The following is a 105,971-nucleotide window of genomic DNA, read 5'->3' on the forward strand; positions in this document are numbered from 1 at the left end:
TCTCTTTCGATCGAACTGCATGCGAATGAGTAACAAATCTCAAAGCTTAAAGTTTAGAAATAACTTGATTGGCAGCATCGAGCCTTAGCCCAACCGCTCCTTTAAACCAAAATTACGGATATTGCACGAGTACAGTAATTCATGTTAATAAATAAGAGCAAAAATTGTATACACACATAACCAAGTAGTTGAGACTTTATAGCTTAATACGACACAACTGAAACTTGAGTTGATGTGGTATTGGTGTGTTGGTTGCCGATAGTGAAGGCTTAAATGAGGGATTGATCTTCGAATTCTTGTGTTTGTCTCTGTGGTAGAACAGAGACTGCAATTCGAAGTTGGTAATTTCTTTGCGTGGTCTCAACCAGCAGCAGCAGCAGTAGCAATAGTTGTTGTCTCGAAGACTTGGTTCATTTAGAAGGTTTTAAATAACCGTTCAGAGTTAAGGTTGCCTTCAGTTTGGTGCTTAAACGCGGGTCGCGCATTTCTTATTTCGCGCAAAGTTAGCTTGGATTGGTGTTCTCTTTTTTTATTTGTTTAAATTTCTTTTATAAATCTATTTCATCACGATTGTAGTTCCGCAAATCCTTCATTAGACCAATTCACATGAATGGATAAATCATAAATGGGATACTTCTTCATCGAATAAGCTGTGATTTTTTGGTTCGCGGAGTTTAATTTTATTTAACAACTGGATGCTTTGAAAAATAAATTTATAAAACCGAAATCAATAAATATATCAACCTCAAATAAATAATTCTTTTATTATGTGGTTATTGTGACATATTTTTTATTTTTTTTAATCAGTTATGCATTTTATATAAGGTGCAATTTTTAAAGTGCTAAACAAATATTATATTTTATATCGAAAATAACTTGGATATTTTTATTAAAAAAAAATTAAAACAAAAAATAAAATTATAAGGAACATCAACGGTCACATAATGTTTGTGAAGTGGATTTTTAATTTTGGATTGAACAGTTTCCCTGTTGTCCTGACAATATTTGTTATACTTTTGGATACTAAACGCCTTGCAAGTGCCGTACGTGTTGGATCACAGTCAAGAGTTAAAGGTAAAAATTTAAAATAATTGAAATTGGTGTTATATTAGGATGGCTCGTAATTTCTTAATTGTTTCAAAATTTATAGAAAAATAGATACATTTGGAATACGTATGATTTTTTTGTTTTAATTTATAATTAAAAAAATATCAATTACGAAAAATTGGTATTTCACCATTTTGTTTAAATTTGTTCAATAACTAGTTGTAAAGTAAAAAGTTTAAAGATAAATTTAAAAAAAATAATTAAGTGTTTCCTTCTTTTGCTGTTCTAAGTAATACAACCTCATTTTTAAAAATATTAGTCCTGTATTTTTAATTATTTTTTCCCGGGGAATAACTTGAAAATACTTAATAGATCCTGATTTCACGACATGATAACCACATAGAAAAGAGAAACGTTTTGTCTGTCATTACAAGCCTTTTCATTGAGGTTCATGAGTTGTGAAATTATTATAAAGAAAAATATTAATCTCCTACAGACGATATAAACATCCTTCTCGATGAGGAAAAAACTATTACCCTCTTGAAAAATGAAATCTGTTTGAAAAAAAAAAATTCATTTATTGCTTGTTCACATCTAGATTAGCTCTTTACTAAAAAAATAATTATTGATTCAAGTCTAGTTAGTGAATAGAATAAACCAAAAATTAGGGGTATAAGAATTAGAATTTGTCCACTATGTATTTTTTTTTTTTTTTAAAGATCCTCTCAACTTAAACATTTTTGTAAGTTGTTCTGGCTAAAAAAAATTCAAAAGTAAAACACCTCACATTTTCATATTTTTAACAAAAATCAGTGTAAATGTTTAAAATTTGGATAGATGATTTGGATTGACCTCGAAATATATCGATTAGTAATTAAGATATAAATGATATTTCCTCTAAACTGAAATTTTTAGTTTGGCAAGTAATTAAAGTAATTAAAAAGTATAAATTTCTCCAACGAGTTATTTTCTGATCAAATCAAAAAAGCTAGATAAACTTTAAAAAATTAGATAATTAAAAATTAATAATTAAAAAATATTAAATAATTTAACATGCACGATCCACTTAGAAGTTTAACCTTCGTATACCTTTCTATCTGGTCACTTATTTATTTTTTACTTCAGTTCTTAAAAGAGAAAATATTCGCATTTAGTTTTATTTAGGTACAATACCAAAAAAATATATTTTGCATTTTTGGTTTGCATTTCGGAAAAAATTCCAAAAAAGCCAAATCAGTTTAATGAGGAGAGGTTTTTCAGATGCGCTTAAAAAAAAGGATGCATTTTCTGTCCATAGTCTTTTGTCCTTTGAGACCTTCAAGTAGTAAGACCTGAACTTAATTCAAAATGTTTTCAAATAACTGATAAAAAAGTGTGAATATTTTGACCTTTTTACATGACTGCGTACAGAGATTATGAAAAAATTTTCTTATTTTTTTGACGTTTCTCTGGCAAGACAAATTTGGTAGTGTGCAAAAATAAAATTATAAATAATTTAATGAAAATTTGAAGAGGATTTTTTTATTTTGAGCTTGTTTCATTAAATAATTATTTTGAAAACATTTTTTTTTTTACAATTATGAGTACTAGAAAGTGCTACTTGCTAATTCATTTAACATTTCTTTTTAAAAAGTAAGTTTTTAAACCCCAACGCCGCATTAGATATATAACTTCAAAAATAAACCCCAACGCCGCACTAGATATATAACTTCAAAAATAAGCATCATTGCTGAATTTTCAGTTAGAATAACGAATTCAATGCTAGTTCATTTGAGGAAATGAGGAAACGAAAATGTCGTTTCAAACTACATTTTAGGGTTAAGAAGTTTGAGTAAAAATCTATCTTAAGAAAATTGACCAGGCCTGAGCTGTTCAATAGAAAAATAAATATTTTCAACACCACTCTCTGGAATGGATGCAATGTTTTCTTCTTACAGTTTCAAATGACACAAGACCTTGCAATAATACGACGAAAATTATATATACCTAAGTTCCTAAGTGCTCGGTTGCCTACTCGTATATTACCTTGTGAAGTTGTAGATCAAGGGGCCAGTAGTGCTCAGCCAACTTCTCTAGCAACTTTGGCACTACACCCTTATTTACAGGAAACAACTCAGGCCATTTTCGGACCCCCTCTAACTTCCACACCAAAGATGCTATAAATTTTAAACTCGCTACATTTGTTGAGGTGGTCAAAACCAAACTCCTCACAAAATTTCTTGCTTCTTACTACGAGTAGTTTCTGAGATATTGGGCTTCAAAAATCGAAAAAAAAACCGTAACTGACTCACTGACAGATCATCAAAATAATGGAGAACTTCCCGCAATTGTAGAAACTTGAAATCTTACACGGTGATAGGACTGGTGGTGTATACAAAGGGAAAAATCGAAAATTTCAGATTTTCAATTCAGGAAGCGCGCCCAGGCGTGGCATCCGCCCATTTCCGCTGAATTTTCATCAAATATTATAGAGCACTTCTGACTGTCGTAGAATCTTGAAATTTGGTAAAATGCTAGAGCTGGTAGTTTATACAAGGAAAAAATTTAAAATTTGAAAATTGTAGCCATGGGGCGCAACAACCGCCCATTTCCGCTGAATTTTCATCAAATATTAAAGAGCACTTCTGATTGTTGTAGAATCTTGAAATTTGGTAGAATGGTAGATATGGTAGTTTATACAAAGGAAAGCATTTAAAATTTGAGAATTTTAGCCAGTGATCGTGGCAACCGCCCATTTTCACTGCATTTTCATCAAATATAGAGATTTTCAATTCTACAGCCATATGTACCTTACAAAAAGTAGTGAAATCACAACAAAAACATTACTGTTAAAAAAAGAGCCAAGTTCTCCTATGTTGAAATTATGTTGGCACAAAAAGTACTGAGATGTAAAAGTGTACCAAGTTCCAAAGTTTGGGTTCAAATTCGTATCAATAAAATTTTGATTGTTTACTTTGCAATTTTTGAAATAACTAAGAGAACAATCAAAATTTTATTGATACGAATTTGAACCCAAACTTTAGAACTTGGTACACTTTTACATCTCAGTACTTTTTTTGCCAGAATAATTTCAACATAGGAGAACTTGGCTCTTTTTTTAACAGTAATGTTTTTGTTGTGATTCAATTTAATTGAAATACCTGATACGTTCGGTTTTTATAGTATTTTCAAATTTCGTCCATCGAAATTACATATTATTTAGGTGTAGGGTATTTTTTCTGTTGTTTAGTTTTTTAGAGGCAAAATGTTATAAAAATGACAAATTAAAATCTTAAAATGTCTTTTAAGCGACCCGAAAGGAGTTTATTTCATTTAAACATACAATTTGTCCTAATAACAAGTGAAGTCCCTTGACAATACTTAACAAAAAAAAAGAACTTTTACCTTTAAATAAATTCTACTTGTAACACCTTTGATTTTAATCTATATAAATGGTTAAAATTATTGTCTTTAAATCAATTTATCCGTTCTCTTCTCAATTCACAAATTCTCAATGTCCCTCAAGTACAATTTTAACTCCACTCAATGTTCGTCTAACAAAACCCAATCTCTCATGAATGGCAAAATATTTTTAATATCAAGTGTCGTATACTCGAACATTGTATTTAGACAACATAAAAAAATTAAAACCAGTTGAAAAATTGTTTTTACCTCGATTAAATGTGTGTTGTAAAAAAAAGTTGTCAGTGTATAATACATCAACGAGAGGTCCACAGAGATTTCTTAATTCTTTAATGAACATGTTTCTTATCACTTATGTGGGTTTTCTAAATCATTAGTCATGTATTTCAGCATTTGTATATAATTAATTAGACAGTGCAACTGACTTTGTTAATACACATATGAATTGATTGAATATAATTATGAGCAAAAAAAAAAAAAACGTTGGAATTTGAAATCGACACTATACATTAATTGGCATGATATAATAATTATTTTGCAAAACCAGATTTTGGAAACAAGAAAAATTCCTACGCTTTTATATATTTTTTCTACATTACAAACTTTTTTATCTAGATTTTTTTATTATATAAAAATGTATGTTAAATTCGTATGTGTTGGAAAAAAGCACACATAAAATAGTTTGAAAACCTACACTATCTTACTTATATTGGAATTTATTTTAACTTATTTATTTAACTTATTATGTATTTATTTATTTATCTAATATATTAATTATACATAACCTCTGCAACTTTTACTCAAAAGTCACTTTTTTATCCAAATATTACTTAAACAGCAAGAGTTCGTACATTGTATATACTCCTTTAATAAAGTACCATTTCCAATACTCAACTAAAAATTTATAGCCTTGAAATATAAACCAACTAAGTGCGTCAGAGTCGTGCATTTTTTATTATTACTATTTTTTGAACTCGAATTATATCAACTCACTCCAAAATAATAAATTCAATAAATAAGATTTATTTTTATCTGCATTCAAATTTATGTAGAAACAAATGAAATAACTTCTTTATGCTAATTTCAACAACTCACTACTGGGCAATAAAAAACCGATTAAAAAAATATAAATTTTTATAATTTTTTTTATTTTTAATTAAAGTTCGATAAAATAAATTTTAAATGTTATAAGCCATAATTCAATCAGAAAAGTTCATAAATATAAACAAATTACTTTGATTTGGTTTGGTGAATTTATACTGAAAAATAACATGAATATTGTAACAAATTTTTTAACTCAAATGTAGTTGATTGCAGTTTGAATGATGCATTACTTTTGAAAATCAAAGATAAAAAAAGTAATATTTCAAAAATTAATCAATATTCATTTCAAAATAGAAGCCTTATGCTTTTTTTATTATAGCAGGAGTGCAGTATTTTGTTTAATAAGTAGTAAATGGTTTAAAACCATGGATTTTAAAAATTTGAGTTTTAGGCTTTTTTTTTAATAAAAATAATATTAAATTTAAGTTTTTTTCATCAATTGCCAATTTAAATTTTAGGCTGGCGTATAGAAACATATTTTTTTTTTTTTGTGAGAAAAGTTATTCCTATTTAATTTTCAGTTGATTTTTAATTGTTTGTTTCTTATCATTCAGTCAATTAAAAAAACCCTTTTGCCTTAAAGGGGGAGGGAGAGGAAATAGACTACATTTCATACATTTTTTCTTACCTAACTTACACGCTTTAAATTTTCGTCGCATCTCATGAAAATCAACTTGTTTAAAACATTATCGAAGTGGGTCACTATGGTGTATGCGTACTTTTTTTTTTACAAAAACCGACTTTACTGGATTATTTTCTGACAAATCTTTATAACTTTATTGGACATCAAAAATTCCGTCTTCCATGATTTTGACCCACACAAAACCTTGTGCTTTTCATTTTACTGCGATCAACCACTGAATAATTTACCCCAAAAATAACAAAATAAAATAATTTTTTAAAAAAAGTTTGTTCAACAACAAAAACTTTAAGCCCTACAATCATTTAAAAAATTTAACCAAAGTAAAACACACGTGTTTCCTCACTCAACATGAATTAAATTTAAGTTACGCAGGCATATTATGAATCAATCAAAACTGTCATAATACCACACCTTCCATCTCATCAAAAGATAATTTACAATAATTTCTTATTAATTGTTGCTAATTTGAATAATTTTTCATCAGTTCTTGATTAAATCTGAATGAATTGTTGTAAACGTATTTACGGCAAAGTTATTATACATTTAAAATTAATTTCTATCGACACTTTAAACTGGTTTTTAATTGCAAACTTTTATAAAAGCTTGCAGCTATAATCATATATCGTTATGAGTTACGCATTTTTTTTTTAAATATTAATAAAGCTTAAAATACCAATCTTAAAGTGGCAGTTTATACTTAAGAAACTTGTGTTAATTTTAGCAACTAATCCAATCCATGTAGAATTTAACGAACAAATATTTTCTGATTGAATTTAATTCTCAACGCAGTTTTCCATGTTGTTTTTCTTTTTTTTTTTTATATCCACACAATTCTTGTGCGTATCTCGCATTCCAGTAACCCACTTTTAAACAGCCTCCTTTAACTTCATATATCATATCGTTTAAATAATTTAAATGAAAACAAAATCGTTAGAGCGACCAATATTACGTGCACGTACGTTGTCGATCGTCGGTCGTATTTACACACTTGCGTACCTGAAACTAGTTATAAAATTATTTATCGAAAGATTTACCAGTGATCCAGTTTAAAATGAGAACATAGAACAATCTTCAATATAAAGTTGTATAGAGACACACATGACATCTAAAAGATACATTCAATTAAAAAAATATATAAATATATTTAATTCTAACGACTGGTTCTGGCAGATCAAGTTGAAGTATAGGCATCAGTTTGAACAACACAAGAAAACTCTTTACTGGCTTAGTAATTGGCAAACAATCTCTAAGATCTCATCACTTATGTCATGCGATTTAAAGCAGCTTTCAGAAAAATTCGTCTTTTAGAAATAAGGCGGAGAAATTTATCTAGACTTGTTGACGGATTTATCTATACTTTTTCAATGTTCAGTTAGAAGATTGATAATTAATTTAATACCACTCGAGGTCAAATTAATGAGGAATTAAACTTTTACAATTTCTCGTTGAATACAAATAAATTAAATATTCCTGTATCACGTAAAAATTAAATAAAGAACACTAGGTCGCACGTTTTTGCCATTAAAACTTAAAAGAGTTTTAAAAAAAAACAAGAATTTGTGCAAAAGTTACAGTAATTCGGATAGTTCACAGTCTGAATCAGTTAACTGAATTCACAATTACATTCTACGCACTTTATTCAAGTTAACCTTTTTATTATTTAAAAAAAAAAACAGTGCTGCATTGACGAGTCAATATTTGAATTTTTTGACATATTTTAGAGAAAACTACTATACTTTGAATGTTTTCCTTGGAAGATAAACATTAAAATGCATGAAACTATGGATCTGATGCATAATTTTAAAGTTAATGTCGGCTATTAAACTGAAGAATTTTTTGTTACAATTTTTGTTTTACATTGTTAGGCAAATAAAATAAAAAAAAAAAAAAACACGTTTGGATGTCAGCTCTTTTGTTTTAATTCTCACACTTTTCATACAGACGTCAAAAGTGAAGCACATAATTTAAATTTACAATTTTTTTTATAATTCTTTGAAATTAACAAAATAAATATTAAATAATATAAAAATGATATTAGATATCTTTTATTCGAGCTATGACATGACAGAATTCTTCGTTCAATTCAAAATAAAAGCAAAATCGATTGACATTGTTGTATTTCTCTCCATCGCATCGAATGGTAAAAAATATTTTACCAATTATTTTCTTCTAAAACTATTTGAAAAATACATAAAATGTCTTCGATTCATTTTTTCTTTACCAGTATTTGCTTTTTTTATTCGCTAAAATACTTAATCTTATCAAATAAAAAGTTGCTATCAAAGCGATTGAAAACACATAATTTTCTTAAATAGCTATGTAATAAAACATTTTTCGAAAACCTGCAATCAACTAGTCTTATTGTATTGATATGCTTTCAACTTTCTATAAATCGGCAAAAAGTTCAATTACATCGATCGTTAAGAGGAGCAACAACTTTTAAATTAAATAATCAAGATGTTGACTTGAAATACATCTCACACAAAACTCGTTCAATTAACTTGTTATAGTTGTATTAGCAGAGGGATGACTAACCTGGAACTCAAACTCTCTAAGCTATATGAGACCTGGAAACTACCCAGCCTCATTGATATGATGCATTTGTGCTAATGTGGAACACCTTGTGTGGTTTTGCACTTGAAGGTCTGTGACACTATTTATACCTATATGTGTATTTCTAATACAAATTAATTCACTGAAGAAAAGAAAAAAAAAACGTTCTAGCGTGGGAAAGCAAAAAATAACAAGTGCTTATACCGCATATCACATTACAACGTCACTATAATAATAATAATAATAATATCAACAACTCTATACCATAACCTCTTTTCCCACGAGCCCTACATTTCAAATTCATGATTGATTGGTGTGTAAGTAGAAAAATATTGAGATTATGATCATGATTCAAGGAAAACTTACGAAAGCCCTTTTGAATTGAATGTGACTCAAAAGCGACTCCACTCATGACAAATTACTGGTTTCCTGAAACCTGTGTGAATAGAGGCTCATATTTCTTTATACCTACCTATCCATGAAGACAAATGCCCATACCAATATTATAAGACGTTTGCACGCTTGTGCCAGCTAAATAGGAAACCATTAACTTTTTTTTTCCAGTCAATTGATTGATTTTAATGCGAGAATACAGCCTGAAGCGTGAAGGGAATAGAAAACAAAGGTGTGAAGTCAACCGCAGGCTCCTCCTGAATTATAGTGGTAAGACAGTAAAAGGTGTTTGTTTTTTTTTTTATTTTTTTCGTTTCTTTTCTTCTTCTTTTTTTGTTTTGTGTCTTAGTAAGTATTTCCTTTTCCTTTCAATGGTGGTGTTTTCCCGTTTATAGTGAAAAAAACCAGACATCTTGTGTCACCAATACTATCTTTCAATTTATGGAAAATTATCTTTCAATTAAAAGCTGCACAGTAGGCGACTTAACATTAAATCAAAGTTTTTATTGCAGACTTTAACTTTTACTAAGCAAACAACTTAAATTTGATTAAAAAGTCATGTTATCGTACAGTCGTGTCTTTTTTTGTTCAAAAAATATATTTTTTTAATAAATTACAAATGTATACAACGTAAATTTGAACTGCATAAATCTTCCATTTCAAATTTTTGTTTCATTTAATCCTTCGGTACGAAACAATTTTTTCCAAAATTCTGTTAAACTGAATTTTAACATCAATTCTTTCCGAAAAAATGTAGGAATTCTTTTAAAAATGTTTGCTTATTTCAATTCTTTCTAACATATGAAACGTATACAGTGTATATACTATACACGGTTAAAAATTTTGGTGTAGATTCTACGAAAATTTGGGTTACATTTGAGGCAACACCAAAATTTTATTTAAATTTCTAGTACAAAATTTATTCAAATTTAATTTTTTTGTATTAAAAATCAAGGACGTTTTCCTGAATTTACACAAAGCGCCTTAAAAATAGTGCAAATTTGGATTTTTATTTTTTACTTTTTATCAGAAAAAAGGTGACCAAATGCATTTTTCTGAATCAAAACAGTTTTATATAAGTACTTATTCAGGTAGCGATGACCCTAAAATTGCTTCCAATTTCGTTAACGTTCTTAATACAGTTTGATCAAAATTTTATTTCTTGTCTTAAAAAAAGAAAACGAGTATTTATTTTTATTCTTAACCAGATAAAGTTATAATTTAGGTGCAAAGGAAATAGTTTTTAAATATTTAATCCTATGTGGGCTTGAGGTCACATAGGATTAAATATTTAATTAAACAAAGGTCACGAAGTAAGGAATAATTTAAATAGTTTTTAATTCAAATTTTCTTATATTTCAATACTTTTGAATACATTTTAATTTTTTTGTATTTGAAACCATAACATTTTATTTTTTTTTGTATTTGAAATTAATAAAAAAAATTATTAAAAAACTGTGTAATAAATTTTTTTGTTTCCGTATCTAATAGCTTAATATTTACGATTCTTTTTCATATTTTTGAATCACAAGATGGCTTAAATTACTCTTTTTCTAATTTACAAAAAAAGTTTGGGTTCAAAAAACCAAAGCGGTTTTAGACAAAACAATTCGAAAAATATTCTTAAAAATTAATACAATATTTGAAAAAAAAAAATAATAAATGTTTTTTATTAACAATATATAGGTACCCCAAACAATTAATTCATTCACAAAACAATGCTATATTTAATCAATTTCATTTTAAATTACATAAAATTATGTGCGTATCAAAAATGATACAATATGGGTTTTAACTACGACACAGTTTTGAACCGTGTAAACAGTCGGTTTCCTTAATTTCGTCAAGAACTTAATACATACTTTAAAGTAAAAAAAAGGTTACAATAATTTCTAGATGGAATCCTTACTTTAACTAGTAATAGTTGAGTTGGGACTTATCGTAAATCAGTAAAAGGACTGTTGTGAAGTTTTTCGACTTGCTAACATTTGAATTTTACTTTATTTGCAAACTATATTAAATATTATTATGACTATATTTTAAGAGGAAGAAATAATTTAATATGATTAGAACTTTCGATCTGAAAAATTAGTTCAAAAAAGTTCAAAAAGTTTAAGTTTTTCCTTTTAAACGATAGATGAACTCAAAAACTCATAAGTTTAAGTGTATCTTTTTGACATATTATTATTAATCCGTATAAGCATTTATAAACTATATATTTTGGTCTTATTCAAGAAAAAGAAAAAAGTCTAAGTCAAGCATGGCTTCGTCAATAGGAGGTCTACTACTACTAAACTTGTAGTCTTTAACAACACCCTTGAACGTGGCTTTCAATAAAATCTAGTGTATCATTCAAAATTTAAATTTTTAAAATGGTTTTAATCCTACCTTACCTGTAACGTGTTCAAATCAAAAATATTCATTTAGATTATGTGAATGTATGTAACTTCTGGCATTCCGCAAGGCAGCTATTTAGGACCCCCTTTTGTTTTTTATTTTTACTTGTAAAATTCATGGTAGGCACGCTGCGCTGGTGACATTAAAGTTTATATCAGTATTAAGTCAACTCTCGATTGCTTTAATTTAAAAAGACTCTTGAATAGGATTTTTGATTGGTGTGAAATTAATAACGTTCATCTTAGTGTTTCAAAATATCAGTGTATGTCTTTGTAGTAAAGTAAATTTTCAATAAAATTTTCATATATTCTGGGGGAAACAAAGAGTTATGGAAAAAAAGATCTCAGAATTATATTTCGCCTTCTATGTCAGGTTTTTCAATTCAAAACCCCACTGTGATTTCCTGAGCTTATTATTTTTTTTTTGTACGTCTACATGCATATTTGGAACTTGTCCAATTCTTCAAATGTTATTACCCTTTCGGTCAAGACCATAACAATTATTTCCTCGACATGAAAAACTTGTATACCTAACGTTTGAATGTTAAAAAGCTAATGCCTGTTCCGTCACGCCATTGCCATCTCCTAAAATTGATCATCAATTGTAAATCTAGGAAAACCTGAAAACTCAAGGAGGGGTTTTTAATGGTTCATCTCTGTATTTGTTAAACACTACGGCACGAGCATAAAGTATTAAAAATACACAAAAATAAAAAAACAAAAACTTGTGGAAATTCAGCTTGACGCATCTAGACAGGATATACTACGACTTGCACTCTGTCAAGACTTCAAGACTTTGTTTTATTTCTTTCCGGTTAGCGGTTAACAGCAAAAAAAAAATTATCTCCATCAACAAAAACAACAACAAAAAAGACAACTGTATCTTCTTCAGGCGATGGCTGGCTGGCTGGTTTGTTACTGGTAGTGGTAGATGCATTCATGTTTGTCTAACTTTTTTTCATGTACCATAAAGTTGTTGTTGTGTCTTTTTTTTATTTTTTATTTTTGAAATGTCAGAGAAGAAAATTGCATGGAAAAGTTGTTCGTTTACTTTAAGAAGTTCATTGCGATCACGATTTTTTTTTTTTATTCATTTTACTATTATATTTTGTTTAACAAATATCATTTGTTGGATTGAAGGACACTAACTCGTTTTTGAGTTAGGTTGACTTTTACTTGCATGAATGTTTTTGTCTTTGAATTTTAAGTGATTTTGCGTTTGGAATTTGAGTGAATTCTTGATACTTTCTGTCTGAAATGCAAATGTTAACTGAAAAATAAAAAAAAAAAATATGTTCTGTTTGCCCCACCTACATAATTTTGAATTAATTAAGACTTTTGAAAGCAGATTAAGTTTTAGAAATATTTGTGAACTATTTGATTTTTTTAATAAGAAACGACTAACAGTTTAAAATTTAAATTATTATTATTTGAAAAAATACATAAAAATAATAATAAATTGAATACAAATCCAGACAACAAAAGAAGCGCTAATTGGCGATTTAAACTAATAACAGCTCATTTTTTCCACTTACATTAATTAATTATACTCTTTATTTGTTGCTACTTTTATACTCATCAATAGAAATCTAATACCTAACTCTTTTTTGTTTTTTTTCTCTTCTAGGTAAGTTTTTTGGCCTTTTGTTTTGCGTGCTGAAATTGTAAAATCTGAAAAAAATGGGAACATGTGGTGTATAAATATGTGTGTAAATTGAAAGTAAGTATGTAACTGCTATATAGAAAAGATTTTATAAATTTAACTTTAGTTAATAAAGTAAATTAATTTCGTTTGTCTTGTCAGAAAACTTTTGGAGTTTTTTTAAAGTGAACAATTCTTTAGTATCGTAGTGATTTGAAACACGATGAAACGTGTTTCAAATGAATATGAAATTAATTTCATATTCATAAACCTGAGATAACGGTGAAAAGATGTTCTTTTTCAAAACATGTTATATCTTTTGATCTAGAGCACATAAAAATTGTATTTAACTTCAAAAATTCTAGCTCTTTTTGTGAATGTCGAACAAAGACAGACATGATTTAAGAAAATATTTAAAGCTTAAATAATAACCTTTCATATGATATAAAATTTACTATAGGTTGTCATATAAAAAAATGGATTTAAAGGTGATGGAATAAAAAAAAGTTAGATTTTTTCGATTTTTTTTTTTTTTTTTTTTCTTTTCAAGAAAGATGATTTTTTAAGGTTTCACTTCTACTTAGTGTGAATTGCAAACATGATTTTTTTTAAACTTTCTTAAGAGCTTTCTTAACGAATTTTCATTTTTCTATTTTAAAAATTTTCTACCCAGGTCAACAGTTATAGAAATTGATAATATTATTTTGACCACATTCTTAATTAGACAATTTTAACGTATAGATAAGACTTAAATCTTACTTTCATTAGATTTCCATGAAATACCTTCTTCTTGAAATTTTTGTAACGGATTGAAATAATTTAGTGCGTAGAAAATCTTTTTACAGAATACAGAAAATATTCTCCTTTTTTATTTTTTATTAATTAATTTCACGATAGCAAAACCAACAAAATATATAGCTTCGAGGTTTTGTTTCCTTCTTTTACAAGAAATGCTTCGAAACATTATTAGTAATCCAGTTAGAAATTGTTCTGTATTATTATTAAAATGGTATAAAAAAGAGTACAATGTATAAGTAATGAATAGCAAATACTCTATAATTTCTTAAGTACTCAGATCAGAAAGCAAATAAATCAAATTAAGTGTAACAATTTATTTAACCTGTTTACCTATTTGATCTAAATACGAGGACGTATATCTACTTATTAACAATTAATCAAATTCACTTTCAGGGATATATATAATATAATAATAAAAACACTTAAACCTTTGACCGTCTTGAAAGAAAAAAAAACAGCATTTTATGTTTGAAGCTCAACATAATCTTTTTTAATAGTTCTTGTTTTTTTTCTGCTGTTTGTTATCATAATAATAATTGATTGTTTAGCTATTAAATAAAGTGAAACTTTTTTTAATTCAGGAAATACTTATTTACAGAAAAACAAACACTTTAGGTGTGGTTGAATTTATGTTTGAAAACCGTTCACGAGATGGAAATATCTCGTAAGCGACCTTAAAGTAATATTTTCTAATATTTTCTAGACAAAAAAATTCTTCCGTATTATTTATGAAAATGAGAAAAAACCCTTGTACCTCAACAATATGTAAAAGAGAGTGAAAATAAAAAGTTTTCACAGAATTTCCAAATTCCTTAAATTCATTCATTTCTTTGACATAACTTCGTCATAATTTATATTATAACTCATCTTTTCACTGAACACTCTCATTTGAACAATATGGTATTTACTTTCGCTATCGAATATTGTCGCTATAAAAAATCCATTCATGTACAGGAACATAAAGTATTTTCTTCAAAAGTATTTTATAAACGAAACATCACCAGAAAAAAAAAAACAACACGCGATATATAATCAATTTGAAATACAAATACAGACAGAAATATATGTTATGTTAGAAAGTGCAATCATGAGACCATTGGTTTATGTGAGAATTTCTTTTGTTTTAAATGAATAAAACGTGATGCGATTATTTCTTACTGATACATACTTTATACTATAGCTGCTTTTTGTTGACATACTTAAAATTATAAGAAAAAAAAAATAAAATCTGATCTGCTTATTAAAGAAAAAGTTTCAATTTCTTTCAAACAAGATAAAAGATCGTATTGTTGTTGATTTAAAAGTGAAAATATTCCTCATCTGTTATTTTGTTTTTTCTGTGTTTTTTTGCATAACATTCACTCATGGAAATCTTATTTTGATTTAAATAACAAATAAAAAAAGATACACATCTCATCTTCCATCTTTTTTTGTTTTTTGGGAAATCGGAGCTTAAAGCCCATTGTAAAAGGTTTTATTAGTCAAGTAAATTTTCTTGTTTTTTGACAATAAAAAAAATAATTTGCTAATTCAGAACTTATTGATGTCATTAAAAAGATCTTGTTTTATATAAATTTAAACTTAATTGCTAGACTTGATATTTATCTATCTAATGTCACTTTTAGAGGCAACAAATTTAAGGACTAAGTAGATAATACCAACTTTTTGAATTAACATTTAAAAATGTAGTTAATTTAACTATCCGGTCTTGCAACAATATGACTCCACTTGGAACTCACACTTAACAATCCTGATAGAAAAAGTAACGAATTCCAGGTTTAACTAAGTTAGGTATGACTTTCTGTGAAGTCAAGTAAAATGATAAAAGTTATATCAAAAAGCTATTTAAAGTAACATCTTTTTTCTTACCAATTTCAACATAAAGAACTTTTTTAAGGCAGTGAAAAGTACATTCGAAAGTTATTTTACAATGAATTCAAAATCTAAAAAATCATTTCCTCATTTTTATGATTATGGACATGCCATGGTAACATACCAAAACGTCACATTATTTTACAAAATTTATTATGAATGCAGACATAAAACCCTCGGGATAATATTTATTACTTCAACAAGAAAGTATTATTCTTCCTCCATTATGCACTTTGTGAATTGAGTTGACATATGATTGACAAATTGCTAGGAAAACTTTGATTTCGTGCTTTCGTGGAAATGAACAAAATTTCCTCGAGATAATTTAAGCAATATACAATGTATAACTTGAAAGATTTAAAATGTGAAATAAAAATGTGAGAAAAACAAAACGTGTGACATTTTAAGACGCTACTGTATTTGTTTCAAATGGTCCTTCTCTCAACAAGAGTTTATTTAATTTTTGCTAACAACAATTCATTAAAAAAAATAACCTACGAACCTAATATACTTCCCACTCATTAAAAATGCGCTACAAAGTTTGGATTTGGATCATAAAAAATGCAATAAATTTTGAATTTTATTTAAAGTCATTGTTTTTGTTTATTTACAAAGAAAACCACAATAAAACAATTTATCAACAATTCAAAAACCGAAATTATTGTAAAATTTAAAATAAATTAAAGAATTTTATTTATATAATTCAAATACTTTTACATATGCATACAAAATTCTTATTTAACTTTTCCTATGGCACAATTACTTTGATTGCCAAATATTTACCACGAGGCATTTAATTTATTGTTTTGTTGCAAATGCACAAACCGCATTTGTTTTAGGTGGGAACATCACCCATCTGGTGGTGAAAGACAATAGAATTTAAATCATATTTCATGAGAAACATTGTGTACAATGAACTGCTGCGATGCGAGGCTTTTTGAGATGTAAGAAATGCAGGGAAATTATTGTGCAACAAATGGCTCTGTCATCGCAGATAGTATAGGTATAAAGGTGAAAAACATAGACAAGGAGACGAGAAGTTGCACGGCTACTTTGCTTGGACTTATGGCATACGTTTTTATTTTTTGACGCCAACATAAGATTTAAAAATTCAAAGAATAAATTTGCTAATTGAGTTTGACATTTGGCCCCGACTAACTTTGACATAATTATTTGATTTCGTTATGGTTGTCGTTTTTCAAATTGTATGTTTTATATCTTGCCATTGCGTTTCAATTGTATTCAATTTTCTGTTGTTACTTGCTCAATAGGGCAAGTATTGGTTTCGTGTAAAAAAAAAAATTCGAGGTTTTAATCAAAACTAACATTACGATGATGGAGAAGTCCGAAAAAGTGGTTTTCGTCATGACGTCCGTCGGTCTGTGCGTCGGTGCGTCGGTGCGTCGGTGCGTCGTCACAAAAAGCTGTACATGAAGCTGCAGCCTAAACGGGTTGAGGGATTTTCTTGAAATTTGGTACAGATGATTTTTTTGTAATTTCCAAGATTGGTTTTTTTTTGTTTTTTAATATCTCGCTTTAAACGTATACCTCCCATACAAAGTTTTGGAGTTATTGCAACTTTCTCGAAAATGGCTCTAACGATTTTGATTAAATTTAACATACGTAATGCTGTTTGCAGTTCTAACATAACTGCGTTTTTAGTTTTTCTCAAAAAATGCGGATAGTGAAAATATGACATTAACTCTTTTTTAAATCGCGGATGTCGGCTCTTCCCGTACATCTTAATGGAGTTATTGCAATTTTCTCGTAAATGACTTTAACGATTTCGATTAAATTTTACACAAGTAATGTTATACGTAAATCTAACGTAACTGCATTTTTAGTTTTTCTCAAAAAATACGGATAATGGAAATATGACTTTACATTTTTTTTAATCTTTGATGTCGGCTCTTCCCGTACACCGTTAATGAGTTATTACAATTTTCTAGACTAAATTTGATATACATAATGCTTTAAGTGATTTTAATATATGTAGCTAATTGCGTTTTTTGTTTTTGTCAAAAAAAACACGAGTAACAAAAATATGGCGTAAGAAAAACTAAAAAAAAATAATTTCGTATTTTTTCATTTCTTATGAAATTCCTTAAAAAAATCAAATTTTAACTAATTCAATATATTTTTTTTTTTTAATCTTTGACATAAAAGCTACTTTTATCATAAGAGCAAGTACGTGCGGCCCCAGTCGTGCATTTTATTTTTTTATTGCATGTAGATTGCAACTTCATTCTATCTTATTTTAATCAAATTGAAACTATTTCGAAATTTAACTTTTTGTGGGAATTTGAGATTGGATATTTCTATTGTGTACAAATTAACGCAATATATTGTTTAAACCGCTTTCCGTAAAAATTTTGTAACCAAGATAAAATTAATTTTTTTCTGAAATAGCTAGCTGGATAAAATATTTATTAACACTTTAGAAATCAAGTCATTCATATTTAAACACTATTCTCAGAATGTTGATGAAATATTTGTGAAGTGTCGTTATAATCATTTTTGTAAAATGTTAATGAAACACCAGGAGACTTGGCAAGGATCAAATTGAAACTCACTGAAAAATTTACGAGAAAATCCAATAAATTAAAAATATCGAAAGATTAAATAGCATCGATTTTTTTAGATCATGTTTTACAGAATCTAACTCCACACTTTTTGAAACAATCTTGCAACTAACTTTGAAGGTTATGAAGAAAAAATGTGGTCATTTCAAAAGAAAAGTAATCATACATTTGTTTTTCAAAAACCAAGGAAAATGAATACTTTAAATAAAATTGGAACGAATTTTTCGTTCCATGAAAATAAATCGTTTCAACAAAGAGCTTGCTCTACAAAACGGCAATAAACAGGACAGTTTTATATGAGGAGAACTTTGACGGAGGAGACGATACCAAATACATAGTTCTACCAAAGTGCTAAATTACATATTCTTAATCCATCTTAGCACATCAAGCAAATGAATGAAAACGGTCTAGCTAGGGTCTTTGAATCAAAATCCCTATATTTGATTAGTGTGGTATTTGTGTTTGAAACAGCATGAATTATAGCTTAAAAGAGGTTGTCTGTAAAGCCGGTTTATGGACGATGATTTTACGTGATAACGTCGTCAGAAAACAGGTTGTGTGCTTTTGTTTAAAATGAGTCATTTAAAGCGTTTACTTATTTCCAACAATCATAATTTACAAGAAAAAGCTAAAAAAAATACCTTTTTTTTTTTTTTTTAAATTTAAAAAATTAAAAAATTATGCAATTTAAAAGCCAAGTATTTCTTCTTAAGAATTAAACCATTTTTTTATTTTTACAATGCTCAAAAAGTATACAAATAATTTATTGAAAACAATCATTTTCATCAAAAAAAAAGCAAAAAAAAACATGAATTTTTATCTTCTCACGTCATTAATTCCATTTTTCCCTAACAACCATCTGAAAGCTTATTGTCTTAGCTCAAAATATATATATCAATCAGGTCTATGAGACATCTACAAAAAGAGCTACAATTTTTTTAATTCGATCAAATTTCATTAAAAAAAGTAGAAAAAAACATTTATTTTTATGTTCTCACGCTATAGGATCAATTTTTTTGTTTGACAACCTATAAAAAATTTTATACCATGTGAAAGTTTATTATTTCACCTTTATATGACGTATCAATCTCATTTCAAAGATGCCTACAAGAGAAGTTAGAATTTTTTTAAGTCAACCATGTCGAATTTCCAGACTGAGATTACGGTACTTCCCACACAGGTATCTGTTCAGGGGGCAACAGATCTGCACTGGTGTTTTGAGGGTTTTCGCAAGTTTCTTGATTTAACATTGAGTAGCTTGTAGTTAGTCTACCGTTATGTGTGATATACCAAATGAAAGGTAATTGTATCAGGATGCTCATAAAAGTTTAATAAAATTTCTATCTGCTCTTGGTCAAAAGTTACAACCTGTTGAATTCTAAAATTTTATTTTACCGGTATCTCAAAATTCCTGTATCTATTACAGAAAAAAAGATAAAAATAAAAAACGATGAAAATCGGTTAAAAACGGTCAAAAAACGTGTTTTTTAAAAACTTGTTTCTTCCGTTATTCAGTCAAAACACACTAAGCGATTCCACATGTATGCATAAGGCCAAAACCTACATGCCCTAAAAGCTAAAAATCAAAAGCTACCCAAAATTACCCCTAAAAAACAAGGTGTTTTTAAAAAATTCATATTTCGAAACGCAGAGTGTTGGCAAAAAAATCCGTACTAGACACCTAATTTTTTTTTTTTTCATCTTTCACCTGGCACCTTTAGAATTGTCAAAAAAATCATCATTTTGTCATAGCCCCAACACGTGTACAACGTTCAAACAAAACGTTATAGCTAGTTTCAAAATTTTTTAGAATTTTTTCTTAAATGCAGTTATTCTTAAATTAGTCTCATCTATCTATAGCAAAAAAAAAATCATTTCTCTATAACTTCGCGTTTAGATTTTAGTTCAAATTTCATCTTTCCGTTTTACCGCTGTTTAACCTATTAAATGACGGAATTTTTAAAAATCCTTCATTTAGGTAAAGCTTTAGGTTATTATCTTTCAAATAAGCTATAGAAGATAGCACGCACGTTCAAACTATTTCTAAAAACGAAAGATATTCTTGTCATATAGTTTATTTATTTATAACTTTTTTCAAGTATATTTTTATAAATACAAATTCATATAATACGGTAGGTACTACCTAAATGAAATATTCCGTTTCAAGAGATCTTGTCGGGGAGTTTTCTAAAAAAAATTAAACTACCACCCATTAATTAAAGTAGTATTTATTTTTCTAAAAAAAAAATTATTCCAAGAAAGTACTCACTTTCAAAGAAGAAAACTGGACTCACCTAAACACAGCAAACCTTTACATCTATACCAAACCCATTTTAACTGTTAAAAACTAAAATTGATATAACTGTAATTCGCCTCCAAATACCAAAAAAACTTGAATATTTCCGTATTCTCCAAATTCCACAAATAACTTTAATAAGCTCACCTGTCACAATGACATTCGTCATTACCAACTGACAGATCCAATTAAGCATCACCTAACAAAAAGAATTTCAATAAAACCAGATTTTTGTTTATTATACAAAATAAAAAGAAAAAATACTAACATTCCATATAAAATAGGATAATTTGGTATTCGATTTATCCACTAACTTGATTTGAAGATATAAACTTTCCGACAAAACCAAAACACAATCTGACATCAACATTCCAAAAAAAAAAAATGCCCATTGTATTATACAGATTTGCAGGACCTACATAGATATAGTGTGACAAAAGTCTAAACATTTAAAATCAATCAAGCCGCACTAAACCATGGCACAGATGATGCTGGTTCACATCAGACAAAATAAGAGTCAATATTCTGGTATAAATGTAGATAGATACTTTCTTGTTGCATGTCCAGGTTTAAAGTTGCAGGTGATTTGAACACGAACGCGCGTTCTACGATCACGATTTTGTATGTACTAGCTTGCTGATGGTTGTCAAAAAGTTTTTCGTTTTTTTTGTTTCTTTTTTAAAAAAAAGTCAACTCGAATTGGAGCAGCCGGCTTCTCTCTTGGCCACAAAATTGATTACTATCTTAACTTGGTAATTGTTTTAGTTCAAGTATTTGTATTTCTTTTTTTTTTATTTTGTTTGTTTGTTTTTGATGGCTAAAAAGGCTTACATAATATTCGCCAACGCTGGCGCTGCTGCGCTGCTGTTGTCGCGAGTAAGTACAACAATTTTTTGTGTGTCATTTTGTTTTGTGCCATTGTACTCGATATTCAATTGTAATCGTTATTTGAGTCAGATTCGGTCAACCATTGACAGATTATCGAGTTCTTTTTCTAAAGATTTACCTTGTTTATGCCAATAAGAGTTAGTATAAAGTTGTGTTGTGGATATTTCTATGTTGGATGGTATTGTGAAGGTAAAAGAAAGTGTGTGTTTTGCTTGAATGAATTTTGTGACTCAGATATTTTGACAAATCTCCAATTAGCTAGTTTTGTGCGGGATCTACGATTGCTTTGGAGGATTATAATAATTTTACTTGATCTATACTAATGTATCCAATGGATATATTTACTTAATTGACCGCAATTAGATAACGAAGTATTTTGATGAGGATTATTTATTTGGGTTGCAAATATGTAGGTAATATGTCGACATGAAATTGTATAAATGTAACTGACATAATACAAAATTTGAGAGTTTGTTACCATTTTAATGAGAACGGATTTATAAAATTAATTGTTTATGTAGGCATATATTTTTATCAATTAAAACTTATTACTTTTTAAATATAAATTATAAATGAAAAATTGAACTTAAGAGCATCTATCTTGTTTTTGTTTTGACAGACATAAAAAAGAATGTAGAGAACTTATTTCCACAAGTAAGAAATCAGTCTATAAAAAAAGGTTACTGATTTCTCAGATTAGGTTTTTATTTTGGCATTGATTCTCATAATCCGCTAACATTTTACCCTTTTAAAAAAATAATGACTAAACCCTTCGTATCTCAGCTCCAATGAATTTCTATTGCTGATTCAATCCAAAGAACTTGTCTCATCGGTTACTTTTGCCTAATTAGATATCAATACTGGGTGGGTCCCAAGAAAAAGATATATCTTATCAATAATATAAATTAGTTTTACATTCATAAAAATATTTCTGTAAAGGTTCAACCCAGTCAACAAAACGACTACAAAAATCCTAAAGGTTCACTACTCTAAGAGCCTTTTCATAGTTTCTGCTTTAAAATAAATAAAAAAAATATGAAGTAACAAGTGAAAGCAACTGCGGTCAGTTGCAAATTTTATAATTCCTTTTATCCTTCTATAAAAACTGGATTCACTCAAACCAAATCAATAAATTTTTTATTTTGCTTTAACTAAGATAGTGAGTGGTATTTATAAGTGAAAATGGGTGTTCCCCAGAGGAAAAAATAAATCTCGTATTGAATTCATAATTATGTACTTATTTATAAGACTTTTATGTGCACCAGTTAGTGATATTAATTAATAGTCTTATTTAATCAGAAGAATTACTCGTTAAAGGAAGTATTTCATGTTTATTTATATTTTATCCAAAAATGTTAAACTATTAGAGCAAATATTTATTTTGAACGGTTATGTCTGGTTTGATTTGCCATTATTACCACCTCTTTTTTTTCAGTAGCAAAAAATATCAATCAATTTCATATTTTTTAAAGATTGAGTATAATGAGGTTGAGGTCAGTCATTAAGACAAACCATTCATCAAAGCTAATTAAAAAAATATAGTATACATTAGGTATTCAAATTAAATTAAGTAATTTATTAACACAACAACAAAAGCTCATAATCGAACTTATGTAAGAATTGGTTAAAAATGCTAAACTGATTTTGAGCAAAATATATTTTTAAGAAATGGAAAATAATATTATTAAAAAAAATGAAAACTGAAAAAAACTTCAACACATATTGTTTAAAAAAGTGTTTTTAAAAAATACACTTCTGAATTTGTTTGTTAATACTTATTATGTACCCCATCAATTAATTATAGCTTTAAAGCAAACATTTAAACATTCCTTCATATAGAAAGGGCGTTTTTATTTAGCAGCTAATTGCACATTCGTTAATCATCAAGATTGATTAATTGCTTGTTTTATTATTTCAATTAACTTTTTTGGCGATTTTATTTAAGATTAATTTTGTTCAAAAGTAACTTCATACAATTTAATTATCTTGATTAATTTAAAGGTTATCAAGACTCCAAAAAAAACTATTTAATTAAGATCGGCATTAAAAAGAAAACTAATTAAAATAAGTTAGTGAACTCAAATTAATTGTGAAATATTTATTTCAATACCATTTTTATTATATACTTGAAATTGAAACTATGAAGCTCTCTATATCTAGTAATTCAAAGCAAATATATCCTTGCAAAATAATGCAATACATATGCATAACCATTTACCTACTAGTTTCATGCAATATGAACTGAATAAGTTTTGACCTCAGCTCTTTTGTTTTGTAGTTCAAGTTTAAATACACCTCATTTAAATCGATTCTTGCTTTGATATTTGCGGTTAAAAATTTAAATATGGTTAAAATTAAATATTTTTTCAAAAAATGTAAACCAGGTGCATCTTAGATTCGCGGTAAAATTTGTATTCACAAGGAAGAAATGGTGGGTAAATTATAAAAATGGTGGTAAATTATAAAAATTAATACGTAGTTAACCTTTATTTATTATAATTTTAATACATTCCAATAAATAGAAATTTGTATTCCAAAAAATATTTTTAAACATAGAATACTTCACAACAAAAAATATGCATCTAAAGATATGTATCAAAAAATGCTTTGTTCTAGAGAAAATGTCAAAATTTAAATAAACTTATTCTTTAGATTTCGTGTGAAAACAAAAATCCAATAACTAAAAAAATAATACATTCGAAAACAAATCACCAGATAAATCCCACCACTTTATAGCTATGTTTCTATAATGTCGCGTAAACCATAATTCACGAGTGTAAAAGAATCGATATCTCAAACAAAAATAAACAAAAACCCAGACAAGTCACGAGTTCAGCTCCTAATTTAAATTTATTGCCAGTTCGAAAAAGAGTCCATGGCTGATGCGGACTTAATATACACATACAACAATCTCCCTTAACTGTAACTGTGTAATGGGAAAGAAATAAGACAGAACAACCAAAATTGAAATGACTTCGATGAATGTTAAAATATTTCTTTGTGTTCTCCTATATAGAGTGTTAAGATAGATAAGCTATGAGATACCTATTTCTTGCACTGCCAAAATTGAAAAAAAAACGCTAGAAGCGCCATATTGCTGGTTTATTGCTAACGGTGGTCATGTGTTGCATAATATCACAAACAGCGGAATCACCGTTATTGGGTTGTCGACGTTGTAAAAGTTAGTTTTTTTTTTTAATTTTATTTTGGGTGTCAAATTTTGAATAAACTCACACAGTCTTGTGTATGTTATCTAAACTTTGTGTTATAAATAAAACAAAAAAAGACATGCAAAGTTTGCTGTACCTATATGGATGAAAGGCATTTAAAATTTTAGTTAATTTAATTTCCCTTTCATTTTGGTGTCTGCAAGTTCGTTCTTTTTTTCTTAAATTTGAATTTTTATTATATAACTTATGGTCGTGTTCTTTTAGTTTAATCTTTTTCTGGTTCAGTATTTTAAGAGGTGATTGGGGTATTGGGTAAAAGGAAGTTTAAACCTGAGACAGATTCAGGTTGTTCAGATTTATTTTTATCTCTGGTTTTTGTTTTCGTGTTTTTTTTTAACAAATAAACACAAAATAAAAAAAAACATTTTTTGATATGTGAATGAGAGACTGGTGGGTGTGTTTAATTTATTGCCATTAACGTGTTTTTTATTATTTTTATTTTTGTTTTTTAGTAGGTACCTACAGATTTTTTCTCAATGGTGGTTAGTAAGATATATATAGAAAAATAAAAAGTTCTAAAATAAGGTTGTTGAAAATCTTAAACTCGTTTAAAAGCATTGACTTTAACTTACTTATATTTGTTCAAATGGTCTCAATTAAATTTAAAAAAAAACTGGTTCTAATAATTTTAACACGTGAATGTTAGCAAGTAAGAAAAAGCTAATAAAATAAAGCAATACATTTAATATTTCTATTAAGGCAGATTTTTCTATTTATTTATCCCAAAATTATTTCTCTAAATTATTTAAAAAATTTTATTTAAGTTGTAGTCTATTTAATAGACCCGAGCTCCAGAGCAAAAATAGAACAAATTCGTTCAAGACTTTTTATTGGCGATTATGATTCCTTGGCATACAAGAATACTCCAGCCAAAAGTGCTACTAAATCCGTTGGTGCATTTCTGAGAAAACGGCAACACTGGTCGGTTTTCAGTTTTTTTGATTTAACTCGAAAACCAAGCCTGACTTTGAAATGGTTCAAAGACACTTTTCATAGCAAATTAAATTTTCTGTCAAGTTAAGATGGTTAATAAATTTTAAAAATTATTTTTGACTAAAATTCTAACCTAAAATCAAAGAAAAAAAAGTTAAAAAATTGACAATTTTATTTTTTCTTACTAAATCAAGGGGCATTTTGTGTATGTAGCCGGGACGTCCAAACTTTGTACTAATGAAATAAAGTAGAGGTAAAATCCTTTGATAATATGCAATTTTAATTTTTTTTTGTCAAGAAACAACTTAAATGTACCTATTCAAAAATTAGCACTTTTTCTAAATTTCTGACTTTTTTAGTTAAAAGCAAGTTTTTAAAACTCGATAAAATCGTATTAATTGGTAACTTTTTGACTTTTAAAGTAAACATACTTCGAAGGATTGATTCAATATAAACTAAATATGGCAAACAAAAAAATTTATTTGCATCCTTATGGCCTTTTGTGCAATTTTGTGTATGTGCATTTTTATAAATACGGGTTAAATGGATGGACGGAGAGCCATTAGCTTTGGTCTATTGCATAGAAGAACATTTAATACCAACTCTTTTACTGTTTTCAATGGCCTGAAAAACAATTCTTGAAAAATCTGCGACCAACGAAAAGTTTCTCTTGAAAAACGAAAACAATACTCTAATGAGTTTGAAACAAAATAGCTCAGGCAAATTAGTAAACCCAATTGCACTTTTCGCGGGATAAATTTTTTTCATGGAACGTGTTTAGGTGAATGTCCTAATAGTAAAAGTGAATTTTTTGGTATGATAAGATTTCGGAAACAGCCGCCATCTTGGAAAAGAGGTCGGTGCCGTTTTTATTTTATAACTCCATTTTTACTCATTTAAACCAAAAATGTCCAAGGATAGACTTATTATAAATTAAATTATCTAAAAAATGATATACAAATGAATTCCGTGAACTAGTTAAATTCAATTTTATAGTCGGTCAAAGTCCAGGTTCTTCTCGCAAGGTTAAGACAATATGACATTTTTTCAAATATCCGAAGAACTTTTTATTTGTTTGGGATTTTCTTAAAGAATGAATTATAGCACTTTTAAATATCTATAAAATGAGCCCTTTCTCGTAACTGTAACCAACATAATGTATGAGCCACCTAACGTCGAAGCTCACATTCTACTAGTCAAAAGTGAGAAAATAACAAGTTTTCTTCTATTAGATCGAGCAAATTTTTGAAATGGAGGCATAACCAAAATATAAGTAAACAGTTTGTTAACTATATTCGTCTAAATATTGAAACCTTTATATGGTTTTCGAGGTTTTAAATGAAGTGAATTTTCCAATTAATGTGAATAAGCTAAAGTGACATTATTTATAATTCTAAATATAAGAACTGATGCCCTGTCATTTTTCCTAAACATGAACACCTCAATCTCAGCATTACGATAAGTATAACTCAAGATATGAGGCGTGTAAGCCGTTATGTTTTCGAGACTATTGTGTTTAATTTTTGATTGTTTATTTGAACTATTGAAATGTTCAGTTAAAAAATCGTATATCATGACTTCGACGTTTGGTTGCTTCTGCAATGTGATGGTTACAAAAACAATAAAGGGTTCATTTCATCGATACTTAAAAGTGCTATAATTCATTCTTTAAGAAAATCCCAAACAAATAAAAAGTTCTTCAGATATTTGGAAAAATGTCATATTGTCTTAACCTTGCGAGAAGAACCTGGACTTTGACCGACTATAAAATTGAATTTAACCAGTTCACGGAATTCATTTGTATATCATTTTTTAGATAATTTAATTTATAATAAGTCTATCCTTGGACATTTTTGGTTTAAATGAGTAAAAATGGAGTTATAAAATAAAAACGACACCGACCTCTTTTCCAAGATGGCGGCTGTTCCCGATATCTTATCATCCCAAAAAATTCACTTTTACTATAAGGACATTCACCTAAACACGTTCCATGAAAAAAATTTATCCCGCGAAAAGTGCAATTGGATTTACTAATTTGCCTGAGCTATTTTGTTTCAAACTCATTAGAGTATTGTTTTCGTTTTTCAAGAGAAACTTTTCGTTGGTCGCAGATTTTTCAAGAATTGTTTTTCAGGCCATTGAAAACAGTAAAAGAGTTGGTATTAAATGTTCTTCTATGCAATAGACCAAAGCTAATGGCTCTCCGTCCATCCATTCAACCCGTATTTATAAAAATGCACATACACAAAATTGCACAAAAGGCCATAAGGATGCAATTAAATTTTTTTGTTTGCCATATTTAGTTTATATTAAATCAATCCTTCGAAGTATGTTTACTTTAAAAGTCAAAAAGTTACCAATTAATACGATTTTATCGAGTTTTAAAAACTTGCTTTTAACTAAAAAAGTCAGAAATTTAGAAAAAGTGCTAATTTTTGAATAGGTACATTTACGTTGTTTCTTGACAAAAAAAAATTAAAATTGCATATTATCAAAGGATTTTCCCTCTACTTTATTTCATTAGTACAAAGTTTGGACGTCCCGGCTACATACACAAAATGCCCCTTGATTTAGTAAGAAAAAATAAAATTGTCAATTTTTTAACTTTTTTTTCTTTGATTTTAGGTTAGAATTTTAGTCAAAAATAATTTTTAAAATTTATTAACCATCTTTACTTGACAGAAAATTTAATTTGCTATGAAAAGTGTCTTTGAACCATTTCAAAGTCAGGCTTGGTTTTCGAGTTAAATCAAAAAAACTGAAAACCGACCAGTGTTGCCGTTTTCTCAGAAATGCACCAACGGATTTAGTAGCACTTTTGGCTGGAGTATTCTTGTATGGCAAGGAATCATAATCAGCAATAAAAACTCTTGAACGAATTTGTTCCATCCAAAAGGGTCTATTCAATAGACTATTGTTTCATTTTTAATTTAAAGTACTTTTAATTTAATCAAGTTTATAATGTATTACATTTTACGTTGCCTTATTTTCTTTTAGTGACTTGACTTTTCCCCATCATCTTTTCAAGCTTCAGCATTTTTTGACGATAGCGCAGTTGAACCATAAAACAAAGTGGTTTTTCACGAAAGTTATAGAATAAGTTTATTTAAATTTTGACTTTTCTTTAGAATATAGCATTTTTTGATACAAATTTTTGATGTATCTTTTCTTGTTGTGAAAATTTTGAAAATATTTTTTGCAATACAAATTTAATCTTTTTGATTAACATTATCTCAAGCACACTGGTGTATAAATTGGTGTAAATTCATTAATTTTGGGGTAAAATTGAGGAAAAAAAAATATGGTGTATTTCTCAAAATTAGTGGTATAAAAATTATACCACTGTCTTTTCTGTAAAAAATTTCAACATTTTTTTAAGATTCTGTGCAAAAAATACACCGATATTCAGTTGTTTTTATAATATACCATTTGTGGTGCATAAAATTTTTCGATTCAGAAATCAACCAAAACGGTATATTTTGTACACTCTCATTGGTGTAGGAAGTACACCCTGTGTACAAAAAATTCACCAGAATGCATAAGTGGGAGATGCCATATTTTTCAATGGCCGCCATTTAAAAAAAGAAGACAGCGATTAATTATTTTACTCTAATAGTATATTTATCGACCTAATTATCCCGCATTCTTGGTTTTTTCAATTCGGTATATTAAATTATAAAAGAACTCTTCTAAAAAAATGTAAAAACAACAAAAAAAATTATAATTTTTGAAAAACTGATTTTTAAAATCGAAAAAAAAAATCAATAATTCACTGACATTTTTGAGGCGCTCGATTTTTAGAGGGGGTAGTATCTTAAATTAGTAGACAGAATGTGTTTCGTTTTTAAATTAGGCAAACAAATTCATATTTAACCATTAGTTTCTTATGGCAATGTTATGAAAGTGAATAAAAATTCATTTTCATTTATTTCATAAGAAATGGTGTGAATTAGAATTTATCAAACTGTTTGAGGTAAAAAATAAACTTTGGTTCAAATTTTAAATCGATTAATTTAAATTGTGTATTTTATCCATAGATTTATTGTGTATTTTTCAATTTCACCAAAAACCAGATCATTTAATAAACCACTAGTGCCATTTATACACCAAAAATCAGTTAATTTTTTTAACCACCGGAGTTTATTATATACGAGAAAATGGTGTATTTTTTATATTCAAAATGTGTATCACGAAAGTGCAAAAAATACACCAAATATTTTGGTGTATTTTAGACTTTTGTGCTACTTGAGATAATAATTTATAATAAATAAAGCCTTACTATTTATTTTTAAAATTTTTAAAGGTTGTTAGATTCTTGTTAATGCATTTCTTTAACCCACCAATTGTTCATTGTGAATACAAATTTTACCGCAACTAATTTTCATTTTTTTAAAAAACATATTTATTTCAACTTAGTTTAAATTTTTAAGGACAAATATCAAAACAAACATCGATTTAAATGACATGTATTTAAACTTGAACTACAAAACAAAAGAGCTGAGGTCAAAACTTTATTCAGTTCATATGGCATTGATCGTGATTCGAAATACTTTTATGGAATCATTTGATTGATTTATCACCTTACAGGAATAAGATTTTAAGGATGACAGTTTTTTTTTGCGTGATCTTAGGAATGTATTAATCTTTAGAAACTGTCCTTTCTCTTAAAAAAAAACTTGAATGAGCTCGTCTAATTGTAAGGTCAAGCTAGGGTTGCGGATAAACTACTCAATGATCTTTAAAGATAGTGACCTCTTAAGAAATAAACTAATTTAATTTTACATGGGTACGTACAGAGTTTTGGGTTTAAACAATTAAAAGACAAAAGATCTTGTCTAAACTGGATCCAAATCATCCTAAATATTAAAACAACTTAATTTTTTGTAACGTTTATTCAAATACTACTTGCTCTTCCATTTATGCAATGTAGAGCACCTTTTAATGCAATTAATTGTCGTATACTTATCAAATCTCTTACTTAATTGTCACATATAGCTAAATAAGTTTAAGTTGTCATAACATTAAAATACCATGACATGACGAAATGACACATGAAAAATATACTTCTATTAAAAAATGAAAAAAAAAAAGAAACAACTCTTCATGCTAATGCGCAACATGAAGTTTGCAATATAAATGCACGCAGACGTCTCCAACTCAATTATGTGACAAAATAAAAAAAAGATACAAAAACGACAAAAAAAAAACAAACTAAAAGCAAAAAATATGCGTATGTAACTTTCATGAACATAAAATGGAAATCATTTTCATGTCGTACTTGTTTTCTGTATAATTATTCCAGTTTAGTAATTTCACATTTTTATTTTTTTGCCTCCTATCGTCTTTCACTTGCCTCTTATATCTCACCCATGAACGCTTGGATCAAATAGTGATCTTTTGGAAATAGTGCAGAAATAAAAATTAAAAATGTTGAAATCCAATAATTGCAGATATGAATGATATTTTTTTCGTTTTTGTTGATACTAAAAAATATCATTCGTATGAGATGCTTTAATTATATAGAGGTTTTGGAATATTTTCAGGACTTTATTTGAACTGGTTTGATTTTTTTTTTTTGTTGATTTTTTTATTTATGCGATAGTAGAATTTAGTGTGAATTGATTCTAAAATAGCAATTCTGGTTCTGATGGTGAACTTTTTTGCAAAAAAACGAAACAAATCACACCAAGAGCTGTGAATTTTAGAAAACAGGTTAATAATATCATAAGGGGAATTCATAATATCTCATAAAATCATTTTTATGCAAAATTTTTGCATTTGGATCAGTAGTCCAAATTTGTGTATAATTTTAATAAAATGAGAAATTTACCCTTGAAGAATTATTTCACAAACAGTTGCATGGTACCCGATTGATTCATGAGAAATCAAAATGCACGAAAACCGTATACATTCGCAGCATTCACATGCAACAAATTTATGCAAAACGGAAATTTTTATATATTTTAATTACCTCAGCTTTTTAGTTTTCTTTATTTTTTTTTTTTTTTGTATTTGTTGCAATACCAGTATCTATCTATTTATGTTAGTATGCTCCCATTCCAGTATGCATTTTATTTTATTTTCACATAGACAACCTTCATGTCTTGGAAAAGATAGTTGCGAAATTCTTGCTGAGATGTTGGGTGCCACCTTCCATATGGAAAGGCAAAAAAAAACCTAATATGCATGATTTGTATGTTAGATAGTATAAACTACATAAATTTGCATTTACATACCCTGCTTATCACGGTGGATAAAATTTTATTTATAGTTAAAATAGATTGGTTTGGAGACTGTTTCTACATACACATAAGAGTAAATAATAAATGAATGCTCAATATAACTCGTGTCACATTCACTTAGTCCTTGATTATGCTACAGTTGTCCGGTGATTGAACTGATCGGCCATGAAGATAAAAGCAAATTCTTGGAAGTTTCACAAACAACCAACACAACGTAAACAACTTTTTGAGAGCAAATATTTTTTTTTTATTTGTGTTAATTAATTTGTGGTTAAGTTTTACTTATTCGCAGAATTTTTATGCTACAATTTGTAAACTTTGAAGAAAAAAACATAACCGATTATAAATGGAATTTCCCTTTAGGTTTTTTCAAACAAGGAAACTACTTAACGTTTGAGTCGTCAGAAGAGTTTAATAATTTTTTTAATCAAATTAACTTTAAGTGTATGTTAAATATGAGAAAATATTTTAAAAATGAACTTTCGGTCGGTGGAAATTAACTGCAATTATTTATGCAATCTATTTGCTTGTCTAATTTGATAAGGTCTCAGTGAAACAATAGTGACGGTGAAGTAATGCTTAAACGTAATAAATTCTCAATGAATAATTGAAAAAGCTTGTAGTATTGTTTCTTGTACGTTGCACTCCTTTTTGAGCTTGATGAATTGGTTATTCATGCTACTGAACGTCTGCCAACAAGATTTCTATAAGGAATTCAACGGCTGGAGTTATTAAAAAATAATATTTGAATCTTTAAAGTCTTAAACCAAATCACGAATATTGAATCCTGTCTTTTACAGAGTAAAAATAGTAGGTAATTGAATTTTTAAAGAAAAAAATAAAAAAATCTTTACCGCCACACCACTGCTGCACCACCGTCGTTTGGCGGAAAATTTCGGCGCACCACCGCCGAACCACCATTTAATTTTGAATGAAAAATTCTCTGCACCATGATACATAATTTTGGATTATTGAAAAATAAAAAAAAAATAAAAAAAACCATGAGAAGGAGATTCGAACCCGAGTATCCAGAGTATCAATTAGAAGTCCAACGCCTTAACCACTCGACCACCAAATCATGCTTGTATGAACTGGCAATTTGTTGCTTAAGTCAAAATACCTTTAAAGATTAATTAAACATTTGTATAATATACGAGGATAGAATTTTTGATCATGGTGCAGATGTGGTGCGGCGGTGGTGCACCGAATTTTTCATTCAAAATGAAATGGTGCGGACGTGGTGCAGCGGTGATGCGGCGGAATTCCATTTTTACTCGGGTTCATTTATGACAAGCAAATAATGTGTTATAGTTTACATTGTGTGTTTGGAAATTAAGTTTCTACATTAACATGATACGCTTTTGGTTATTATTTCTTAGAAACATTTTTATTTTGTATATTAATGTATACTTCGATGTAAAGTACAGCCCTGAAAGAAAGCTAGCGATTAACTCAAAAAGAACAGAGAGTTTGGCATAATACCCACTGCTTCATCAGGACCCTCAGCCATCCTCAATACCTACACTATTTTTTAGGGTTTAAGTTTTAGTGATAAGGCCCAGAATTCATTCTCAGAGTGTGGCTGGGGCCCCTAGAAAAAAAAAAACAAAAAAAAAACCTAATTTGTAACATAAAACAAATATGTACCATTTTCACAAATAATATTATCTTCTATGAAAGATTGAACTCTCAATTCTTTATTCTTTTATTCTGCCCACAAAGAATTCGAATTCTATTTCCAAAAGAAAAAATTCTTCATTATGTTTGTAAGTTGAATATGACTTTGTTTTTACTCTTGGTAAAATATAATTATTTTGTATTATGTATTTATTCATACCATTGCTAAACGATAAAAATACAAATTATGTCATGTCCATAAAAACATGCACATTTCATTATAAATTAGTAAATCAATTCCAACACATACTTTGAATCATTAAAATTTGTTTCACTTTATTAACCATATTAGTTACTCTTACATTTATTTCAAAATTACATACAAACACAAAGTATTGTATAGTGATAAAGTGTTGATTGCCAATTTAAAATAACAGGTATTGATTGTTTAAGAACAACAATGCAATAATATTATTATTTATGCTTGTTTACCTATATTCATTGAAGCTCATTAAAAAAAAATGAAATAAAAAGAGTATACTTCTTTTAATATTTCTCAAGTGCTGGTTTAAAAAAAAATTAAAATTTAATATCAAGCACGAGAATCGTCCAAAGGAACCATGAAATAAATGTGTCGGTGTCGATTGTGTATATTATATGGAAAGGTAAAATAATAACAAAAACAAAAAAAAAATTAAACTTGCTTCAAATAAAAATTTAAAAAAAAAAATATGTAACACGAAACCGCAATGAGACCGTAACGAATCACGATATTGTTTTGTTTCGTCTTAAGGTACAAGATTATTAAGCCAAAACCAAAAAAAAAATGTCTTTAATTGTTTACATTATTTTTGTAACCTGTGCCATATATAAATCGTAGGTATATATATGTAGGTAAACTTCAACTTAAACCTTTCAATAATTTTCAACCAGCATAATTTAGAAGTTTATAAAAGGCTATCAAGAATTAAGAATAACTACAATTCAAGCCATATCATTTTCTGCAATCGGCATAAATTTTATTGCATGCTGTGCTTAATTGGATCATTTTCAAATCAATTTTATCATTACTAATTTAATAGCCATTTTCACACATTATTTTGTTCTTGCATATTTAAACTGCCTTTTATGTTGCTTGTAGATAAGTCGTGCAGTTTTATTTAACAATAACTTGCAGAAGGTGAGAATATTTTTAGTGTAGTGCCGAAGAAATATGTCAGGCAAAATCGATCTTACAAAACTTGGGTCACTAAGCGAGTGCCTTACCATCAGTCAACTTCAGTGCTGAAAATTGATCTAATAAACTGCAACTATAAAGCTTAACCTTATAATTTATCGTCAAGCCTACCTACATTCTGTTTCATAAAAAAATAACGTTTATTTAGATCATTGTTTTTATCAGCGTTATAATAACAAATTAAATCTTACTTTTGTTGCAAAGCAAATTAATACAATGATTTTTTCAAAGTAGGTACCTATTAAGTCATGAAATATTGACCCTTAAGACCTTAAACCCTAAATGACTTTAAATTAATCCTAAATTATTTCAAAAGTCTTTGGGTTCTGAATTTTTCCTCGATAAAAATATATTTTTTTTTTTTATATATATATTTTTACATTGTCAGATTTTTCATTGGTTTAAGTATTGAGGGCTAACTATAATAGGCATGATCTTGCATTAGCTTATCTAAAAATCGAACGAACTGCTTCGTCATATTTTTACACGGTGACAAATTCTGCTGTAGTTTTGAATACAACTTTTAGAATTAGGTCTTTTTCAAAACAAAAATTATTAGTTTTTAATGCTACGATTTTATTACACTGTTTTTTTTTTTGTAATTTTTTTATTAATTTCAAATACAAAACATTTAAATGTAATCAAAGTACTGAAATATAAGAAAATTTTAATTGAAAACTAATTCCTTTGCACCTAAATTATAACTTGATCTGGTTAAGAATTGAAATTAAATAAGTGTACGTATACGTGTACGTTACATGTAACTATAATATTTTCTAACGAAAAAGAAAAAAATACAAAAATGTTCATTGAAAAAATTCCCTTTCAATATAAATTCTTTGTAAATAGAATTAAAACGTCATGATAGAACCATGATATACAAAAATAAATTAAGAAATCATACTTTCGAATTCGACCTTGCATATAATTTACTCTAGTATTTCTATTTATTTGGACTAAAATTAAAATTCACTTAAGCAGAACAATAAATTCTCAATAAAAATGATTACCTACATATTCGTGTCATTTAGTAGTTTATTTATAGACCATGAATTCTTGTTCTTTATAAGACATCTAAACTTCAAGACATATAGCTTTAGAACTCACGTCTGGAGCGAATAATAAACATTTTTTAGAGTTAAGGGGTTTTTAAAATTAAGACTTAAACTCTGCCTCATTTATTCTAATTTTAACAAACATTTCATGAATAAATGTTACACATATCGAACCAAATATTATGCTGATTTAAAATGCGGTCACTCAACTTGAATGGGTGTGTCTTTCGAATTTGTGTATCAACAAAATTAATATTCGCACATCGTGCGTGGAGTGTGCTTTTGAATGTTTGGAGAGAAGTCTTTAGGTCAAGTTCAAGTGCGTGCGATGTTTGTTTTGGTTATAAAGTTGTTGATTCATTTGAATTATTGTGGGAGCCATTTTTGTGTAGTTATTTTTGTTATTTTATTTGAAGAAGATATATGCAAGCTTTGAATAATTTCGTGGAACTGAGAAAGTTAATTTAATTTTTCTAATTAAAGTAGAAACGGATTTTTTAACTAATAGAATTTTCGTTGTAAATGGTAAACCATCAAAAGCTATCATGGAGCTCATAATTTCCAAGATATAATACATTGCACATCTCAAAGTATCTATTAAAAAAAAACATACAAAATGATTAATTATCTACCTCTTGTAAATAAAACTTCAGTCCCACAACCATCAAATAATTACCGATTGATTGTTAATTGATGTTTGGTTGTCGTTTTTCCTTAAACAAACGCACAATAAAATCAAACAGATAACACATTTTATTATATTTTTGGCGATTGTAGAACAAACAGGTCTATACGATCAATCATCAATTTGCGCATTTGCTTTAAATTTAAACCAAATAATAATGTTGGACCATTTCAGAGGCGCACAAAATCCAATGAAGTATGTTATAAAGATTCGATTACATAATTTCATGAATTGACTGCTGCAACAAAATCTATGGCTTGTGGAGAGTAAAGTTGCAATGACTTTTATCGTTCGACTAGATTTGATAGGCAGTTTTAGTGTATTGAACATGCACACCGCATGGTCTAGTATATTGCTGACAGCTTAACAAACCTCATAACTCACAAATGGCTTAAACAGATTTTAATGCGGTTAAGCATAATGTTGTAGTTCGGTTTGTTTTCTCAAAACTGATTTGAATGTCTTTTTGGATTTCATAACAAAAGTTGTTTGTTGGTTTAAAAATGTATTTTTTGTGGATCATAGATAACGCACTTTAAATGTATTTACCACCTGATGATTGACTATAGTTGGATTCGAACATAGCTGATAAATGCTATTATGCAATACCAAAATTGGTCTTAGTTAAAGAGATTAAGCTCGAAGAATGCTATAAAACTTTTCTTCTGCCTTGAAAAAAAAAATCACAAAAGAATTTGATTACTGAGCAGATTTACGACCAAAGGCCATTCAAATATCTTTCAAGTCTTATACAAAAGTTTACGTATGAATGTGATCCAAACATACTCGTAAATCTATAAGTTAACGTATAACAACGATAAATTATAATTAAAACATAAACATAAAATCATTGATCCGTGAGAACGTTCCGTTTTATACGTTAAGACGACAGAAATAGATATAAAAACCAAACCCTTGTCGTATAATACAATAATTTATAATTGGTTTCCTAGACACTCGCATTTATTCTATATAAAATGCTAGTTTTTTTCATGATCCAAATTGAGTTTCCGTATATTGACTTCAAGAGATACTTTATATTCCTCGTGGGTAATTACATTTTTACTTACTCACTATAAGATACCGCTCGATGGAATGACTAGACATTGTGCAATCTTATATAGTTGCAGTTAATGCAATAAAAATAAGAATAAAAAAAAAAAACTAACACACGAGGTTATTGAGATTATTCATGAATAACACGCTTTAATTGACATTTGAAATGTATATAAAGTTCTTCTTATTATTCTGTTGCCATGATGCTTATTAAGAGATATCTAAGTATACCAAAATATGTCTAATGCATGCACGACAATTTCAAGACATTGTAACTACCAATAAGAGGGCCAAAAAACTCATTTTATTGGCCGAATTATAAATGTCGTGATATTGCAACTATTATTGCAAGCGTGCTTGCAAGAATTTGCTATATCCAAAAACAGATTGGTAGATTATTTCTTCGATTTGTATTAGACAGGTAACTTGGGCAGCTAAATAATTTTTAAGAGTGACGACGACGACGTTGCTGATGTATATAAAGATTCATTGGCGAATGACAGTTGTAGTTATTTTAACGAATCAATTTGTACAGTTATGGCATAAAATTGCTTTTGATTTATTCAATTAAAATTCTTTCTGACTTATTAAGAAAGATGGTATAGTAAACGTAAACAGAGTCGCTCGTAATTATGACAATCAGAATTAAAAAGTAATTGAAAATTACTGCACATTTATTTCTAATAATGTTTTAAAGTGTTAAATTTACTTTACTTTCTGCATGCGTGTAGGTACAAACAATTTTACAGCAAAGTTTCAAAGATTCAACTCAAACCGTGACACATCGTTTTTCATTCACTTTTACTTTCAAATGATTCAACTTTTCTTACTTCATGAAGGACATGAAACACTGTCAGTTGTCAGATATAATTACTGAGAAAAAAAAAAACTTAAAATCAACAAAAAAAGACTTGATTTAACTATTTTCCCTAAGACAAGAGTATCAAAAATTATTCTGTGGGTTAAAAGTCAACTCACTGCTGAAAATTGCTTACATGAACTGCAACTTAAGCCTAAGGCTGAAGACAATTTAAATATTAAATATTTCTCATATTTCTCAAGCCTTAAATAAGATTTAATTTTAATTAAAAGACGTTTAATGTAAGTTTCTTCTTATCTTCAGTTACTTTCGAGATAATGGAAGCCCTGGGGATCTGAAATTTGTATAACAAATGTTTGCATAGTTTTGGAGAACGTTCTTGCTTTTAGTGCCAGAAATTTCAAGAGCATTAACAGAATCTTTCATCAAAATCTACCACCGAATCTGTATGCATTTATTCGTTACTTATTATATTTATTCGTTACTAAAACATGGGCTAAGCCAAGCCTGAAATTTAACAAATCAACGTGATATGCCCGTTTTATCCCAAAAACTGTTTCTTATATTCATTAATATCTTTTTCATCAATTTTTTAATCAACCTGCTTTTTGGTTTTGGTTTTTGGTTCCCACTTTTGTTCCACGAGACAGCCATTGAAAAGATCATCAAGAAATTATGTCATCGCCCAACTTAAGACAACTACACTGTTAGATTCAGCAGTTCAGGGTGTTGAACTGTTAAACGATTTGTCTTTTGCACCAGAGGCCTAGGGTTCGATCCCAAAGAAATCCATGACCTTTAAAATGTCAACGTTTTAATTCTACCTACTTTGAAATAATTTTGTTTGAGAATCAAACAAGTTTAGTTATTTTATAATTAAGAAAATATTTAAGTTGCACACAATCCAAATTCCACATAATAATTTGTTGTATAATCCATAAACTTCAAGCAAAGATTAAACACATTTAAAAAAAAATTATAACAAGAACTCTCATCATGCACTGAATCGTCAAGTCTCTCAAGACAAATTAAAACGAAAGACAAAACGTATTTGGAGCATGCAGCTCACCTTCGAAAACGTCACTGCCTTTTTTAAAATGTGTGCATGATGGGAATTCCGAGAAAACCATATACCAAACATAATTGGGTGTGAACCAATGCATTTAGTATGGCTTTGAGACTTGATATTGAATTTAATTTTATTTATTTTTTTAAACAAAACTCTGAGGAGATGAACTACTTTAATTGCGGCTCCAACAAATGCATTACAGATAGCTTTGGCGGTAATATTTCGTCACTTTACAAAACAAAATGATTTTCATCTGTTTGTATACTGCCTGTATAAATAAGAAATTAATATAATGGCACTGAAATGTGGTTTGCATTGGTTATAGATCTTTTGCAAAAGGCAATGATTTTGCGCTCACACGTTTATTTGATTTCATTTTGGAAGCTTTGTTTATACCAACTTTGTATTTGAGTGGTGTAAAAAAAAACAACAAAGAAGCAAGTTGATTTCAATCAAGATATGGCTTATACCGCACGTTTAGTTCAATCCATTAATGGACAAACCTTACAACTGGGATGGTAAGGTGCGTGCTATAGTTTTGACTCGAAAGAAACAAAATTATTGGCTAGAGGCATGCAACTTTTTATGTAAATTGGTCACATCCTGTCACGAGTTGAAATACACAATGGAGGAATTAAACATTGATTATGATGCGTTTATTGTGCAATGTAGATCAATGATATTTCTGCTAACTGGCTCTTGTTAGGTGTTGCATTTTTTTTCATTATTTTATTTTCAACATGATTTTTGACGTTATCACTTCTATTAAATCGATGAATCCCGGCTGCATACACGAATAATCATTTTTAGCAAAAAAACAAAACCGACTTCCATGGATCAAAACTGGGTTTTACGGGTTTTAAAATAGTTCCTATGGCTAAAAATAAACGAAATTGAAATGGGACCACACTGCAGCCACCAGCTTTCCAATACAAAAAGAATTATCAAAATTGGTTCACTCAGTCCAAAGTTATGCGGTAACAAACATAAAAAAAAAAAAAAAAAAAAAAATACAGACGAATTGAATACCTCCTCCTTTTTGGAAGTCGGTAAAAAAGCAGGTCTCATCCTAACTATATTGCGCCTGAGCAGTGAGATAAAGAATCCAATTTCATCTTAAAGCCTGAGTCATATGACGCCAAGTCCAACTTAAAGTCTACTATAGCTTATGTGTAAGGTTATACCTATACGGAAAGTGAACATTAAGAAAGAATTTCTTAAAATTCATTATATAGGGTAAATAAGGATAAAATGTCATAGAGTAAATAGTGAATCTTAGAAAGTGAATTTAATGGATAGATAAATTTTAAGAAGAACGCATTAGCTATTGAGCAAATTCTATAAATTCTCAAAACTGAGCTACCAACGGTTGTTTTTTAATATGCAGGGGGTAGAACCTTTAGCAAAGTGGTTAGTAAAGGTAGGGGAAATTTTTTACAGAAATTTGAGTTATACAAGTGAAAGGATAATAAAAAAAATTAAAATTAAAAAATTAAAGATTCTAATGGCGTTTTCGATTGGAAGTCTGGAAGCGTCCGGAATCATTCTGAAAAAGTTTTATTCACACAAAACTATTAGTTTTGTGCGAATAAAACGCTTTCAGAATGATTCCGGACTCTTCCGGACTGCCAATCGAAAACGCCATAATTCGAATTTTTCCAAAGGCCCTGATTTTTGAAATATGAATTTTTGAAAAGCACTTAGGTTTTTTTGTTATTTTTGAGTGTTTTTTTATATATAGAAATTTTTGACAACTTGCGAAAAGTCTCAAATTCACAGAACTTATAGGTGGAATTAGTAGTGTGCAAAAAATTGAATTTCTAAAATGATAATAACTGAATAACGGAAATCACTACTTTTTTAGATCTTAACTTTTAAAACCAACGCGGTCAGTGACAATGACATTCATTTAGTTAAATTTCTAGCTTATGTACTGTTTTGAAAAAGAAAATTTTATTAATTTTAAAAAAATAACAGTTGGAAGATTTTTCTTATTTCACATACTAATATGCTTTAGTGTCCTAAATATCATGATTTTTTGTAATGGCCGTGCAAATGATTTTTGACGCCATAAAGCACCAAATGTACCACTGTGTGGCGAGGACAGTGATAAAAAGTCAAAGTCAGATTTTTAAATCTTAAGTGAGCAAATGACACTGATTGTGTCAATAACATTTTTACTTCTTATTAGGTAAAAATAATAATTTACCAAATGGTATAAAAATGAAAAAAAAATCATAAACACGCCAGAAGTCCTTACCCAATTTGAAAAACAATTTTATTCTGCTTAGTTTTTAGCTTATAAAAAAGTTGTTTAAAGCTATTAGGTATATTAAAAAAAATAGGCGTTTGGTCAATTTTTTTTTCTAAAAATACAATATTTAAATTTTGTTCAACTTTCAAGGCCACTGGAGGCAGAAGATATTAACTGATTTCGATTATTTTTTAAACCCTTCTTAGTCACCATTCTCAAATTTTCCACGCTATTAGGATTTGAAATTCGAAAAAAAAATTGATTCATACATTTTTGACCCAGCCTAATGGTCACCATAAATTTAGGTGCTCCTCGTCCAAAATTGAATTAAATTTTCCGCATTTTTGCTCAAATATCTAATTATAACAAGCCTAAGCAACCATTAAATAAAATATAAGTCAGTGGCTAACGCAGGCTAAATCAAAACTAATATTTAATATTTTGTTTCCAAAAATAGTTGATTTTTACACAATCTGGTAGTTACAAACTTGCATGCCTGGAAGGCTTTAACGCCCATTACTCGAATCCATAGAAAAGCATGCATTTTTAATTGCTAATAACGCATAACTCAAGAAAAGTTTTTTTTAGAGCAAATTGTGTAAAAAATATTACAACATACCACGACTTGAACGACTAAGAAATTCCACTTAAACCACAAATATATTATTAAAAAAAAAATATTTATGGAATCGTTAAGGACCGACCAAAGACAGCTCGTGGTTTTAATTAAATCCAAACTAGATTAGCATGCAAAACAACATAAATGTTACTTACATGTGTCATTACATCATAACTAATTTTATATAGTTTCATTAATATCCTTCCACAATCCCACATTGTAAGAGTACATACAAATATGTATAGGATTTATAAGTCGGCAATCTTTTGTCGGATGAATATGACCGAGTTTCCAAACTCCAACGCTCACCATTAAACTATAAATCATGTCAAACGTCAAAATCAAAAACAAAAACTGATGTTGTTATAACAACTTTTAAAAAATCATATCTTTAATAAAAAACAAAAAAAATTGTCAATGCGCGGCCACTTAAAGTACAGCCATAAGCTTTTTTTTGACCAAAACCAGCTCCATTATAATTGAGCTTAATCCTGCCAAATAAGGAAATTGGCAACACGTCTGCGCTGCACAACAACATCTAATTAACTTGTCCTCTTTTAGAGGAGACTATACCATACACTAGACATCGAATGTACTATTTTTTTGATTTGTTTTTTCTTTCTGCCGCAGCATCATTTGCACCTGTTGTAAATTAGGAAAAACCATATAGCATAAAATGGATGTAACCTCAAAAGGTTGCGTAAGTCTTCAATTTAATCGTTGATTAGAGTCTGGTTAGGGGTCCTCCTTGGATCGTTTTCCTTCGATCTATACTGTGATGGCAAGCATGCGTTGTGGTTAAAAGATATGAGATCTTAAATACTTTCTAGATAAAATATCTTGTATCTGTCGGCAAGAAAACTGTTTTTTTTTTTTTTTTTTTTTTTTTATAAAAAGGCATGATAAATTATAATTGCTTAACGCAACTTAAAACTCGGCCCATTATTGGCAATGTCGCTTCAACAACGAACAGCACAGTTATTTTGAGGTATATATTATTTTTGTTGTTGTTTGTTTCCAGCCTAAAGAACGATTTAATGGGGGAATAAATTAATTTGTTCTGTCACTTTGTAACCGGATCAACACAACTCAATTGATCGTCAGAAAGTGGTCAGAAGCATTTGTGTCAAGAAACAGCAAAAAAAATAAACGTCACGAAAAAGAGGTCACACAACACAAGCAGCTAAGGTATTTCTAGCTTGTTCTTAATCCGAGCTACTGACCCAATAGATAGATACAAGTTAGTCAATAGCATCCCGCAAGCTTTTTGTTTATTTATTTTTATTTTTCCTTAAACTCGTTGAAAAATCTTGAAAGATAATTATAGATAAATAAAATAATAATTATGTTTCTGATCTCCTTATATGAATGGATTAATTTAAAATGACATTAAATTGGTGTAACAGATTTTAATAGGCCTAGATCCATACATTAAAAAATGAAACTAGAAGTAGTTTGAGAAATTTCCTGATTCCTAACTACACTGTGAAAGAGGGTGAGAAGAATTTGCATTCCAATCTAATTTTTTAATTGCTTTTCAGTTTTTTTCAGCTTTATTTGCATAATCATTAATTTTATTTCTCCATATCTAAATCAATAAATAAAAATTTTTATAAATCACAAATTGCTATTGTCGCTTGTTTTTTTTTTAACGAAGTGAAAATTAAGAATAATAAATTCGTATCTTTTATGAACGACAGTAAGCTCTGTTAGATTTTCAGTGCGAAATTAAGGTTAAGTTAAACCCGAGATAAATCACCAATTTTTGGTAAGATCTTTGGGGATACAAATCTCTAGTTTATCTGGCAGCAGCGAACTATACAAAATTATCCATTATTTGAAATTTGATAGGCTATCTAAAAAAGTAGAATCACTAAAATTTTGTGGAATTTGTTTTGACAAAAAACTCTATAGAAACATTGAATTTTAGAGAAAGCAGTTACAGTTTAGTCTACAAAAATTTTTTTTTTCGGTACCAAAACTAATAAACAAAAAACCTTAAACGGCTAAAATGGCCTACTTAGCAATCGGCTAAAATGGCATAGTGTGCCATTTTAGTCTTTCACATTTTCATTTTTTTTAGTTTGAAAATAATTGGTATATATGTATAAACGATCTACAGAAAGTCAATCTACGCATTATCAAAAACCCTTGATGCATTGAACATTCACAGTTTCAAAACCTGAACAAAAGATACGATAAAGATTTTTAACGGCTTTCGAAAAGTTCTAGATTGAGTACCACTTTTTTCAATCAAGTAGAAAATAGGCTCGTTGACTATATATTTTTTTCTTTTAAAGCAACGTATTTTTGGACTCTATGGCATTTTACCGGGAAAATTTGTTCAGTGAAATTTGAAGAGGTTTTAAAAATAAGGTACTTCAAATACTTTTTGGTACTTTTTTTTAACTCGCAAACTCCTGCCTAATACAGGTTTTTTCACATTAGGGTCTCTCTTGTGATCTTATTGATTTTTTTAACATCATGATCTCTTATATGTATACCTATACAAAAAAAAAGAATTTATAAAATAAAACTTCAAAAATGTTTCATGTTTTCGAAATACATGTTTTGTACGAAAAAGGGTAAATTTGATTTGGAAATGAATTCGGCTTGCAAATATGAAATCAATTTTGAAAACGGTGAATTAAATTTGCAAAAGGAATAATTTATAGTTGGTATAGGTAAATCTTATTTGAAAAACATTTAGAATAGAAAAAATATATTTTTTGAGTAATTTTTTTTTTATAAAGCAAGAATCTTGAAAATTAGTGATTCAAAGATTTTTTGTGCAGTTCTACCACTTGTATTTTCAACAGAAGTTATGTTTTCTTAAGTCTAAATTATAAGTAAATACTAAAAACTATATTGCAAAATACTGCCCTATATTCTACAACAAGTCAAATTAAATGGACCATTACAACATTTAGCTAAATTCTCTTTTGTCTTGACTGCATTATAACTCTAATCGTTCTAATTGCAAACACAAATATTTTCGCCGTATTTTCCCACAATCTAACACAAATCTGTCCAGAAGAAGGTCAAAAGTCTTGACTCAGTGCATTTGCATTATTTCACACGAGATACTTTTACAAAATGCAACTTATGGCTAAGAATTACCGTCCTCCCACATATGGCAGCACCTACATTTTTTTTTTACAATACAACCTAAAGAAAAATACTTTTAACTTTAACAATCGTTTTGGCCATTTATATATTGCGCGCAATTCTTATTCTTTTGAATCATTTAAAACGAAATCAGTATTATTTCCATTTGGACTAGGTATAAGCGAATGGCCTTAGTTTGTTAACAACTAGAACTACATTTAGATTAAAGGGTAAGTTAAGTATACATGATGTTCAAATAAGGTATGCATTATTGTAGTTTTACATAAAAGGGCAACAATAATAATAATAAGAACATCCGATATGAAATTCATCTCCATGAGTTGTTAGTCTATATATTTTCTTAAAACTTCATTTAAAAAAATAAGTAATCAAAGTTGCAATCTTATTCCATATTGAATAGCCAATGTTTGCTTACCCTAGAGGCTGCCTTTACCTTACCTATACCATCCAGCATAGTCAGTTAGTCATAGACTGTGAATAGTAAAGTAATGCTTTGGTCTAAGTGCATTAGTTAGTTGTTATACCGATTAAAATCTATGGTGTATTAGCCTGAAGCACTTGACTTTTAGGTATTCATAGTTCCCTATTATGGACCAACTTTTCTACGCTTAAATCAGTGCATTGCCCATTGATCACTTAAAGTGTTCACTTAGCCTCTAGCGCTAAAGATCTGTAGATAATATAGTCCCACATTAGAGGGTGGTACCATAGAGTTGAGTATGAATTCGTTCCAAATTTAAAATATATATACGAGTAGGTAGGTACTAGACTTTTGATCGCACTCAGTGATTTTGGGTCAATGTGAAAATTTATTCAAGAGAATAACAGCTAACCGTATTTGGTTTCGGAATTGGTTTGCTTAGTTGGAATAATAACGGTAATTAGAAAGATTTGTGGTTTAGTTTTTATTTTTTCAATAGGTGGAATTTATGACTCCTTCCATTTAGGTAAGTTTATATTACGAGTATATATTTACTTATTAGCTTTAACGCAGAAAATATTTGAAGTAATTTCCTGGCACATGCATTAAGTGCGTGTAATAGCTCGTGACATTCTTTATGAAGTGCTTTCTTATCTAGTTTAAAAATTTAAATTGCGAGAATTCAATTAAAACAAAAGAGCTGACATCCAAACTTCAAAAAATGTGGAATTTATTTGTGGACATTGCTTATCGGATCTAGTGATTTTTATTAAGTTAAAATAAGTACATTATAAAATATCTCTATTCAACCCCAATAAAGATTTGCCATCATACTTTTGACTTGATTTAATAATCCAGCAAATTTAAAGGTTAATTGTTTTTTAACATGCTTCACTTTTCACTTTGTCATCCTCTAACTATTCTTTAATCATTGAAAAATATGATTTTACGATTAAAATCTTTGTCATTTTTACACGTTATAAAGTCAAATAATAAAAAGTTATTATTAACATCAGAGATATTGGCAGGTGCGTGACCAAAACATTGTGCAAAGTAAAAGTTTTTCTGTATAATTACACACACACATGTGTGTTTTCTGGCAATAAACTTTACAGTCTACTGATTTTTATAAATCTTAAACTAAATGTTTACACGAATAAAATTAGAGATGATATTTATTTATGAGTGGCTTTCCAACACCAAAGTCAAGTTTCAATTTAATCTATACATATCTTTAAATTCCAAAATTGTGCGCTTTTGAACATTATTTTTGTAATTAACTTTTTCAATTCATGTATTTTTCTTGAGTTCTCTTAATGTTATGGTAGATATCATGAAAGATTTCAGTCTTTGAGGTCTCTTCTTGTATATGTATATATAATTTTAAGACATGTACCGATTTTTACAAAATTAACTAAAACAGCTGATATGACCCAATTTTTTTTGGAAAAAGAAATAGTGATGGGAACTATCGAATAAAAAACTATCAAACTATCGATAGTTGTAAAATATTCATTCATTCGATAGTTTGAATCATTCATTCATTTAGTTACTATTTTCATTCGAATAGTTTTTTTCATTTGATAGTTTTTTTTTTGATAGTTTTTTCATGCGAGTAGTTTTTTTATTCGAATAGTTTTTTTTATTCGATAGTTTTTTCATTCAAATTGTTTTTTTTATACGATAGTTTTTTTCATTCGATAATTTTTTAACTCAAATAGTTTTTTTATACGATAGTTTTTTCATTTGATAGTTTTTATTCGAATGAATGAACTATTCAATAGTTCAAATCATTCAGTTACTAACTATCGATAGTTCAAAACATTCGATAGTTCCCATCACTAAGAAACATATTCATATTTACTATAAAAAAATTATGGATATTAAAATTTCTTAAAAAACTATATAATTTAATCTAGACCATTGCTAGATTCTTAATTTTTATTTATCATTTAATAACCCTTTTTTTGTATTATTTTCGACTTCCCTACATTTGTAGGTAATAATCTTTAAACATTAAAATAAATGTTCACTTTCATTTTTAGAGCATTTAAAAAGAACATACACTACCTACAGATTTTATACAGTCTGATGACTTGCTTTCTGCCTCGTACTCCAGCAGTCAGCCAACTTCCAAAGGCAATTTATGTACAATCAACATTTTTCAGAATTAATATCATTTTTATGGACCTACAACAAAACACTATACAACGATGTGGATTGTAAACGGCACAAGTTCATAGTACCATCTCTTCAAAAAGAAAATAGTAGACCACCATTGTATATACGATAGTTACTAATTTTAGTGAAACTGTTCTCCATCTCCATCCATTTTCCTTTGGCTATAAATATAAATAAAAAAAAAAAAAAACGGTTCGTACTCTGTTCAATATAACGAATTACCGGACGGCAGAGTTCCTGAGGCTCAAGATACAGTGTGTATATGTGTGCTTAACTGAACATAAATTATTACACCTTAAATGGGTTATTAGAGTGATTTTATTGCATTTAATTGCATACTGCTTAGATGGTGATTTAATATTTTGTTTTCATAATTTTGTTTTTTATTTTTTCGGTACAACAAAAAAAAAAACGGTTAAGAGCTGATTGATTTCTTTTCGCGTAATAAGGGTGTTGGGTAGGTACTTTTCTTTATTTTTTTGGACTAGTTTAACTATATTGAAAGGCTTTCACTTTCAACCTGACCATTACTACATTTCCGCTCCTATAAAGCTATAAGCCAAGAAATCACTTATTACTCTCTTCGTTGCCACTTAAACTAGTGGATGGCGTAAATGATTGAAATTAGTTTGCTTTATATAAATTTTTTTTCTGTTAATCCTTATATGTACGAGTTAGTGTCTTTGACGAATGACCATAAAATTTTCACGTAACTGACCTCACTTTTCCTGTTGAGATTACTTTTTTTTTTTAAATAAAAAATAAAAATTACTTCATGTAACTAATTTAATATAAATTCCTTTCTGAACCATGGATATTTTGTTTTTATTTATTGTGAATAATTTGAAAATTATATGATCAACTGATGGAATTATAGAAAAAATAAACACAACACTCGACACACCCTAATCACATGGTCAATTTATGTAATTTGCATAAAAGCTAACTACTCTATTGGAATTTGTTAAAAAAAAAATAAAATGTCCTCATATTGAGTTGATTGAAGTTAATTTACAGTAGAGAAAGTATTTTCCTAAAGTCAGCTGAAAAACGTGTGTATGCATTTATGTTCATCTGTTCCATAATAACTTTGGAACTATTTGTCATAGTTTGACAAAAGTGGTATCGTTGAAAGCGTCTTTTCTTACCGCAGATTATAGGATCGCATTTAACTATAGTTTGACGTCATACTGACTTTAGCTTTGCTGCAGGATAGATTTCAGTTAAGGAGAAAGAATGTAGAAGTTTAAAACAAAAATGGACCTGCAGTCTTAAATTCAGTTATTTGGCCAAGAAGTGTGGCTTTTTTGACCCCTTTTAGTAAAAATACAAAACTGGGTGAAACATGCTGAAATTTTGGTAGCCTACCTATGAAACTCACCAACACAACTTTAATCATTTGGTTTTGTTAATACTTACCACTAAACTCATGTTATGATGTAAAAAAATTCACTGAAATTGTTTATTAGACCTACGTGATTCAAAATGCTAATTCTCCCCCCTTATTGATTGGATTGTTCACTGTTCAGCCTAGATTCCAAATATTTATGTACAAAGTATATCCGGAACGATAAATCAATATTACCTTTATTAACAAACAATAGAAGCAAATGGGCGGACATTTTCCATTTAAAACAAAACAAAATAACTAGGTCTGTAGTTGCATTATAAAAAATAATTCTATTTATTATTCACCATAAAATTTGCATATCTCACGACAATGCGTCGTCGCTTGTCCGCAATTCTTGTAATAAATTATAATAATCACTTTACATTTCAGGAACTTTATCGACATTTTATTTATCTAAATGAACATATTTTTTATTTATTAAATAAATAATAATAATAATTTAATTTATGTATGTCTTTTCATTACAGATCAATCATCATCAGGTTCATATTGGCAAACTCACGTTGTAACACCATCATCGTCATCATCATCAGTATTAGATTCGCCATTCTTTTCGGCGACACATGGTCTCGTGCAGACACATCCCTCATTGGGAGGTAGTAGTATACCAAGACCATTAACGAGCAATAGTCTTGGCAGTGGCAGTAAAATTGGCAATACAGCTTATGTGGCACCAAGTGTTGGTGGAGCTTTGAATTCAAGGCAAAGCTTAACTGGTGGTCGATTTGGTTCAACGCCGGCAATAGCTGTCAATCCAAATCCTAAGTCACCATTTAGACATTTAGATTATGCAACAAGTGCAACAGCAGAACTGAGAAGAAATCCATCCCTATCGGCACCAGATGAGTGTGCACGTGCTTGTCGTGAAGGTGAACCCCCGAGAATTTGTTATTATCATTTCACATTGGAATACTATACAGTACTTGGAGCGTAAGTGTATACTCGTATTTATTATTTAATACTTGGACAAAGTTAAAGTTAATAAAAAGTTAATAAGCGGATATATTTTTATTGTCTCTATGTGACCGCTATTAAAAGATATTGATTTATTCCTACAGAGCTCTCGCAAACTACAAACTTTTATCGGACGATAGTTCGGTTAGGCTAGTACTTTGCTAGTCGATTGAATAGTCGGCCTTGTAGTAAATATATCGCTTAGAATCATGACTAACAACCTTTAACAATTCTTGTGTGCCTTTCATTAATTTGGTAGAATGTAAGGGACGTACAATTTACTGCCGAACCCGAACGGCGAGTCAGAGATGAACTTTTCCATACCACTCTTATTTTTAGGTGATGGAGCCTGGGAATCGAACCCAGAACGCTGGCACAATAGTCCATCGCACTAACTATGGCGGTACAATTTACAATGAATTGCTCATTTTATTGAACTTCTGGATTAGGTTATATTAAATAAGAATATAAGAACATTTTTGTAGTTCTTATTCTAAGGCTACGGCCACGTCCTGAGCGGCTGAGCGTCTGAGCGGCTGCGCGGCAATCCTGAGCTACGAAGTGGCCACGTCCTGATCGGCGATCCTGAGCGGCAATTTCAAAACCCTACAAGTGCAAAACTTTCGATTCCTAGAAGTGCCTATTTTTTTTTTTTGTTTTATAATTCAAAATAAAATAAAGTTGGTATGCCATATTGTAGTTAATATAGATCAACGCCTAAAACTTAAATTTCAAAAGAATCTAATGACCTGTTTTGGAAAATTTGATTTTTCAAAAAAAAAAATCAACATTTTTTCGAAAATCAAAAAATGCATTTCTTCAAAATTTTATTTCTGATTTATACTAAGACTAAATAAATGCTTTTGTATAAAAAATTTTAATAAAATTTAATAAGCCGTTTGAGAGAAATTCAGAATTTAAAAAAATGGTTCTATGACAGGTACCGTTAATAATGACTTTCGAAAAAATCTTTTTTTGTTAAAAGGTTAAAAGGCCTTGTCCAAATACCCACACTTAATTTTTTTTATTTTATCGTTTAAAGAGTTTTTGAGAAAATTATACTTTTCTAGGATTGGTGCATCACAGGTATGGCTAGATAAGGTTCTAAAAAAAAATAATTCCATAAAATCATCTGCACAATCTCCAAAAACTGATACATACCAAGTTTGAAGAGAATTGATCCATCCGTTTATAGCTTCTTAAACAGACAAAGATTCGAGTCCCTGGTTCGATCCCTGTAGGGGTCTATTTATATTTTTTTATTTTAACGAACAAAATTAATATTTTTCTTCACAAGAAACCATAATTTTCAACATTTACTAAAATGTTCGTGCTAATTTAGAATATAATGTAGTTCGCCGCTCAGGATTTCAAAACAAAAATAGAACAGCCGCTCAGGATTGCCGCTCAGACGCTCAGCCGCTCAGGAACTGCACGTACCCTAAGTATATTTTCTAATACTCAAAGTATTTGTTGCAACATAGTTAACTTTTGACCATTCGGTAAAAATTCTCGCCTAACGCCATATTAAAATATATTCTATCTCATAATACAAGCAAGAATGTATTTATGTATATTAAATTCAAAGTTTAAAAACATCCGTTTTCAAAGTTAATTCCTCTGTGGTATGGAATTCATATCCCGCTCTTTGAGCTTTCAAATATTGTTTAACTTTCTCTTTTTTTAACACTTGAGCTGCAAGTAGAAATATTTATGAATAAAATGATTCGTGCTAGACAATATCGATATATCAGAAGTCAGAGTTGTTGTCCCTTCGAACGAACCTTTTGTGATCTTATACCCTTTTGTTTTCTTTGCAAAACACACTTCAAAACTGAGCTTAGACCTTTTATACGTTTAAGTATAATATTCCGGAAAAGGTAAAAATGTAAACATTTCATATTTGTATTTTATTTGAAAAAAGTGACTTCAATTGCTTATACAGAACATCTTACACTTACACTGTTTGAGTCCTATCGAAATTCAAAGTTCAAACAACAACAAAGAATTCATGATCACATACAAAAAATGTGCAACAAATAGCTCGTATTTCATTTACAGTCAAACCCCTCATTTCATAAAGTTTTCCAAAGACTTTTGTTAATATTTGCAAGAATTCCAAAAGAACTATAAAGGTTTTTCACACACCTAACCGTGATCAATTCTGCAAAAGAAGACTTGCCAAAGATGTTGTGAGTAGGGGTTTATCTAAAATGTAAGTGAATCTTTAAGATCAAAGTATTTTGACTTGGAAATTATCTAGGCATTAATTACACTGGTCGGCAACGAAAATAGAGCTTGAACCAAACCATACTTTTGATTTTGCTAAAGGATTTTTGTATGCTGATTCCGAATCCGAAATATTTAAATATTAACAGGTCAAAAACGCGTTTTTTTTGTACTTTTGGCGTTGAATTTCATCGCCGTTAAATTTGTTTTAGCTAAACTACTAATGCAATCTCCAAAAGCCATACTTTATAATCTTAAATATGTTTATTTTCTTGTTTTAAAAATATTTTTGATACAGAAAAAAAACAATTTGATACAGAAATGTATAATATCACAAAATCTTAGTGTTAAAGGTAACTTATGGTTTTTTGAAGCAGAATTGAAGTAAATTACAGTTTTCGACTCCTGATTGGCATACAAAAAAGAAAATATTACGGAAAAATATTTATTTTATATCAAACGTCAAAAAACATTTCATTCAAAATTTGTTTTTGGGACTTTATAGCGAAAATAGTGATGAGCAGAGCTCAAAAACTAGACGTGATGGAATAAAACTGTAAACAGTTTTGAATTCAGCACACTCAATTTAATTAAAATCACCTGACAGAGTTCTTGCTCCCGAATTTTTTTTTATTTTTTGCCGATCAGTGTTATTATTAAATAATGAATTGAGCCTTCTTACTCACGTCAATTCAAAAAGTCGAGTTTTCAACTCCTCAAAGTCGCGAATTCAAGGTTTCAAACTGTAAAGCCTATAAAACATTGAAATCTACATTTTAATAAATTCCAATAGTGTCTATTTCGAAATAAACGGACATAACCTATTTGCCATCCCATTGTTCAATTAAAGGAGATTTCACTGTAAATATTTGCCATGTGTTCCTCCTTATAATCGTGCCAAAGTGAAACTACCTTATTCATAAAGATTTAGGACGTTCGACAGTGAGCTTATGCCTCTATATGCTCTCAGTGCGGAAATCAATGGAACGTAAAATTTGTACAATAAAAACGAAATTGATACCCCTTAAGCCCTTAAGTAAATAAACACAACCAACAACGAAACAATAATAATTTCATTCATACTATAGACTACCGCTTCCTTTACATGCTTATTATATTTGCTAAGGCCTATGGCATAGTGTCGGTTGGGGAAAACTTCTGCCTACTCAATGCCTCATATCTCATAACTTAAGCTGCGATTTTATTCTCATTTTCTTCTTCGTGCTCCGTTTGCATAATAACAATAATAATCGTTGGTCGGCGTCATCGTCGTCGTCACGTCAGAGCAGCGCAACAGCTCAATACCTACCCACATTGCGCCTTTTTTATATGCTTTCAATCTTATTTTCTCTAATCCAGCTTTTCTGCTCACTTTCTCACAGTTTTCCATTTCATTGAGAATCAAAGTGAAGACATTGGAGTAACAGCTGGCTGGACATTAGCAATGGCAAAAGAAAAGCGAACAAGCGCAGAAAGCAATCTTAAGCTTGCAAGTAATTTGCCTGTCACTGCACCCGCGCCGCCTGCCGCCGCGCTGCATAACGTCACAGTCGTGCTATTACAACAACAGTAAATAATTCAGGTGTGATGCAGTGTCATTTTCACAGAGATGATTACGATTTTTTACGATTATACACACCTGAAGGTTGTCGAACTTTTGTGGTGGCAATACATTATTTCGTTGTGTCTGGGAATAGGCGACATAAAATCGAGACGAAGTGTAATTTGCGATTTGAATTGATCGTTCGAATTGATCGTTCAATAATAACAAAAAAAAAGAGATTAAACTTGACATGACTTTCACGCACTGTGCCGGCTTTTCATAAAGTATATGATTTTCTTAGTCTAAGTATACCCTTGGGACATGGGCTTTTCCAACTGGTCTCATTTCTCTTTTTTTTCAATATTATATCAAAATTGTTTTGAAGCCGGAGGTATTACAATTCAAAAGTAGTAAAACAATTTGTTTAGCTATTGAAATTCAAACGATTTATCGGACTCAGATTGGTTCGTCACAAAGCTGTATGCGATCATAAGTTAATTGAGCTCTTGACTCTTAGACTTATAAGCCAAGATCATGGAAGTAAAGACGAAGAAAGTTATTGTAACTGACAGTTAACACAGAGGTCTAGTTTCGATTACCTTCTGTACTACGTGTCATATTTTAGGGGTACCTACTGCCCTTTGCAATCAATACTTTCAAATGATAAATGTACATCGAACTTGCTTTGTTGAGCTTTTTCCCGAATCCTTTTCTGCTCAATCACTGTTAGTGTTCAGCTTCAGATATAAATAATATTTTTCTCAAAGATATTGGAAATAGAAATTTTTGATATCTCAAAATATTCGTGGTCAACATAACTAATGGTTTCTTTAAACGAATTCTTGATTGGATTAAAAAAGCAACATAGGTATTACGAAAAAATATATATTTAGCCTAGTACACTTAGCTGAAGCGAAACGAAATTTTCCATACAAAATTTCGCTGACGAAATCTTGAACGAAATTAAATTTGTTTTGTTTTTGCTAGGCTAAACCATCGAAAAGAATTTCATTGAAAATTAGTTTTTGAGACTTTCACGTTCTGCATTTCACTTTTTGCGCATTCACTTGCCGAAAAGAAATTAAGTCTATTCTCGATTTTTTCACTCATTTAGATTTTCTCATCGAATTCAATTCACTTTGTTTCTGTTCGTGAATTTGGTGCCTTTTTCAATGAATCATCAATTTTTGGACAAAAAAATTATTAAAACTTATATTTTAATTTTGTTTGCAATGTAAAATTAGTAAAAAGTCTTAAAAATTTAAGCAACTTTAACTCTAAGAGCAAGTTCGTGCGACCCAGTCGTGCATTTTATTTATTTTAAATTTTGCTTTCTTCCATTAAAACTGCCAATTAAATTGCATCCATGTTCAAAGCAGCAGTAATTTCACTTTAGAAACAAAATAAAAGTGGATGATCCTTCAGTTTTGACAGTACGAAGCAATTTCGAAGTGTTCGAAATCGATCGAAATGAAAAATATGATATTTCATTTCACGTGAAATTGAAAAGTAATTTCAATTCACTTTCGGTCGAATTGCGGAACATGGGAGTTTATATCGAAAATAGTGGTGTGTACAGTTCAAAAACTAGACGTAATAAATAGGAATAAATCTCTAAACAGTGTTTTTAATTCAGGACAAACATGTCAAAGTTCGAAAGAAATAAAGTTTTTTTTTTAAAGGATGACTTAACTCGCTCCTTGTCCTAGCTGTTTGTGTAAAATTTTTGGGACACAAGAACTTTGAAAAAACACTAAGTACTTTGAATGTAAAAGGAGGAGATTTCACTCTCGATCAAAGATGAATAGAAAAGAGAGAAAAATTTTACGTATAGGTACGTTACTTTTTAAAAAATGTTTGAAAAATTTTCCAGCACCCTCCAAATTTGTTTCTGGATACGCCACTGTACAAATCTCGTGTACAAAGTAGAATCCCATATTCTAAGTACTGAGCTATCTCAGACTTTGGTTTATAGTGACGTCTGCGACCTCAGACGTTGTAAAACATTAAAACCGTATTTTTTTTGCTTCTTTAACTAAACCCTGGATACAACGAGTATACCCCAAGCCTATGACAAAAAGCGCAGTAATAAATAATAAAAACTTGACTTTCCAAAGACAGAAGCTTAAATTCTTTAAAAAATCAAAGACCCATCCCTTTTCTTTATAGTAGCTGAAGCCTTTATAATATTTCACACAAAAACCCTTTCAACTTAACTTAAATGTCACATTCGATATATAGCTAAATATTCAATTGTCTATATTTCCACAGAGCTTGCCAATTGTGCACACCAAATGCAACAAACACAGTTTGGAGTCATTGCCAATGTGTGCTTGCCGATGGAGTTGAACGTGGTATTCTCACAGCCAACCGTATGATCCCGGGACCAAGTATTCAAGTTTGTGAAAATGACAAAGTCGTCATCGATGTAGAAAACCATATGGAAGGAATGGAAGTAACACTCCATTGGCATGGTATTTGGCAACGTGGCTCTCAATACTACGATGGAGTACCATTTGTGACACAGTGTCCAATTCAGCAAGGAAATACATTTAGGTAAATCATTTTTGCATAATATTTAAAAAAAAAAATGACATATTCATAAATTACAATTATGCAATCTTATACACAAATAGATACCAATGGACAGGTAATTCGGGAACACATTTCTGGCACGCACATACTGGCCTTCAGAAACTCGATGGTCTTTATGGAAGTATTGTTGTGCGTCAGCCACCATCTCGTGATCCAAATTCACATTTGTATGATTTTGATTTAACTACACATTTGGTGTTAATAAGCGATTGGTTGCACGAAGATGCTGCAGAAAGATATCCAGGTCGTTTGGCAGTCAATACTGGACAAGATCCCGAATCGTTACTCATAAACGGAAAGGGGCAATTCCGTGATCCAAATACCGGATTCATGACTAACACGCCATTGGAAATATTTACAATAACTCCGGGTCGTCGGTATCGTTTCCGTATGATAAATGCATTTGCCTCAGTTTGCCCCGCTCAAGTGACAATTGAAGGACACGGTATGACGGTAATATCTACAGATGGTGAACCAGTGCAGCCAGTTGTGGTTAATACAATTATATCATTTTCTGGTAAGTTGTAAGATTGCTTGTAGAAGTAGTAGTGTTCTTTGAAGAAGAAAAAAGATTAGCAGAAACCAAAAAAAAAAAAAAATCTTAAACTAGGTCTTGGTTTTTTATAATTCAAGGCCAAAAATTGAAGTGATCATTTTTAATGGTCTAATGGAGCTATTATATAGGATTTTGGGTGATTCAGTGTACTAAATGGGCTTTTGTGTTTTGGTAGACTAGTTTTTAATTGGTTCATTTATTAATTTGGATTTCCCTTAAATTGTTATTGTTCTTGTCCGACTTGAAACTAGACAAGAAATGAGTGATTCATTCAGAAAACTTCTAGCTATTATCTCTATTGAATGAATAAATTATAAGTAACTTAAATAGGTTTAATTGGTAGTTGAAAGCTTTATTATTCGATCTTTTAATGGAGCTGACATCATTACCAAGTAGAGAGTTAGCTAAAATTAGTAAATAATACATTTTTTTTAAAACATATTTCACTTATTACATAAAAACTAAAAAGGAAAGGTGACAGGACGCAACCTTGTGGAACCCCACTTTTTTCTATCAAATTTTTAAAACAAAATTCATTATTTGTTATTCGTTTCTCCAAGTGAACCAATCAAATTCAAGACTCGAAGTTTTGAAATAACAATTATGTTTGATACAAATAAAAGTGGTGACATTTTGATTTATTAAAAAAACCAAACATCTTTTCTATCGAGCATAAAAACAATAACAAAGAAACTTTTCTCCCACTGAACGAAATAAAATCGTGATATCATTACATAAATGAGCAAAAAAAAAAATTAGCTATTGCTGCTTACATTATCTAAGCAGTTTTTTTTTTTTTTCTTATAAAAAAGCAGCAAAAAAAATAGAAAATCGGTCTATCGATCTCAATTACGCGATCCAACGTAAAAATCAATTATGCTCGCACAGAGATTTCCGCACCCCCTTCAGCATCTTTTTGCCGGGAACTAGTTTTATGTATAATTCTGCATCTATACAAAAAAGACACTAGTTTCTATTTCTATGACACACATGGGTGAGAACGGAACTTCACCGACTCGAATCTTGGACTTGCTTTGTTTTTAGATGTTTCATGACTATAAGGTTACCATAGTTAGAATCAAAATGGGGGGGGGGGGGGGTCTCTTGCATTTGTTATAGATACTTTAATATTGATCTCATTTAAAATGTATAGTAGAAAACCTATAAGAAAACTTTAATCCCACATTTACACAGGCGAACGTTACGATTTCGTTATCACGGCTGATCAACCCGTCGGAGCTTATTGGATCCAATTGAGAGGCTTAGGCGAGTGCGGTATACGTCGGGTGCAACAATTGGCCATTCTTAGGTATGCCCGAGGTCCATATCAACCTGCGTCAGCGGCACCAACTTATGATGTTGGTATTCCACAGGGTGTGGTGAGTACTATTTGCTGTTTGATATGTTTAGTTTGTTGTTGTTTTTTTTTTTTACTTTCCGTGGGTGAGCTCTCTGCAGGAGCTACATTCATTGGACGAATCAGAGCAAAATTCAAATATTTATACATTTAAAATGTGACTTTGAAATTTTGTCTCTGAAAAAAAAAAATTAATAAAATGTGGTAAGTTACTCTACTTTGTCCACGGACAGACAAATAAACAAAAAAAAGTAAAGCTGTAAATAACGAATTTATGTTGTCGTTGTTGTTCCAAATGGAGTAACCCGGTATAATGATTTTTTTTGCTGTATATACATAGTTATTTTATTATTATTATTTGTAATAATTTTCTATCGCATTTTTATTATTTAATTTATGCAATTGCTATTGCTTTTATTTTTAAGAGTATTGCGACCAGTTCGTGAATCGTGATAGTCTGTAAATATTTTGTATAGATAGCTGATTCATAATTAAATTAGTTGTTGACATAATGTTTTCTTTAAATATACCTATAGGATTATTATTATGAATATTGTACAAATAATGGTATATTATTTTAATTGTTATTATTTCAACTAGGCTTAAGATCTTGGTTGGACCAAATCATGTAAGAGTTTTGAATCGTGATAGTGAATGAAAATAGACATTTGAAAAGTCAGAGTTTAGAATAAGGTTTGAGTCACCTTATTATTGTCGAATAATAGAAAGTACTTACTAGGATTCGAGTCTCGTAATGAAGAAAAAGTTATTGTTTTTTGTGAGTTTTTTTTTTCATAAAAATGTGACGTAAAATAACTGCAAACGAATAAAAGCTTAACTTTCAAAATTTGAACAACTAAGGCATTTAATTGGCTATAAATTATTTGAAATTATTAATTGACAGCGATACTTTATTTTGTTTAGGTTTTTATGATATACTACTTGATTTTTATAGCTATGACTTACACTTTGGTTTTTTTAACTCGAGTCAATTTCTTGCACTACTTTTTTAGTAGAAAATGGTATAAAAGAGACTGACTACTGAATGCTTACCATTCGGAACTAGAGACAAGATGTTTTAAAGTCATACCAAGCTAACGTAATGTGTTTTTACACTTTTTTTCTGTCAATTTACAACAACTTTTCTTCGAAAGTTCTATATTAAGAGACGAAGTAAGTAAAATTGGGTTCTGAATTATAAATGTTCGAATCTAAAAGATGACACACAAACCTTTACCAAGACCAATAACTTTTTACATTAAGGACTAGTACGCAGATCGCTCAAATTTTTACTGACACAAGACAAATGTACAGTCAGAAACGAAAATATAACGTTTTTCGTGTTAGAGGAAATTAAGAACGGGAGTCAAAACCAATGCTGCATTACAATCACTCAGTTTAACAACATCAAGATGAGCTGCCAAGTTTGTGTCAAGTATTTTTTTTGTACGTCCTCCTTTTGAAGGCGGCACTCCACAATTGCACTCGGTGCAGTTTTTTTTTATTTGGAGAGGGAGGAGGTAAGTTAGTACGGATCAAAAAGTTTTTAATGCGAAAGTTCCAGGGCACCAATAAAATCAAAGAGAAATTGATTTTTAAGGAGAAGATTCAAGCTAGTCTAGTTTATGTTATTTGGGATAAGCAGGTTAATTTAATTAAAATATATGGTATTGAGTTATGACTTGTTCAATTTAAATTGCAAAGTCCAAACTACCTTGTCTGTCAAAATGAATAAGAGCCCGACTTAACTATCGGCCGACAGAAAATCTGTACTGTAGTGAAGAACAAGTAAGAGCTTTCAAATTCAACACTCAGAAACTCATATATATAATAATCAAGAGTTTTTAACGTAACTAATAATGTCAAAAAAGTTTTTCAATTCCTTTGATTCTTTAGATAAAAGTAAAAAATTTCGTAAAAATGTTTTTACATATTACCCAGAGCATGAATACAGTTTAGTCATTTTAATATGTAACTTTTGAAATTTACATACATAAATAAATTTATGATAGAAAATAAATTAAATGCATTTATAGTAAAATATTATTTTTTAATATTCATGATGAAATGGAAGATATTTACAGCTGTGTATAATTTTTTTTTTTTAAGTTGTAAAAAAATATTCAAAATTATTTACCTATAGAAAAACCCTTCCATATTCTTATATATTATGTATATTTTTAATAGAATACCCCTTATTTTTATTACAATATTTATGTAAATAATATATTTTTATTTTACACCTCCTCCACTTGTAAATTAATACAAATAATTTTTTTCTCTTTTTTTTTCAAAACAAACAACAATTGTATACAAAAACACAAAATGTAAATTTACACAACACCAAACAAAAAAAATATATTTACTCGAATATATTATATAAAAAAATGTGTATGTGTGTACATAAAATACAATATAAAACCCACCAACCTGGTTAAATGGCCCCCTTAAAAACAAAATCCAACAAATATCCAACACCCCTAAAAAAAAAACTTCCGAACCGAACTAACAACCCGCAAAGGTAATGAATCCATTGGACGCTCAATGTAATCGAGTTCGTGACGATGCTGTTTGTGTAAGTCAACTCAAGAATGCCCAAGAAATTGACCGGGGAATTTTGGACCCAAAACCAGATGTCAAAATCTTCTTACCATTCCGTTTCTATTTGTACACACCCGAGGAATTATTCCAGCCTAACACCTACAACAGGTTCTTGGGTAATTTTTTGACATCTCAAGGTGAATTGATTTTGTTTTTTCTATAAATTGTTTCTATGTTCTTAGTTGCCCCAACTGGAGATCATGTCATCTCGTTGATCGATGAGATTTCATATTTGTCGGCTCCAGCGCCTCTTACATCACAATTTGATGACATTACCCCCGAGCAATTTTGTAACGGAGACAATCGTCCAGCGGACTGTGAAGCAAATTGCATGTGCACCCACAAAATTGATATTCCTCTGAATGCTGTCGTTGAAGTTGTTGTGGTTGATGAAGGTAAGTGGAGCTTTAAATTTTCAGCCAATAAAAATAAATTGCTAAACGATGTGAGGGCGGTCTACTTCGACGGCTATAAAGCATAAATTTATCTATATACGCCGCTCTGGCCGGGCCCACACATATTCATTCGGAATTAATGGTATTTATTGCGCGCATGGAGTTCCTCTTGCTGTGATATTAATAATTAATAGACATTATAGGAAATTATTGTAAATGCAGTTTTGATTAACTTTAAAAATTTTCTTTGGAGGAAGTATTTATATACAGTGGAGGAAGTTTATTATTTGCAGTAGAATTGTGCAAGACAGGAATTGCAATGAAGACACTTTTGTGCACTTGTATATGAATAATGTTTGTTTGATGAATGTCTCTGAATAATTTGTTTTCGTTGATAGCTCATAATTTAGTTTAAAAAGTTTTCCAATAATAGTCGCTTTGCGCAAAGAATAGGAAATTGGGAAATTATTGAGTAATATTGATACTAAAAGGATCACTAGAATGTACGTAAAAGTTCACAGCAGTTAAGTTGAAACAATCTTTAAGTATGAGAACAAATAAAATTACGTGGGTATACATGGTGTATACGTACTTTTTTATTCAAACTAAGTTTGTATTTCTTAATCGTCAATTAAGACTAAATTTTCCTCACGTGACGCAGGTTGAGAAAAGCTTTTAGTAATTCTATGGTTTTTCATAGTCGCGGAGTTCCTTTGGGATCCAGTATCTACTGCAAAGTACTTTAAAGTACTTCTGAATGCATTCAAAGCCAATTAAGACTAAATTTTCCTCACGTGACGTAGGTTGAGAAAAGCTTTTAGTAATTCTATGGTTTTTCATAGTCGCTGAGTTCCTTTGGGATCCAGTATCTACTGCAGTACTTTAAAGTACTTCTGAGTCGCTGCATTCAAAGCCATTTTTTCTATAGAAGAATAGGAGTTGAATGCAATCGCAAATACTTAACAGTCGTTACTGGAGCCCAAAGGAACACAGCTAGTGTAAATTGTGAATTGGAGACTAAACTAGCAGCGCCATAGAGGTCAACAATTAAACTAAGCTGCTAAGGCAGAAGAAAATAGTTTTTTTTTTTACTTTTTGTATTTTTAAAAATGGCATTCGTGGTGAGAACAAAAATGAAGGGTTTTGATTTGACTTAACTGGCAAGAGAAGAGTACCATTTTTTATTATTTCAATGACTTATTGAATCAAAAAAAACAGTATACGAACGTTTCTTGAGAAATTAAATGGGTAAGTATTCAGCTTCGAAATAAGGTGAAATAGAAATTCCAAGTTTTGCAAAAAAAAACTCAAATTTTGGACCTTAACACCTATTTTATACATATTGGTTTATATCAGTTGGTCTTTGAAAAGGCTAATATATAAGTTCCTTACATGTCTTAAGTTATACTCCCGCATTATTATTTCCAGTGCTTTAAAATACTCGAAAATGGTGAAACTGTCAATACTTTCTTCGTGCGTTTTTGGTTCATTCGAGTATTTAATAGGAACGCTTGTAGTTTAAATCGGTTGAAAATTTTTCTTTAAGGCTAGGAACAAACATTTAATCGCAAAAATGGATTGCAAGGATTTCAATGCCTGTGGGGACAGTTTTCAAATTTGTAATCGATGTTATTTTTTTAAGAATGTCTATTCACAGGCGTTGAAATCCTTGTGATCCAATATGACAATGAATAAATAATAGCCCTAAATAAAAATATTAACATCGATCCAAATCTTCTTTTAAAAATCTTAAGATAAAACGATTATACAGGATTCTTATGACAGACTTAAAAAAATGCATTTTTATTTATTTTTCAAACAAAAACTTCTTAATTATTTTTTTTAGTTCAACAACCCAACTTAAGTCATCCCTTCCATTTGCACGGATACGGATTCAATGTAATTGGTATTGGTCGTTCGCCTGATAGCAACGTGAAAAAGATCAATTTGAAACATGCCTTAGATTTGGACAGACGTGGTCTCTTGCATCGACAGTATAATTTACCACCAGTAAAGGATACAATTGCTGTTCCCAACAATGGTTATGTAGTTTTAAGGTTTAGAGCTGATAACCCCGGTAAGTTATTTTATTATTCTTTCTAATCTCTTAACCTTGTATTGGATATCTGTGGAGATGATAACAGGAAATATATTTATGTTATGTTTATTTTTTTCTAGGATTTTGGTTATTCCATTGTCATTTCCTGTTCCACATTGTTATTGGAATGAACCTAATCCTTCAAGTTGGTACAAATGCCGATTTGCCACCAGTTCCTCCAGGTTTTCCGAGATGCGGTGACCATTTGCCGCCAATACCTATTAATTAAATTTTAAATTATATTTGTAAAAATTAAAGAAAACACAGACTACCACCATCTATCACCTCTCTTACCCCAAGATCACACACATACACAACAAAATCGCCTTAGACTGTCATACAAAAAAAAACACCAACACACAAAACGGTGAATTTTTTTAAGTCTAATGACATAGTATAATTTTTGATTTTTTTTTTTTTTGTTTTTGTTCGTAACTTAATTGTTTTACGAAGCCATGCGCAGCAGTCATATGGAGTAGACTTTAAAAAAAAAATTAATATTTTTGATGTGCATTTAAATAGACTAAAAAAAAAAAAAAAAACATTTTAAATTCAAAAAAAAACTTTAAGCTACACTTTCCTGACTATTCACATTATATTTTCACCTCATATAATTTTTATTTTTTATTTTGCTCATGGTTTTTCATTTTAATTCAAACTGATTTATTTTCCTATTCAATTTTTCTTTATTGTAAATTTTGTAAAATTAAAAAAAAAATAGAAAAAAAAACAGAATCTTGCCTTAGACGAATCTTTCGACGTTGGACGTAACTTAATTTTGGTTAAATTTTATTTCTAAATTTAAAAATCTTTATTACATAAATTTAATTATTTTTATACGTTTTTTTTATTTAATTTTAAAATTTTCTTCTAAAAAAAAATCATCTACGTCCAATGTTCAGTAAAATTAAGCTTTTGTACAGAATTTTTTATTTTTACTTTAGCTTTATAAACAGTAAAAAAAAAAAACAAGTAATTATTTTAGTTTTCTACACACACACGTATATAATGGTTCTAAATAAGCACTATATCAATATACCTGCGTATGTATAGTTCTATCTTGAATTTATACATTTTACAAGAACAGAACAAGGATATTACTGAGTTCTAATTATTTTTTAATTGTAATATATATGCCTATATTATTTACAAATACACACATATTTATGTAGAATAATTATTTTGTAAAAAAAAATGTTTCTTTTTTGTTCTTTTATTGTAATTAATTTTGTTTACATTGAAATTTTTTGTAAAAAAAAAATAAACAAGGATGCAACGTAACGAAAACGAACAGACACTCCCAAATGTGCCGAGTGGTAGGTTTAAGTTCAAACGACAAGTAAATAATATTAAAAGAAAAAAAAATCTTTAAGTGTTCAGAGATACATATTTAAAACAAAAAATGCTTTATTTTATTTCTTTATGTTAAATAAAAATATTATATTGTATAAAATATTTCGTCGTTAGCTGGGTTTTGTTCAATTTGTTTTTAATTTATTAACAATTTTTATTCCTAACAATAAATGTTTGCAAAGATTTTTTCCTGTACAGCAAAACACAACCCCTATCCACGAGAAGTGTACATAATTTATGTGAAGCACCCTTGTGATGGTTAAAAAATTGAGTAAGTGTTTATATATTTAATCGACAAACCCAACAAATATTTCAGTTTCTATAAAGCCTTACAGAAGGTTAAAGTTACTTTTGAAAAGCCTTACAGAAGCTACTGTGAGGCTTTATAGGAGCTGAAGTTAAGTTTGGTTAGGTAAGTTTTTTTAATAATTTTACATAGGTTTCTGCAGTGTTTAAGAAAAAAATATCAATGTTCATTGCCTATTTTTAGGATCAAAAATAAAAAAAATTATTTTTAAATCTTAGGTTATGAATCCTTTGGATGCAGTTTGCGATAAGAAGCGTGTTGATGCTGTTTGTGTAACACAATTGGAAAATTCAAATGAAGTTGATAGAGGTGCATTGGTTGATCGACCGGATGTAAAGATCTTTCTTCCTTTTCGATTTTATGAATACACACCTCGTGAACTCTTTGTACCCAATACATACAACAAATACCTTGGTAAAATTAATCATTTAAGACTTTACTTAAAATATTTGATTAACTTTTTTTTTATCGATTTTTTAAGTCGCACCTGGAGCTGATCATCTAATTTCTTTGATCGATGAGATATCTTACATGTCACCGCCATCACCGATGCTTTCACAATTTGAAGATATTCCCCCAGAGTACTTTTGTAATGGAGACAATCGACCTCCGAATTGTGCTCAAAATTGCATGTGTACCCATATGATCGATATTCCATTAGGTGCCATTGTTGAGGTTGTCCTAGTCGATGAAGTTCAGCAAACCAATCTAAGTCATCCCTTCCATCTTCATGGGACATCATACTATGTCGTGGGAATGGGTCGTTCCCCAGATACGAGTGTGAAGAAAATAAATCTGAAGCATGCTCTTGATCTGGATCGACGAGGCATGTTGAAAAGAGATTTTGATAAGCCAGCTCTTAGAGATACAGTAGCTGTTCCAAACAATGGATATGCAGTCCTTCGATTTCGTGCTGATAATCCAGGTTATTGGTTATTCCATTGCCATTTTCAGTTTCATATTTTGATTGGAATGAATCTTGTCATTCACATTGGCACACGCAAAGATCTACCACCTGTGCCACCAAATTTCCCTCGTTGTGGGAATCATTTGCCACCAATAAATGTGTATTAGAATTGTGTAAGAAATTATAATCCTTGTGTAAATTATGCCAAATTGTGTTGTATAACTTGTAAAACTAATATTCTCATTTGCATTTTAATTTTGTATTTCTTTTAATATTATTTTATATTTTTGCATAATTTTTGATGAGATATATTTTTGAAGATTTTATTTTAAATTTCATTACATAAGTAAATTTAAATAAAATTATATTTTCACTTTTTTTTTGTATTATGAAAACAATTTTGTAAAATGCCATTAGATTACTATTTATTAATTTATTAGTTAAGTTCCAAAATAAAATGGCAACAATTATACACCACATCTGTTATAGTGTAAGAAAATTGTATTTAATGTTTAAGTTAAAAAAAAATAATATTTAAAAGAAAATAAATTTTCTTACGATACGATATAATTTATTGTTTCATTTCTAGCACCGGCTGTGTTAAAAAAAATATATTTGAATATATTTATTATAATGTGCACTTTGAAGTCTAATGAAGATATCTGTTTATAAAAGATTTAGAAAAATCTTCTGAAAAAAACTTATGAACAGGAACTTTAAATAACGAATTTCTTACAGTTGTCCTTTTCTATATCGACCCCTTCCCGCAAAATAATCGTATGTGCCAAACAAGATTTTGAATTATGAACAACATTTAACTGTATTTTTACAACACTTAAAGCGAATAAGATATAACTTTTTTTATGTTATGCATTATCAAAATTATCTCCATAAAGTCTAAAAACAAAAAAAATTTAAAGATTTTTCTGTCAACAAAAACATCGTAGGCGCCATGATGCTTACAGCACAAATATGTTAAAATTGTCAGAACAAAAAAGATCAGGAAAGTACAGCCCATATTTATTAAGTTGACTGTTGCGAATCAGTTAATTTGATTGTTATGACTTTGCATTCAAATAAACTATAATTAATTAGCAAATTTATTCACATTTTCAATATTCTTCATATTTATTAGATTCTAAAGAAATCTTTTAAATTAATTTTATCATATTTTTGTCAAAGTAAAACAAATCAGTTTTAGCTTGACACTTTTCACTCATTTGCAACACCTCAAAAGTAGGAGCAGAAAAACTTGACTTGTTTGTAGGACAATTTAGGGCAAGGTTTTCGTTCATGAAACACACAAACTGACAAACCTGTACTTTTTGGATCTTTTCTGTTCTTTTCTGTGAGGAAACAAACCTATCCTTAGCATAAATGATTTTTTTCTCACATTTTTGACATGTTGTGCTTATACTTTGGGACATACTGCCCAACAAACAATTTCGCTACCATAATGATCCAGAGAAAATTCTGGTCGTGATTAATTATAAGTACCTGGGAAATTCCAAAAAATCAAATAGGCGACCTTATATCACTTTTATTGAACCGCAAAGAAGAACAGTCTAATACTTCGTTTTCACCTACCCTAAAGCCTTGTACGCTGCTGAATCGAAAAGAAATTTTCCATACAAAATTTCGTTTTGCTTTTCGTTTTTCAAGTGATGTTTTTTCTTGAATTTTTTTATTTTTTGTAGTTTTATGGTAATTTTTTGTTAACATGTCAGCTGTTGACTTTATCATCTAAATTGGTTCGCTCAGTCCAAAGTTATGAGGTAACAAACAAAAAAAAAAAAAAAAATACAGACGATGAGACGAATTGAATTCCTCCTTTTTGGAAGTCGGTAAAAAACACAGTACACATAATAAGGTAATATATTCCGTACGTTGTCAAAATTTGTTTGTCAAAAATGGGCACCAATCTGTCAAGTCGGCCTTTAATTTTATATATTTCAATCGCAGTAAACAGGAAATTTGTTTTTATTTTGATTTATAAAATGTCATTTGAAAAAATTATAAATTTAAAAATAACAAATTTTCTTAGTGTTTCTTCGCGAAAAATGGTCAGTAATTGTAAAAAATTAGTGGTGTGCGTGGTTCTTCGGTTTTTGAGCGTTTTTCGTCATTAATTTAAAAGAATTAAGAATTACGGTAGCTGACATTGGTCGCCAAATTGTCATGTTTTGACAATCTGGCGACCAATGTCAGTTCGGAAGATATTACCTTTTTATGTGTACTGTGGGTAAAAAATGCAGATGAAGATGTACCTAATATTCCTATAATCTTTATTTTGATTTTCTTTCTCTATCCAAAATCTATGGTACCTACTTAAATACTGTGTCCTTTTAAATGAAGATTTGAAAGTTCATTACAATGTAAATCCGCCATTAATTTTTTCTCAAAAGAGAAATCCAGCCATCTTACAAAATGGGGTAATAAGGTTTTGACGTTTGGCATTTGGCAACAACAATTTCCAAGACAAATTTGTTTACAACAACAATTTCAATGGGCTGGGCTGTCAAAACCTTAAGTAGCCATAAGTTTTGACAGTTCTCAATACTGAGTTTTTTCTAATGATCATACCTTCTCTTTTTATACCATGGCTCTAATGATCATACCTTGTCTTTTTATACCATGATACTTTGTGACATACTGCCCAACAAACAATTTCGCTACTATAATGATCCAGAGAAAATTCTGGTCTTGATTAATTATATAAGTACCTGGGAAATTCCAAATAATCAAATAGGCGACCTTATATCACTTTTATTGAACCGCTGTTGACTTTATCATCTAAATTGGTTCGATCAGTCCAAAGTTATGAGGTAACAAACAAAAAAAAATACAGACGATGAGACGAATTGAATTCCTCCTCCTTTTTGGAAGTCAGTAAAAAACACAGTACACATAATAAGGTAGTATATTCCGAAATTTGTTTGTCAAAAATGGGCACCAATCTGTCAAGTCGGCCTTTAATTTTATATATTTCAATCGCAGTAAACAGGAAATTTGTTTTTATTTTGATTTATAAAATGTCATTTGAAAAAATTATAAATTTAAAAATAACAAATTTTCTTAGTGTTTCTTCGCGAAAAATGGTCAGTAATTGTAAAAAATTAGTGGTGTGCGTGTTTCTTCGGTTTTTGTGCGTTTTTCGTCATTAATTTCAAAGAATTAAGAATTACGGTAGCTGACATTGGTCGCCAAATTGTCATTTTTTGACAATCTGGCGACCCTGACATTGTTCGGAAGATATTACCTTTTTATGTGTACTGTGGGTAAAAAATGCAGATGAACATGTACCTAATATTCCTATAATCTTTATTTTGATTTCCTTTCTCTATCCAACATCTATGGTACTTAAATACTGTGTCTTTTTATTTAAATGAAGATTTGAAAGTTCATTACAATGTAAATCCGCCATTAATTTTTTCTCAAAAGAGAAATCCAGCGCTCTGAACATATTTTTCTAAAATTTGTTATTAAACATCTGAAAGCAATTTATTACATATTTTTACCTTTTTTATTTTTCCCTTTCCTGGAACGCCTTGTAATTGTCAAAATCTGACAGAAAGAATTTTGTTAAGGCGAAATGACTGACAGCCGGCGAATTGGTTTTCTCAAATAAACAAAAAAGTCATTTCAATCATTTCTATTTACATAAAAATAAAGTTTTCTTTTCCCTTTAATTTAATAATATAAAATCTAAACTATGTCGTCAAATAAAATAAATGATCAATGTTTGCAACGTAACATCGATAGCCTTCTGTCTTCAACAGAAAATTCACCCAAACGACACAAAAAACGTAAGAAGCATCGTCACCGTCAATCACTCCCGAGTGACGAAGAATGCATCGATGTAACCTCCGATATTCCAACTACTTCCATCCGCATTGTAAATCGTGATCACACAGAAAAACACCGACATTCAACTCCAAATACATCAAAGCTGTCAGTGACACCGCCTTCACTTAAATCAGTTCCCGCTGGAAAGAAACGCAAAAAAGGCAAAGACAGTGGAACGTCCAGCGATGAGGAACGCTGGCTAGATGCAATTGAGTCTGGCAAACTCGAAGAAGTCGATGATGAGTTGAAGAAAATCAAAGATCCCAAACTAATGACGGCCAGGCAGCGTGCAATGTATGAACGAAGCACTGACAAAGAACCAAGTCCCGGCGGAGAGATTCTAATGTCATTGCCAACTGGTTACAAGGAGAAGGTGATGACTGCCGAAGCTATAGAAAAGGCACTTCTCAAATCACAAAAACGCAAACAACTCGCCGATGAGAAGCGGGAGAAGGACAAAAAGAAGACAATGGAAAGATTGCTGAAGAAACAGGAGACCAAACAACGTTCGCAAGGAAAGAACAAAGCTGTTAAGACTCAGGAGCCAGTTATAACTTACCATAACACTTATGAAGGTGCGACAGTATCGTTGCCACCAGATTTTGAGTTTCCTTTGAAGCCACAAGTGGTTAAGGATCCGCCAAAACCGATTCTCTGTGGAATCCCAGGTTGCTCCAATCTGAAGATATACAACTGCTCCAAGACAAATCTGCCACTTTGCAGTTTCGTTTGCTATAGGAAGAATGTAGCTGCTGTTAAGGAAATTATGTGTTAGGTTTTAAGGGAATATAATTGTAAAAGAATATGTTTTTTGGAAGGAATATGAAAGTCTTTTAATAAAATGTTAGTCTTTTTCAGTTTGATTGTTTCATTTATTGATTCTGGACAAAATTGTTGATTATTTCTTGCTGCTCTGATTCAATCATTTGCAAGTGATGGTATTCAGTTTTGAGGCGTTCCAATTCTATTGACTTTTCATGGATTTGGCTCTGAAATTAAATTGAATCTTCTCTCAAAAAATCACCTCACATGACTTGTAATAAAATTATACCTGAAATATTTGTTGTTCTGCTTGTCTTTGCTTCGCTATGGTTTTTAGAAGATTTTGAGTACTAATGGCACGAATTCTCTCTTTTTCAACATCCTTGGAAAAATCATTGAATATCTTTTGAAATTCTTCAGCGTATCGTTTGAAATCTTGAAGTTCTAATAAGGTAAACAAAATTAAGTTCTACTTTGTCCCAAAAGATAAATATTTGAATTTATTTACTTGTTGCAAATTCAAGACATTCTTCTCGAAGTTCATTTGCTTCGGATGCAATTTTAGGATCTTGAACACGAAGACGATAAATATCGTCAATATAGAGGCCAGCCTTTTGTAATTCTTCTGCCATATTTAATTTGATAAAATATAATTATAAGTAAACTTTTTTGGATTTTCAAGTTATTGTTGTTGTTGCTATGGGCAACAATATCTTCGAAACAGAAGAAATGTAAAGTGTATATACAAGTGCGCATGAACGCTGTTCTGGGAGTCAACATTACAAATTCAAATACCAAGGAGTGGTATTTGCAACTTTTGCAGTACAACCTTATTTTTAGCTATCAAAATAAGGCCATTTTCAAATATATAAGAGGTGTACATCTATACAAAGGAAAAATTGTAATTTGTGAGCTCTATTCTATGATCCAATTCCATGTGAATTTAAAAAAAGAATAAGTAGGTATTTAAAAAATAGTTTTTTTTATCTATCGGATAAGTCTGAATCCAGCCCCAGATTCTACAAAGTGATGGGTAAATACAAAGGCCCTGAAAAAACACACGGACGTGGAAATTAATCTTTTTTATGAGTTATTTATGAGATATGTCAAAGAGTGGAAAAGAAATGCGATATGAAAAGTGATTCAAAGTAAACGAATTCATTGCATTATATAAGTAAAAGCCTGATAAAAAGTTAAAGTTTAGTTTTTTAGTACTGTCCCAGTGTCAGTCGGTTTCTATTGTCTTTTAAAAAGATTCTATGATTAAAAATATCAAAAAATAAGTTTTTAATCAAGAAATAAATTAATGAAAAATGAAAAAACCGTTATCACAACTCTTTGAATCAAGAAAACCGTGAATACTCTCCACATAACCTGGAATTTTTCACTACAGCTGCGTACTGAAAAATGTAAATTATATATAATTTTTTTGTTCATACGGTGACTTAACTACATTAGCCACTTTTTGCAAAAGTACAAAAGTTAAAACTTATTTTTTGATGTTTTTTTATGAATTTTTTGATTCAGCCTAGTACGCAGATCGGGAAAAATTTTATTTCTCATACAAATTTTTTCTCGAGACAAATTTTGTCTTGAATATTTTTCCGAGCAGTACGCAGTTCACGCGCAATGTTTAAATATTTGGAGCCACTGAAAAAGTCTCCACTTAATTTTGCTCAGACAGATAATGTTCGAAGCATTATTCTGCTGGCAAAATTGTGACAAGAAAAAAAAATAAAACGAAATTGAAAAAAATTCAAACAAAATAAAAATAATAAAATTCTTGGAAAGTGAATACGAAATAATGTCGTTTTCTATTGACGAGATTCAGAATCAAGCCAGAACTATAATTGTCGGATCGTCGGATGAAAACGGAGGGGAACAGCGCTCGCAACCGCACTCGACGGATGAAAACTTGTCGAAAATACAAAGAAAACAACAACAATTGACAGTAGCTTCCGACTCCATCCGCCAATTATGGTTCTGGCTTCAGATTTGTGAATCTGACAGCTGAAAGAGGGGGTGAAGAGGAGAAAAATCTCAGATTTCATGAGATTCAAAAAAATGAATCTGATGTCGTTTTCTATTGACTTTTGAGACTTTTGTGTAAAAATCTCAGATTTTCCACTGCAAACAGAATATGAAATCTAGTTTTTAAATTGTGTACGAAATCTGTGAGTATAAAAAAATTAAACAACAACAAATGTTCAGACAAATGTCAAACAGAGAAGTATGTGTGAAAATGCGTGTGTTTGTATGCGTGAATCTTCATAAAAATCCAGTTTTAGAATTTTGAATCTCAGATTCATTTTTTGAATCTCAAGCCGCAAATAGATCATGAAATTTGAGATTTTTCTACTACTTCCTTTCTAGATTTCATATTCTATTTGTAGTGGAAAATCTGAGATTTTTACACAAAAATAGAAAACGACATAAATAAAACTCAGAATCGAATAAAAAAAAATAAAAATTCAATTTAATTTGAAAGAAGAAAAAAATTGTAAATTGATAGAAATTACTTCATTTTTCCAACTTCAAAATTTTGCGTGGGATACAAAAATGTATTGCAGAGATTAAAATTGTATAGATAAAATTTGTTTTTTCCCGATCTGCGTACTAGGCTTTAAGTCTAGTACGCTGCATCATGATGCTGTTGCGAAACGAAAATTTTTCAAGTCTCCCAAATCGATAACAAAAATTATAACGAACAAATATCATCGAGTATTCTGTCAAAGTCAAAATAAAAATATTCAAAATTAATTTAAAATCAAGAAAAATCAACAGAAAATAATTTTAAAAGCAAGAAATAAATGAATTTAAAGTGATAAAACCGTCAACGCATTGCTCTTGGAGTCAAGAAAAATGCATAGGACAGTAAAAAGTAAGTGACAAATGAGTGAAAACTCTCCAATTTTTCGCTAGAAAAATTTGAACGAAATTTTCCATACAAAATTTCGTTAACGAAATCTTGAACGAAATTAATTTTGTTTTATTTTTGCTTTAAAACTTGTTTTCTGATGTTTTTTCTTGAATTTTTTGATTTGTAATTTTATTATTTTTACCTTGCTATAATACCCGGTGGTATTTTTTCGTTACAATGTCCGCTGTTGACTTTGGAGACTTCAAATTTTTTCGTTTTGCATCAGCAGCGTACTAGGCTTTATGGTGGATATACGTAGAGAGTAGATAAAAATGCAAAGATCTTCATAAATGCATATTATACGTCTGCATGCAGAAAAAATAAAGGGGGATAGATATAATACCTGAAATCCGTACGTATGAAGGAGAGGCATTAGGTGTGTTTTTTATTACCACCGGTCTTAACTGGTTAAAAAAAAACGCCTCGGGGCTTAGCGAGAAAAATTGGCAGCACTGCATACTAAATGCTCCGAAATCAGCTGACACAAAAAAATATAAAGTTGTCATATTTTTCGCTTTTGGGGTTTCTTGTGTGTTTTTTCAAAAAAAAAGTTTAACTAACTATTAAATAAATATTTAAAATAGTAATTGTCATTCCAAACATCAGTTTTGATGTTTTTAAACAAATTCTAAACAATTTACGAAGAAGTTAATTTGGTAGCACAGATTTAAATCTGTTGAAAAAGTTAAGCCCAGAGAATTCTCCGGACTTAACAACTAAGCCCAAGGGACTAAATTGTTGTTGTATTTAACATGTAAATTGCTTAGCCCCGACCGCGTTTTTTTTTGTCCAGTTAAGACCGGTGGTAATAAAAAACACACCTATTGATGAAGACGAACATGTTCGTTTTCGCCATAATCTTCCTATAATCTGCATTTGTGAAGATCTCAGCATTTTCATCTACTCTCTCTATCCAACATCTGTGGTTCTTAAATACTGTGATACTGTGTCTCCTTTCAATGCAGAACTGGAAGAGCAGACGTATCTATAGCTGCGTTCCTTTGGAAATATTCATCTACTTTTTAGTACTTAAAGCTGCTTTGAACTACTTTTTCAGTATAGCAAAGTAGATCAAAGTAGTTTTAAGTACTGAAAAGTAGATAAATATTTCCAAAGGGACGCAGCTTATGTAAATCTAGCATAACCTGCATTTAAAATAAACAAAAAAAAACTCAAAAACAAATACATTTAGAATTTGCCCATCAAAATGCTAAGTAAACAAAAATACCTTCATCTTGTTTTTCCATTTTTGACATTTGCAAGTTTGAGAAGCTCTGTTTAATTCCATCTGTCATTTGCCCGTTTACGTCCTAGAATTTAATTTTTTTTCCATACAGAATACATACAAAAACGAAGAAAAAACTACAAACAAAATTTAAGAATTAAACACATTTTAATGATAAATTGTTATTAAACAAAATTAAATATAAAACCTTAATAATCTCTATTAAATTGAATGATAAGTGCATCAGCAGCAAATTGCTGATTTAACTTGATATACAGCCACAAAATTGAGGGCACTAGCAGTGGTCTTATAGCTAGCGATATGTCTGGCGATCAAAAAACCCTTCTCAAGGGTCATCCTTCGCAATATGTAAAATTGAATGTGGGAGGTCGTTTGTTCTATACAACAATTGGCACTCTCACCAAACATGACACAATGTTGAGTGCAATGTTTAGTGGTCGAATGGAAGTTCTTACAGATTCAGAGGGTAAGTTAAAAGTCGAGTGGGCGTGGGTGTCAATGATGGGCAAATCAAATAATATCAATCACTTATCAATATTTGATGGTTTTGTGACTCATTTAAATTTTGATTCTCTTCTAAAATAAATTTCATTCAAATTTCCATTCTTGATCTAAACTATCTTCCTGTGTGCATACTTCAAACTTCTAGACTTTTCCCACACTGAACACTGAAAAAGATAAACCTCTTTTCTAGATTCGGTAATGATCTCAAGATATTCCAAGAGAAGTAATGAAATGCGTTGAGATTCATGCGTAGCGTTGAGGGTCATCGCCACCCCAGCGCATACTCCCAAATATTCAGCTAAAAATGCAACACTATCTGTGAAGACCAGATCATAGGCCCCAATTTCAGCTCACGGCTGTTCTAATATTCGTTCGAATTTAAAAGCAGTAACGAAAATTAAATCCGTATTGAATTGAAAACGATTGTATTGATTTCCATTCCACTTTTTTGTTGGAAAATTTGGTTTTCCCGTAGCAAATTGTTACAAGGATTGAAAACGGTAAAAATTTGTCGGATTGTAGGTCCTTTCGTTTTTCCAAACACCCATGAATTCGAAAAATGATGTTTAAAATCCTACATACAAAATTAATATAAATGAATTAAAATAATGACAGTTATAAATAACATTTTTATCATTTGTATTTAATGAGAGAAATTAATAATCATTTTTAACAAAAAAAAAAAAAACAAAACCGACTCCCATGGATCAAAACTGGCTTTTATCTTATTTCTAATAGTTTCTATGGCCAGAACTGAACGAAATTGAAATGGGACCACACTGCAACCACCAGCTTTCCACTACAAAAAGAATTAGGTACCAAAATTGGTTCACTCAGTCCAAAAGTATGAGGTAACAAACACAAAAAAAAAAAATACAGACGAATTGAATACCTCCTCCTTTTTAGAAGTCGGTAAAAAGAGGTGCATTTTAGCCTGTTTTTATTAGAGCCTAAATGAGATATTTTCTCAAATTATCTCATTTCGAATGTCAAATTCTATAGAAAAAAAATTGATTTTGAAATCTGAACTGACCTCATTTGGGCTCAAGAGATTACACAGAGCTTCGTCAATCAAGCCTGCGCTACTAAATAACTATTCCCCACCAACACTGCCTTATGGAGTGGGTAGAAATTGTGGTAAAAGTCTTCACTAGCACTGACTTTTTTTGACCGGAAAGAAAGATACATATATTCTATTAATAGAGATAATTTGAGCTCTAGTGAAAACGGGCTATAAAATTACCTAAGAGTTTTGCATTTTTTCTGTGTTTTGCCTAAAAAAATCAGTCACAGATCATTAGACGATGTGACTCCCATTGGTACGCGCCATTCGCCGGCTCCACCCAACTTTTTTCTTGTCGCAACTTCTTTGCATCCGCATTGATTATTGCAGAGGCGGATACGGATGTCCCAATTCATTCGGAAGTTCCGCATTTGCGGATGCGAATAATCGCAACTTCCCTAGTTCAAATACGGAATTTGGAACAGCTAAAATTTGAAAACGGGAGAAAATAGAATTCGAACGGAAATCAGAACAGCCGTGTATTTCAAATATTTATCCCCTATTTTCAAGTTCTATTCATCATGTCACCTTATCAGGTTTAATAAAAAATGGCCCTTATTGCGAGTGTCGTTCAACTTTCGATGTGATAAAAGTCGATGGAATCGATAAATATCTGTTTTGATATTGTGTATCTCTTTCGACAAAAATATTTGCTAATATGAACTATGAAATTTGAATCGATATCAAAATTGTAAACGAAAAAGATCGAACGATAAAACAAAAAATTTAGTTCACCAAAAAATTTCACAGCACCAAAACTCATTTTTGACAAAAGTCGTCTATCGATACACAAACGACACTCGAAATAAAGGCTAATATTTGTTATAAAAACTATAACGGTCTAGCTAGACCAGGTCCTAGCACTGGCACTTGATCCTAACTATACCTTCCATCGATACATCCTAAGAATGTATTACGCGACATTTCGAAAATTGTTCAGGAAACGAAGAAAACAATATTTTAGTGAGGAAACTTATCTGTTGGTCGGATTTCCATGCAAATTCGTTTTTTTTTTTTAAGGAACACCTTAGAATCAACGAATTATGTTTAGAAATTTAGAGATTTACTTTAAAATGGCACTCAAACGTTGGTGCATATTTAACCCTCTGTAGGCAAGTAGGCACACCTCTTTTTGTGACGTGATAGGCACACGGGTGCGAATTTGACTTCTACTTTTTTATGTCGGTAGAAGGATATGAAATTCATGTAGAATTAGAGGAATTCGAATATTGTATTCACACTTCCGAAAAAATATATTGTCACCATTATAAAGAGACTTTTTTGCACCTACTTTTTTAAAAAATTGATATTTTTTTTTTTTGCCGTGCCAAATTTGGACCTGTGTGTCCACAGAGGGTTAACTATAAATGCATATTTTTTAAAATAAATGCATGTTTTTCGTTCATATTTTTCCAAAAATTGGCGAAAATAACGAAATTACACGCTTGAAATATTTTACCAAAAGTGACTGAACGTCAATTGAAAAAAAAAGTCAAAAACTTAAGCAAATACTGTGCAAATTCGACAAACCACCGTTTTCCAAACTCATAAAAAATTAACTCCAACACGATGAAATGATAAATTGGATTATAATAGAAAATTTTGGGCTTATTTATTTTTTTTTAAAGCAAACCTCAATATTTCAAAGTTACATCTTTGAACTTGGAAATGGTTTCGTATATAGATTTTCATAAAAGTAAAGTAAATTGTTTTTATAATTTTAAAGAAATATTGATACCACATGATTTTAAAGTCATGTGGTTTTAAATGCATATTTTTCGTTTTAAAGTGCATGAAAATCCTATCCCTACGAAAAGGAAGTCCAATCTTTTTTCATGCTTTTTGTATTTTTTAGGGGAAGGTTTAGGTAAAATGAAATCTTATATATATTACATACATTACATTTTTTTTCCAGAAAAATTCTCTGTGGATAAAATATCGTAGAATTGAATTAATCAATACAATAATATTTTTTTTTTGTTTGAAGGTTGGATACTAGTTGACCGTTGTGGTTCCCATTTTGGCACCATACTCAATTACCTCCGAGATGGAACAGTGCCACTTCCAGAATCACACAAAGAAATAGCCGAACTCTTAGCCGAAGCCAAGTACTACTGCATAACCGATTTAGCCATGTCCTGTGAGCGTGCCCTCTTGAGCAACCAAGAACCCAAGCCCATTTGTCGCATCCCGCTGATCACTTCCCAAAAAGAAGAACAACTCCTGATAAGTTCATCAGCCAAGCCAGTAGTCATACTACTGGTCAACCGCCACAACAACAAATATTCCTACACAAGCACTTCGGATGACAATTTGCTCAAGAACATCGAACTGTTTGACAAGCTCTCTCTGCGTTTCAGTGTTCGCATCCTCTTCATCAAGGACGTCATTGGCTCGAGCGAAATATGTTGTTGGTCATTCTACGGTCATGGCAAGAAAGTTGCCGAAGTCTGCTGTACATCGATAGTCTATGCCACCGACCGAAAGCACACCAAAGTTGAATTCCCTGAGGCCCGCATCTATGAGGAAACATTGCAGGTATTGCTCTATGAAAATCGGAATGCACCTGATCAAGAATTGTTGCAGGCGACGTCATCGTCTCGCGGTGGTGTTGGTGGTTCCGGCATGCAACAGTATACCAGTGACGAGGAAGAAGAACGCACTCATTTGGCACGACTGCGCTCCAATAAACGCAACAATCCCACATGATTTGCAAATCAGCTTAAGGTGGGACCCCAAGCTAAGGCGACAAGTCCTCACCATAATTAAACTGCACTACCGGTGGCTAACTACTGCCAAAGAAGTGAGCGCAATTTTCAAAACAAAAAATCAGAATTAATCAAATCCATATAATTTGCAGTTGTGTAGCAAAACAAAAAAAAGAAAAGATAAAATTAACGATAAAATTGAAGAGAATCAACGAAAGCCATTTCCCAAGTTTCAAATGCTTTTGATAAGAATTTATTCTCCCGAATGCCCCCACTCGATTCCGAACACGATGACCTACACATTTTAAAAATTCTATTATTTATTTTCTTTTTCCCAACTTATTGTTTAAATACGAAAGAGAGTTCTCTGATTGAGTACGAGAGAAAAGAAGAAAAAAAAAAAAACTGACTGAAATATTGGACAACTTGTTTTTTTTTTTTTTTTATTTGTTTATCCGTAGATGATAATTATTTTTATATATTAATTTCACTTGATGTATTAAAGTTTGCATTATTAAAAATAAACACCCTGCCTATATTGTGTGTGTGTTAATGCGGATTTATCTTAAACTGTTAAATTATTTTTTTATTGTAATAAATGTACGAGTATTGTATTCATTTTATAATTGTTTTAATTGCTGAGCTTTTGAGTGGATTCTGATTAAACATCGAGAAGAGAATTTGTCTTCTGAGAAACGTTCTATCCGTCGATTTTCGTGCCAGTGAAGGCTTCTGGATCCTTTTGGACGCTTCTGGATGTCGAATCGACAGCTACATATAAATCATAAACTTGTATAAGGGTCAGAAAAATAAATTCAAAAGCCCTTAGTAATAGACCCATATTTAGCGAAAACTCAATTTTAACAAAAAATAAAACAGATCTCTGAAGCTGAAAAATTGTGTTGAAACAATATAGAACCTACTTTCAATTATGATAAGACTAAAAAGTAAAAAATAAAATACATAAAAAAAACTAAAAATACGCTTTTATCACGCACTAAAAACTATAAAATAAAAAAATATGATGAGAAAAATCTATCGGGAAGAAAATTGCAATTGGAAAATTTGATGATAGCAAAATTTTTGAAATCCCTAATAAACACGGTATCAAACGAACTATTGACAATAGATCTCGAATTTATAGCAAGGCCACAGTTTACCAAAAATTTTGACAGTCGACCACGGTATTCCGATTCATTTATTTTGTTGATAAATAGGTATCGTGTTAATATTTGACAACCGTAATATACCCCTTGAATACAATGGTGTAGCTGTGGCTGTAGTTTGTAGCGCAAATTGAAGAATTCTCAACTTTTTGCTTAGCTGCCGCCAACTTTTGTTGTTGTTTCCCTCAGTAAAATTTTGACAGTACCACAAGCTACACCATTGTATTCAGCCAGTTATCCAATTGATAATGAAGTAAACGATTGTCACGACAAAGCGATTAGGTAAAACGAAAACGTCGCCACACGAAACCGAGAGGGCAGACGCATCAATATTTTTTATTTATTATTACACCTGAAACGAAAGTCAAACGATAGGCAAATTGCAGTCGTAAAGATTAACGAGTATCGTTGAAATAAGAAGATTATCGTATTGGGTAATCGCGTTTGAGCGATAACGAAGTAGATTAAACGACAATCGTTTTACAAAATAGAGCCCTAGAGTCGTCGACAATCCAACAACATAATTTTAAACAATAAAACGCTTATTTATTTGTATTTAAATATAATGTATTTAAATTTATTGATATCTTCTACAAGGTTTCTCTTTTTCGATTAATAATGTCAACTTGTCTTTAAAAAAAAAACAAAAAAAAAATGTAAAACATTCACCTTTGCATTTACATTTAAATCAAAGGAATGATTTCGATTTGACATCATTTTTGTTTGGAATTACATAAAAACTTACAACAAAAAAGAAAGAAATAAACCAAAATTAAATACACAAGGGAACATTTTCGACATTAATGTATGTATATAATATGTATGTTAACTGCTAAATTTAATTAACAAAAAAAAAAATAAAGAACGTTTACTTTATAGAAACGTTGATATAAGTGATGAGAAACACGGAGATACCAAACTACTACGCTTAGCAAAGTTACATACAATTGTTTTTTTGTTTTGTTTGTTTTGTTTAATGTTTCTTTTTTTTTTCTTGTTTTTGTATCGCCCTCTCTCAGTTGCATTGCGATGATGAATGCGTCTACTTGGTTTTTGTGAATTTTCTATCGTTTACGTCGTTGAAGATGTAGAGCCTGTGGTCGACGCTGCAGCAGTTGATGATGTTGCCGCCGATGAAGTGGATGAAGATGTGGATGACGATGTTCCACTATCGCATTCTGCTACATTAGAAGCTGCAGCCTCGTCCTCAGTCTTCAAGCGTTTATTTGAGTTCTCCGAATCACAAGTGTTGTCGGCTGATGATGGAGAGGCAGAACGTTTCAGTGATTGCTGGAGACTCACATCGGCTGCATCTGATTCGGCAATCTGTTTGGCCAACAATACTGGCTCTGTTTCTTCTTCCTTGAGTTTTGTGGGCATGCCAAGGAGCTGATCCTTGAAGCGAACAATAACGGCGGTCATATTGTCACACCCGGTTCCATCGCCCAAAGTATTTGGAGCAAGACATTTATCAAAGAGCTGTAAATGTTTGAATTGTATAAATTTTCTTTTTATTAATCAATCATTCAACTCACCTCTTCGCAGACTTCTGAAACCTTTTTGTTTGCATCTTGGAGTCTCTCGCGCACAAACTGTACCACTTCTTCACTGGACATGAAATTCCAAATTCCGTCGCAAGCGAGAATCATAAATTCATCGTCTTTGTCTATGATCAACTTCTTAACATCTGGTAATGCTGAGATCATTTGTTCCTCGGGCAAAAGATCCGAGTTCTAAAAAATACTCTTTGTTATATCTAATAAAACTTTAAATAGTTAGTTAGTACAAACCATCTTATAAGCATGGTCACCGATAGCACGGGATAAATTGAGGCCGCCATTGACTCGTCCATCGAGGGTAACTCTTCCTCCGGCCTTCGTAATACGATTACTTTCTAGCTCATCCTCTGGTTTGTGATCTAAGCTCATTTCTATGGCTTTACCCTTGCGACAGACCACACAGCGGGAGTCACCAGCATTGGCAACGTACAAGTCGCGACCATGGAGCAATGCAACTACTGCAGTGCATCCACTATCTTTGCCAGGCTCTTCAATCATATTCGCGCAAAACTTTTCATTTGCCAACGCATCTTCCTCATCATCCTCGTCTTCTTCTTCCTCATCCTCCTCCTCATCTTCCTCGTCATCTTCATCGTCAGAGCCAAAACCAACTCCTCGAGTTTCTTCATCGGTGCTAGAGTTTTCTTCCGCTAAGAAACAAAATTATATAAATGTTAGAATTCAATATAAGTTCAAGTGACCTCAACTCCAAAAATTTTATAAAGCAAATGTTAGAATACTAATTTGTTTTTTTTTCTCACTTTACGTTTAAATACTGTAATATTCAATTTGAATAAGTAAAAAATTACTTTTTTTGGAAACTATATGAGTCTTTAAATTAAATAAAAGATAAAGAATTTTCTTATACTCATATATTATATGTTGTTTATTTAACAAACGTTTTCGGGAATTCTTCCCATCTTCAGGTTCAAGCAAATAATAAATATTTTAAATATTTTAAATTTAAATTTACATAAAAATCAATTTCTCAAATCTCTTAAATTTAAAAAATTAAAGTAATTTTTAAAAAATATCAAATAAGAATGTATGAATTTTAATTTGGTTTTAATATAAAATAAGATAAATGAATAAATGCGTTTTAGAATTTTGTCTCAAATATGTCTTTAGTTGTAAAGGGTTTCAAAAATGCATGTAAGGAAGATCGTTCAAATAATTTGTTTTTATTCATATTATTTGTACGATGAATATATATTTCTTCGTATGCATTTAATAATTTTGGGTTATTTATTTGTTTTAATAACCGAAAACCTGCTAGGTTATGATTATTGCTAATCATGTGATCAGCTGGTGTTGATTGGTCAACTATTTTAGAGTGGATAGATTTGTAATGTTCTGACCATCTTATTTTAGCCGTTCTTCTCGTTTGACCAATGTAAACTTCATTACAATCTTGACAAATAACGGAATAAATTCCAGATTTGTCAAGAGTGTCAGTCTTGTCTTTTACAGTGCCAATCAAAGTTTTTACTTTATTACCAGTACTGTTCGGTGATAATTTAATTGAATAATTATTAAGCACTTTTATCAAAGAATATGTCAACCCTTCTACAAACGTACCACCCATGTAAGTGATAGCTTTTTCTTTATTAGATACTAAAGTTGTTAAGTCTCTCAACTCCTTTTTTCTCATATGTTTTTTCAATAAAGAATTGACAATTTGTATGCTATAACCATTTATTGTAGCTATTCTATGAATAGTGTCCACTTCTTTGATGAAATTGTTTTTGCTAAGAGGAACATGAACAGCACGGTAACAATAAGAATTAAATGCTGCAAACTTTGTTTGGTTTGGGTGGTAAGAACTTGATGGAATACATCTATCAGTATTTGTTGGTTTTCGATAAATATCAAACTCAATATAACTCTCAACTCTTTTTACCATAAGGTCTAAAAATGGTAGACAAAAATTGACTTCTGTTTCAAATGTGAATTTTATTATACCATGCTTTTGCAGCAAATTGTTTCATGGCTGAATTTGAGACAAAAGCCAAGCAAAATTGCCCTGACTTTCCATTTTTATGGGTTAGATATGTTGATGACACTTATATCATCATTCATAAAGACAAACTCAATGTATTTCTCGATTTTTTGAACAATGTTATGCATGGTATAATAAAATTCACATTTGAAACAGAAGTCAATTTTTGTCTACCATTTTTAGACCTTATGGTAAAAAGAGTTGAGAGTTATATTGAGTTTGATATTTATCGAAAACCAACAAATACTGATAGATGTATTCCATCAAGTTCTTACCACCCAAACCAAACAAAGTTTGCAGCATTTAATTCTTATTGTTACCGTGCTGTTCATGTTCCTCTTAGCAAAAACAATTTCATCAAAGAAGTGGACACTATTCATAGAATAGCTACAATAAATGGTTATAGCATACAAATTGTCAATTCTTTATTGAAAAAACATATGAGAAAAAAGGAGTTGAGAGACTTAACAACTTTAGTATCTAATAAAGAAAAAGCTATCACTTACATGGGTGGTACGTTTGTAGAAGGGTTGACATATTCTTTGATAAAAGTGCTTAATAATTATTCAATTAAATTATCACCGAACAGTACTGGTAATAAAGTAAAAACTTTGATTGGCACTGTAAAAGACAAGACTGACACTCTTGACAAATCTGGAATTTATTCCGTTATTTGTCAAGATTGTAATGAAGTTTACATTGGTCAAACGAGAAGAACGGCTAAAATAAGATGGTCAGAACATTACAAATCTATCCACTCTAAAATAGTTGACCAATCAACACCAGCTGATCACATGATTAGCAATAATCATAACCTAGCAGGTTTTCGGTTATTAAAACAAATAAATAACCCAAAATTATTAAATGCATACGAAGAAATATATATTCATCGTACAAATAATATGAATAAAAACAAATTATTTGAACGATCTTCCTTACATGCATTTTTGAAACCCTTTACAACTAAAGACATATTTGAGACAAAATTCTAAAACGCATTTATTCATTTATCTTATTTTATATTAAAACCAAATTAAAATTCATACATTCTTATTTGATATTTTTTAAAAATTACTTTAATTTTTTAAATTTAAGAGATTTGAGAAATTGATTTTTATGTAAATTTAAATTTAAAATATTTAAAATATTTATTATTTGCTTGAACCTGAAGATGGGAAGAATTCCCGAAAACGTTTGTTAAATAAACAACATATAATATATGAGTATAAGAAAATTCTTTATCTTTTATTTAATTACTGTAATATTCATTTTAATGTTATCTTTGATTATAGTTTCAATGTTCGATTCGATTTCGAACAATAATCATCGTTTTAACAGGTTAACGAAAACAAACAACAACATCTAATAAAGTCCATCAAAACCATTGTAAGACCGTGACCACGAAGTTTGCAAGATTTACAATACAACAATAACTTAAAATCTAATATCTAGCTATGGTTGAACATATGCATGGTCAAAAAATCATGAGGTTGCAGTGCATCCAACGGTATTTAAATGAATAATACTGTACCATACATTCCTGAAATGAATGCTATTTCTGAACGAATGCATCGCACTGTTGTGGAAAAGGCAAACACAACTGGTTTAAGAGCCCCCGCACACTACAAACTTTCTATGGCCTGATAGTTTAGTAGGTCTCTTATTCAATATGAAAATTTATGAAAGTGCGCACACTACAACGATTTGTTTGATCGAAAAAAAGTTTGTTTTGCTACACAATTGTCATTTTTGGACTGAAGCAGTTATGAATGCAAATTACGTAAAGAATCGGTCACCAACAAGTGCCATTGGCACGGAAAATATTTAATTTATTTTATTGCAGCACATGTTTTATAGATATATTTCTATTTCAGGATTGAATATGTCCACTCAAAAAAGACAGTACATTACACTCATCTGGAAAACATTTTTTTTTTTTTAGTTTGCTTTAGTAGTCAGCAGAGCAATTTCCAGTATTCAAGTAAATCTGTCTTCTACAAAAATTGTCGTGCGTATATTTCTCAAAAACTCGGTATTTTTATTATACAAAAATTACTGCTTACACAAATAACAAATTCTTTATTTATTGAAAAATTAAATAAATATGTTTGAATAGTATTTTTACTATTTTGCATCTACATAATACTAATCTACATAGGCTTCATATGTTTTTATAACTTAAACCTAACAATGACTTAACTTAATGAATAATGACTTAACTTAAAAATGAATCCTCTCGCTTTTTCTTTTATGTTCATCTGTACTCTCCCTAATAAAACCCCAAATATAATCTCCCATCATACTATCCTATGGAATATAAATAAATGGAATGTTTTTGGAGAAGAATAAAAAAAGAAGTGCCAAAGAAGAACGGTTACTCTCTTATCTTCATTTGAATCAGGCGAAAAATATAATTAGAACGAGATATTTAGTTTGCACCGGGTCTTTGTTTTTGGTTACCACATAACTCACGTATTTTTGATCATAGAAACAAAGTAGTATAGCAATCTTGTAGAAAATTTTTCCTAACACTAATTCCGCTTAACTTTATCGTTCAAAAGTTACAGTGCATTTTCTTTAAAAATGAGTTTTTATTTCCTTGTATTCATCATAACTTTTTTCTTATAATTTAAGTCGAATAAAAAGCTTTAGCAAATATTTTTGTCGACCTGTGTTATTTTTGACAGTGACCATAATGAATCAAGCACCACTAACTAACGATTTTCGTCGTAGTAACGAACTTAGAAGTTACGATGACAGATGCTAGAAAGCGTGTTGATTGGCCTAACCGAAAGAAAACTATTGATGATGATTTATCATCCTTCTTTAAAAATTGTACATAAACTGTGTGCAACAGAGATGAATGATTAAATGACAACTCACCTTGAAAATCTGCATCACTATCGCAGGAGCTATCATCATCCATATCCGTAGAGGAGATGCCAGAATTGGCAATTTTTTTTGCAGCACGATTGAGTGCAACTGCAGGGCATTTTTCGCTCGACGTGGCTGGTGAAGCATCGCAAGCTTGCGAAGGTGATGACACTTCTCCATTTTGTTGCTTAACGCTCGATGCAACAGGTGATGCTTCATTGGATGCTGCTGCATCCGAAGAAGAAACTCCTTCGGATGCCACTGGCTTGCCAGAAGTGACACTACCATTTTGAATGGATTCCTTGGCGGCGGCTGCGGCCACTTTCACACTGCTATCTGGACTACAAGTAACTGTAGTCGATCCATTAGCCGTAATGGAGGCTTTTTTATCGCTTGATTCTTTGATCTGATTCGAGCTGCTGCTGCTAACTGTGGAATCAACATCAACTTCCATTTTGGAGTTCTGAGGAGATGTTGTGGTGGTGGTGGTGGTGGTGGTTTCTGGTGTTTCTTCTTCTTCTTTAGCTTTTGATGAGCATGAAGCTGATTCATCTAAAAAAATAAAGTAAAAAGATTAGGAATACTCTGAGACTGTTGGGTAAAGTGTCCCGTAATTTTATGATAATTTTTGTTTCTGCTCCTATTTCATCGAAAGAGTTATCAAAAGTTGCGTATTAACGAGCAGCTTTTTATAATGATCTTACTTTTTTATTTAAATATAACTTTTCGGGCTTTCAGGGCCATTTGCTGAAGCGAAACTTAAACAATTTATCTGGAACATAAACTCTTATTCCCTACTTTTTCATCTGCGTAAAGTGTCACATAAGGATTTATGTAGAACTTAAATGCCTAAGTTTCGATTCAGCAAACGGGTCTAAAAGTCTTAAAATAGGGTATTTATATCATCGCTGGTAGAGGCCTAAAAGTTATTTCGAAATTAAAAAATAAGTCTTCCCTCAGAGTCTTCTCTTCAATACGCAACTTTTGAGACCTCTTACGATTAAATAGACCCGTAAATTTAATTTTTTTGTAGAGTTCAAACTTTAAAGCAGATCTTTTAATACCCTTTTTGAATGGAAAAGCGTAAAAATAAATTCTTTTTACGAGTTTATTTAATCGTAAAATGTCTCAAAAGTGGCGTATTGAGGAGAAGACTCTGAAGGTATACTTACTTTTTAATTTCGAGATAAATTTTGGGCATCTATAAGCGATTATATAAATACCCTATTTTTATAATTTAAAGACTTTTACGGCCAATTTCTTCACATTAGTCCTAAGCAAGCCTAGTACCCAGTCTAGCTAGACAAGGTCCTAGCTCTGGTACTCGGTCCTAACAATAAGTTAGTACCTGAGCATTTCTTCACATTTATAGGACCTAAGAAATAATTCGTATAGAACTGGTATAACTGTCATATTGACAATATTTTGATGCTTGAAATATTTTATTTTGATATTTCAGCAGATTTTACAAAATATTAACAGACAAAACTAAGTCCATTAATGAAATTACCATTAAAATAATTTATTAAATATTGTGATAATTAAAGAACAAAGACAACAAGAAAAGAAGATAAATTCTATCAAGAACCTTCACAATCAAAAACGAAGAATGTCGTAGTTAATTCAATAACCTAGGAAAGCCACAGATAAACCAGTCGCCAACCCAAAGGAAAACCATATTAAAATAAGTAGTAAAAAAGACAGTTGCGGATGTTTATGTATATCTCAATAAAAATAATATTTTTGAAAACTGAATCTTTATTGTTTTGGTGCAGTTTTGTTTTATTGCAGTCATTAGGCGAATCGAATGAAGACAATTTTGATAGTAGTCTGCAATACTATTTGTAAATAGAATCTTCCTGCAAAGACATTTTGTGTTGAAAATTGGAAGATAGATGTCGGACGGCCATCACTGATACCTCTTCCCATAAAATAGTGCCGAAAGAATATATTTTGAGTGAAAATTGTCATTTATACTTTCATAAACTGTGGTTTTCCTATTGAAAATGGATAATCTTTTGCATTGCCAACAATTTTGTTTCATAATAATTTATTCAAAAACTGCATTGCTATTGCGATATACATACATAAAAAAAAATAAAAATTACAAAATTAGAATAAAAATCAATAGAAAAGTTAAAATCAAAAGACACCAAGGCTCAAAAATGATAATACAATATTTTAAAATAAATGCAAAAAATCAATTCGAATTTAGTAATATCGTCGCTAGACTGTCGATTTTAAGGTTCTAACTTTAACGAAGTCCCAAGTAAAATTCGGTACCAATTTTACAGTACTACGGCTTAGAACTGGTGTGAAGAAATAACTTGGTACCGATTTGAGTACTAACGATTGGTATAATAACCAGCTAGTGCCGAGTCCTAAGTAGTACTCAGGCCCAAATTGACAGGCTTTAGTACTTGGGTGATGAAATAAGTTGATACCGATTAGAGTACTAACTTTAGGACTAGGACCGGTACTAGCGCTAGGACTCTATGAAGAAATCGGCCGTTAAAGCCCGAAAAGTTATGGTCAAATTAAAAAGTAAGATAATTTATTAAAAGTTGCTAGTTTAAACGCAACTTTTGATACCTCTTTCGATGAAATACGAGCTAAAACAAACATCATCATAAAATGACGGGACACTCTACTGTTAAAGGAGACATCATTACCATTCTCTTGGCGTCTCCTTCCTCGCAAGAAAGGCGATTGTGGCTTAGAACCACTTGGTCCGTCGATAAGTTTCTTTATGCTGGGCATAGATGGAGCCACAGCTGCCGCCGGAGTAGCTACGCCTTTGTACTTCTCAAGTACAGCGTCTAGAGGCAAATTACCCTCTTCTCGCAATTCCGCGAGATTCTCGACTTCAGCGTCGTCGTCTTCGGCTCCCTCACTATCGTCCACGTCGACGTTTCTCTCTCCAGCCAAGATCTTTAAAATCTGGATGACATCGTCTTCCAAAAGTGTTGCATCGAAACCGAGGAATGCATTCTTTAAAGCGAGATCAAAGTCGCCGTTCTTATAGGCTTCGAGATTCTTCAAAAAGGCCGGCAGTTTGTCGGCGCAATGTGCGGCGACTTCGGCACCGCCATGGCCATCATAAACCGCAAAGAACGATGTGTTCTTGTCAAAATTAAGTATTGAATTGTGGGCATCCTGGGGACAGGTTAAAAAAAAAAAACTGAAGCAAAAAAACGAGATAAGGAAAAATTATAAAACTCACCTCTTGACTGTTCCGCCATCCTTGCATGGAACTAGCGCCAACCGAGAGGAAGTCACTCATTTCATCCGTGGAGAACTTTTCCACTTTTGGTTCGGATAAATAGGCTCCCATTGTTTCGCCGTCGTCGTCGTCGAAAATATATTCCACGAGCGGGAGAATGGTTTCTTCGTTTTATTACTTTTTTTTGTCAAAGTTTTTTTATTAATTTGGGAAAATTTTGTTCATCAATAGAGTTCACCACAAAAGCGGCGGACGACGTTCAAGGAATGCTTTCTCTTTCACACTTGAATGTCGTCAGTAAAAATGCCAACGGAGTGAACTAAAGACTAGAACAGTGCAGATATATGCAGCAAGATAGAGATTCCCACAAAAAAATGTATTTCCCACAAATTCTCACCACACGCTTTGTGATAGGGAGTCGCAGTTTTTTTTTTTTTCTTTCTTTTGCACCGAAAAAAAACTGTACAATTCTGATAGATACTGCTTTTTTATTTATTGTGATTATATTAATTGAATGTTAATTCGACACTTTTTGATAATGAAATATGAATTCTTTTGATAATTAATATGGTTAATTTATGTATTTTTTTTTAATTAGCATGCAAAAGCAAGTACACATTGACAGAACGCAAAGAGAAGAAATGCGCGAATGATGGCGAACGTTTTGGCAAAATTTTCAATTTGCCCATGTGTCTTTCTCGTTTTTGCTCATTTGCTTGACGTGGTTGGAAAAAAAGAACATCTTTTACCGGTGTTTGAGATTGTGGTTGTCTCTTTCACTCGCAGGTGAGATTGGAGGGTTGTCCCTTTCGTTGTGTGTCGCTTTCATTATAAAGATTTACACATTTACACTAGACTTGTTTGTTGGACATGGTGTGATAGAAGTCGGATGGGTAAGTAAAATAAAGATTCCCAAGTAATAATTTAGCTTGTATAAAGCTATTTTTTGGCTTGTATAACTCTGCTTCTAAACGAAGACGCAAGGCGCAGAAATTATATTTGAATTTCCTTTTGATTTTCGCTTCGGTGCATCGCGCGCTTCTACACCTTGTATATTTTATAAGACGCAAATTTGACAGCTATTTTTTTTTGTTTTATTTTGTTCATGTTTTCGTATGTAATTTTATTCAAAAATAAGCACCAAAATATACAAAAAAAAACTCCAGCGGTAGGGTTGCCAACTTTTTTAAGAAGGAATAGAGTATATTTGATTTCAGAATCGAAAAAAAAGAGTACATTTGAAAAAAGAAGAGTACCATTTATTTCAAGTCTTGAAAATGTATTTTTTTTTTTGCTTCTTACAGTACATAACAACTTTTTGATGTTTTTAAAATATGTGTATGACTAAACGTTCAAATTAAAAATTCATGTACATTAAGAGCTCTCTCTCTCTCAGTGAATGCTGAAGTGGAAAGAACAGATAGAATATGGCTTACAATTTTTGCAGTTATCAATATAATTCATCGAAATAAAAATATATAAGAAGGTTAACTCAATTTTAAATACCTTGATATTTTACAAGAAAAAATCGAATATTTAAAGGTCATAACAAAACAAAGTTAAAAAGAGAACAAAATTTGAATAAAAAAAAATTAAAATTTTAGTAAAAAAAATTAAATTTAAAATTTGACTAAGAAACAAACAAAGCAAATAGGTCGTACTAAAACAACGATACAAATTATAGTGTTTGTACTCTCTAAATTACAATTGTTCAAATTTAGAAATTATAAGGTCGAATATTTTAAGCCTCGTTTTTTTTTCATTCAATTCTATCTTTAGAAACATGAAAGTTATCCACCAATTTGTAAACGTTAAGATGCATATGTTTATGTGGTGGTACACTCAGCTTTAAGTAAAAAAGAGTATTTTGACGTACTCTATCAGAGTTATAGATTATAGAGTACACATACGTGAAATAGAGAACAATACTCTTTTTTAGAGTACGGTTGGCAACCCTATCCAGCGGGCTCTACGTGCAACGAAAATATTTGAATACATTAAAAAAAAGTTACTATACACGCAAATAATTACCCCGTTTGTATGACCGATTTACGGCCATATTATTCACTCTGGATTTAGTTTGGATTAAAGTTAATTTTAAATCCAATCCATTAAATCTTAATTTCATAAATCCAAGGATTTCATTTTTTGTTCATATTCACTCAAAAAAAATTATGTGATTATTCAATAAATGTTGTAGAATTTGCATTTAAATTTATTTTTCCTTCACAAAATACTTTACAAAACAACTGAACACTGTGAAAATGAATAAACGGACCTGCAGAGAGCAGTTTAAATTTGTTTGGATTTAACGAGATTGGATTTAAGAAATTGGATTTATGATTGGATTTAAGTAGTGAATATTATGGAATTGGATTTATTTTTGACATTTGACATTGCTTACATCCAGATGTATTTTTTAAACTAGTGAATAATATGGCCGTTAAAGATCGAATTGAATCTGAATTGAAATTTCGATCCAGGTATATGACTATAATAGATCGAGGAATCGAATTGAAATAGAATCGAAAACACAATTTTTCTTTTAAATATATTTACAATAAAATAGAAAAATCTAACCAAAAACAAAGTGCAAGTAAAACTAGATATCATAATATGTACATTACATACATACAGTGAATTTGCAAATAAGAAGACAATCACACACAATTTCCACCATAAATTATATCTCGAGCATTCAATTCGTTAGGTACCTACATATATATGCACATTTTCGATTCGACTCAGCTCCCCGAGTAAGATCGGATCGACAAATCCGGATTCGATTCAGGTATATATAGACCTAAATCCTGATTCAATTCGGATTCAAATCGCCATACAAACGGTAAATACACAACCGACGAAGCGAACTCTGCGAACGACGAAATCAAAAAAAGCAAAACAGCAAAAAAAAAAAGAAAAAGATCAAAGAGAAACGTCAAAATGAGTCTCAAATTTTTCGACCGGAGACTCAGAGAGTAGAAAATCTTCCATCCCTTTTTTTCGAAAATTCTTTCTCCCTTGCTCTTATGTGCATCTTGAACTTAACGTCTTCGTGTAGAAGCAGACTAAGGACGGGTTTTTAAATGGGAATTTTTAAAATTTCATTTATAGGAAAAACAATCAGTGTGCTCTCTTGTGAGAATACTATATCGACTTTGCACGAGTCGGTTATTTCCACTTTGAACTAATAAAAATCAAATCGGCATTAGTCAAGTCAGGGTTTACATTCTACATTTTACATTTCTTGAGTTATCGACAAAATATGATAGAATCTATAAAAACATTAACGATTAAAGAAATGACCACACCGGAATTTCCAGTCCGGAAAGGTATCCGGTAGCGGTATGGGTGAATCCCTGTACGCTTCTGATGCTAAACGAAAAATTCATACAAAAATAGCACAACAAAACCGAAAAAAACCAAAAATTTCGTTCTGCTTTTCTTTCTGCGGTACGCTGTGTGACCAGCGAAAATAAAAATTGTATTAGATTATTTGGAGAAGTTTTCACCACTTTTTCAGACACAAATAATTGCCTGAGACATTAATTGTTTGCGCAATAATGACGTTTTGGTTCCTTTCTTTGTTTTTGCTATTCAATTTGTCATTGCATATTTTTCTAAGATTTCCGCTGAGATTTAACAAGCATTTCGTTATCCTAGTGGAGCAGCAGCGTACTACACGCGAGAAAAAAAGAGCACGTTAAAATAGGATGAATATGATGCCCACCATTATTCCCATTCCCACCCTCTTAAAACATAATGATGTCCACTTAAAATAAGTGGAATCCAATTCAATTCTGTTAAATTAAAGGTGAACTTCAATTCTTTTTAATATGAATCTTCATCTTAAAGAAACCGACAATTTAAGACGGGAGTAAGTTATCTTAGCAAAAAACCATGCAGAAATCCTATTAATTTAAGGTGACATCCGCTTATTTTTAGGTGGTCTTTTTTCTTAGTTTAGCAATATTAAAAATAGTACCTATGTATGCAAATAATGCAAAATCAGTATCTACAGCTCTTAATAACGCCATACGCTAATTTTAATTATATTTTAAACGCAAAATTAACATGATTATAACCGAGCTATTGTTGGTTTAGATCGGTCCTAACTCCTAACCTATAGAGATACAAATGAAACCGCACATGTCTGAGAGTTCATCAGCTCCCATGTTCCCTTTTCGTGCGTTTCACCAATTACCTTAATTATTTGATTATGCATAAAACAACGCATACATAGCATATCCTAACCAGGAGAAGTCATGCATACCAAAAAACCTAATGACAAGCTCCTTCTCCTATTGCGAAACTTGTACCTGTGGTATTTCTTTGTATCTTACAATATTTATTGTTCATTCCAATGATTGAGGGAACACAGTGATAATTTAAAGAACTGCCCATTTTAATGATTCATTCACGTTAATTGGCCAATCCTATAACACTTAAGGTAGTACACAAACTCTTCCCGAAAAAAAAAAAACATAAGGAAACCGAAGATACAGCCGCTGAATGAATTCCAAGATTCGAAACAGAATCAAATTTAGAAAAAAAAGAAGTGAAAATGATTGTAAATATACATATTTCTTCTTGCACGTGCAATTCAATGTTTTGTTTAGCATTAATATTGTAGCTTCTTTCTCAGAAAACAAAGCCTTATGCTATTGCTAATCCTGATAAAATACAAAAGTGTAGAGGTAAGATAGCAGACGTGGTAGCAAATTGGAAAAGCCCTATTGAATACTAATGATCTTAATGAATATTTATGTAACAAGATTTTGAATTAACGTCCGGGAGTACAGTAATTTTGCATGCAATTAAGTTGGCATGCAAATTTTCTGTGTTTTAAATCAGACGAAAGTTAAAGGACACACTGTGGAATCGGGTTGCAAAGGGATGAGATAGGATGGGATAGAATAGGGAAAATGGAACGAAACCCACTTTTAATCCTTGACTTTATGGAGTATATGTATATATGAAAAATTACGTCCAATCTTAGTTTAATTTACGATTTACATAAAATGCCATTCCTCCACTCATATACACTCAAGTGAGATGGAGAGTTATTTTCTCGTCGTGCAACCATCGTTTATTTAAAGGAGTAAGTTGCTCTAGAGATTAAACGCAAGAAGTTGTGCAAGAAGGACTCACTACTTCTAGTTATAAGAAACTTGTTTTCTGTATGAAAACATGTATCTTGCATGTAGAGCACATACTTCTTCTAACAAGCGCTTCTAGATTGTTGTACAACTAGCACGTACTGATTTATTCATCACGTTGACATTTTGGTTATGTTTTTGTTTTTATACTTAAGGAATTTTCATTTGCGTGATATTATCCTATTTTCTTTAAAAAACAAAAAAAAAATTACATTTTTTAAACTTCATATATAATTGAACAAAGAAAATATTTTGATTCATATAAGAAGTGTGGGTTGGTTAAGTAACAAGATACCTGCAAGAAACTAACGAATCAATTGCAGATTAGATAAGCATGCAGTTTGAAAAGTCAAGATATATGGGTCAGCCAAGTTAAAAAGAATTTTTATGATTCTTGTACTGATAACAAGTTCAAAAAGCTTAGGAGTTTTACTAACCCTCTGTCGACACACCACGGGTGCGAATTTGGCAGGACAAAAATAAAAAAAATACGATTTTTCAACAAAGTGGTCACAAAAAAGTCTCTTTATAAGGTTGAAAATATATTTTTTGGAATTGTGAATACAATATATTGAATTCCTGGGAAAATTCTACATCAATTTCATATGTAATTCTCTGTAAAATATTGAGACCGAAAAAAGTTATAGCGACATGAAAAAATATAAACCAAACTCGCACCCGTGTGCCTATCACGTCACAAAAAAGAGGTGTGGCTACAGAGGGTTTCTAAGGGGTAGACAAAAAGAGAGTTTTCACAAAAAGAGGATGTTCATGTTCATTGTTTACAGTAGATCTCGATATTTTTGTTTTATCAATCGAACCCAAGATACAATTTTTGAGACACGGAGAAGGATCACACCATGGTATAAGATTCTTAGTCTTATTTCGGGGAAAACTTTGATAAATTTACGCCGTATACCACAGTTAACACCTCAGTATCGGAATAAAATGAATACCTACTTTAAAAATAAAAGAATAAATATTCCTTCTTATGTGACCTTTTTAGTAAAATAAAATATACTATTGTTTGTGGGCTATAGGTCTTTTCTTGAGTTAGTTCTTTTCTCTATCAGTCGACGTTTCGGGTATGGATATACCCTTCTTCAGGACTAATATTAAAAACTTTTTAACCTCTTAAGGTTTAACAAAAGTGGTTTGTCAAAAACTGTTTAGCTTTTTGTATCAAAGATATTTTAAAATTCAATAATAGAATATCTTGAAAAAGACGTTTCACATTATTGAAATTTCAAAACAATGTTTTGAAATTTCAATAATGTGAAACGTCTTTTTCAAGATATTCTATTATTGAATTTTAAAATATCTTTGATACAAAAAGCTAAACAGTTTTTGACAAACCACTTTTGTTAAACCTTAAGAGGTTAAAAAGTTTTTAATATTAGTCCTGAAGAAGGGTATATCCATACCCGAAACGTCGACTGATAGAGAAAAGAACTAACTCAAGAAAAGACCTATAGCCCACAAACAATAGTATATTTTATTAAAAATAAAAGTGTTCTAATCTTTATAATAATAGATAAGACAAATTTGAAACCAAATTCACCTTAACTCAAATACAATATCTCTAGAATTTGGTTCAATATAAATCAAAGTATTCAGGAGTGTAAACTTCTTAATTGAATCTCCCATAGTTAAAACTCTGTTATTCCTAGCTATAACCAAGAGTTTATATTTATTCCTTTATTTTTCAAACAAATCCATTTATCTTAGAACCAAGAAACCATATGTGAATAATTAATTATTCACTTTAACTTAAACAAAGAAAACCATACTTAATGAATTTTGAATTTATCGAAAAGATATCATAAATCAAAATTTTTAATAGATATTCCTCCCTGATTCCCATACCTACATTATACTTAGACCTTTTTGATACCAAGAACAACCATCAGACTCATTTCAAAACTGTAAAATATATAACAAAGTCCTTCTCAAATTTCAACCGAGGACTTATTTTCAAGGTTCCATCCGACTTAACCCTTTTGTGTCTTACCTTAACAAAAAAATAAACAACCATCTTACCAGAAAAAGATTTTATACCCAAACGCTTTTGTTGATTTTAGAAAAAAAAAAAATAATAAAAACCACGATAATAATTAAGTGAAGATATCTTTTCTATTCAAAACTTTTTTCCATTAGGACCTTCAAACACATTTCCAATCACAAACCCATCAAATAAACCCAAGTTTTTTTTAGGGTTTTCCTTGATATGCTTAATAAAAAGTGTATTTTTTTTTGTGTTCATCCCATACTTAAATCTGCCTATAAAACATTTAAAAGACTCAACTCTCTCAATGAAGTTGAATTTTCAACCCTCTATCGAATTCTCATTTCATTTAAGAAATTGTAAACCGCCATCAGACCTTCAACCTTTCCATTCCAAAAGAATCCCACATTGCCACAGGATTTCTTTTGTTGTCCTTTTCTGAATTTTTTGCTGCCTTTTTTTTAGCAACACAAAAAAAAATACACACACAAACAGGAAAAAAAAAACTTTATAAATATTTCTTACATGTCTTTAAAAAGTCGATGAGGAAAATTGCAACCATATTGCTATACTCTCCGATACATACCGATAGCTATATAGGAAAAGGTAGAAAAAACTCAGTTTGATTTAGATGAGAACTTTCCTTTTCGTTGTGTCAATCGAAAAATGTGGGAGTCGGAGAGGGAAATATTTTTTTACCTTTGCACTAATGTAAGAACTTTTTTTTCGTCCCTAGTTCAGCTTCAGGAGAATATTCTTTGCAGAAAGTTCGACAAGAAATTTCCAAAGGGAAATAAAATCAAGGACTTTGGTTGGTTTTGCGTCTTCAAGATTTGCAATCACAAATGTGCCAAGGACATTTGAATTACAAAAAAAAAAAAAACAAAAAAAAAGTGATGGCTTAAAGGTGAATAAGGGAAGAAGGATGTTGTCAGTGGTGGAGATAACAAACGACGTGTCATGATATCAGCCTTCAAGTCAGGAAATTGATTCGCCTTGGAGACAAGGAGACGACCGAGGATTGACGTTGTCGTGAGCCTCCTTCAAACTCATCAAAATGGTACGTGTGCGCGGTAAGCTAGCAGCACAAAAATGCACGTATTCATCAGATGTTTCTTGCAATTGAATTAATTTTTAGATGGAACGGAAAAGCCAACAAAAGATCTTCTTTTTCAACCATCAGAACACATTTGTTTTTGCTTTTTTTTAAGATAACTTTGGAATGTCAATACAGGAGAGAAGAAAGGAATTTTTAGCAATCTTTATGAGTGAAACCGAAACGTGAAAGAGGGAAGATTGTTTTTTTTTTTTCATTTCAAACCAAATCAATAGACCATGAGAAAGGAATGGGTTAAGAGAAGATTTATTTGTAGTTTTGTGGATGCGAAATTTCTTACCTTTAATATTCGTGAGAAAATGCTTCGCAAGAGCTTTTGGTTATTTGTCACGTCTGGCGTCGTCCTTAGACTGTGGCAAAGAATTTTCGGGTGAAATATTTAGATTCCTATCTTTCAATGTTCCTCGCCTGTGATCGATGGTAGAATTCATGGTCGAATTTTTGAAAAAAAAAAAAAAAAAAAATACTGTAGTTTATTTATTGACAATACTGATTCTAGAAACATGTTAGAATTTTAAATACAATAATGTTTTTTTATTTAAAAATGTTATCAAATGAAGTTAAATAAATAAACCAAGTCAAAACCAGCGACCCTATATTTGAAATACACATTTTAAAGCATAAAAGAGGAATCAACTCTCCTCCACAATAATGAAAAATGTTAGAAGGTGAAATTACTTAAAATAATTTCGGATTATTGAAATATGGATTAAAATTAATTTGAATTTATTATACACCTCGCCAAGAATATAAAAACATGATCTTGCATTATTATATGGATTACAATAACCCTCCAACTGTTTACTTTAACTCTGCCAAAATGTGGATAGTAATAACCATTAAACCAAAATCATGAATCCGGCAACAGTTACGTACAAAATATAATAGAAAAAAGAAAAAAAACGAAATCATTTCTTAACGGGCATAAAAATCCAATCATCATATAAAACATTTATAGCGCAATTTGCTTTCATATAATCACCTCATGCATAAATGGTTTGCCCAGGAGTGTAAATTCTGATTATTTTGTAATTTCTGTCGCTTTTATGATTCATGGTAATGCACAATGAAGACAATTTCCCAAAGAACTTATATATCTGGCACACATTTAAGGTTTTTAACGACAGTTTGATGCTTGGCATCATAGACCCGTCCTGCTGGATGGTATATTTTTCATATAAATATACAAGGTTCGATTTTTTCGCATTTTAAAAATTTTCCTCTCGATATTCCTTATTTTCGCATACGTGGTCTGGATATTATCTGCAATTTATATTCCTATAATGTTTGTGTGTCTGAAATTTTATCTCTACAAAGCAAAAAATTTTAAAGTCTTATTTTTTCCTGTCATGTATGGCTTGGATAGTAGACTTTTGCATGATTTTTAAATTTTGTTTTATAAATTGAGTTAATGTTAAAAAAAAGAAAATAAAAATCAGACAACATATAAAAACAAAATAAAGGCAACTTAAATAAATTAAAAAAAGATACATTTGTATACGAGTACGAAGTAGGTACTTGATGCTTAAGCTCATACATAAATCCCTAACATGTGTCCATAAAAGTAAAAATTCGATATTTTTATTGAAAACTATGCACTTGAAAATTTAAAAAGAGGAGAGGAGATACTCTTTTTAGGATGAAAGGACTTACAATAAAGAAAGAATAAATCATTTAATATATGTAGGTTATCGACTTCTGTCATTGAGATCTTTTGAACCACAACAGTTCTAGACTGCAAATTAATTAAAAATTTTAATTTTAATGTTTTTGAGTAGAAAACATTATTTTAAATAATATTAACTACATTTCCGAAACGAGAAATGTAAAATTTTATTTTTATTCAAAAAATAATTATTTATATTATTTTCAACCAATATTTTTTGGTTTCCGCATTCAATATTTTCTTTCTGAAACATACATAACCATGAAAATTTGTACACAGAATTAGACCCACCAATGTTACTTTAAGTTACAAATTTTTTTAGGTGGTAACTCACTTAAAAAGTGGGTTAAAACTTACCAATGCAAATTACCCATACACTTACAAAATGTTTGAGCTGACAATATGCAATAACATACAAAGGAGACAATTTGTTTGTGTGATTCTTTGTCAAATATCTATAATTAAAAACAAAATCAACTTTAAAAACGTTGTACAACAATTTTAATTCTAAAATTCATTTTATTTTCATTTAAATCCATGGTACCATAAACATAACCCCGAATATAGGAAATTCAATATCTTGATTTATGAAAATGTTAAACAAAAGTCACGTCACGTATAATTAATTACTCAAGAATTAACATTAATTTGAATTTATATTAACCAATAAAAAAAAATTACGTATACACCCCAGTGACCCGTTGAGTTAGACAGCGAAAATAAAAAGAACTATATAGTTGCATATTCAAAATTTTACATAAATGGAGTGCCTAGATTTTGAAATTCTTAAGTAGGGTAAGGTGGTATAAGAGTGCGCATATTTGACAAAACACCAAATAAAACAATAACAAAAAGAATTTAACTACTTTTTTTATATATAGTTTTTAGTTTATAATCAAAGCAACGAAAAAAACTTAAAACTGGTAATAAAAATGTATTAATTCAATAGTTATAAACAAAATACCACGTTAGGTCATTTGCGCACTCTTATACACACTATTGTGTAAGAGTGCGCGGCCTAGTTTGTAAGAGTGCGCAGCTGCGTACAGGTGTAAGTTCGCACAAAAGTCGCAAATAAAACTGCCTATATTTAAATAAACAGAGTATTTTTCAACCCATCACTCCTTGCATGAGGAACAATCAATTTAGTCTTCGATTAATGGTTCCGAGAAAATTTCAATATTTCCTAGTTACTTTCATTCGCTCGTTTTTTGTAAAATTGTATTTGGTTTCTTTTTGGTTGAATTGCTTTTTCTAGCTGCTGTTTGCTGGTATATGGACAAATGCCAGTTATTTTGAAGCCTTGGATAGCATTAACTGCTCTTATAACCCGCGCACTCTTATACATCATCATGGTGCGCACTCTTACACGTTCAGACATGTAATCGAAGAATATATATGTATTTTACAATGCACTTTATGACCAATCTTACGTGTTCCTCAAATGTTTCTTTTCGTCGACTTTTCAATGTCCCATACTTTGTTTATTGTTATTTTTTGTTGTTAAGCGGAAAATTTAATTTGTTTGGCAAGAAAAATTGGAAAAAAAAGTTCTAAAATACTTAAACTTAACTAGCACCTCTGTTTACAAACACATTTGCATGAAATTTTGACGGCAGATCAAACTCATTTAGATCTTTCCAAAATAAGTGCATTCAGTCTTATATTCCCTTTCAAAATCAAATTCCCGTAGAAAATCGCTTTGCGCACTCTTATCAACCGCGCACTCTTATACCATCCTACCCTACTTATACTGCAGACGAAAGCAATTTGTAAACCCTTCTGTTTATTTAAATCATAAAATGAGGTGGAGGATGCTGATAAAAGCTTTTATTTACCTACTTTTTTTTTTGGAGAAGAAAGCATTACCATTATTTATTTTTTAACGATATTTTCTGGTAAGCTGCTTTTTTAATTTGATAGCACCTAGAAAGTGTAGACAATTATAAATTTTTCCATCCAAGGTGATAGTTATACAAAAATTATTGATTTTTGCCAGCTTTGAATCGAGAACAACAGGCTAAGAACTATGCGGGAGAACTTGTTAAGATCACTTCTGTTTGAAATAGTGATTGCAGTCAACACTTAGTGCATGTTATGAGTTTTAAAAGTGAAACTTCTTAACCATTTATTATTTGAACCCTTAAAAAGTTACTTATTAAAAAAAAACATTAAATTGAAAGTGTCAAAAAATTAAATAAACGAAATGCCGACAAAGAAATAAGAATATTATTGATAATGTGCAGAAAAGTTATTAATTCTAATACCCTTTTTATATTTTTGAATGGATAAAAACAATGTCAGATCAATAAAATGCTAGCCAACAGCAAACATAATTTTCACAAAACAAAAAAAAATCTCAATCCCTATCCCATTAATTTGTATCCCAAGGGTAAAATGAAAGTTTATCTGCAATCTATAAGAATTTCTATCATATTTTTATTATCCCTCAACTATGTATTTGAAGAAAAAAAAAAAAAAAATCATCTACCCCATTGGGGTGTGAATTAAGTTTAACATAAACTTCAACATCTCTATCAGCAAAATGTGCAATAAAAGCAACAAGAAAACAAAAACGAAAAGAAAAAAAAATGATAGAACAACAAATCAATAAAAATCCTTCTTGTCTTAGCCGAGTGATTTATTAGCACACTCCACCATCAGAGACCCCATTTTCCAAGGCTGCTTCACAGAAAGCAAACAAACCGAAAAGGAAATAACCCATCTAAGCCAAGCGAACGAAAACGCAAAATAATACACACATACGAGAGAATGTTGAGTATGTAGCAGCTACCCATTTCTAAAAAGGATATTCTTCTATATCACAAATAAAAACAGCAAAAGGATACACAGACATATAGGGACTTCTTCTGGATCATTCAACCCGTATTCATCGTTGGAGAAGAAAAGCAGTTAGTCGTTGAATCTACCCTCTCAGCTCTTAGACGTTGAATTTTCACCTTCTAACCGGTTGTTGGCATCCATGCTCCTTTGGCCGAGTTTAGTGGTGATATGCCAATGGCGGTATAGCGTTAGAGACATTAGATAAATCCTTTTAAGCTTGTGTCTGCACTTTTCGAACGTGTTTGTTAAACAATATATATTTGTAGGGAACCTCTGGCTCTGGTCTGTTGAGAAATGTGGCAATCTGTCGAAATTCATACTTTCATCCCCTTATAAAAAAAAAAATAAATAAGAAAACGACGAACAGAACTATAGGGGTGTTGGAAATGTACTGGTATTTGGTGTATATGCTGTGTATATGGAGCTCCGATTAATGCTTGGTATTTTAAGTTAAACTTTTTGCACTGAAGATTGGTTGGGATGTTTTATGAGAAGCAATATGGGAGTTAATATGTCGACGGAAACAGTCAAGAAGGAGCAATACTTTTGAAGGGAACAATAATTTAACATCGACAGGCACGTTCTACAGAAATTTGTTGCTTTAAGGGTGGTGAGTTTCCAGTTTCGAAACCAATACACGAACTGAGTAAATAAATCGAAAAATGAAAAAAAAAAAAAAAAAAAAAAAAGAAGGGGGAACTCCAATCTATCTTCAAGATAAAGGGATCCAGATTATTTCATGTAGGTACCTTACCTACCCATCTTTGGTTTGGAATTTAACTGTCTCTTATTATAAATGTGAAAATATGTACCTACACAAAAGGGGGGATTGAAATTGTTTTGCTATCTCTAATTTTGCTATCTTAAAACCAAAAAATGGAAGGAATTGGGCGTATTATTTTTTGTTTTAATAACCATCTATTTTCGTGCATACATACTTACGAGTACAATAATAAAAAGACAAGACGATATATTATCTTGAGAAATGTCTTTAAATCTTAAAATGAACTCTACATGAACCTTGAAACTGTTCAAAATTAAAGTTTGTTTTATCCTATTTGTACCTTATTAACACCGATTAAAAAACTAGATCTTGATATTTTTAGCGTTCATTTGACGAAATTTGCTAAAAATCTATTTGGTTTTGCTTCCGGAACCGGAAACACATTATTTTGCTAACAATCGTGTGAAAAGAGAAAATTTCAAACTTAATCTGGGGCAGAATTGGCTAACGCAATAGTTGATAGTCAATAAACGACAATTTATCTAGTAAAATCGTTGGCTTTTAACTAACTATCGACTATCGCGTTAGCCGATTCCATCCTGGTCTATACGAACCTAAAGTGTGAGTGGTTCAATGAAAAAAATGTTGTTTAGCTTGTATTTTCGAAAAGTTTTTCTATAGATTTTGAATACGAATAATTGATTTTGTTAACAGTCACTCTTTGGGGCTTCTTTATAAACTTAATGTCAGTTTTTTGATTGTCAGTTCCTCCGCATTTAATAAGTGTGAGTTTGGAGTGAGTAATTACGGAGGAACTGACGAGTCTCTTGGTCTCATTTCACACACACATTCAAGAAGAGTAAAACAGATCGGGAAATATCCGCGTGATATGCTTTGGGTAATGCTGTAGTTTTTGTTTAAAATTAAAAATTTTTTGAGTCACTTAAAAAAAAAAAATTACAAAATTTTTAAGCAACATTTTTTGAATGTTTTTTCCCTAAACATTTTTATCAATAAATATCCATTATAAAAGCTGAAAAAACATTGCTTTTTGTATATTGCTAAAGATTATGATTCATTTTTTTTTTTTGCAAAAATAGAATAAAACAAAACGACTCAATGGATTAGATCGAAACTGTGTAGAGTTTTTGTGGACATATTAAACTGTAAAGGGCAAAGTTAATATTACTGGTTTCCTCGATATTTTTATCTTAGTGCCTGATTATAACAAAAGCCACGAAAATCCCTAATTTTCATAATTTTTCGAATTTCGCTGTTTTAACCTGAAGTCTAAATATATATATTTTTTTTAATTACAGCCACAATGCATGCGTCAAATGAAAAATAAAAATATAAATATTAAATTAACTATTATAATAAAAAAAAAAATAAAACATCATCAGTTAGATAAATGAAAACCTAAAAGGTTACTCATAATCCATTATGTACTGGCATATATGTCTGGTTAGTCATCTAGAACGAAAATCTCAATCCTTTAAATTGAATGACTAAACCTACCTCAATAAAACCCACATAATATGAAGGAATAAAACTCTATTTACAACATTTTGCCAAAATTCTGATATTCCATAAATTGGAATAAAACTGGAATCTTTATTCCGCCATTTTTAATGGAATTTAGTTTAACAAATTTTCCAAAAGTTTATGTTTTTCAATGGAAAGCTCTATGAGATAAAGAGAGTGCATCAGATTTCCATTAACATCATGCGCATAAATGCCATTGAATTTTACACAAAAAGAACTCATTTAAAAGGATATGTTCACATCACTCTAAAAAGTAAAATTTGGAGAAATTGCATTTTGAATGTTATTTTAAAATGTAGGTTTAAATTTGGAGGATAAAAACAATAATTCTGTATTTCTTGTTAAATAAATAAATATTTCCATTTTCTGTAAGGTTGGTTTTTCAAGTAATAACAGCAAACAAAAATGCAATATTTTATAAATTATCTTCTTTAAATATTGCCATTTCATTAAAAATATCAAAAATTCCTGCTCGGGGAACCGTAATCTCTTGTATTCAAAGAAGGTTTCTGAGACCACTGAAATTTCTGAGATTTTAACTAATTTTTTTTGGTAAAAAAAGATTCGATAA

At 30.3% G+C, this 105,971-nt stretch overlaps 5 protein-coding genes across 9 annotated transcripts; 3 read left to right on the plus strand and 2 right to left on the minus strand.

Annotated features, from left to right (window-relative positions):
* The first annotated feature begins 474 nt into the window (after window positions 1-474).
* Window positions 475-65,738, plus strand: LOC129906356 (uncharacterized). The gene is made up of 9 exons (XM_055982092.1): window positions 475-1,074; window positions 50,043-50,505; window positions 56,573-56,857; window positions 56,938-57,413; window positions 58,647-58,831; window positions 61,331-61,526; window positions 61,593-61,805; window positions 63,652-63,882; window positions 63,984-65,738. The coding sequence occupies exons 1-9, from the start codon at window positions 945-947 to the stop codon at window positions 64,130-64,132; spliced, it is 2,328 nt and encodes a 775-aa protein (XP_055838067.1). The 5' UTR covers window positions 475-944; the 3' UTR covers window positions 64,133-65,738.
* A 4,336-nt stretch (window positions 65,739-70,074) lies between these two features.
* On the plus strand, window positions 70,075-71,173 carry LOC129906361 (INO80 complex subunit B). The gene has a single exon (XM_055982102.1). It carries the CDS (start codon window positions 70,183-70,185, stop codon window positions 71,089-71,091), a length of 909 nt encoding a protein of 302 aa, XP_055838077.1. The 5' UTR covers window positions 70,075-70,182; the 3' UTR covers window positions 71,092-71,173.
* LOC129906365 (intraflagellar transport protein 20 homolog) lies at window positions 71,124-71,788 on the minus strand. 2 transcript variants are annotated; one of them, XM_055982108.1, is made up of 3 exons: window positions 71,587-71,788; window positions 71,368-71,522; window positions 71,124-71,322 (listed from the first exon to the last, which is right to left on the minus strand). In XM_055982108.1, the coding sequence occupies exons 1-3, from the start codon at window positions 71,708-71,710 to the stop codon at window positions 71,281-71,283; spliced, it is 321 nt and encodes a 106-aa protein (XP_055838083.1). In that variant the 5' UTR covers window positions 71,711-71,788; the 3' UTR covers window positions 71,124-71,280. The 2 variants fall into 2 exon arrangements, with proteins under 2 accessions (XP_055838083.1, XP_055838082.1); XM_055982107.1 differs by having other exon boundaries at window positions 71,124-71,305; window positions 71,587-71,783.
* A 3,506-nt stretch (window positions 71,789-75,294) lies between these two features.
* On the plus strand, window positions 75,295-80,132 carry LOC129906363 (BTB/POZ domain-containing adapter for CUL3-mediated RhoA degradation protein 3). Of its 4 annotated transcripts, XR_008770777.1 has the most exons (4): window positions 75,295-75,710; window positions 78,799-79,349; window positions 79,398-79,614; window positions 79,672-80,132. XR_008770777.1 is itself a non-coding variant. In XM_055982104.1 (3 exons), the coding sequence occupies exons 1-3, from the start codon at window positions 75,545-75,547 to the stop codon at window positions 79,518-79,520; spliced, it is 840 nt and encodes a 279-aa protein (XP_055838079.1). In that variant the 5' UTR covers window positions 75,295-75,544; the 3' UTR covers window positions 79,521-80,132. The 4 variants fall into 4 exon arrangements, 2 of the variants coding, with proteins under 2 accessions (XP_055838079.1, XP_055838080.1); XM_055982104.1 differs by having other exon boundaries at window positions 79,398-80,132; XR_008770776.1 differs by having other exon boundaries at window positions 75,297-75,710; window positions 78,799-79,614; window positions 79,672-80,130.
* A 1,520-nt stretch (window positions 80,133-81,652) lies between these two features.
* Window positions 81,653-90,998, minus strand: LOC129906357 (probable protein phosphatase CG10417). Its single transcript, XM_055982093.1, has 6 exons — window positions 90,341-90,998; window positions 89,790-90,273; window positions 87,127-87,669; window positions 82,476-82,894; window positions 82,221-82,418; window positions 81,653-82,164 (listed from the first exon to the last, which is right to left on the minus strand). Exons 1-6 carry the CDS (start codon window positions 90,449-90,451, stop codon window positions 81,757-81,759), a joined length of 2,163 nt encoding a protein of 720 aa, XP_055838068.1. The 5' UTR covers window positions 90,452-90,998; the 3' UTR covers window positions 81,653-81,756.
* Window positions 90,999-105,971: the final 14,973 nt, after the last annotated feature.

The sequence above is a fragment of the Episyrphus balteatus genome, chromosome 1 (assembly GCF_945859705.1).
Source record: "Episyrphus balteatus chromosome 1, idEpiBalt1.1, whole genome shotgun sequence".
Lineage (NCBI taxonomy): Eukaryota > Metazoa > Arthropoda > Insecta > Diptera > Syrphidae > Episyrphus > Episyrphus balteatus.

Bases quoted from the DNA above. Each gene is read 5' to 3' on its own strand.
- LOC129906356 (XM_055982092.1), top strand. From the start codon at position 945: ATGTTTGTGAAGTGGATTTTTAATTTTGGATTGAACAGTTTCCCTGTT. The intron at 61,806-63,651 runs GTAAGTGGAGCT...TATTTTTTTTAG, and splicing joins AGTTGTTGTGGTTGATGAAG to TTCAACAACCCAACTTAAGT. The intron at 63,883-63,983 runs GTAAGTTATTTT...ATTTTTTTCTAG, and splicing joins GTTTAGAGCTGATAACCCCG to GATTTTGGTTATTCCATTGT.
- LOC129906361 (XM_055982102.1), top strand. From the start codon at position 70,183: ATGTCGTCAAATAAAATAAATGATCAATGTTTGCAACGTAACATCGAT.
- LOC129906365 (XM_055982107.1), bottom strand. From the start codon at position 71,710: ATGGCAGAAGAATTACAAAAGGCTGGCCTCTATATTGACGATATTTAT. The intron at 71,523-71,586 runs GTAAATAAATTC...TTACCTTATTAG, and splicing joins ATGTCTTGAATTTGCAACAA to AACTTCAAGATTTCAAACGA. The intron at 71,306-71,367 runs GTATAATTTTAT...ATTTAATTTCAG, and splicing joins CAGAACAACAAATATTTCAG to AGCCAAATCCATGAAAAGTC.
- LOC129906363 (XM_055982105.1), top strand. From the start codon at position 75,545: ATGTCTGGCGATCAAAAAACCCTTCTCAAGGGTCATCCTTCGCAATAT. The intron at 75,711-78,798 runs GTAAGTTAAAAG...TTTTGTTTGAAG, and splicing joins AGTTCTTACAGATTCAGAGG to GTTGGATACTAGTTGACCGT.
- LOC129906357 (XM_055982093.1), bottom strand. From the start codon at position 90,451: ATGGGAGCCTATTTATCCGAACCAAAAGTGGAAAAGTTCTCCACGGAT. The intron at 82,895-87,126 runs GTGAGTTGTCAT...TTTGTTTCTTAG, and splicing joins TAGTGATGCAGATTTTCAAG to CGGAAGAAAACTCTAGCACC. The intron at 82,165-82,220 runs GTGAGTTGAATG...AAACATTTACAG, and splicing joins TTTCAGAAGTCTGCGAAGAG to CTCTTTGATAAATGTCTTGC.